Source organism: Myxine glutinosa, chromosome 7 (genome assembly GCF_964187855.1).
Source record: "Myxine glutinosa chromosome 7, kmMyxGlut1.1, whole genome shotgun sequence".
Taxonomy (NCBI): domain Eukaryota; kingdom Metazoa; phylum Chordata; class Myxini; order Myxiniformes; family Myxinidae; genus Myxine; species Myxine glutinosa.
The window spans coordinates 18760296-18904474 of NC_136267.1; the positions used below are offsets into that span (position 1 = coordinate 18760296).

At 48.8% G+C, this 144179-nt stretch overlaps 3 protein-coding genes across 4 annotated transcripts in view; all 3 read right to left on the reverse strand.

Moving 5' to 3' along the window:
• Positions 1-6197: 6197 nt before the first annotated feature.
• On the reverse strand, positions 6198-42228 carry LOC137431025 (uncharacterized). Its single transcript, XM_078781330.1, has 8 exons — positions 41382-42228; positions 31560-31729; positions 31268-31462; positions 22199-22250; positions 21752-22054; positions 18246-18413; positions 15520-15615; positions 6198-6653 (listed from the first exon to the last, which is right to left on the reverse strand). Exons 1-8 carry the CDS (start codon positions 41851-41853, stop codon positions 6478-6480), a joined length of 1632 nt encoding a protein of 543 aa, XP_078637456.1. The 5' UTR covers positions 41854-42228; the 3' UTR covers positions 6198-6477.
• Positions 42229-54531: 12303 nt separating this feature from the next.
• LOC137431026 (uncharacterized) lies at positions 54532-105700 on the reverse strand. Of its 2 annotated transcripts, none has more exons than XM_068121884.2 (8): positions 105168-105700; positions 95359-95528; positions 95067-95261; positions 85983-86034; positions 85536-85838; positions 83054-83221; positions 80322-80417; positions 54532-56448 (listed from the first exon to the last, which is right to left on the reverse strand). In XM_068121884.2, the coding sequence occupies exons 1-8, from the start codon at positions 105637-105639 to the stop codon at positions 56273-56275; spliced, it is 1632 nt and encodes a 543-aa protein (XP_067977985.2). In that variant the 5' UTR covers positions 105640-105700; the 3' UTR covers positions 54532-56272. The 2 variants fall into 2 exon arrangements, with proteins under 2 accessions (XP_067977985.2, XP_067977986.2); XM_068121885.2 differs by lacking the exon at positions 54532-56448 and adding an exon at positions 63047-63384.
• Positions 105701-118861: 13161 nt separating this feature from the next.
• LOC137430711 (uncharacterized) overlaps positions 118862-144179 on the reverse strand; it is a 148956-nt gene continuing 123638 nt past the window's right edge. The window contains exons 9-10 of the mRNA XM_078781329.1: positions 120774-120859; positions 118862-120481 (exon numbers count right to left, since the gene is read on the reverse strand). Coding sequence (XP_078637455.1) covers positions 120449-120481; positions 120774-120859 — 119 coding nt within the window. The 3' untranslated portion in view covers positions 118862-120448. The remainder of the gene's footprint in view (positions 120482-120773; positions 120860-144179) is intronic.

Below are 144179 nucleotides of genomic sequence, written 5' to 3' on the forward strand. Positions count from 1 at the left end.
ATGAAGATGACTTGCCAATGAGCAGAGCATGAAGATGACTTGCCAATGAGCCGAGCATGAAGATGACTTGCCAATGAGCAGAGCATGAAGATGACTTGCCAATGAGCCGAGCATGAAGATGACTTGCCAATGAGCAGAGCATGAAGATGACTTGCCAATGAGCCGAGCATGAAGATGACTTGCCAATGAGCAGAGCATGAAGATGACTTGCCAATGAGCCGAGCATGAAGATGACTTGCCAATGAGCCGAGCATGAAGATGACTTGCCAATGAGCAGAGCATGAAGATGACTTGCCAATGAGCCGAGGATGAAGACGATTTGCCAATGAGCCGAGCATGAAGATGACTTGCCAATGAGCCGGGCATGGAGACGAAGGAAGCAAGTGAATCTCGTTGATAGAAATTGATGTTTTCATTCCTGATATAATTAGTATGTGCAGAAGTTCCTTGCTTGGGGAATGTGTAAAATATTGTAAGTTGAATGCATATTGGCATGCATTGAAATTCTGAATTAGTCCTGCTAGTTGCATCATTACGGACGTGTGGCTGTGTGATGCAGTGCCCTCCCCCCCCCCCTAGGTTAAAGCAGAAATTTGGAATTTGAATAATTTTGCAATACATATTCCTTCACTTGTTAACAAGTTCATTGACTCTCACTTTGCATAAGATAACTGCAGTATAACTAATGTTACGTGGTCCTCCCGGTAACTACCTGGTCTTGGTGACCCCCGGACCGTGGGAGGACCCCACCAGAAAGATATCTGATTTATACGCTTTCGTAGCGCAATCAATATGAAAGACACAATAATTCAAGTCAATAAGAAACCCCACACCAAGGATCCGGATTACTTAATAATATATTCTCCATCCATCATCAGCAATCAACAATCCATCAACAATCTTACTAAGATGGCCATCTCATATATTTCCCCCCTTTCCCCACTCACGACCCCTCAATGGTCACTGTCCCTCACAATGTCTCTGGGCCCCTCCAGACCAAGGTGAAGTTCGACTTGTCCGCACACGGGCGGTTGAACGAACCCCTGGCTGACGTGCTCCAAACGTGCACGTCGCGTACCCGGAACAGCTGCTGCAGCGCACACCTCCTTGCAAAGCAAAGCAGGCAAAGCAAAGCGCGGCTCGCAAAGTGCGCGAGGCCCAAGGTGCGACCCGTACGCGTCCTTGTAGACGTTGAGGCGAACTGTGCCGGACGCTTGGTTCCGTGCACGAACCCACGGCAACTTGACGCGTAACCGGTAATTACCCCGCGCAGGTAACTCCTCTCACCAGATGGGCTTTCAAACGCAGCGTTCCCCACGCTGCTCAATATCGACACTGCTCGCGTCGGAGCTGGGCGAGGAAGAGGAAGATCGCCGCTTCTCCAAGACCTCGTGTCTTTTCTTCTTCCGGTTCACTATCCCGTTTCCGGTCTCCTGTTATCCGGAGCCTCTCTCACCATTTAACCACAACAACCTTTAATAGACTAAACATTAATAAGCAATGACATGGATAGTAATTCACCTAAATCTGGGATCCGTAACACTCCCCCCCTTCAAGAAAGAAAGTTTGAACCCCGCGAAAACTTTCTGTGCCGGCCAACTTTGATAAACAAACCCGATACCCCAAATCATCAGTTCCCCCCGGGCACAATTATCGCATCTCAAAAATAAAGCAACAAACTTTCACCAAAACCCCCCAGAGATTCCAAGGTAATTCCCTCTAGACCAAGCGTCAACAACTTCTAGTTGCTCTTGGATGGAGGCCCAGATGAGTACTCACTACATGGACGCCTTAAGGAATGTGGGGTTCACGGTTAGTCCGGGGAGGAAAGTTCATTACATGGACGTCTTTAAGAACGTGAAGTTCACGGTTAGTCCGTGCAGGAACGTTCCCTACCGGGACGCCTTTTAAGAACGTGGCGTTCACGGTTAGTCCGTGTAGGAGCCCAGGCTCGGCGGCTCCGCCATATATCGAGTGCTTCAACTTCTCCGGACTCCTAACAGTTACGGTGGGACCCCTTGTCCAAGCAGTCACCTGACTGGCGGTCTCCTTATCGGCCAGTCCTCTGCCAATCATTCTTTCGGGAGATGCCGTAACTCTGGGAGCCTCCATAGTAATATCGGCTGCTGCCAACACCAAAACTACCGCCAAGTGGTCCTCTTCTGTAGACCTCTCAACGCCTACGAAATGCCTTCCCTACTGTTATGGTCCGACCCTCCAAATCCTTACCATTCCAATTCTTCTCTGCCTCCCTGGCGTCTTTTGTGCTTGCAAACGTGACAAAGCCGAACCCTCTTGACCGTTGCGTTTCCCTGTCTTTTACCACCCGCACTTCCACCAGCGGCCCATATCTGTTGAAGACAGAGGTCAGAACTTCTTCCTCTGTGTTGAAGTTCAGTCCCCCTACAAATAACTTGGCACTTTTGTCGCCATCCCGAGCTGGGGTGGTGTTATTTTCCCTGCGGTGCTCTTTACCCACCCTCGGGTTACCATAAATTTGCCCCCCGGCCAAATCATTCCCGATAATCACAGATACTCCCTTTACAGGAAGCGTGGCTTGTAAACCGACGGTGACCGGTCCTGACACCAAATCGGATTCCAAATGGATAACATGAAGTGGGGCACTAACACAGCCACCGATCCCTTGTAACCGAACCCTATCACCAGTTGCGGTACTCTTTGACAATGGCAAAATGCCTTCAAGCATTAAGGATTGATGGGCTCCTGTGTCCCTCAATACCCTAACAGGTCTTGGGTTAGTCAAGTCTCCCTCGAGTGAGACCAACCCCTCATAAATAAATGGTTGGTAACTCTTCTGTGGGCCATTTCTTACGCTTGCCATCGCATTCGGAGTTGTAATAGTCGGACTCCGCTCTGGGTTGTCCCTTTTCATGAGGTAACAACTGGACATCAAGTGTCCAGGTTTTTTGCAAAAGGCGCAAGTAGGCCCGGAGGAAAAACTCGTGGTCTGCCTCGGGCCCCCCGGAAAATAAGTTTGTCTTGGGCCCGTCGCCCTCTGATTTCGAACAGTTCGGGTATCAGCGTTGTCCCCATAATCATCTCGAGGCCGCCGCCATGTATGGTCGTTCTCCGCACCTGCTGTTCCACAACTCCCCTGCGGAAATCTAGGCGAGGAGTTAGGTTCGTGAACCCCTATCCGGTGTGTTAAGGCATAATCATCTGCCATGGTGGCTGCGTCCCACAACTTTGGTACTTTCTTTTCCTGCAGGTACACTTTGATGTCCTCGTGGACACACTGTTGAAATTCCTCCACCAGGATCAAGTCACGCAATGCTTCGAAGTCGTTCCCGACTCCTTTTGACTCACACCACCGATCAAACATGTTTTCTTTCACTCTGGCAAACTCCACATGGGTCTCACTCTCCCTCTTCCTGGCATTCCTGAATTTTTGCCGGTAAGCTTCAGGAACCAACTCATAGGCTTTGAGGATGTGCTTCTTCAATACCTCATAATCTGCACATTGGTCCATTGGTAGCGCCGAATAAATCTCTTGAGCTTTACCCACCAGCACACTTTGCACTAGTATGGTCCAGGCCTCCTCCGGCCAGTTTAACTGTCGAGCCACTTTCTCAAAGTGTGGAAAAAATTGAGTGACTTCCTTTTCACTGAAGGGTGGAACCAGCCTCACATGTCTGCCCACATTCCAGGTGTTCTGGCTAGGTGTCGGCCCAGTCAGCAAGGGTGGTACCTCTCCCCGTTCTCTCATTAAATCCAGCTCCTTGAATTTAATTTCTTGCTGAAGCGCCAGATCACGTTCCTTCAACTCCCTTTCAGCTTTTCTCTCCTCTGCTTCGAGTTCCCTGGCAGCTCTCCTCTCCTCTGCTTTTCTCCCTTCTAACCTTTCCTGGAGTTCTCGTTCCACTCTCCTTTCCTCTGCTTGTTTCTCTTCTCTCCTCTCTTCTGCTTTCCTTTCTTCTTCTGCTCTTTCCTTTTCTGCTTTCCTTTCTTCTTCTGCTAACCTTTCCTGGAGTTCTCGTTCCACTCTCCTTTCCTCTGCTTGTTTCTCTTCTCTCCTCTCTTCTGCTTTCCTTTCCTCTTCTGCTCTTTCCTTTTCTGCTTTCCTTTCCTCTGTTTTCATCGTTTCTAACCTTTCCTGGAGTTCTCGTTCCACTCTCCTTTCCTCTGCTTGTTTCTCTTCTCTCCTCTCTTCTGCTTTCCTTTCCTCTTCTTTGATCCATTCCTGGCTCCGTAATTGCAACTCCAGTTTCCGGATCTCAACGTCTTCTGGTTCTTCGGGTAGCCACTGCCAGGCTAACTCGTCCCATGTTCCTAATCCCACCATAGATTGTATCACCGTGGTCTGCAACTCTGCCTTCCTCAAATTAGTTCGGACCTCCAAGTTAAAATGTTTGGCCAATTTCAAGAGGTCCGCTTTTAGTAACGCTCGGAACTGTGCCTCACTCGGTGTTACCGCAAAGTTCTGTGCAACAAACGCCATGGTGACTATCGTTAACCCTTGTTAACCTTCACCCAAGACTTTACCACAATTTCTCAAAAATTTACCAATTAATAATTAATTAATAAATTTTAATTACTAAAAATTATTATTTTATTATGTTATACAATTTTAGATCCCGGAATTCAATTGGACGAGCCCCCAATTCTGTTACGTGGTCCTCCCGGTAACTACCTGGTCTTGGTGACCCCCGGACCGTGGGAGGACCCCGCCAGAAAGATATCTGATTTATACGCTTTCGTAGCGCAATCAATATGAAAGACACAATAATTCAAGTCAATAAGAAACCCCACACCAAGGATCCGGATTACTTAATAATATATTCTCCATCCATCATCAGCAATCAACAATCCATCAACAATCTTACTAAGATGGCCATCTCATATATTTCCCCCCTTTCCCCACTCACGACCCCTCAATGGTCACTGTCCCTCACAATGTCTCTGGGCCCCTCCAGACCAAGGTGAAGGTCGACTTCGCACACGGGCGGTTGAACGAACCCCTGGCTGACGTGCTCCAAACGTGCACGTCGCGTACCGGGAACAGCTGCTGCAGCGCACACCTCCTTGCAAAGCAAAGCGGGCAAAGCAAAGCGTGGCTCGCAAAGCGCACGAGGCCCAAGGTGCGACCCGTACGCGTCCTTGTAGACGTTGAGGCGAACTGTGCCGGACGCTTGGTTCCATGCACGAACCCACGGCAACTTGACGCGTAACCGGTAATTACCCCGCGCAGGTAACTCCTCTCGCCAGACGGGCTTTCAAACGCAGCGTTCCCCACGCTGCTCAATATCGACACTGCTCGCGTCGTAGCTGGGCGAGGAAGAGGAAGATCGCCGCTTCTCCAGGACCTCGTGTCTTTTCTTCTTCTGGTTCACTATCCCGTTTCCGGTCTCCTGTTATCCGGAGCCTCTCTAACCATTTAACCACAACAACCTTTAATAGACTAAACATTAATAAGCAATGACATGGATAGTAATTCACCTAAATCCGGGATCTGTAACACTAACTGTAAAAGATAACTGTATAAGAGATATTGAAAATTATTATCAAATGTTTAGGAGTTGTTTCATCCGTTTTGTAAAATATAACTTCTTGTTGTTGTTGCAGAATTGCTTCCAACACTCATAGGTATCACCTTTACTTTACATCACACACAGGTGGTCATTAGAAAATCTCACCGGCTTGAACGGTGCCTATGGCCTTTCCCCCACAAGTCGAAAGCAGCAGAATTTAACACGTTGGAAAGTCTTCAACCTTTTCCAATAAATTCTTGAGTCGCTCGGAGCTTCTGAAATTGTATGAAATCTTCACCTGAACTATCATGGAGCATAGTTCCCAATCTGCACTGGTGCAGCTGCTTCCCTTATTTTGTCCTCTGGGGGCGATCCTCTGGCCACGGCTGTTGAATGTCTTGGTCTTTGGTCTATCTAGAGAGATTGGTCTATTGGTCTATCTTGGTCTAGAGATTGGTCTATCTCTGCAGTCGGAGGATTCTCAAAGTTTGTCTTTCAGCCGCCATAGCTCAGATGGTGGACCCGGTTTTCTCTCACCTCATTGATGGTCTTGCTTATCTAACTCTCGAGAGGGCCTGTTAGTCTATTAATTTTCTTGCAAAGCTGTTTAACTTTATTGTTGTACAAATGGTAGAATATAAACTTTCAAATTACATTTTCAGTTGAATTCCCATGAACTCCCCCAAATACCCTGATGAGACGAAGCTGTTATATTCCACAAAAGGCGTTTATTCAAAATTCCTACGACAGTGAATAATTACAACTTTCTTCATGGTGTATTCATTAAACATTTGTGTTGGTTGTTTAACTTGTTTATTGTATTATGTATGTTATGGAGCTTTCATTACATCTTTTAATAACACGTGGCGTAAAAAAAATTACAAGTTGAAGAATCTTTGTTTCAACACGGACACGATTTACTCGCATAAAGAGATTGTTTTTCGACTATAAATCACTTTTGTCGTGGTGTGTACAGGATTTCCTTCCGCTATGCAAATCTTGTAACTCCTCTATCAAACTCAATTACAGCGTAGGATGGTTCATCATCTACTAACGCTGTCGGCTGTGCATCAGGTACCTTCTTCCCATCTCCAGGATAAAAGGTAGCGCTGTATATACAAGGCGCCGAGCACTTTTCCGCAGCTTTTCGGAAGGAAACGTTTTCTGCAAACAAAGAAAAGTTTTTACTCCAGGTGCATGATTCCTTGGTTTCTCTGTGTCACAGAACAGGTTTACAATACAGAAATTAAAGTGGGGAAACAGCCGGGAGTGGGGAAACAGCCGGGAGTGGGGAAACAGCCGGGAGTGGGGAAACAGCCGGGAGTGGGTAAACAGCCGGGAGTGGGGAAACAGCCGGGGGTGGGGAAAAAGCCGGGAGTGGGGAAACAGCCGGGAGTGGGGAAACAGCCGGGAGTGGGGAAACAGCCAGGAAGGGGGGAAACAACCGGGAGTGGGGAAACAGCCAGGAAGGGGGGAAACAGACGGGACTGGGGAAACAGCCGGGAGTGGGGAAACAGCCGGGAATGGGGAAACAGCCGGGAGTGGGGAAACAGCCGGGAGTGGGGAAACAGCCGGGAGTGGGGAAACAGCAGGGAGTGGGGAAACAGCAGGGAGTGGGGAAACAGACAGGAAGGGGGGAAACAGACAGGAAGGGGGGAAACAACCGGGAGTGGGGAAACAGCCGGGAGTGGGGAAACAGCCGGGAGTGGGGAAACAGCCGGGAGTGGGGAAACAGCCAGGAAGGGGGGAAACAGCCGGGAGTGGGGAAACAGCCGGGAGTGGGGAAACAGCCGGGAGTGGGGAAACAGCCGGGAGTGGGGAAACAGCCGGGAGTGGGGAAACAGCCGGGAGTGGGGAAACAGCCGGGAGTGGGGAAACAGCCGGGAGTGGGGAAACAGCCGGGAGTGGGGAAACAGACAGGAAGGGGGGAAACAGCCGGGAGTGGGGAAACAGCCAGGAGTGGGGAAACAGCCAGGAGTGGGGAAACAGCCGGGAGTGGGGAAACAGACAGGAGTGGGGAAACAGCCGGGGGTGGGGAAACAGCCGGGAGTGGGGAAACAGCCGGGAGTGGGGAAACAGCCGGGAGTGGGGAAACAGCCGGGAGTGGGGAAACAGCCAGAAGTGGGGAAAAAACCGGGGGTGGGGAAACAGCCGGGGGTGGGGAAACAGCCAGGAGTGGGGAAACAGCCGGGAGTGGGGAAACAACCGGGGGTGGGGAAACAGCCAGTAGTGGGGAAACAACCGGGGGTGGGGAAACAGCCGGGAGTGGGGAAACAGCCGGGAGTGGGGAAACAGACAGGAGTGGGGAAACAACCGGGGGTGGGGAAACAGCCGGGAGTGGGGAAACAGCCGGGAGTGGGGAAACAGCCGGGAGTGGGGAAACAGCCAGAAGTGGGGAAAAAACCGGGGGTGGGGAAACAGCCGGGAGTGGGGAAACAGCCGGGAGTGGGGAAACAGCCGGGAGTGGGGAAACAACCGGGGGTGGGGAAACAGCCAGTAGTGGGGAAACAACCGGGGGTGGGGAAACAGCCGGGAGTGGGGAAACAGCCGGGAGTGGGGAAACAGACAGGAGTGGGGAAACAACCGGGGGTGGGGAAACAGCCGGGGGTGGGGAAACAGCCAGGAGTGGGGAAACAGCCGGGAGTGGGGAAACAGACAGGAGTGGGGAAACAGCCAGGAGTGGGGAAACAGCCGGGAGTGGGGAAACAGCCAGGAGTGGGGAAACAGCCAGGAGTGGGGAAACAGCCAGTAGTGGGGAAACAGCTGGGAGTGGGGAAACAGCCGGGAGTGGGGAAACAACCAGGAGTGGGGAAACAGACAGGAGTGGGGAAACAGCCAGGAGTGGGGAAACAGCCAGGAGTGGGGAAACAGCCAGTAGTGGGGAAACAGCCGGGAGTGGGGAAACAGCCGGGAGTGGGGAAACAGCCGGGAGTGGGGAAACAGCCGGGAGTGGGGAAACAGACAGGAGTGGGGAAACAGCCAGGAGTGGGGAAACAACCGGGGGTGGGGAAACAGCCGGGAGTGGGGAAACAGCCGGGAGTGGGGAAACAGCCGGGAGTGGGGAAACAGCCGGGAGTGGGGAAACAGCCGGGAGTGGGGAAACAGCCGGGAGTGGGGAAACAGCCGGGAGTGGGGAAACAGCCGGGAGTGGGGAAACAGCCGGGAGTGGGGAAACAGCCGGGAGTGGGGAAACAGCCGGGAGTGGGGAAACAGACAGGAGTGGGGAAACAGCCGGGAGTGGGGAAACAGCCGGGAGTGGGGAAACAGCCGGGAGTGGGGAAACAGACAGGAGTGGGGAAACAGCTGGGAGTGGGGAAACAGCCGGGAGTGGGGAAACAACCGGGGGTGGGGAAACAGCCAGTAGTGGGGAAACAACCGGGGGTGGGGAAACAGCCGGGAGTGGGGAAACAGCCGGGAGTGGGGAAACAGCCGGGAGTGGGGAAACAGACAGGAGTGGGGAAACAGACAGGAGTGGGGAAACAGACAGGAGTGGGGAAACAGCCAGGAGTGGGGAAACAGCCGGGAGTGGGGAAACAGACAGGAGTGGGGAAACAGCCGGGAGTGGGGAAACAGCCGGGAGTGGGGAAACAGCCGGGAGTGGGGAAACAGCCGGGAGTGGGGAAACAGACAGGAGTGGGGAAACAGCCAGGAGTGGGGAAACAACCGGGGGTGGGGAAACAGCCGGGAGTGGGGAAACAGCCGGGAGTGGGGAAACAGCCGGGAGTGGGGAAACAGCCGGGAGTGGGGAAACAGCCGGGAGTGGGGAAACAGCCGGGAGTGGGGAAACAGCCGGGAGTGGGGAAACAGACGGGAGTGGGGAAACAGCCGGGAGTGGGGAAACAGCCGGGAGTGGGGAAACAGCCGGGAGTGGGGAAACAGCCGGGAGTGGGGAAACAGCCGGGAGTGGGGAAACAGACAGGAGTGGGGAAACAACCGGGGGTGGGGAAACAGCCGGGAGTGGGGAAACAGCCGGGAGTGGGGAAACAGACGGGAGTGGGGAAACAGCCGGGAGTGGGGAAACAGCCGGGAGTGGGGAAACAACCGGGGGTGGGGAAACAGCCAGTAGTGGGGAAACAACCGGGGGTGGGGAAACAGCCGGGAGTGGGGAAACAGCCGGGAGTGGGGAAACAACCGGGGGTGGGGAAACAGCCGGGGGTGGGGAAACAGCCAGGAGTGGGGAAACAGCCGGGAGTGGGGAAACAGACAGGAGTGGGGAAACAGCCAGGAGTGGGGAAACAGCCGGGAGTGGGGAAACAGCCAGGAGTGGGGAAACAGCCAGGAGTGGGGAAACAGCCAGTAGTGGGGAAACAGCTGGGAGTGGGGAAACAGCCGGGAGTGGGGAAACAACCAGGAGTGGGGAAACAGACAGGAGTGGGGAAACAGCCAGGAGTGGGGAATCAGCCAGGAGTGGGGAAACAGCCAGTAGTGGGGAAACAGCCGGGAGTGGGGAAACAGCCGGGAGTGGGGAAACAGCCGGGAGTGGGGAAACAGCCGGGAGTGGGGAAACAGACAGGAGTGGGGAAACAGCCAGGAGTGGGGAAACAACCGGGGGTGGGGAAACAGCCGGGAGTGGGGAAACAGCCGGGAGTGGGGAAACAGCAGGGAGTGGGGAAACAGCCGGGAGTGGGGAAACAGCCGGGAGTGGGGAAACAGCCGGGAGTGGGGAAACAGCCGGGAGTGGGGAAACAGCCGGGAGTGGGGAAACAGCCGGGAGTGGGGAAACAGCCGGGAGTGGGGAAACAGCCGGGAGTGGGGAAACAGACAGGAGTGGGGAAACAGACAGGAGTGGGGAAACAACCGGGGGTGGGGAAACAGCCGGGAGTGGGGAAACAGCCGGGAGTGGGGAAACAGCCGGGAGTGGGGAAACAGACAGGAGTGGGGAAACAGCCGGGAGTGGGGAAACAGCCGGGAGTGGGGAAACAACCGGGGGTGGGGAAACAGCCAGTAGTGGGGAAACAACCGGGGGTGGGGAAACAGCCGGGAGTGGGGAAACAGCCGGGAGTGGGGAAACAGCCGGGAGTGGGGAAACAGACAGGAGTGGGGAAACAGACAGGAGTGGGGAAACAGACAGGAGTGGGGAAACAGCCAGCAGTGGGGAAACAGCCGGGAGTGGGGAAACAGACAGGAGTGGGGAAACAGCCGGGAGTGGGGAAACAGCCGGGAGTGGGGAAACAGCCGGGAGTGGGGAAACAGCCGGGAGTGGGGAAACAGACAGGAGTGGGGAAACAGCCAGGAGTGGGGAAACAACCGGGGGTGGGGAAACAGCCGGGAGTGGGGAAACAGCCGGGAGTGGGGAAACAGCCGGGAGTGGGGAAACAGCCGGGAGTGGGGAAACAGCCGGGAGTGGGGAAACAGCCGGGAGTGGGGAAACAGCCGGGAGTGGGGAAACAGACGGGAGTGGGGAAACAGCCGGGAGTGGGGAAACAGCCGGGAGTGGGGAAACAGCCGGGAGTGGGGAAACAGCCGGGAGTGGGGAAACAGCCGGGAGTGGGGAAACAGCCGGGAGTGGGGAAACAGACAGGAGTGGGGAAACAACCGGGGGTGGGGAAACAGCCGGGAGTGGGGAAACAGCCGGGAGTGGGGAAACAGACGGGAGTGGGGAAACAGCCGGGAGTGGGGAAACAGCCGGGAGTGGGGAAACAACCGGGGGTGGGGAAACAGCCAGTAGTGGGGAAACAACCGGGGGTGGGGAAACAGCCGGGAGTGGGGAAACAGCCGGGAGTGGGGAAACAGCCGGGAGTGGGGAAACAGACAGGAGTGGGGAAACAGCCAAGAGTGGGGAAACAACCGGGGGTGGATAAACAGCCAGGAGTGGGGAAACAGCCGGGAGTGGGGAAACAGCCGGGAGTGGGGAAACAGCCAGGAGTGGGGAAACAGCCAGGAGTGGGGAAACAGCCAGGAGTGGGGAAACAGCCAGGAGTGGGGAAACAGCCGGGACTGGGGAAACAGCCGGGAGTGGGGAAACAGCAGGGAGTGGGGAAACAGCCAGGAAGGGGGGAAACAGACAGGAAGGGGGGAAACAGACTGGACTGGGGAAACAGCCGGGAGCGGGGAAACAGCCAGGAGTGGGGAAACAGCCGGGAGTGGGGAAACAGCCGGGAGTGGGGAAACAGCCGGGAGTGGGGAAACAGCCAGGAAGGGGGGAAACAGCCGGGAGTGGGGAAACAGCCAGGAAGGGGGGAAACAGACAGGAGTGCGGAAACAGCCAGTATTGGGGAAACAACCGGGGGTGGGGAAACAGCCGGGGGTGGGGAAACAGCCGGGAGTGGGGAAACAGCCGGGAGTGGGGAAACAGCCGGGAGTGGGGAAACAGACGGGAGTGGGGAAACAGCCGGGAGTGGGGAAACAGCCGGGAGTGGGGAAAGAGCCAGGAGTGGGGAAACAGCCGGGGGTGGGGAAACAACCGGGGGTGGGGAAACAGCCGGGAGTGGTGAAACAGCCGGGAGTGGGGAAACAGCCAGGAGTGGGGAAACAGCCAGGAGTGGGGAAACAGCCAGGAGTGGGGAAACAGCCAGGAGTGGGGAAACAACCGGGGGTGGGGAAACAGCCGGGAGTGGGGAAACCGCCGGGAGTGGGGAAACAGCCGGGAGTGGGGAAACAGACAGGAGTGGGGAAACAGCCGGTAGTGGGGAAACAACCGGGGGTGGGGAAACAGCCGGTAGTGGGGAAACAACCGGGGGTGGGGAAACAGCCGGGAGTGGGGAAACAGCCGGGAGTGGGGAAACAGCCGGGAGTGGGGAAAAAGCCGGGAGTGGGGAAACAGCCGGGAATGGGAAACAGCCGGGAGTGGGGAAACAGCCGGGAGTGGGGAAACAACCGGGAGTGGGGAAACAGCCGGGAGTGGGGAAACAGCCGGGAGTGGGGATACAACCGGGAGTGGGGAAACAGCCGGGATTGGGGAAACAGCCGGTAGTGGGGAAACAGCTGGGAGTGGGGAAACAGCCGGGAGTGGGGAAACAGCCGGGAGTGGGGAAACAGCCGGGAGTGGGGAAACAGCCGGGAGTGGGGAAACAGCCGGGAGTGGGGAAACAGCCGGGAGTGGGGAAACAGCCGGGAGTGGGGAAACAGCCGGGAGTGGGGAAACAGCCGGGAGTGGGGAAACAGCCGGGAGTGGGGAAACAGCCGGGAGTGGGGAAACAGCCGGGAGTGGGGAAACAGCCGGGAGTGGGGAAACAGCCGGGAGTGGGGAAACAGCCGGGAGTGGGGAAACAGACGGGAGTGGGGAAACAGCCGGGAGTGGGGAAACAGACGGGAGTGGGGAAACAGCCGGGAGTGGGGAAACAGCCGGGAGTGGGGAAACAGCCGGGAGTGGGGAAACAGCCGGGAGTGGGGAAACAGACAGGAGTGGGGAAACAGCCAGTGGTGGGGAAACAACCGGGGGTGGGGAAACAGCCGGGAGTGGGGAAACAGACGGGAGTGGGGAAACAGCCGGGAGTGGGGAAACAGCCGGGGGTGGGGAAACAGCCGGGGGTGGGGAAACAGCCGGGAGTGGGGAAACAGCCGGGAGTGGGGAAACAGCCGGGAGTGGGGAAACAGCCGGGAGTGGGGAAACAGCCGGGAGTGGGGAAACAGCCGGGAGTGGGGAAACAGCCGGGAGTGGGGAAACAGCCGGGAGTGGGGAAACAGCCGGGAGTGGGGAAACAGCCAGGAGTGGGGAAACAGCCAGGAGTGGGGAAACAGCCAGTAGTGGGGAAACAACCGGGGGTGGGGAAACAGCCGGGAGTGGGGAAACAGACGGGAGTGGGGAAACAGCCGGGAGTGGGGAAACAGCCGGGAGTGGGGAAACAGCCGGGGGTGGGGAAACAGCCGGGAGTGGGGAAACAGCCGGGAGTGGGGAAACAGCCGGGAGTGGGGAAACAGCCGGGAGTGGGGAAACAGCCGGGAGTGGGGAAACAGCCGGGAGTGGGGAAACAGCCGGGAGTGGGGAAACAGCCGGGAGTGGGGAAACAGCCGGGAGTGGGGAAACAGCCGGGAGTGGGGAAACAGCCAGGAGTGGGGAAACAGCCAGGGGTGGGGAAACAGCCAGTGGTGGGGAAACAACCGGGGGTGGGGAAACAGCCGGGAGTGGGGAAACAGCCGGGAGTGGGGAAACAGCCGGGAGTGGGGAAACAGACAGGAGTGGGGAAACAGCCGGGAGTGGGGAAACAGACAGGAGTGGGGAAACAGCCGGGAGTGGGGAAACAACCGGGGGTGGGGAAACAGCCGGGAGTGGGGAAACAGCCGGGAGTGGGGAAACAGCCGGGAGTGGGGAAACAGCCGGGAGTGGGGAAACAGCCAGGAAGGGGGGAAACAACCGGGAGTGGGGAAACAGCCAGGAAGGGGGGAAACAGACGGGACTGGGGAAACAGCCGGGAGTGGGGAAACAGCCAGGAGTGGGGAAACAGCCGGGAATGGGGAAACAGCCGGGAGTGGGGAAACAGCCGGGAGTGGGGAAACAGCCAGGAGTGGGGAAACAGCCGGGAGTGGGGAAACAGCCGGGAGTGGGGAAACAGCCGGGAGTGGGGAAACAGCCGGGAGTGGGGAAACAGCCGGGAGTGGGGAAACAGCCGGGAGTGGGGAAACAGCCGGGAGTGGGGAAACAGCCGGGAGTGGGGAAACAGCCGGGAGTGGGGAAACAGCCGGGAGTGGGGAAACATCCGGGAGTGGGGAAACAGCCGGGAGTGGGGAAACAGCCGGGAGTGGGGAAACAGACGGGAGTGGGGAAACAGACGGGAGTGGGGAAACAGCCGGGAGTGGGGAAACAGACGGGAGTGGGGAAACAGCCGGGAGTGGGGAAACAGCCGGGAGTGGGGAAACAGCCGGGAGTGGGGAAACAGACAGGAGTGGGGAAACAGCCAGTGGTGGGGAAACAACCGGGGGTGGGGAAACAGCCGGGAGTGGGGAAACAGACGGGAGTGGGGAAACAGCCGGGAGTGGGGAAACAGCCGGGGGTGGGGAAACAGCCGGGGGTGGGGAAACAGCCGGGAGTGGGGAAACAGCCGGGAGTGGGGAACAGCCGGGAGTGGGGAAACAGCCGGGAGTGGGGAAACAGCCGGGAGTGGGGAAACAGCCGGGAGTGGGGAAACAGCCGGGAGTGGGGAAACAGCCGGGAGTGGGGAAACAGCCGGGAGTGGGGAAACAGCCGGGAGTGGGGAAACAGCCGGGAGTGGGGAAACAGCCGGGAGTGGGGAAACAGCCGGGGGTGGGGAAACAGCCGGGAGTGGGGAAACAGCCGGGAGTGGGGAAACAGCCGGGAGTGGGGAAACAGCCGGGAGTGGGGAAACAGCCGGGAGTGGGGAAACAGCCGGGAGTGGGGAAACAGCCGGGAGTGGGGAAACAGCCGGGAGTGGGGAAACAGCCGGGAGTGGGGAAACAGCCGGGAGTGGGGAAACAGCCGGGAGTGGGGAAACAGCCGGGAGTGGGGAAACAGCCGGGAGTGGGGAAACAGCCGGGAGTGGGGAAACAGCCGGGAGTGGGGAAACAGCCGGGAGTGGGGAAACAGCCGGGGGTGGGGAAACAGCCGGGGGTGGGGAAACAGCCGGGAGTGGGGAAACAGCCGGGAGTGGGGAAACAGCCGGGAGTGGGGAAACAGCCGGGAGTGGGGAAACAGCCGGGAGTGGGGAAACAGCCTGGAGTGGGGAAACAGCCGGGAGTGGGGAAACAGCCGGGAGTGGGGAAACAGCCGGGAGTGGGGAAACAGCCAGTAGTGGGGAAACAGCCAGGGGTGGGGAAACAGCCAGTGGTGGGGAAACAACCGGGGGTGGGGAAACAGCCGGGAGTGGGGAAACAGCCGGGAGTGGGGAAACAGCCGGGAGTGGGGAAACAGCCGGGAGTGGGGAAACAGCCGGGAGTGGGGAAACAGCCGGGAGTGGGGAAACAGACAGGAGTGGGGAAACAGCCGGGAGTGGGGAAACAGACAGGAGTGGGGAAACAGCCGGGAGTGGGGAAACAACCGGGGGTGGGGAAACAGCCGGGAGTGGGGAAACAGCTGGGAGTGGGGAAACAGCCGGGAGTGGGGAAACAGCCGGGAGTGGGGAACTCCTAGTTTTACCATATTCCGATTGTGCTTCTTGTGCTGGTTGGAGCTTAGTTGTCACAGCAGTGTATTCAACAACGTCGTTTTCAGTGGAAACCGCCACACCATTTTCTGTGGGAACCAACACATTTCAAAACCACGTGTGACTGACACAGGAGAAGGATCTGGGGGTGATAACAGATACAGTTTTGGACACTACATCATGTGAGGAAGGACCAGATTGGTTCCGGCCGGTCATTGTGAGGGTTCAGCATCGAGCGACTAGATTGGTTCCGGCCATAGCTAGATTAAGTTATGAGGAACAGCTGAAGGAGACTGGACTTTATACATTACCATTTGGGCATGCTTCCATGTTCTGCAAGCAACTACTCAGGTGCACTCTCCATGTACACATAAAAACCACTAGAACAGCACTCGGTAGAGAGCACACCTCCACCAGGCTGAACAGTTTACATTTTGTATCCATTGATAGACCTGATCTGGATCCGGACCTGAACCAAAATGGAATCGGCTTCTTCTTGTCACCGACTCAACTCAGCCACCTAGTTTTGGCATAACTCGTCCATAACTTTTAGAAAATGTTGTGCTATATATCGTTTTTGGCCCCATCCCTCAATGGTGAAAAATCACTTAAAAAAATTCTCTGATCCAGATCCGTATTCGGATCTTTACGAAACTGAATCAATTCTTCCTTGTCACACAACCAAACTGTCCATAAAATTTCCCCTGAATCCATCCACAACTTTTTGAGATATCCTGCTCACAAACAGACAGGGGCAAAAACATAACCTCCATCCACCTTAGGTGGCAGAGGTAAAAAGCTTTATGTAGATTAGACTAGCAAAGGTACCCAGTGTGCACGGTTTCTGCCAAACGCAGCGCTTTGTATTCAGGCCAAATAATTGAATTTTTGTCTCAGACCACATGATCTTCTGCCTCATGCTCTCTGAGTCTTTCTCATTCCTTTTTGTAACGTCCAGGTGTGCTGCCAATTGTCTTTTCTCAGGAGTGGCTTCCGTCTCATCACTCTCCCTTGTTATGGGCCTTAGGAGGCCTGCCTTTTTTATAATAAAAAAGGTTAAAAAAATCAAACATTTAAACAGCCTTGGACGTGCACCTTGACCCCACGGCCAAGGCACACCGTCTATCAAGGCTGTCCCATTGGCATACACATGCACCTCAACCCAAAGGGTGAAGCACATGGTCAATCAGAACACATGCATACTGACCCCGAAGGACCAGAATGCATGGTCATACAATTGGACCCCTCCATAGGAGTGAGTCCCCATGACTTCAACACCATGCCGTCCCGACGAGGGCTTATTTTTCGCTCATCAGGACAACATACTACAAATTGTTTATTTGTGACCAATCTAAGCCGCTAATATACACAGGTTGAACCCCCTAACTTGACTGGGAAGCAAGGCACAGATCGAGTCTCACCCCAGCAATTGCTGCACGACCTGTTAGCACCAAGTGTAGCCTGCCACGTGGACACATCGTCTCTGCCCTGCTCATCAACCATCAGCAGGTTTGCAGTCAGGAACATTAAATCTTATCATAATAGAGCAAACTTATATGGTTATGTCGCTATGTTTGTCGCTATGTTTATATGCGCCGAAAACGTCTTCTTCTTCTTCAAATAAAATTAACACCCTGTTAATTACGTTTAGACTGCTGAGACCCCTCAGACCTTTGATGACCCTTTAATTCCCCCAAGACCCTTAAGACCACCAAGATCCCTGAAGACCCAAATCACCCTTGAAGACCCCAAACACCCCGAAGACCCAAAACACCCCAAATACCTAAAACACCCCGAAGACCCAAAATACCCCGAAGACCCAAAACACCCGAAAGACCCAAAAACACCCAGAAAACCCAAAAACCCCGAAGACCCAAAATATCCCAAAACACCCAAAGACCCTTAAAGACCAAGAAGAACCAAAAGACCCTTAAGACCCAAAAGCCCCTGAAGACTCTGAAGACACAAAAGACACCGAAGACCCTTAAGACTCAAAAGCCTATGAAGACACCAAAGACCCAAAAGAGCCTGAAGACCCAAAACACCTGTAAGACCCAAAATACCCTTAAAGGCCCAGAGGATCCAAAAGACCATGAAGTCCCAAATGGCCCTGAAGACCCAAAACACCATGAAGACCCAAAAGACACCGAAATGGTCAAAGATGCCTACCTCTCTGAAACGACGTGTGGTGAGGCGCACGGAGCGCGCCGAGTCACGGTAGTTTAACGAAAGAAGCACACTAACCCCATGACATGACGATGACGTCATGCACATAAATTATACCAACACATCACCTCCAAACTACGAGGCATCCGTGTGGTACTCAAATCTTTGCAGACTGAGATTGAAGCTCTATGGTCACAAATAGACAAAGGCAGAGATGTCGATCTGGATTTCGCTCTTATTATGGGCTCATCAGGAAAACATCAGGAAATTGTTTTTTTGTGACCAATCAAATATATGATATGATATGATATGATATATATATATATATATATGTAGATACACAATAGAAAGTAGCAGGATAGTTGTTTTTTTTCCATATTATACATTAACAGAAGAAGAAGACATAATTGGAGATTAAAAAAGAGGAGATTAGGACCAAGAATCCAGACAAGGTATTTACACTGAGAGGTTTTAATGTATAGAGTGGTCTTCTTCTCTGTATTACATCAGATTATACATTTTGTTCATGCTGTAAACGTATGCACACACTTACCTTTGTGACGTCTTCTGAAAAAGAACACAAAGATCACGATCAGTAATATTCCAAGAAGAGACAGAATCACAGCTGGGATGATGATCTTTTGTTGTTGTGTTCGGCCAGCCTCTCTCGACGTGGATGTTGTGAAGTTCTTTATAGTTGGAGTAACAGATGAGAATAAGTCTGCAGTCGAAAAAAAAATGATCAAAACTAGAAACCATACTTTGGTATTACCTGTATACAAAGGTGAATTTACAAGTGCTCCATGAATTTATCACAGTTTTTCAGAGCATTTGGGAGCTTTTATTTGTATCGATGAGGGAAAACTTTGGGCACAGGACACTGATGTGAGGCACTCCAGCCTCCACTGGGAGAGTACTTACAGTAGCATGGAGTGGAGTATGTGTATCGTAGAGTAGAGAGTTCCATTGATGGGAACACATTGACTACACTACTGGAGGGATTCAGAAATCCAGGTATGAGGGTCACCTTGTAGGCCACAGACTTGGCATGCAGAGAAAGATGAAACACTGTGTTGACTGCTCGAGACATACACCAACATGGTGGCAATGGTTGCCCTTCGGCTTCTTCTTCTTCTTCTTTCGTGTGCAGCACAGGACAGCAGGCAGCATCATTTGCTGAGGGCGTGGTTGTGCCGCTGATGCAGTGCCCCTATTACCAGTACACTGGTACTCATTTTCGCCGACCTCAAAGGATGACAGGCTGAGTCAACTCCACCTGGTGTTAATTTAACGGTTCGCCAGGATTCTAACTCAGGACACTAGGATCCCAAGCCAGCCACCCGAACCGTTAAAACAACACCAGGCTCTCCACACCAGATTATCTTCAGTGTTGAAATTATGAAATTATTCGGTGTTACAGTTATGTTATTTTACTTACGTATTTTTTATCTTACGTAGTTACATTTTTACTTACCAACCCCATATACCTTCTCAGACCCCGATTTTTGTAATTCCGTGAACAAACATTGGTACATCACGGATGATGAAGTTTGTGGTGAGGTTTCATCAAAATAGTGTGTGTAGTTTCTGAGAAGAAAGCAAATACCTATTTTGGGGGGCAACCCCCCGTAGACCCCAAAGGGGCAGATTTTTTTTAATGCCGTGAACAAACTTTGGTACCATCATGGGCGATGAAGGTTGTGGTCGTTTCATCGAAATTGTTTGTGTAGTTTCAGAGGAAAAAGCAAATTCCTATTGTGGGGGGTTAAACCTGGATCCACTTTGATCCCCGGTAAACCCCCTTAAGACCCCGATTTTTTAAAATGCCGTGATCAAACTTTAGTCACAACACAACAAATATCATTTGTGACAAATTTGGTCACAATTTGGTGAACTTCGTTCCAGGTGAGCTAAAAATTACATCATTACTTACGTAATTTATGAATGGCCCCAAATGGTAAACTGATCTGCAATATCACTATTACTAAGACATGTGGCAAAAGGCCCACTGGCCAATACAAGAAAAAAACACATATTTTCTAAAAAAAACAAAAAAACAAAAACAAAATCGTCTTTTTTAACAAATTATTTTTAGCATTTACCAAGTTTTTGTCGAACTTAACAGAATTTCTTAATAACAGAACTTAAACAGCTCCTCAATTTCTTAATAACCTAACAGAACTTACCAAACAGCTCGAATTTCTCTATTGCAGAGCCATAGGACACTAGAGTTTGCGAATTTAACAATAGGTGCCATGTTGTTACCCAACTGTTCACGTGCAATGTCGCGTGAATTACGTACTATTGGAACGTACCTTCGAGACCTTTTAATCACTTAGACCTTTTAGAACCATAAAAACCTTTGATTTAAGACCATTTAAACCCTCAGACGCCTTAGACCCCTTAGACCTTTACAAACCTTTGACTTTAGACCCTTCAGACATTCAGACCCTTGAAACTGTAGACCGCTTTGAGCTTTAACTTTAGACCATCAAGACTTTTTAGACACTTTAGACCTTTAACCCCTCAAGACCCTCAGCAAGTAAAAGTCATCTCATGTGAAAACTAAAAGTGAGAATAAGTTTATTTTGGCACTGAAAATATGATTTAAGACTGAATTATTGTGAATTACTGAGTAAAACACATGAGTTAAACATTTGCACCAAAGGAAACAAGCAAAACAGAAAATAAAAACACCAACATTACCAAAAATAGGACCGTGGGTCCTGAAGGTCACATAGATCAGGGGCAACAGTCACTCAAACCTCCCACAGATCCCCTCAGACCCCGATATTCTTAATTTCAGAAAAGAGAGCAAATACCTATTTTGGATGGGGTCAACCCCCCCCCCCCACCCCCCACTCCATACAGACCACCTTAGACCTTGATTGTTTTATGCCATGAACAAACATTGGTATATCATGGGTGATGAAGGTTGTGGGCACGTTTCATGTGTAGTTTGTGTAGTTTCAAAGAAGAGAGCAAATGCGCATTTTATCAACCGTGAATACGTGGAACCCGCGAATAGCGGAACCCGCGAACAGTGGAACTGCGAATAGTGGAACCGTGAATAGCGGAACCGCGAATAGCGGAACCGCGAATAACGAATACGTGGAATCCGCGAATAGCGGAACCAGGAATATGTGGAACCCACAAATAGCGGCACCCCACAAATAGCGGAACCCGCGAATAGCGGAACCCGCAAACAGCAGAACCCGCGAATAGCAGAACCCTCGATAGCAGAACCCATGAACAGCGGAACCGTGAATAGTGAATACGTGGAACCCGCGACAGCGGAACCGGGAATACATGGAACCAGTGAATAGCGGAACCGTGAATAGCGAATACATGGAACCCGCGAATAGCTGAACCGCGAATATGTGGAAACCGCGAAATGCAGAACCGCAAATAACGAATATGTGGAACCCACGAATAGCGGAACCGCGAATAGTGGGGTCCGACCCTGTGCTGTACTTTAAATGGTATTTGATCTTCCATGAGAGAAAAGGAATCTGTTATACATCCCTTTCTCTCACACTGGGCAGAATTTACCATATAGGTCATTTACTTCTTATTTGTTCTGATTATACTTGCATAACTATGGTACAATGATTATAATGATGTGAGGAAATGTAAGTATGACTTAGCAATCACACAGATGCACACAATTTAGTGTTTCACTTGGCGAAATGGGTAACAAGATGGTACCTTGCGGTCGTATGATCACGTATCCTCCAATCACTATCGTTTTTGCTGAAACCAAGTTTAACAAACTCTAGTGTTCTATATGTCTCTGTAGGGTCCTGTGGACCACTCTCCCGCCCCTCCCGCCCCAACCCCCCTCCCCAGGTAAAAAAGTGGAAAGGTGGGAGGGGGTGGTGATATATCCCCCCCCCCCATCCCTTTAGAGATTTATGCCTGCGTTTTTGTCTAGCAGTTATGTTGTGTATGTGTGCGTGTATGTCAGCTCCACAACGAGCCTTAGATCCTGTAAAAAATGATAGATAGACACCCAATAGGTGTGAAAGAGTATGGACAGCACCTGCTTTCTACACGTACCATCCTCTCCGGGACCAACCAGGCACCAGTATCTCTCCAGTTCGTCTCTCGTTACATTAAAGAGAGGCAGCAAGCAGTGGGAGCTTTCAGGACAAGAATCCTGTCCAGGTTCCAGCACTGTATGGTTTTTCTGTTCACTCTTCCCCAGACAGGAGGTAAGGATGTCTGCCTGTGTTCCGGCCACTGCGATCACCTGGTCGTGGCCTTCAGTACTTCCAAACATCCACAGCAGTGAGAACTTGTTACTGGAGAGCTTTTGAATCTCACATGAGAGGAGAGGAGTTCCCCTGAGAGTGTTCGGAACTACAATGGGAAACAAGGAAATTACAATCGTTATTTCCACCAATAACATCTCTCCACATATCCTCGAGTTTATTCCATGTTTTTCTTCCCAAAATGCTTTGATAAACGGCATCAAATCCCAGAATGAGAATGTACAAAACTCACCGTGTGGTTTATTCGGTTCTCTCTCATCCAAAGGGTCACATGACCCGGGAATCTGAAATTAAATAATAGAGAGGGAGCAACAATAGCCAGGTGTGGTAAAATGATGGGAGATTTCCATGTGATCTTGTGCTCGTCAATATTGATATAATCACTGTGATGACTTCTCTTACACAACAATGGAAGCAATTCACACGAAATATGTTCAAGGATCCTTAAGGGCAGGGAATGATTTATAACGTACAACATCACATATTATATTCATTCATCACACAGAACAGCTCCCTGCTGGTTACATCATTTTTAAGTGTATCTGACCCCTCATTCCCACGTAACCTGATACTTCCATCAGTCTCCACTAGGGTGCATCAAACGGCCCATTTTTGAAAAATATTCTCATATTGATCTAGTCATACCTTTTGTTTTGTTAGACTAGTCCCGCCATAGAGAGTGGTCCACAGGACCCTACAGAGCCATATAGAACACTAGAGTTTGTTAAACTTGGTTTCAGCAAAAACGATCGTGATTGGAGGATACATGATCATATGACCGCAAGGTACCATCTTGTTACCCATTTCGCCATAAGTGTGGGCCGATCTTGCCTTACGCATGCGCAAATTCAGGATCCTCAAGAGCGGTTTGGCAAGCCAAAGTTCCGAGTGGTTAGGGTTAGAGAGAATAATAAAACATTTGAAAAAAGCTTCTTTTTTTTGCTTCGTTGGTTGAAGTTGAAGTCAAATTGAATTGAACTAAATATTTTCCAATTTTGATCCCACAACTTTTTAGAGGCCATTTTTGGATTCAGTGACCCTGAATTACTATGAAATGTTCTTACTTTAGTAAGAACATACTTTTATAAAATTTAAAAAAAAATCACATTTGGCCAAAGCAACCCTTTAGCGAGGGTACCCGATTTTTATCAGATCCTGGTGGGGGGGTGGGGGGGGGGGGATCTCAAAAAAATCCAAAATCCGAAATATTTTACAGAAATGCTATATAGGACTAGTGTAACAAAAACAAACGAGAAAGCATCTGAAAATGCAAAGCCCATCCACGTTCGTTTGTATTCAGACATCTTCTGTATGCTCAAAATAATGAAAACTGTTCAAAAAATTCAAAATGAAAATTGATGATTTTATGTAGCCTTGACCTTTGAGCTTTAGATTTTAAAAAATAATCAGCTTCTACCTTTTGATTAGTGAACCAATTCAGTGACCCAATATGCAAATTCTTTAAAATTCAGGTCAATCGGGTGAAAGTTCGCGATTTTACGCAACCTTGACCTTTGACCTTTTGATCTAAAAAAACAAAACAATTAGCTTCTAGCTTTTGAATGGTGAGCCAATTATGTGACCCAATACGCAAATTCTTAAAATTTCAGGTCAATCAGATGAAAATTGATGATTTTATGTGACAATGACCTTTGACCTTTTCACAAAATTGTGAATTTGCACTAAAAATTCAATTTATGATATTTAGCCTTTTCATTTGGGCCTCCCTTAGGGCAGGTACCAACAACAACAACAACAACAACAACAACAACAGGCATTTTAAGGCCATATTCCCTGCTAGAGCGGGGGTTAGCCTTGCGGTCCCCATGACGATCTCCATTTTGCCCTATTTTCTGCATCTCCCCTTGTTTTGTTTTTTTTGTTTTTTTTGATTTTTTTGTGTACTGAATCGAGGCTCATGAAAGAGCTAACATTTACTTCACAAACAAATCAACCAGACAAACAAAATATATAAAAAGAGGGAGCGGAAGACAAGATGGGGAGAGAAGGGGAAGCACACAAACATAACATTTGAGAGCAGGGAGATGTGTGGGAGGGAGGGGGCTTGGGGGGAGGAGGCGTGGGAAGGGGTGGGGGGGGGGGGAGAAGTATAAAACACAAGGACACCAAGGACTTCCAGGACAGAAGTTGGTATTTCAAAAAAGTGGAATTGGGTTGAAATTAGCGGGGGTTGAAAAGATCAAGGTTTTGGATGGGGGAAGATAAGAGATGGTGGTGAACAGCTGTTTTAAAGACCTGGAGGGTGGAGTGGGATTGAAGAGAGTGAGGGAGTTTGTTCCAGAGGCGGGAGAAAAGAGGAATGAAGGAGTGAAGGTGAGCAGAGTCTTGATTTTGGGAGTTTAACCATAAGAGGGTTGCAGGCAGATCTTGTGCGACCTGTAGGAATATTTGCGGGACAGAGCCCAGAGAGAGCTGGGGGGGGGCAAGGCCAGAGAGGAGTCGGTAGAAGACGGAAAGACCACCAACCTGTCTGCGGTGAGTGAGTGAGAGGCCCTTGGAGTTAGCTTCATCGCGGGAGATTCCAATGATTATGAATGCTTTGGTTTCAACAGCGTGAAGATGAGCTAGGTGTGAGGCAGGAGCACCAGCCCAGAGGAGAGAGAGCAGTATTCCATTGAGCTGCGGATGAAAGCCTTGTATGTGGTGAGGAGCTCAGGTGTGCCAAGGAAGGAGTTCGCACGACGGAGGATGCCCAGTCGGCGACTGGCTTTGGAGGCCAGATTTGAAATGTGGTTTTCCCAGGAAAGATCATGGCAGATAGTGAGACCCAAAAGCTTGAGTGACAGAACTTCTTGGAGAGGATTATTCAGAAAGTGGATGGGAGGGTTGTCCAGTCGGTCTTTTCGGAGAGACATCGTAAGAGTGTGAGATTTGTCAGGATTGAAAGACATGTTCCACTTGTTTGCCCAGTCTGTGATTTTGTCTAGGTCTGCAGAGAGTGAGGAGGCTGCAGACTGCCGATCTGAGGGATGAAGAATGGAGCGACAGAGAGTAGAGTCATCAGCAAAGAGATAGAGAGGATTTTCAAGAGAGTCAGAGAGATCATTGATGAAGACCAGAAAAAGCACAGGGCCCAGAACACTGCCTTGGGGAACTCCAGCCTGAACAGGAAGAGGAGATGAGAGAAACCCATTCAGGGCCACACGTTGACTACGACTAGAGAGGAAGTCCGCTAGCCATGCGTGGAGATTTCCATGGATACCAAAAGAGGAGAGTTTGGTGAGCAGAGCGGGGTGCCAGACCGTATCGAAGGCACGTGATATGTCAAGGGAGACTGCTCTAATTTCCTGTTTGGCATTGAGGACCTCCATCCATTGTTGTGAAAGCAGAAGCAGCATGTCCAGAGGGGAGTGTCCAGGTCTGAAACCAAATTGATGATCAGAGATCAAGCCATTAGAGAAGAGGAAAGATTTCATATCTGAAGCAATGATGGATTCCATGACTTTGCTGATAATTGGGAGAAGGCTGATTGGTCTGTAGTTGCTGGGATCTGTTTTTGCACCTTTTTTGTGCAAAGCGGTGATGTTGGCAGATTTCCAAGCAGATGGAAGATGACCTTGAGCAAAAGAGAGGGTGAAGAGAACAGAGAGAGGGAGTGAAAGAGCGGAAGAACAGGATTTTAGGACCCGTGGGCTGATGCCGTCAGGTCCAGTTGCAGAATCCGAGTCGAGGGTTGACAGAAACTTTTCCACCTTGTCAGGAGGAAAGGACACAGAGTCCAGGAGCAGCTGGGTACGACTGGGTACGACTGGGTACGGTGGGTACAGAGAGGGATGGGTTTGGGACACAAGATTTAGAGGCAAACACAGAGTTGAGGCATTCAGCTTTTTCACGTGCGGTGTCAGCCGTGTGGCCATTTGAGGTGAGGGAGGGGATGGAGGGGGAACAAACACCAGAAACAGATTTGACCAGACGCCACCAGGATTTGGAAGAGGGAGACAGATAAGAGAGTTTGGTCCTGAGAACGGAGAGATATTGTTTCTTGGCTCTCCTGAGGGTGGACACACACTTGTTTCGGGCTTTGTGAAAGGAAATGAGATTTCCTTCCGTTGGATTTGCTTTCCAGGAGACGAAAGCAAGTTGTTTCTGGGCAATAGCCTCACCACAAGATTCCGTGTACCATGGACGGGAGGAAGGGTATGACAACTGAAGACGAGATGGGATAAATCTGTGCATGAGAGAGAGCAATTTACTTTGGAAGAATTCCCAGGATGAGTTGATGTCAGAGGCGGTAGAGATGGGAGACCAGTCCAGATGATTGATGGCTGCTTGAAGACCGTGCCAGTTGGCCTGAGTGAAATGCCAGACTCGTCGATGCTGAGGAGGCTCTCTGAGAATGGTCAGAGAGATGTCCACTTTAACAAGCACATGATCAGAAGAGCCGATTGGAGCAGAAGAAGAGCAGCAGACATTTTCAGGGAAGTTAGTCATAACCAAGTCCAGAAGAGAAGATGCTCCGTTGACTGAAAGCCGGGTCGGGAAATTGACAGATTGTGTCAGTCCCAGTGAGTCACAGAAGTCCTTTGCTGAAGAGCCATGGCTGGTGAGAGAGGTACCCACACCCAGCCAACTGGCATGGTGACAGTTGAAATCACCACATATGAGGAAGAGAGAGTTGGGATGGGTAGATAGAAGTTGGTCCATATTCTCAGACAGCGAGATGTAGATGGAGTCATCACTGTTTGGTGGATGGTACAACACACGTATGAACAAAAGGTGGGAGCGAAGGGGAAGCCGTAGCCAAAGGTATTCCTGGGGGTGAGGTGGAGAGAGGGCAGTGCAGGGCGAGTGAGGAAGAGAGTTTTTTTTTATAAAGATAGCAACCCCACCTCCAGGACAAGGCTCAGGTCTATCATACCGGAGGAGGGAGTAACCTGGGAGAGATACCAAGGAATCAGAGACATCATGAAGGAGGAAAGTTTCTGTTAAGCAGATCACGTCTGGCTTGTCAGAAGCAACCTGTATGGAGAGATCAGACAAGTTTGAGCGAAGGCCCCGTATGTTTGAGGTCCATACTGTTAAGGAAGAGGAAGGGGGAGCATCGGATACAGAACAGGGTGGGGGGGGGGGGGGGGGGGGAGCGGTAGGGTAAAATGTGGAAGAGGAGGAAGAGGTAGGGAGAGCTGTTGAAGGTGTGTCAGAGATTACAGAATAGCTTGGAGAAAGGGAAGAATGGGGCGAACAAAAGGTTTGATGGTGATTGGGTGAGGTGCAGTGAGGTGTTATTTGATGAGGGGGAAGAGTGAGGCAGAAGGTTGAGGGAGATGAAGGTGAAAGTTGGAAGGGGGAAGAAGCGGGGAGGACGCTTTGAGGAGGAGGGGTGAGAGGGGAGTCTCGGAGGGGAGGAGCGAGGGAGAGTTTCGGAGGGTGGAGGGGAGGGGTGTGGGGGGAGATTTGAAAGGAATGAGTGATTGGGAAGATTTGGAGGGGAGGGGCAAGGGGGAAGATTTGAAAGAGATGGGTGATGGGGATGATTTGGAGGGGAGGGGCAAGGGGGTAGATTTAGAGGGGAGGGGTGATGGGGAAGTTTTGGAGGGGAGGGGTGATGGGGAAGTTTTGGAGGGAAGGGGTGATGGGGAAGATTTGGAGGGGAGGGGCAAGGGGGAAGATTTCAAAGAGATGGGTGATGGGGAAGATTTGGAGGGGAGGGGCAAAGGGGTAGATTTGGAGGGGAGGGGTGATTGGGAAGTTTTGAAGGGGAGGGGTGTTAACCCCCTTGCCCGCATTTCTTCTTCCACCACCTTTACCCAAGTCTTTCTCGGTCTTCCCCGTCGTCTACTAAATTCTACATTCATTTCCATCACTCTTCTCAACCAGTCACTTTCATCCTTCCTCAACACATGACCAAACCATCTCAACCTGTTTCTCTTCACAGCATCCATCACAGGCTCTATTTCCATCATCTTTTGCAATTGATCATTTGTTTTCCTCTCTCTCAACGATACTCCACACATCCACCGAACCATTCGCATTTCCACCCTTTCCAGCCTTTGTTCATAGGGCTGGTACCGTTGCTCGTTATCATAATAAAGCTTTGGTGCAAATTTGATGACAAAACTCAAATGGTAAAAAAGTTATGCCTGGACAGACACACACACACAAAGACACAGACACACACAGACAAAGACACACACATAGACACACAGACAGACAGACACAAACACAGAGACACAGAGACACAGAGACACAGACACACACAAACACAAACACAGAGACACACTCACAGAGACAGACACAGAGACACAAACATAGACACACACAGAGACACAGACACAGACACAGACACAGACACACACAGAGACACAGACAGACACAGACACACAGAGACACAGACACAGACACATACAGACACAAAGACAGAGACACAGACACACAGAGACACAGACACAGACACATACAGACACAAACACAGAGACACAGCCGCACACAGAAGTGATTACAGTAACCTGTCTCTTGCTGCGCATGGAACGGGCTAATTGTGACTCGATCAAAAGGACAATATATTGTTGTGGTTTTGGAATAAAGGATAATCCCCCTCGTCGGTAGATGCACCACAACATGAAGCCTCGCGATAGTTCAGTTATTTCTTAGTGAATGTAAGCGTAGTCCTTTCCTGTGTTAGTTTTGCGTTGAGCAGGCCCGTGAGTAGGGCGGTCTTTTGGTGCTAGCATGCCACGTGGCAGGCCAGAACAAGTCTAGCGAGGCTGAAGGGAGGAGCTGCAGGAGGAGTGGCCGGTAAGCAACGAGCCACCAATCAGGGCTCGAGGGGATTGGCTAACCACGGCGATGAGAGGCGGAGCCTGGAACATTCGGGTAGGGCCGGGGCGGAGCCATAACACCCCGCTCCGAGCCCCCCCCCCCCCACCTCAGTGGAGTTCTCAGTCGGAGTCGTGCAGTCCATGAGTTGGAGTTCCGTTCAGAATCAGAGTGTTGGACTTGATCACTGAAATAGCCGAGTTTGTACACGAACTTGCCCCGAGCCCCGTGCCCTGCGCTCTGCGCTGTATTAATCGCGCTCGAGAAGATGACCCATGCCGGGCCACAGACGCGCAATCTCCTTCTGCCTGCCTTCTCCTGCATACGTGCCATGACTGCCAGAGAGCCACGCCGGGCGAGCTGCCCCGGAGCGACCGACGGCAAAGCGCGTTTGGCGCACGGAATTCTTCTCTTCTTCTCCCCGTGTGCGTGAGTGGGCCCTGTGCCTGGGAATTAGTTAAAATCGATTAAACTTCTGCTCTGTGTCCCCTTTCCTTCATCCTGATCATTGTAAATAATAATAAATGGTGTTATTCCTCTTATTTGACCGTTCCCGTCCCTTCCATTGATTGGCCTCGCATGGTACGACTAGAACCGCTCGAATCGGGTTCCATAAAAGTAACGGCACGAGTCACGTGATACGCATACCGCTCGGGCGTACTCGATTAAGCGTGGCTTGTGCAAGGTTCGGTCCCTGCTTTCGTGGCAGCGTGGGTTAAAGGTACGTGCGACGTTGACCCGATACCCTTTTTCACGCTTGCTTAGGAAGTGGCGATTCGGCCTCGTGGACACGAAGACCCAGGGGGAAAGAAAGGGGTTTAATCCTCCCCTTATAACGGGAACGGGCTTCGGGAGATCCGCAACAATATTTTAAAAAACAGGGCGTTTGATGCACACTCCTCTCCACTGATATTTGTATGAAATATACAGAAACCTGATGATAAGAGTCACTATTAGACTCGAAGTTACTGTTTAGATGTTCTGAACTTTCAATCAGGTGACACGGTGTACTGCATTGTGGAGCACGTGTTCCTCAAATTCCCCGGCATGTTAAATTGACAATATTGTGTGAAATTACTTGGAGGTGAAAGATTTCATTTTATGGATCTGTGTAAAGATCACCCACATTAGTGGGGCAACTTAGCATAACAATTGTGCATTTTGTGACGAAAGCACCAAATTTGGTGCACACTAGTAGACTATCATATTATGAAAAGATCTGGATATTGGGCCATCTCAGATTCAGAGATTTGATTTTTGCAAGATTTCGATTCGATTGGGATCGAAGAAAGCACCTTCTTCGTCTTCTGTACAGTGAAGTTGCCAGCCCTGAATTCTCTGGCTACATCTGGGTGCTTCATTGGGAGTGCAACCGTGTCCCTCAGGTGAACAGGGACCCACCTGGCATAGTGTGTGTGGTCTAAGGCATGGAACCATGGGACCAGTTCCGTCAGGGCATCAAGGTACATCGTGAATGAAGCCTGCCGCAGAGAACGCACGTAGACCAGTACCAACATCTCTAGTTCCAGCACAGTTGCCCAGTACTGAAAGTTGGGAATGTCTTCTCCTCTCTGGTGACACCAGTCTTCGAACTCAGGCAGGTCTTCTGCATCATCAGCATATGTCATACAGTGGCGTTCATACGCACGGTGTTGCAGGATGTGCAGTGCCGCTGCAGTGATTTGATGAGCTCTTCTTGTGCGGGTGACGTGGGCAGCTCGCAGGAAGGAGTCAGCAGTCCCTGGCGTTGCAATCTCAGCTTGCAAATCTGCAAATCTTGCAAAAATCAAATCTCTGAATCTGAGATGGCCCAATATCCAGATCTTTTCATAATATGATAGTCTACTCGTGTGCCAAATTTGGTGCTTTCCTCACAAAATGCACAATTGTTATGCTATATTTAGCTTAGCTGCCGGACTACATCCTGATAATGAATATAATGAACCATGAATGTGATAATCCGGTTAATTTGATTCTTTTGATCCACAAACCCAGCACAGAGCTCCTGATGATGGGATCCCGGATTGAAATCCCATTTGTACCTTTTTAATTTCCCTCCTCGTTCCTGATGTCCTTGTACATCTATGGTATTGTACATTGCCGTATATTACAGTCCTTGTCCTGCACTGAATAGACAAAGGTGAAGTTTATTTAATATTTCTCATTTATAAGTTTGAACAATCCAATGTTTAATGATTCCATTGTTATCGTAACTTGACCGGAATTATAAGGAAGTTGTTTGGATGTTAACATGACGTGGATATCAATAACAGGATCATCCATTAATTATCCATCAATTAATAATTAATCCGTGTATAAAATATAAATTATTATTGCAAAAGGCAAATAAGAATTAGTAAATGGTAAATATTTACTCTCATTAATATCTTTACACAGTTCTTCATTCATTTTCTAGATTCACTTCATTCATGAAGGTAGAAAGGATTGGGAAACACGTGATCTTGGGAGAGGAAGTTAAAAGACAGAGATTACATTGCGTATACATGGAACAAGGTAAGATTACCTGGGGATGCAGGGTTTTAGGAGAGTTTGCATCAACCTGACATGAACAGGGAAATATTTGTTCCATGCCGGAGAATGTTTCGGCGATTCTGATGTTCTTGAGTAACCAGCTGGAATGACTTCCACTCCCATCGTGCCAGAATGTTACATTTTCCAGGTTCCCCAGGTAAAGGGAGCGCACAGTAAAAACATCTACCTGCAGAAACACGTGCACGTAAACATCTCACCTGGTCAGACAATATCATGTTTATTAATATTTTATCTACATTGTCAAAGTGTGTGTGAATAATTACCTGATTTCGTTCAAAAGGATTGTCATATGTTGTTGAATGTTTAAGATGATGAGATCTCAAACACGTCAATCCTCCACAGATCGTGATATACACGTTGGAATCTGTGCCAGCCCAATGATCATTTCTGGTTTTGATGTAAATCTTGTAATCCTTCGCTTCCTGAGGGGAATCTGATGGAAATCGCACATCGTTAATATCCCGGATGTTAAACATGACGTACAATGTTATTTTTACTTTAATAAACCATCAGGACGAGCTTACGATGTATAACGAGCTTACTATGTATAACGAGCTTACTATGTATAACGAGCTTACTATGTATAACGAGCTTACTGTTTATAACGAGCTTACTATGTATAACCAGCTTACTATGTATAACGAGCTTACTATGTAGAACGAGCTTACTATGTATAACGAGTGTTACATATTTATGTGAATGTATGTGGATTACCATTCAGGTCTTTGCTTATCCGTGTGTAGTATATTAAGGGTTGTTGTGATTGGAGGGTCAGGAGCCCTTCTGAACAAGTGGCCGGAAACGGAAGTGACCGGAAACGGAAGAAAAAAAAGACACGAGGAAGAAAAGGGACGAGTGGTATTCTTCCTCGCCCCGCTCCGACAAAAGGTGGGATCGACCTTGCGCTGCGTGGAAAAGCGGCGTTCCGAAGCCTGTCTGGCGAGAGGAATTACCGGGACGTGTACCTGCCCGGTGGAGACGTCAAGTTGACGTGGGGCCGTGCATCGACCCCGCTTCTGGCATCGTTCGCGGCACCGTCCAAACAGACGCGTGCGGGTCGCACGTTGGGGCCTAACGCGCCTTGCGAGCGGCGTGGGGTTTGGCTTGCTCTACCGTACCCGCTTTGCGTGGCCACGAGGGGCTGCAGCCACGGTGCCTGGTACGATACCTGCCCGGTGGAAACACGTCCACCCGGGGTTCGTTCAACCGCCCGAGTGCGGCGACGGCGACCATCATCTTGGTCAGGAGGGGCCCAGAGACATTGTGCGGGACCGAGACCAAAAGGGTGTCGTGAGTACTCACCGGGACACACATGTATAAGATGGCCATCTTAATCATAGGGAATTGATTGTGAATTGGGAATTGGTGATGGTTGTGTATTGTTGATCGCTCGGGGAAAATCTCCGGGGTTGTGTCATTGAAATTGTATGGTATCATTACCATTGGAAATATATCCTTGAACATCAGTTGTCTCCTGGGTGAAATTCATATGGATTGCGTGGCGAAAGCGCATATATAATACAGCTTGCTGGCGGAGTTCCTCTCACGGTCCGGGGGTCACCGAGACCAGGTATTCACCGAGGGGACCACGTAACACGAGCTTACTATGTATAACGAGCTTACTGTTTATAACGAGCTTACTATGTATAACGAGCTTACTATGTATAACGAGCTTACTATGTATAACGAGCTTACTATGTATAACGAGCTTACTATGTATAACGAGCTTACTATGTATAACGAGCTTACTATGTATAACGAGCTTACTGTTTATAACGAGCTTACTATGTATAACCAGCTTACTATGTATAACGAGCTTACTATGTATAACGAGCTTACTATGTATAACGAGCTTACTATGTATAACGAGCTTACTATGGATACCGAGCTTACAACCTCACTACGGAAACGACATGGTGTAAGGTACAAACTGTGGATAAAACATGCAAACAACGTCCCATTACCAATACACCACCTCCTGAATCCACACGCAAAGCCTGTTTGGAAGTTGGAACATCGTAAGTTCTATCACGTGAACCGGGTATTTATACCCAAAGTAAATGCACATGTGATCGCCATATTGGTTTCCTTCACAAAGGGGGTGTTCCGAAATGCTGCACCACATGGTGCCCTTTATGAGGTACTTTAGTTATATTAAATAGGAATTCTGATCACGTTCGTCCTCTCCTCGCTCTCCCTCCCCCCTTCTCTTCCTACCCCTCCATCTCTCTTTCGCGCTCTCTCCACCCCCCGCCCTCTCTTCCCCCAGGCCCTCCCTCCTCTTTCTCTCTCTCTGTTTTCTTTCTCGCTCCCCAAGGAAGGGCAGTTTTCGAGAGTCATGGAGACATAGCTCTTTGTCGCCATCCCCTCATCTCCTGGCCTCCTCATCGCCATTGTTCCCCAACCAGCACTTTGCCCCATGCCATGCCAGCCTGCATTCATCATCCTGCAGTTAGAACCAGCTCGTGCCTGCCTCAAATCATCACCTGATATCCCCATTGTCTGTTGGAACCCGGTGGTGTATAGTTTTATTTATTTTGTACAATTAGTTTGCATCTTACCTTCCCCATTTGTCTATCTTCGTGTACCAGATCTGTCCGGATTTTGATGTCTTGTCCATCCCCATGTCGGTATCATCTCATTATAATAGAGCAAACGTATATGGTTATGTCGCTATGTTTATATTCGACGAAAACGTCTTCTTCTTCTTCAAATATAATTAACACCCTCTTGATTAACCCTCTTCATTCATTTCATTTTAATTAACCCTCTGAATTGCGTTAAGACTGCTGAGACCCCTCAGACCTTTGACGACCCTTTAAATCCCCCAAGACCCTTCAGACCACCAAGACCCCTGAAGACACCAAAATACCCTGAAGACCCCAAAGACCCAAAACACCACAAAGACCCAAAATACCCTTCAAGGCCCTGAGAATCAAAAAGACCCTGAATACCCGAAGACCCAAAACACCCCAAAGACCCAAAACACTCCGAAGACCCAAAACACCCAGACAACCCAAAACACCCCTGAAGACACAAAACACCCCGAAGACCCAAGACACCCCGAAGACCCAAAACACTCAGAAGACCCAAAACACCCCGAAGACCAAAAAGACCCGGTGGGCCTTCCACCGTTTGCCCTTCACGTGACTCGTGGTGGTCCCTCTCGGCTCTCCCCCCGTTGGTATTTTTGTGCACATAAGATTGTTCACGGTTCTGTTTAAATATTATTTAAATATGTATAACCTTTCCCCTTCAGTGTTTTACTCAGTGGTATTTTACAACACGCTGTTTTTCTTCCTATTTAAAAGGCTTTTCTCAATTTCCTCTCCAACTCATTCCACCTCAAAAAAAAGAAATTCAATATCTTATACGTCTCCCTCACTACATGGTCTAAATTCACATTCATTCCATCCCTCCTCCATCATTCTGAACCGGATTGCTAATTTGAAAATCACAACAAACCCAATTTGTTTTCAATGTTCGTCTTTCATTAATCATCCACTTTCTAAACTCCCCTCTTGCCCCTCCCATCCAAATCCCTCCCCTTGCACCTACACTCCTAAACTCCCCCCTTGCCCCGCCACTCTTAAACTCCCCCCTACCCCTCCACTCCTGAACTCCCCCCTTGCCCTTCCACTCCTGAACTCCCCCCTTGCCCTTCCCCTCCTAAACTCCCCCCTCACTCCTCCCCTTCAAAACTCCCCCCCAACCCCTCCCATTCAAATCTCCCCCCATACCATTCCTCTCCAATTCTCCCTCCTCCCCCCTCCTCCTCAAAGCTGCCTCCTCCCCACTTCGTCTCCCTTCTATCTCATACCTCCACCCCCCCCAACCTTCTTCTTTCCTCTGCCCCCCCTCAAACAACCCCTCTCTGTGCCTCATCCCTTCACCTTCAAACCTTTCATCCTCCTCTTCCTTCCCTTTCTTGGAACTCTTCTGCAATCGCTGACACACTAACAACTGCTCTCCCTACCTCCCCCTCTCATCCTTCATCTTACCCTACTCCTCCCCTCTCCTGTCCTGTACCCGATGCTCCCCCTCTCTCTTCATTAACGGTATGGACCTCAAACATCCGGGGCCTTCGCTCAAACCTGACTGATCTCTCCATACAGGTTGCTTCTGACAATCCAGACTTGATCTGCTTAACAGAGACTTTCCTCCTTCAAGATGTCTCTGATTCCTTAATATCTCTTCCTGGTTACTCCCTCCTCCGGTATGATAGACCTGAGCCTCGGCCTGGTGGTGGGGTGGCTATCTTTATCAAAAACTCTCTTCCTCACTCTCCTTGCACTGCCCTCTCTCCTCCTCACCCCCAGGAGTACCTCTGGCTACGGCTTCCTCTCCGCTCCCACCTTTTGTTCATATGTGTTCTGTACCGTCCCCCAAACAGTGATGACTCCATCTACATTTCACTGTCTGACAACATGGACCAACTTCTATCCACTCATCCCAACTCTCTCTTCCTCATATGTGGTGACTTCAATTGTCATCATGCCACCTGGTTGGGTGTGGGTTCCTCTCTCACCAGTCATGGCACCTCAGCAAAGGACTTCTGTGACTCACTGGGATTGACACAATCTGTCAATTTCCCGACCCGGATCTCAGCCAATGGAGTATCTTCTCTTCTAGACTTGGTTATGACTAACTTCCCTGCTAATGTCTGCTGCTCTTCTTCTGCTCCAATCGGTTCTTCTGATCATGTGCTTGTCAAAGTGGACATCTCTCTGGCCATTCTCAGAGAGCCTCCTCAGCGTCGACGAGTCTGGCATTTCACTCAGGCCGACTGGGACGGTCTTCAAGCAGCCATCAATCGTCTGGATTGGTCTCCCATCTCCACTGCCTCTGACATCAATTCTTCCTGGGAATTCTTCCAAAGCAAACTGATCTCTCTCATGCACAGATTTATCCCATCTCGCCTTCAGTTGTCTTACCCTTCCTCCCGTCCATGGTACACTGAATCTTGTGGTGAGGCAGTTGCCCTGAAACAACTTGCCTTTGCCTCTTGGAAGGCTAATCCAACTGAAGGAAATCTCAGTTCCTTCCACCAAGCTCGGAACAAGTGTGTGTCTACCCTCAGGAGTGCCAGGAAGCACTATCTCTCCTCACTCAAGAATGAACTCTCAAACCTGTCTCCTTCCTCCAAATCCTGGTGGCGTCTGGTCAAATCCGTTTCTGGTGTTTGTTCCCCCTCCATCCCCTCCCTTACCTCAAATGGCCACACAGTTGACATCGCACGTGACAAAGCCGAATGCCTCAACTCTGTGTTTGCCTCAAAATCCTTAGTCCCAAACCCAGCTCTCTCTGTTCCCACCTTTCCCAGTCGAACCAAACTGCTCCTGGACTCTGTGACCTTCTCTCCTGACAAGGTGGAGGAGTTTTTGTCAAACCTCGACTCTGATTCTGCAACTGGACCAGATGGCATCAGCCCACGGGTCCTAAAATCCTGCTCTGCCGCTCTATCTCACCCTCTCTCTGTTCTTTTCACCCTATCCTTTGCTCAAGGTCATCTGCCAGCATCCTGGAAATCAGCAAACATTACCGCTTTACACAAAAAAGGTGCAAAAACAGATCCTTGCAACTACAGACCAATCAGCCTGCTCCCAATTATCAGCAAAGTCATGGAATCCATCATTGCTTCGGATATGAAATCTTTCCTCTTCTCCAATGGCTTGATCTCTGATCATCAATTTGGTTTCAGACCAGGTCACTCTACTCTGGACATGCTGCTTCTGCTGTCTCAACAATGGATGGAGGTCCTCAATGCCAAACAGGAAATCAGAGCTGTCTCCCTTGACATATCACGTGCCTCCGATACGGTCTGGCACCCAGCTCTGCTCACCAAACTCTCCTCCTATGGTATCCATGGAAATCTCCATGCATGGCTTGCGGACTTCCTCTCTGGTCGTAGTCAACGTGTGGCCCTGAATGGATTTCTCTCATCTCCCCTTCCCGTTCAGGCTGGAGTTCCCCAAGGCAGTGTGCTGGGCCCTGTGCTTTTTCTGGTCTTTATCAATGATCTCTCCGACTCTCTGGAAAATCCTCTGTATCTCTTTGCTGATGACTCCACTCTCTGCCGCTCCATTCCTCTTCCCTCAGATCGGCAGTCTGCAGCCTCCTCACTCTCTGAAGACCTGGACAAAATCACAGACTGGTCAAACATGTGGAACATGTCTTTCAATCCTGACAAATCTCACACTCTTACTATGTCTCTCCGAAAAGATCGACTGGACAACCCTCCCATCTACTTTCTCAACAATCCTCTCCAAGAAGTTCTGTCGCTCAAGCTTTTGGGTCTCACCATCTGCCATGATCTTTCTTGGGAAAACCACATTTCCAAGCTGGCCTCCAAAGCCAGTCGCCGACTGGGCATCCTCCGTCGTGCGAAGTCCTTCCTAGGCACACCTGAGCTCCTCACCACATACAAGGCTTTCATCCGCAGCTCAATGGAATACTGTTCTCCCCTATGGGCTGGTGCTCCTGCCTCACACCTGGCTCGGCTTCACGCTGTTGAATCCAAAGCTTTCAGAATCATTGGAATCTCCTGCGATGAAGCTATCTCTGAGGGCCTTTCACTCACTCACCGCAGGCAGGTAGGTGGTCTTTCTGTCTTCTACCGACTCCTCTCCGGCCTTGCTCCCCCAGCTCTCTCTGTGCTCTGTCCCCCAAATATTCCTACAGGTCGCACAAGATCTGCCAGCCACCCTCTGATGGTTAAACTGCCGAAATCTCGGCTCTCTGCTCACCTTCACTCTTTCATTCCTCTTTTCTCCCGCCTCTGGAACAAACTCCCACACTCACTTCAATCACACTCCTCCCTCCAGGTCTTCAAAACAGCTGTTCACCACCATCTCTTATCTTCCCACATCCAAAACCTTGATCTTTTCTACCCCCACTAATTCACCCCAGATCCACCTTGTTTGAAATTCCAACTTCTTTCCTGGAAGTCTTGGCAGTGTCCATATGTTTTATACCTCTCCCACTCCCCCCCCCTTCCCATGCCTCCCCCCCAAAGCCCTCTCCCTCCCACAGTTCTCTCGATGTCTCCATGTCTCTCGGTCCCTGCTCTCAAATGTTGTGTTTGTGTCCTTCCCCCTCTCTCCCCATCTTGTCTACCGCTCCCGATGTTATTTGTTTTGTGTGTCTGTTTGTCTTTCTGTGTGATTAATGTTCGCTCTTTCACGAGCCTCGATCTTGTATACAAAAAAAAAAAAAAAAAAGAAAAAAAAAAAGACCCTGAAGACTCCGAAGACCAAAAATACCCTGAAGACGCAAAAGACCCCCAAGGACCCTTAAATACCAAGAAGAACTAAAAGACCCTTAAGACCCAAAAGCCCCTGAAGACCCCGAAGATCCAAAAGCCTCTGAAGACCCAAAAGACCCCAAAGACCCAAAACACCCCAAAGACCCAAAATACCCTTAAAGGCACAGAGGATCCAAAAGAGCCTGAAGACCCAAATGGCCCTGAAGACCCAAAACACCATGAAGACCCAAAAGACACCGAAATAGTCAAAGATGCCTACCCCTCTGAAACGATGTATGGTGAGGCGTACGGAGCATGCTGAGTCACACTTGTTTTCATAATGAACCATTATTTGTTAAGGAAAGTCTTCCTGCCTTTTGCCTTCCTGTGCACCAACAACCGCCAGTTTTGGTTTGTATTTGAGCGGTCATAGGGGAATTGTAGGTAATTAGGGAATTAAAATAACGCAGCAAATTCGGCAAACATAATTTCGGTCATTCGCGGTGGTCTTCGGATCTCTAGCTCGTGGCGCCTGCATTAGTTGCGCCTCTGACGCGACAATATGTTACTTATCATTACCCCATGTTAATGAGGAATGCAACGTTAAGCAATTGCTTTAGTCTGTCTCTGTCTACACATCTCAGTCTGTGATTTAAGTGGTTGTGGTTCGTATGCAACCTGTGGCTGCTTGGCTGCATCATTTTCCGGGGTGCGGGTGTGTCGCTGCTGCAATGCCCCCCTACCTCTCCAGTACCAAAAACACCTGGTGTTAAATCAACAGCATGACAAGGGCTCAAACTCAGGATCCTTACATCTCAAGCAATTAAGGCAACACCAGGCTTGATATAAAAAAAATATTTTGGAGGTATAAATGTCAAATATAAGTGAATTAGCATTCAAATAGTTTTTAACAATTATATTTTTAAATTTTTTTTATTATTGTTATTAAAATTTTTGCAGGTAACCCATGGCACAACTAACATCCGATTAGTGTATCTTCATTGTCGAGAAGAATAGAACCACCTTTAGAGGCAATTTTTCCCCGCAGAGCAGGGGTTGGCCTTTTTCGGGCACCGTGGTCCCCTTTTTGAAGCAATGTTTTACGGCCGGATGCCCTTCCTGCCGCCAACCCTGTTAGTCGCCTCTTGTGACACAGAGGGAATCCTACCAGTGAACTGGTACTCCATTTGCTCGACCTCGGAAGGAATAAATGGCTTGAGTCGCCCCCCTGGTGTTAATTCAGTGATCGACCGGGATTCGAACCGAGGATCCTCGGATCCCAAGCCGGCACCCTAACCGCTAAGCCAACACCAGGCTTATCTCGAGAAGAATGCAGAGCTGAAATCAATGATAGGAGTGCAGCGTGCGTTCAGAAGCCAAATTCCCGAGACGTGACGCACAAACCCCAAAGACCGTCGTATGGTTTCAAAGTGGAGGGGGACGGGCTCCGAGAAGATCAATAATGCAGGACACTTTGGGCATCCGAGGAATATTCAAACTCCAGAGACCATAACACATAATTAGCAAAATGATTGTGCGTGGCCCTAGATTCTAGAAGATCAACAACGTGCATGTCACCTGAAATTGGAGTGTCTCAAAGTAGTGCCATCATTGTATCAAAGTCTGATCTGAAAGCTTTCCCTTACAAAATTACATTTATGCATCAGCTAACTTTAGATTAAATTTGGAAGGAGGTTTGGGGGTGGAGAATGGGGTTTAGCAGGGGCAGAAAAGATCATGGATTTTGGGGACGATCTGAACAGGAAAATACAGGAATTAATGAATGGAAGTAAGCAGCGATCCTGGATTGAGATCGTTTCACCAGAAGAGGGTTGATGGTGGACAGTGTGTGCCCTGCAGGGTCCTGCAAGACAGAAATGAGGTGCTTGAAGACAGAAAGACCACCGACCTGTCGGTGATGGCGAAGAGATAGGCCCATAGACTCCGCTTCATCATGAGGGATACCCTAATTTCCTGGGCATCAAGCACAACAAAGCGTGTGAGGCAGGGGCACCAGCCAGAGGGGAGTGCAGTACTCCATGAAACTGCGGATGAAGGCCTTGTGGGTGGACAGGAGTTCAGGTGTGCCAAGGAAGGACCTTGTACGGCGGAGGAGGCCCACTCAGGTGGCTGGCTTTGGAGGCCAAATTTGAAATGTGGTTTTTTCTCATATGAAGAGCGTTGATGTTTTGGATTCGTTTCCCCACCGATCTGGACGTCCTTGGCCTCCATGATCCCATGATCTCTCACGTTTGGATTTTTTCCTGTGGGGATTTGTTGAGGAAAATGTTTTCAAAGAGAACCCATTGAACATTCCCGAACTCAAAGATGTTGTAGAGATCTTTATTTCCAAGAATCTCACGTGAAACACTTTCGTCTGCAATGAGAAACGATTCTATACGTATCGGTAAGTGTGTCGAACTCAGAGGAGGACATTTCGAACATTTGTCACAGTCAAACAAAACTTTATGAGTTCCTTTATGTATCAGATAAATGATATTGCTCGTAGCATATTTAATGAACAATTAAAATTGGGTGCATTTCTGTGACTTACTACATACAGTCATGGCCAAAAATATTGGCACCCTTGCACCTTTTTCAAATAATGCGCCATTTCTTGCAGAAAATTGTTGAAATAAAAAAATCTTTTGGTTTCCACATTTGTATTTCTTTGGTTTGCAGTGGAAAAAACCAAGGAAAGCTGAAAAAATCAGTAATTCTTAGCTTATTCCACACATAAATCCTAAAATGGCCTGAACAATATTTTTGGCCATCACTGTATACATATACACATATATTATCTCTTGTGAGTTCAAAGTGTGTAATAAACCTCCAGGTTCACCTGAGATGTGCAGGAGTAGAGCTGCTCCACATGAAGATGGAGTAACACCCTCTGGTGACTCTTCCTCGTGATCTCCTGAAGTACAGAATGATGATGTCGAATCACATTCCGTTACAGGTCCACGTGAAGGTTGATCCAGACATCTGTAGAGACCAGAATCTCTCTTTTCCACCTTGCTGATTTGAAGATCCCCGTTTGATAAAATCTTATGACGATGGTTCAGCTTTGTTTTTTGTTTTTGATCACAGTCGATATCGTAGCAATTGGTACGAGAACAACTGATCTGCTGCTCAACCACCCCGTCCACATCTGCATCCCTCATCCACCGTACCCAGGTAGATCCCCGAATCCCGCAATCACACGGTAGGTTCGCACAGGTGTGCTCGTATACACTCAGCACGGTAATTCCGGGCTGCACCGAGCAGGTGGACTGTCCAAGGATCAACATCAAAACCAGCAGCGAGTCCCTCATCCTCGATCCGTTTACTAACACTGCAGCAGAATCACTGAACTCGAACCACAAAATTATTTTACTTCTGCACCGTGATGTGTCCAACAGATGGTCATGATGTGTCCTGGTGCTTCAAGATAAAATGGTTTAATGAGGAAGTGCAGACCACAAGTTGCACAAAACTTTCTAAACTGAATGTTTCACAAACGTTCCATTCTAAATTCTGACATTTATTTGTTGGGAAATGTCTCCCTGGCAATACAGAGTAACAGAACATAAAACATTAACTCAATCAAATTTACGTGAGTAATATTGTTTAACATGAAAGGATAACTGTGTTCATTCTCATCCAAAGAGCAAATGGTCAACCATCGCTTGGTTCTCCGTGGAACGAACGCCGGGGGAGGAGCGAATACGCAGCCGGGGGAGGAGCGACCACGCAGCCGGGGGAGGAGCGAATACGCAGCCGGGGGAGGAGCGAACACGCAGCCGGGGGAGGAGCGACCTCGCAGCCGGGGGAGGAGAAGAGCGAAAACAGTTTACAGTTTGTATGTTTCATCTTCAATACCTTACCCTTTCTCTATTTTCTATTTGTATTTTGTTTTATTCCATTATTGTTATTAATTTGCCACATTTTTATTTGCAGAAATAGAGTTCATGGACAACCCAGAAATCTGGCTGAATTTTGTGAAATTGCATGCCAACACCACCCATCGAATGCTCTGGGGTTGTGTTCAGTTACCCAGCAGATGGTAGCGCTTGCCAACCCAGCCGGTTCCAAGTCAGGTCCTTATCAATGGTTTCAAATGGAGTGACAGTTGAGTGCTGAAGTCACTTGGCGAGCACTCTCCAAGAAACTTGGTAACTGAACACACCCCTGCTCCACAAAGTTGAGCTCCGACACCCCTGCCTGTTTTGGACGGAATCTTTCGATTAAACATACAAATAAACAAGAAAGACGTCGTCGTGCAAAGCACGAGACTTATGAAATCCAAAGAAAAAATAGTTGCCATGGAAACATTAATTTGGAAATTTCAAAAAATCGTCCTATCAAATGTTGTACATGATTGAAATATTACACACGAGCAAAGGTACCCATTCCCAGTGACTGTTAATCGATCAATTTTAATAACTACATGGACTTTAAACGGTTAATTGTGCTGCACTCTTGGTTTCACTCAGAGCCAAAGCTCTAATATACTGATACCACCCACCACAAAATGGTGGTGCAACATTGGGTGGCGGAGGTTGGATTTGTCTAAAAAGAGGAAAAAATATAGCGATTTTAAATTGTTACTCCATGAAGATCCGTATCAAATCTACTTTAATCCAGATGTCCATATTGATTTTAAAGATTACTGGAAGGGACATCAGCGTGTGTGTGTGTGTGTGTGTGTGTGTGTGTGTGTGTGTGTGTGTGTGTGTGTGTGTGTCAGCTCTACTGCGAGCCTTAGCACATGTATATATATGTAAAAAAAAAACATATATATAATTATATTACAATGGAATGGGAAGGAAACCCACCAAGAGCATGGTGGAAGGACACAACAGAGGGAGGGAGAGCTACTACTTCCCTCTTTCTTTCTCTCTCTCCTTCTCTCTAACTCTGTCTCTCACCCTCTCTCACTAACTCTATCATGGCCCTGACTTTGTGAAAGCGGGGGTACACCATCCTGGATGTGGGGGATCTCTGGGTCGCTCCTGGGAGATCAATCAGTTGTCTCCATGCTGCGGGCTTGTTCAAGAGAACTGTCCGGGGTTGTACAACAACAACAACAACAACAACAACGAGGCTGAGTGAGCACACTCTTGAAGGCTCGAAAAATACAGTCAGTTGTTTAAATAGTTATTATGTTGGAATTGCTCCAAATCAGACCTTAAAAATTGATATGAATGGGACTGATTTTAAGCAACACTTCGCACATACACATAATAAATCTATTTTCTTAAAACCAATGGATTACTTTGAGATAATGGACATTGTAAGGTCACTGAAATTGAGTCATTCTGTTGGTCCTGATGAAATCAGTGCAAGTGTATTAAAGCAAAAGGAGGTAATGTTCTTAGTCCCCAAGGACAAATCTCTAACCTCTCACTATCTTTTGGTGTTTTTTCAACTCACTTAAAAGTCGCAAAAGTTATCCCAATATATATGAACAAGAAAGATGTCGTACATTGCATGATACTTGTGAAATCCAAATAAACAATTGTTGCCATGGAAACAGCAATTTCGTAATTTGGGAAATTTTATATATCAAGTGTATGTCAAATTTTTGTAACACTTTGATACATTTTCTAATTGCCACCGAATAAGTGCTTTACATGTTTTGGATGTTATTGACCTTGACCTTTGACTAATTTTGACCAGATTGTAGACACTACACATACATCTATCTATAATTCCAGTAATCTCTGTGTGTTTGTTTGTTTGTTTGTTTGTTTGTCTGTGACCGCTGTTTCTCGACAACCACGGGTCCGATATACTTTAAACTTGACAGGTATATTGCTGGGGACCCGAGGATGTGCCTTTTCAAGGTTTCATATTAATCGGACAATTACTTACCGAGCTATGTCCAAAAAACGATTCAACCAATCAGAGAGCAGCGAGCTATCGCGTGTGCCGAACGTGGCGAACACACTCTGCCTCGGATGGCACATTTGAGAGCGTATTCATTTATTTCCCGTCGGCAAACTATGTTGGCGCTATGTTGGCGTTAAACGATGTTTTAAAACTAATTAAAACCCCGGGGGGATTGTCACTGTACTCGCAAGCCGTTCGCCGTTCGCTTTGGCGTTGCGAATGGACCAAAACATTTCATGCACCAAACCATTTCATGTAAAGCGTTCGCCGTTCGCTTTGGCGTTGCGAATGGACCAAAACATTTCATGGACCAAACCATTTCATGTAAATAGAGGGGGGGATATAATTTTAGATATAGATATAGTACGGGCATGCCCTAGTACAAATAAGCTGCGTAAGTTTCATTCTGACATCTTGAAAAATTCCTGAGGTTTGGCAATAATGGAATCACAAAAACAAACATTTGATTATAATGGGGTGAAATTGTTGTCATGGACACCGTTTCCTCTTTGCCACGTGGGACTTGCCTCTTTGCCACGTGGGACTTGCCTCTTTGCCACGTGGGACTTGCCTCTTTGCCACGTGGGACTTGCCTCTTTGCCACGTGGGACTTGCCTCTTTGCCACGTGGGACTTGCCTCTTTGCCACGTGGGACTTGCCTCTTTGCCACGTGGGACTTGCCTCTTTGCCACGTGGGACTTGCCTCTTTGCCACGTGGGACTTGCCTCTTTGCCAGGTGGGACTTGCCTCTTTGCCACGTGGGACTTGCCTCTTTGCCACGTGGAACTTGCCTCTTTGCCACGTGGGACTTTCCTCTTTGCCACGTGGGACTTGCCTCTTTGCCACGCGGGACTTGCCTCTTTGCCACGTGGAACTTGCCTCTTTGCCACGCGGGACTTGCCTCTTTGCCACGTGGGACTTGCCTCTTTGCCACGTGGGACTTTCCTCTTTGCCACGTGGGACTTGCCTCTTTGCCACGTGGGACTTGCCTCTTTGCCACGCGGGACTTGCCTCTTTGCCACGTGGGACTTGTCTCTTTACCACGTGACTCTTGCCTCTTTGCCACGCGGGACTTGCCTCTTTGCCACGTGGGACTTGCCTCTTTGCCACGCGGGACTTGCCTCTTTACCACGTGTGACTTGCCTCTTTGCCACGCGGGACTTGCCTCTTTGCCACGTGGGACTTGCCTCTTTACCACGTGGGACTTGCCTCTTTGCCACGTAGGACTTGCCTCTTTACCACGTGTGACTTGCCTCTTTGCCACGTGGGACTTGCCTCTTTACCACATGTGACCTGCCTCTTTGCCACGTGGGACTTGCCTCTTTGCCATGTGAGACTTTCCTCTTTGCCACGTGGGACTTGCCTCTTTGCCATGTGAGACTTTCCTCTTTGCCACATGGGACTTGCCTCTTTACCACATGTGACCTGCCTCTTTGCCACGTGAGACTTGCCTCTTTGCCACATGTGACTTGCCTCTTTGCCACGTGGGACTTGCCTCTTTGCCACGTGAGACTTGCCTCGTTGCCACGTGAGACTTGCCTCTTTGCCACATGGGACTTGCCTCTTTACCACATGTGACCTGCCTCTTTGCCACGTGGGACTTGCCTCTTTACCACGTGAGACTTGCCTCTTTGCCACGTGAGACTTGCCTCTTTGCCACATGGGACTTGTCTCTTTGCCACGTGGGACTTGCCTCTTTACCATATGTGACCTGCCTCTTTGCCACGTGGGACTTGCCTTTTTACCACGTGGGACTTGCCTCTTTGCCACGTGGGACTTGCCTCTTTGCCACGTGGGACTTGCCTCTTTACCACGTGTGGCTTGCCTCTTTACCACGTGAGACTTGCCTCTTTGCCACATGGGACTTGTCTCTTTGCCACGTGGGACTTGCCTCTTTACCACATGTGACCTGCCTCTTTGCCACGTGGGACATGCCTCTTTGCCACGTGAGACTTGCCTCTTTGCCACGTGGGACTTGCCTCTTTACCACGTGAGACTTGCCTCTTTGCCACGTGGGACTTGCCTCTTTGCCACGTGAGACTTGCCTCTTTGCCACGTGGGCCTTGCCTCTTTACCACATGTGACCTGCCTCTTTGCCACGTGGGACTTGCCTCTTTGCCACGTCAGACTTGCCTCTTTGCCACGTGGGACATGCCTCTTTACCACGTGTGACTTGCCTCTTTGCCACGTGAGACTTGCCTCTTTTCCACGTGAGACTTGCCCCTTTGTCACGTGGGACTTACCTCTTTGCCACGTGGGACTTGCCTCTTTACCACGTGGGACTTGCCTCTTTGCCACGTGGGACTTGCCTCTTTGCCACGTGGGGCTTGCCTCTTTACCACTGGCTGGGGCAGGGTATACTGGATAAACAAGATGAACATCACTTGGGCTTTCAGGAAAGAAAACAGGGAATTTGTCGGAACTGCGTTTGTGGTGGATTAACAGGGGTAGAAAAGATTTGATTCAAGACTCGATTCTTTCCCAATGGAGTGTAATGTGGAAAGGTTTCCTAATGGAGGACCTTTTGATTATGACTGGTGATCCTCAAGTGTTATATTGCAGAAGCCCTCAGACAGAAGGTCTAACGGAGTCTTATATGGTCTTAGAAGGACTAAGGGTTATAATGGGGTCCACAGGGTTGACAGGGTCTCAGGATCCTAGCAGTCTTGAGGATTCTAGGGGTCTTAAGTGACCTAAAGGGTCTTCGGGTTATAAAGGGTATTTGAGGTCTAAAGGGTGTATATGGTTTTAGGGGGGAGGGGGGGGGGGTCAAAAGGGCCTTTTGGGTATTTGGGGCATTAGAGGTCTAAAGGGTCTTTAAGGGTCTTGGGATCTTAAGTGTCCTTGGGGTCTAAAGCGTATAAAGACCTTGAAGATGCAAACAATCCAAAAGACCCAAAATACCCCAAAGACTCTTAAATACCCCGGAGACCCAGAGGACCAAAAAGACACAAATAACCCAAAGGAGCTCGAGGACCCAAAAGACCCCAATAACCCAAAATACTCAAAATGACCCATATACCCTGATGAATCAGAAGACCCTGAAGACACAAAGACCTGAGAACCCAAATGACCCAGAGGACCAAAAATACCCCAAGGACAAATAAGACCCCGAGGACCAATAAGACCCTGAGGACTCCGAAGACCGAAAAGAAGAGTAATTTACATCTCTTCAAATTGGAATTGTAGACGGTGGCTTGCAAATTGAGCCTCAAGGGCGGTGTACAGAAGCGTTTAAAAAAAAAAAAATAAATACAAGGGACAGGGAGGTAAAATTCACTGCAAAGGAGATGCAGGGAGATGTGCGTGATGTGCAACGCGCACAGATTAAAAGGAGTGTTCATTTACATCTGTAGGATATCTATATATAAAACACAATAACAGTTTGTGTGTTTGTACAGATGTCTGTCCCCGTTCATAAGGGTAGGTTTTAAAGGCCAAGCTTTTAACACAAATGTGTGTTCACTACGGTCTATTTTGAGGATAAAACAAACTTTAAAAACTTGTTTTAATCGAGTGTTCAACCACTCCAGTGACCAACAAAACCGAAAACAGAAATCAAATCAAAGTTAAAATAAACCTGTGAGGCCACGCGAAGCAAACAGTGCATTTTCTCCAAAGGAATTCCTTTACAAAGTCACCATTCCCGATTTATAAGTAATCCGTGGTTCGTTTCATTACTCCCGCCAGGGAGTAATGCATTCGATCGTGTCCGTCCGTGTGTGTGTGTGTGTGTGTTTGTGAACAAGATATCTGGAAAAGTTCTGAACGGATTTGGATGAAAGTTGGTGGGATGAGTGCCCTTGGGATAAGAAGAATTGATTAGTTTTTGGTGAAGCTCGGGATATTATTCCAGATCCAGGAATTTTTTGAAGGATTTTTTACCATTGGAAGATCGGGCTCAGCAGCGGCCACCCATCGCGGGAGTATGCGCTCTACTGAGTGGCGTTCTAGTTTATTAATGTAATTTTTAAACTTTAATAAATGAAAAACTACAAACACAAAAACTTACCTTATTCTTCTCTGGACAGCTTTTGTCTTTCCAAATATCCACAGGTATCCACAGAACCGACGCAGGAAACGTGTCTCACGATGGTCTAAACCCAGCTCACGTTCCCTGTTAGTGAGTGAACAATCTCAATAGGCCGAAACAAAATACCGCCTTAAAAACCCAGTGATATGACAGTGGGCTGACCAAGATGGCGGACCGCCATTTTGGTAAGGCTATTTTTGGGGGGGGGGGGGGGGGGATGATCACCACATTATGAGCACTCAAGTGTATCAGTATTTAACAGTGACTTTTATTCTACACCACCAAGACCAGTGAGTGAAGTGGATTTCATTTGTTTGGCTGAACAAACGACGACAAAGAACAAACACTCTCTGCCTTTGCATTCCACACCATTTTCGAGGCTGTGACAGCTCAATGCCAATAAATCCTTCGTTCTTCACCATCAACAGCTGGAGAGACGACACGAAGGATGAATCATAAACCGACTTCAATTACAACATATAATTGTGTTTTAAATGTGAGTGAAATTTATTTTGTCCTTGTTTAAACACCATCATCACCTGGTTTAAATACCATCATGATCAACCAGCATATAGAAAGGAATCATCACCACAATTGGTGATCCCCGATAACTTTCAGACCCATATGACCCTTGATACCTCCAAAACCAAGTCGCAGGATGAAGAGTCGGCGACTGGCTTTGGAGTCCAGCTTGCCAATATGGTTTTCCCAGGAAAGATCATGACAGATAGTGAGACCCAAAAGCTTGAGTGACAGAACTTCTTTGAGAGGATTGTTGAGAAAGTAGATGGGGTTTTTTTCAGATGGTCTTTATGGAGAGACATTGTGAGAATGAGATTTGTCAGGATTGAAAGACATGTTCCACTTGTTTGACCAGAGATGTAGCGGCACACAGTGGAGTCGTCAGCAAAAAGATAGAGGATTTTCCAGAGAGTCTGAGAGATCATTGATGAAAACTAGAAAAAGCACAGGACGCAGAATACTGCCTTGAGGAGCTCCAGTCTGAACAGGAAGAGGAGATGAGTGGATTCCATTTAGAGCCACACGTTGACTAAGACAGGAGAAGAGGTCCGTGAGCCAAGCGTGGATATTTCCATGGATACCGTAAGAGGAGAGTTTGGTGAGCAGGGCGGGATGCCAGATCGTATCGAAGGCACGAGATATGTCAAGGGAGACAGCTCTGATTTCCTGTTTGGCATTGAGGACCTCCATCCATTGTTGAGAAAGCAGAAGCAGCATGTCCAGAGTAGAATGACCTGGTCTGAATCCAAATTGATGATCAGAGATCAAGCCATTGGAGAAGAGGAAGGATTTGATATCCGAAACAATGATGGATTCCATGACCTTGCTGGCGATTGGAAGCAGGCTGATTGGTCTGTAGTTGCAAGGATCTGTTTTTGCAAGGAGGGTGTGAAAGAGCAGCAGAGCAGGTTATTACGATACGTGAGTTGATGCCGTCCGGTCTAGTTGAAGAGTCAGAGTCGAGGATTGAAAGAACCTTCTCCACCTTTTCAGGTGAAGCATATACGGAGTCCAGGAGCAGATGGGTACGACAGGGAAGGAAGGATACCGAGACTGAGGGATTGGGAACTCAATATTTAGAAGCAAACACAGAATTGAGGCATTCAACAATAACAACATGCATTTTAAGGCCATTTTCCCTGCTAGAGTGGGGGTTAGCCTTGCGGTCCCCATGACAATCTTCTCCATTTTGCCCTATTTTCTGCATCTCTCCTTGTTAACCCCCTTGCCCGCATTTCTTCTTCCACCATCTTCAGCCAAGTCTTTCTCGGTCTTCCCCGTCCTCTACTTCCTTCTACATTCATTTCCATCACTCTTCTCAACCAGTCCCTTTCATCCTTCCTCAACACATGACCAAACCATCTCAACCTGTTCCTCTTCACAGCATCAATCACAGGCTCTATTCCCATAATCTTTCGCAATTCATCATTTGTCTTCCTCTCTCTCAACGATACTCTGCACATCCACCGAACCATTCGCATTTCCACCCTTTCCTGCCTTCGTTGCTGCTCTACATTCATTACCCATGTCTCGCTCCCATAAATCATAACACTTCTCACACATGCAGCGTACACCTTTCCCTTCAGCTTCAACGACACTCCCCTCCTCGTCAGCACGCCACTCAGTTCCCGAAACTTCTTCCATGCACATCTCACTCCAGCAACCGTTGCCGAGTCTGATCCACCTTCTCCATTCAGCATGTCTCCAAGGTAGCAAAATGTTTTCACACCTTCCAGCTTCACGCCGTCTCCAAGATCCAACTCAACATTTCCTCCATCTGCAGCTCCCTCGGTGCACACCTTACATTTGAATGTAGCTGCCACACTGGTTAATGACCCTCTCAGACCACTACATTTTTGATGAACCCACTCAGCACACATTGTACATTGAATGGAGTTCACTCCGACACCCTTCCTGCACACAGCACATGGCCACTTCCCAGTTCTTTCCACCTCACCACATGCTTTACCACTTGCCATCACCTTCGTCTTTCCTATATTCACCTTCAGACCTTTTGTCTCCATACATTCCTTACACTTGTTCATCTTTTCCTTCAGTCCATCCATACTTTCTGCAATCAACACGAGATCATCTGCATACAACTCCCACGGTAAACCCTCCCTTATGTTCTGAGCCAGCACCTCCATCACAGCTACAAATAGTAGTGGACTTAGTACCGACCCCTGATGCACTCCCACCTTAACCTCAAACTCACCACTGTTCCTGTCCTTCGTCCTTACAGCTGTGCGCGCTCTATTGTACATTGCCATCACTACTCTGATCAACCATTCCTCCACTCATAACTTCCTCAATGCCCATGTCAATACTTTGCGTGGAACCCTATCGAATGCTTTCTCCAGATCAACAAACCCAAGAAACAACTTCTTCCTCTTCTCCATGTACTTCTCCTGCAACTGCCTCACAATAAAGAGCGCGTCTGTCGTTCCTCTTCCTGGCATAAATCCAAACTGCATTTCGTCGATCTTCACCTTCTTCCTTATCCTCCTCTCCAACACTCTTTCGAATACCTTCATTCCATGCTCCAATAACTTTATCGCTCGGTACAAGCCACACTCCAGAGGGTCACCTTTCCCCTTGTATAGAGGGATGAGGGTACTCAGTTCCCAAGCCACTGGAATGTGGCCTTCTTTCACCACCAGATTACAAATCTCTGTCATTCTCTTCACACCCCAACTTCCTGCTGCCTTCAACATATCTCCCACAACTCCCGTCGGCCCTCCTGCTTTTCTACTCTTCATTGCTTTTATCGCTTCCTCAACTTCCTGCTCAGTTATCTTCTCTGCCGGTCCTAAAACTGGGTTACTCTCTATGTTTTCATCCCATTCATTCTCTGTATTCAACAGCATTTCCATATATCTCTTCCATCTTCCTTTAATTCCATCTGGGTCCACAACGATTTGTCCCACTTCATCCTTCAAGCAACTCACCCCCATCACATCACACCTCTCTTTCGCTATCTGCTTTGCAATCCTGAATACCGCTCTCTGACCCTCTTCCGAATCCAAGCGTTTTCCAGAACATTTTCCTACATGCCGCCTGCGCCTTTGCTACCTCTTTCTTTGCAGTCTTCTTGGCTGCCTTATAACTTTCATGCTCTGCTTTTTCTGCTCCCGTACCCTTCGCCTTCTGCCATTCCTTGAACTTCTTCCTCTTCTCGTCAATCCTCTTTCCAACTTTCTCATCCCACCACCATGTTTCCGAGTGACTCGGTGCTCCTTTTGTCCATCCACATACCTCACCAACGGCTCCCAACAGACTATCTTTCATTGACATCCAACCACGTTCAAGCTCAACCACATCATCCTCTACCATACTCAGCCTCTCTTTTAATGCCTCCCTTACTGTCACCTCTTTCAACCTCCACACCTTCATTCTCGGTTGGTACTTCACCCGCCGAGCTCTCCTCGCACCTTTCACCCTTACGTCGCAGACAACCAAGTGGTGCTGTGAAACAGCCTCCTCCCCCGGGATCACCTTTGTGTCCCGGAGGTGCCCCCTATCTCGCCTACGCACCATCAGGTAGTCAACGGTTGTCGTCGACCCACCTGACGTGTATGTTCATTGAGGCATTGAGGAATTGAGGCATTCATTGTTAATAAAATGATATATTTGTTTGTTGTCAATGTTAATAAAATGTTATATTTGTTTATTGTCACAGAAAACTTTTGGAACCACGTAAAAGAATAAGTTTACACACTCATGAGAATTCTTCAAAATAAAACCAGCAAAATCCTTTATTGTACAAATGTGCAGTTTTTTGTCCACAATGCATCAACAATATCAAACAAGTATTTTACAACAAATAAATGATTCACCAAATCTGATTTCGCAGCTATTTCCAGCCTTTAATGATACTAGGGCGTGCCCGCACGTACGTGCTTGCCCGTACGTGCGTGCAAAAAAACATGCGTGCAAACAACAACAACAAAAAAAAACTTTGAAACCACGTGGCAGTAACGACCACAGAACCCCCCCCTCTATTTACATGAAATGGTTTGGTCCATTGGCAACTTTGAAACCACGTGGCAGTAACGCCCACAGAACCCCCCCCCCCCTTCTATTTACATGAAATGGTTTGGTCCATTCGCAAAGCCAAAGCGAACGGCTTGCGAGTACGGTGACCATACCTTGGGAACCACTTGTCCGATTAATTTCAAACCTTGAAAAGGCACATCCTCGGGCCCCCAGCAATATACCTGGCAAGTTTCAAGTATATCGGACCGGTAGTTGTCGAGAAACAGCGGTCGCATACAGACAGACACACAGACACACACACACACACACACACACACACACAGAGATTGCTGGAATTATATAGAGATGAAGAGATAAGTAAGTTGTGGAATTTAGCAATATCTAAGACAAGTGTAAAAAGTTAAGTGTAAGTTAAAAAATGTAAATTAATTTTATCCGTGACGTAAACTTTAAAACATCAAATTGATATCCTCACACATTGGAGCGATTTCGGCAAATTATTGGAATAAATATCTTAATACTTGAATTCAATAATGAGGATAATAAAAAATATTTTCAACTAAAACTTTTTTTGGTGTTATTTGATTAAAAAAATAAAATAATGTTTTCATCCCTGAGAATATGTGCAGAAGTTCCTTGTTTGGTGAATGTGTAAAATATTGCGAGTTGAATGCATATTGGCCTGCGATTCAATTAAGAAGTTTGCCTGCTGGTTGCATCATTACTGGGGTGTGGCTGTGCTGCTGATGCAGTGCCCCCCAGTCGGCCAAAGCAGAGATTGGAAATTTGTTTGGAGTGCCGACGATAACTTGCATAGTCTTAGTAGGACACTGGGATCTTTAACGTCCAACTAATGCCGGTAGACTGCCCATTTTGACGTCCAAACGAGGGACGGCACACATGATGATGCCTCGGCCTGCCTGTGAATCAAACTCAGTTGGGTCGGGAGTCAAACTCGGGTTAGACAGTTCAGAGGCGAGTGCACATACCTCAAGGCTATCCTACCAGCCCCGTGGTGTATGGTGGTAGATGGATGGAGTGCAGAGAAAATCCTGAGGGAAGGTCATAGTGAAACGAAATGCAGTGTCTCACGGGCAGGTAAATCAGTAAACTCAAAATCCTCAATAATCTCCTCCATTTTTTTTACGACGTGGCCCATAAGGCAATGAATGCCGTCTGGAACAGCGTTTGTCTGTCTGTCCAGTGTATGTACGTATGTCGCTCACAACGGCCCACCAATCAGAGATGAGGATGTGGTCACATGACAAGGTCACTATACTCAGCAGATCCAAGCAAAAGGAGAACCTTTTGAATGCCTGGAATATGGGTGATGTGTAAAGTTTCAGGCCTCACAACAACAACTTGTGAAACAAGACCGAATGTCTAACAGTAGAGTGGCCAGGCTTGTTTGATACTTTAGTTGAAGAGAATAGTATGATCTGGGTGGGGATACCAGTTCGCAAATAATGTAAGTATTAATTTTTTTAAGTACTCCAAGTCTCTAAGCTGTCTGTCACCATGGAAGTGAAGAGACTGCATTGAGACACTGGTTTATTCTATATGTTTTGAGTCAACAATGAACCATACACCACTTCAATCCAGTAACTTTGCAGTCACAACAAAGGGATTGCAGTGTTACGATTATATTTACTGTATTGTTATTATTATTAATGTTATTATAATGAAAACAATACTGCTGGATTAAGGAACTTGGGCGAATTTGTCTGAAGTGGCCTGAAGGTGAGGCATGAAGGCATGAAGCCTAAGGCCTATACATACTGAGTCGTTGGAAGACCCGTAACGCCGATGCTTTCGATATCTGATGATCATTTTAACAATCGGTTTGTCTGTGTTTCACACTGAATGAAAAACGTAAAGGTGGAGCGTGGTGTTTGTGGTATATGACAAGTCATGACAAGGTACAGAAATCAAAATGGCGGTGTGTGGAGTCAGCCGTTGTACACGGTAATGACATCACAGACGTAATCACATCACCCCTGTCATGTGACCAGATCCTCAGCTCTGATTGGTGAACGTTTGTGGGGTACATACATACATACGGACAGGCTAACACTGTTCTAGATGGCTTTGCCTTATGGGCTTCGCCATAAAAACACAACGAGCATGCTTTGATTGTGTTCGAGTGGTGATCCGACCAGGATTGTAACGAAAGCCAAGAAACTGCTTCAGCAGAACTGATGACTTATGTACAGTATGGTAGGTGATGATGATTATCATTACAATATTGTTATTGTTCTTCAATGATGATTATTGTTATTATTACAATAAGCAAGTGCTCCCCACGGGAGTGGCTGCAGGGGAGGGGTCATGTTATCATCTATTATTATTAATACCATAGCAGAGTATTCTCCCCGCCCCCTAAAGGTGATTTAGTTCCAAAGGTGCAACACCTCCTTCTGAGCTCCCTTTATTTGGGTGGTGTATAGACAACAAACCACTGCCTCGATCTCTCCGGAAAATAAAAATAACCTGGGTTACATACATGAAGCAAACACATGCATACTGTCTATGTGCATATACAATACATTGTGGTTATATAACTCGGATGATACCAATTACTCCCCCTCTGTCCCCCAAAGGAATCAAATGCCAGGAGGAGCGGGATTATTATTATTTTTCTTCAAAATGTGATGGAATCACATAAAACTTCAGGAAACACACCTTTATGGTGTCCTGAGTAATCCTTGACAGTTTCAGTTTCCTCGGTCAAATCCTCTCGGAGGAGTAGGTGAAACATACAACATACAAACTTTACCATAGTTTACTTTTACAACATACAAGTTTACTTTTTGAATCCCACTGATAGGTCATAACTGGATCTGGACCGGATCTAAAATCTAATCGTCTTGTTCTTGTCACTTACCCAACCCGCACACCAGATTTTGTCATACGCTTTCCACAACTCGGAAATATCATGCTATACATCATTTTTTGCTCCATCGCTCTGGTGAAGAATCACTTTATAAATTCTCGTATCCGGATCCAGATTTGGATCATCACCAAAATTGAATCAATTCATCCTCGTCACACAACCAACCTGTACACCAAGTTTCATCCGAATCCGTCCACATTTTTTGAGATATCCTGCTCACAGTCAAACAGACGGGTGAAAGCATAACCAACATCCACTTTCGGGGGTGGAGGTAATAACAAATGGCTTCCAAAAAAACAAAAAAACTACAAGTTGAAGAATCTTTGTTTCAACACGGACACGATTTACTCGCATAAAGAGATTGTTTTTCGACTATAAATCACTTTTGTCGTGGTGTGTACAGGATTTCCTTCCGCTATGCAAATCTTGTAACTCCTCTATCAAACTCAATTACAGCGTAGGATGGTTCATCATCTACTAACTCTGTCGGCTGTGCATCAGGTACCTTCTTCCCATCTCCAGGATAAAAGGTAAGGCTGTATATACAAGGCGCCGAGCACTTTTCCGCAGCTTTTCGGAAGGAAACGTTTTCTGCAAACAAAGAAAAGAAAGAAGTTTTTACTCCAGCTGCATGATTCTTTGTTTTCTCTGTGTCACAGACAAACTGTCACATAATATATTTACAATCCAGCTGGAAGGAGCCCATCCATATTTCATTGTACATCAATCAAGACTCATTTAAGAACTTCAATTGCCACAGTTATGAGACTATAACATCTCCCTGTTAAGGAATTAAGGAATATACACAAAGTTGAATAGAACCCTCTTTCTTCCATCTGCACAATGCCCCCCCATCACCGTCACTGTCCATCAGGCATACACTTGTGCTTTAAAATGAGTTTGTCAGAGAGGGGAAGGTAAGCAAGGGAGGGACAGAGGTGTAAATAAATATAACAAGCGTTACGCCTAGTAGTGCAGCGGCATAGCAAACCAATTGTGCATTTTGTGATGGAAGCACCAAATTTGGCAGAATGATAGAATATTATATGGAGAACATTTTCAGATATGGAACCACTTTGGAATTCACCCCAATGTGGCCGCCATATTGGATTTCAAAATGGCGGCTTAAAAATCTTTAATTACAAATATTTCTGGTTCTATACCAGCTACAGCCTTGATTTTAGTGTCTGGATGTACAAACTTGAGGTCAAGGAATTGAATGGTTCTACTTAGAAGTTGATTTACTGACGCCATATTGGATGATGACATCATTGAGTGGCTTGGATCTGTCTACCAGACGTTCCTTCTCAAATGAATGGAACTGATCTCTCCCAATCTGTAAAGCTGTACGCACAGTATCTACAACAGCTGGGCCCAAGATCTCCAGTGTGCCCAGGACCAGCAAATCTGTGCTTTCTTCTTCAAAGGGGCTGCCCATCTCTTCGATGACTGTTGTCAGCGCACGGACATCTTGGACGAACTTCTTCTGCACACTGTCGGTTTGCTCATGGTGGTGGGTGTGCTCTCCCCTTTGGCGCAGTTGCTGTGAGGTCTCAAATTCTGTGATGACCCGAGCAACTTCGGGGCCAGCCACCATCCACCGTCGAAGGGCACTTGGATTTTCAGTTAGGCCCACTGCCCCGCCATCGCCTTTGACCGTGGCATTGTTTTGTTCATGAGCCTGGTCTAGGGAGATGGCGGAGAAAGCATGCCTAGTCTTCTTGGATGTGAGGTGCCCCGCATGGAACTTGGCAGCAACATCTGGGTGTTTCTCTGCAATGCCAACCATGTCCCTGATGTGGACTGGTAACCAGCGAGCATAGTGGATATGACCCAATGCAGCGAACCATGCAGCTAGCTCTGGTAGGGTGTCCATGTACAGCGTGAAGTTGGACTCTCTCAGTGAACGTATGTAGAGGAGTACACAGAGCTCCAGGTTAAGTACAGTGGCCCAGTACTGAAACTGTGGACATGCCGCTGCTCTCTGGTCACACCATGCCCCGAACTCCAATGGTTCCTCATCTCTTGCAGTTGCTCTTTCGTTGTATATGTCATATGCACGATGCTGCAGTATGTGTAGGGCAGCAACAGTTACTTGGTGGGCGCGTCTTGTACGGCTGACGTGAGCTGCACGCAAGAAGGAGTCTGCTGTGCCAGCTGTTGCTATCTCTGCCTGAACCAATGCCTGTGTCCAACCGCTGTCTTGCAGCCAGTCTCCCGCTGTCTTCAAAGCTGCCATCTCTGTGTGTAGACCACCCAGCATGACCACAAAGAGATCTTCACCATGTGTGTCTGGCCAGTTCCATTGCACCTGCTTGGCGATCGCATAAAGTGGTTGGTCCAGTGTGACGACGGGTATCTGTCCAGGGTTTAGCTCATTGATCGCTGCTTTCACGACATCCATGGCATGGCGGATCATTGCCACTGAGTGGGCTTGGTCATGGAAGAGGGGAAGCAAGGCAGTGGGTGTGACTGTGATACTAGTATCCTTGGCCGATTGGTTCTCTGCGTGATGTGCAGCCCAAGAAATGTTTCCTGGATTCTGTGTGTCACCACTGTCACATGCATCCTTCACAGTCTGGAGCCACCTCTTCTCTTTATCCAGTTCAGCTTGTGCAGGATTCCTCTGCAGCGACGCCTGGGTTCCAGCTGGTACAGGGTGGCTTTTGGCAAGTGAACTAACTGGTTGTACATCTGTGTAATACCGTGGAAGGTCCTCCACAGTCTTGACATTTGAGACACCCCCGATGATGACAATACCTCGGTCTGTGCCTTGATTGTCATAGTCTGGATGTTGTATCAATGAAATACCAGTTCCGTGGAAGGAGTCGTGTGCTGTCGTGGAACTGGGATTGTGGTCTATATTATCCACAGCTGATGTGGTGAACACTCCACCGCGGAGCTTTGGGGGACAGACCACCTTCTCCGCCCGAAAGCGCTGACAGACCCCGTTCCCCAGCTCTGCAGAGATCCGTAGCACTCTATCATAGGCAATGCTGATCCCTAGTCCAGATAATGTGTCAACCAGTTCCCTCTTTCTCGTATGGGCATGAAGCATCAAGCCAAGATATATTGGCAAAGGAGTCTCTTGACGAATGCTGTGTCGTACGTCTGTGCCTGCACCTCTCCTCTCATGCTTCACACTGTTGTATTTGAGAAGTTGAGCTATTGTCACAGACGCCGATGCCGATGACTGACATGCCTGATCTTTGATGCCTGCGCCCTCTAAAATCATGGAGACCATTGTCAGCAGCAGTTGTGGCACAGACTCTTCTTGACATTTGTTTGAGAAGGACCCATTGAAAGGCTGAGATGACTGGAACATATCCTTCCTTATAATCCCTGCAGCTCATGCCAGGTGCACAACATCACTGTCAATATCATGTTGACATGCCTTGGCTAATGCACTGCCAATGTCTTCCTGAAACACCAGCAGGACATCTCTTCCCTGCCTGTGCTCCTGCAGATCAGGGAAGTGTGCCAGGATACGCTCCTTGAGTCTGGTTGTATGGACTCATGTTTCCAGCACAACTCCGAACTGTTCCATTCTCATTGTGTAGAGCTTGGTGAGGTCTGCCATCTTGAATACAGGAGCAGTGTCTTCTTCTTTAGCAGTTTCCTCTATGTACGTTACCAGTTCAGCAAGGACTATTGCTGAAATGACATCTACCGTGCTCTGGCTTTGCTCAGCAAGCTTTTTTGCTGCCCTCACGCGGTTGTATAGGGATGTCAAACATTTCTTATGGTACTTGGCCTCTCTTGCGACCATGTCCCCAGCACTCAGTTGGGCTAACAAAGTGGTATCCTGAAGAAACTCTGCAGCCTTGCGAACGTGTTTATCTTGTTCCAATGTTGCTGCTTGATGAAACTCCAAACCAAGCTCTTGCTGGCAGAAGAAGCACAAATTGTCGCATATGCTATCAACACAAGCTGCCTGAGACCTAGTAAGCTTGTACTTATCTGTGATTGTACTGGGGATAGGGCTTCCCTCTGAATGACTTCTCTTCTGTACCCGCTGTAGTTTGGTAGTGTTATATTTCACCCTGCATGACTTGTGCCACTTGGCTTGGTGGGCAGCTAGAGTGGCAGCTATCCCTTGGCCTTCATCCAGTCGTTGCAAGTCCACGTCTTGTGGCAGCTTGCCTAGTTTATTGAATGCTGATAGATTGTCTTCAAGTGTCTTGTATCCAGCACCTGCATCAGTTCTTTTCGTGACAGCAGGACACTGTAGGGACTCTCCTATATCAACTTGACACAGAACACAGAGTTCCCAGTCCAGTGGCGTCTTTGGCGTTGAAGTTACATGCTTGGTAACATGAACTAACTTGAACTGCTTCGACATGATTGAAACCTGGATGGAGCAAACAAACAAAAAAGTCGTTTAATTAGGGGTTAATCAACGGACCAGCATGTTTTATCTACAGGACAATACACGACCCCCCCTGAAATTTGACACCAAATGACCTCTTTTAGGGGTATTTTTGGCCGAAATTTTCAAATTTTTCACTCCCCAGACCCCTAGATGTTCCCTTGAGCTCAGAATCGCCGCTGTAATGTGTCTACTGATGTTAGAAAAGATATAGGGTGAATGGGGCAATAATTGTGCCTGTAGGATTTGTTTCCGCCACCCCCCCAAGGGTTACAGATTTTTAAAGCCGCCATTTTGAAATCCAATATGGCGGCGACCTTGGGTGAATTTCAAAGTGGTTCCATATCTGAAAATGTTCTAAATATAACATTCTATCATTGTGCCAAATTTGGTGCTTCCATCACAAAATGCACAATTCTTCTTAAATTTTTGCTATGCCGCTGCACTATAGGTCCCACGTCGGTGAAGTGATGTGAGTTGACAAAGTGGAAGACGCAAGGCGGCCATCTTGGATTTTGACGTGGCGACCCAATTTTCAACAGCGTTCTCCCTTGTGCCTAGATACACCCACACACCAGATTAGACGTGAGTAGTTCGTTTATATTTCAAGAAATTTCGCTCACAAGGTTCAGACATATATATGGTGGCGGCCATTTTGGATTTTGACGTGGCGACCCAATTTTCAATAGCGTTCTCCCTTATGCTTAGATACACCCACACACCAGATTAGAAGTTGGTACTTCGCTTAAGCACGTCCGCACGGACGCACGCACGCACGGACGGACGGACGGACGCACACACGGACGGAGGGGAAACCATAGTCTCCCTTTCGCTCCGCGGTGCGACGGGGGACAACTAGAGACTTCATAGAACACCTTGCAATCACGTTTTGTATCCCATTTTTTTTTAGTGATTCTTCATCATTGAGTGATAGAGCTAAAAACGATAGACATTATATAACATGATATCTCAAAACGTTTTGGATAGGTGGACTAAACTTGGTGGACAGTTTGGGTGTGCGACAAGGAAAAATTGATTTGATTTTGGGAAAATATCTGGATCTCAGTTTTTTGTTTTTTATTTTATCTCACCTGGAATGAACTTATGCGATGGCGCGTTGTCTGTCCGTCTGTCAGTCCATAAACACTTGAAACTTCTTCTCCGAAACCGCTGATGTGATTGCGACCAAATTTGGCACAAATTATATTTGTTGTGTTGTGACTAAAGTTTGTTTAAGGCTTTAAAAAAAATCGGGGTCTAAGGGGATTTACCGGGGTCAAAGTGGATCCAGGTTTGAACCCCCAAAATAGGAATTTGCTTTTTCCCCTGATACTACAAACACTATTTCAATGAAACTTTACCACAACCTTCTCCACCCGTGATGTGCCAAAGTATGTTCACGGCATTTAAAAAAATCTGTCCCTTTAGGGGTCTATGGGAGGGGGGGGGGGTAGGGGGTTGCCCCCAAAATAGATATTTTTTTTCTTGTTTGTTTAAAGTCTTATGATTATGTTTGTATGATTCTACATGCTGCCCTGTCTTCCAGCAACCATTGAAATTGGTTTAAAATCCCCATAGTCGGTGCAGTATGCTGTTTATTCTACCAGGTGTGTGCCAGGGGTATTGCCCCTATGTTTAAACTGATTCTTCACCTTTGAGAGGTGAGGCTAAAACGATATATAACAATATCTTAAAAAGTTGTGCACGAGTTATGACACATCTTGGTGTACGAGTTGGGTTGTGACAAGAACAAGCCGATTTGATTTTGGGTCAGGTCCGGATCCAGATATGACCTATCAGTGGGATACAAAACAAACTGTTGAGCCTGGCGGGGGTATTGCCCTCTAGTTCAGGTGGAGGCCCAGCTATAGACTGTCATCCCGGTGTTTCACAGGCAGGGTGATGTATGAATGTGTGTGTGTGTGTGTGTGTGTGTGTGTGTGTGTGTGTCTGTGTCTGTGTGTGACGTCCCTCCGATGGATGTGAAACTGGGCGTCCCACCTGCCGGCATGGTGACATTAAAGATCTCACGTTGTCCTTCGTGAAGAGGAGGAGAGCTATCACCGGCATCGTGGTTTTTTACCAACACCGACATGTTTTTCCAATATGCAGTGTGAATCACAATAATGTTTCAACACTTTAAAGTGCTGTATTTCGTAGATACCATGATTAATTTGTATAAAATTTCTGCAAAATATAGTTAAGGCAGGCAATTAACTTTTTTTATAACTTTTTTTTAACAAAAAAATTAGCTTTAACAAACAAGCAATTAACTCAAACAAAATAACACTTTTTTTTGCAGGGGAACCACCGACTGATTGACATAGAAAATAATCAACTCCCATTTGAACAGAGGAAAAACATCTCAAAGTGTTTATCCATTATTTTGATTCGCCCTGTATATAAAGCTTTCGAACCACAAACTCACTGATTCACTCACTGATATCAATGACGAGTACCTTGAGGGTAAGGTAGAAAGTTAAAAATTTTCACACTGATTTCCTGTAACTCAAAGCCAATATCCCAGGAAACAAAAAACTCACAAAACCGTTGGCAAATGTCCAGAAACAAAAATATCGGCGAATAAAATTCGGTCAGTGCAGCCTCGCTCTGCTGAAGGCGGGTCACGTGACCCAAGACAATGGATCCGTCACTCTAACTGGTCGCTAGACAATGTTAACAATGAGCCTCTTTCACCTCTTATTTTATAACCTTTGCCGTACTTACATTAAAAATTTAAAAAAAATTCATTTGAATCACCAATTCTTGATTTACTCGAGTTATTTAGCTGCTTCCAGAATGCAACCACAATCCACTTCATCAAATGTATAAAGGTTATATTTATTATGTATGCACCCAAGTTGGTGCCTGCAGTGTGCAAACATGCCCCACTAGTAATAATATATCTCATCCTTCAAATGACAGAGAGCATGCGTGACATCCTTGGACATGAAAATTACATTTAATCCTTCCATGGTTTAAAAAAAAAAAACTTTTCTGTGTTATGCCATGTTTAATATTTGTCTTATGCATTTAACACTTTGTCCGGCCTGTCAGATAATAATAGCTTTTCGGTTGATTTGATTGTTCCACCAGTGATGTCTTCACAACATATTCCACATTTCTTGTCACCTTTCACTGCCTTGGGTTAAAGATTGCTGTAAAAAGAAGGAAAGTCATGAATTTATGTTGTAAAATGTGTATATTTTTTAAAAATTGAAAAATGGGAAAAGTCAGAAAAGCAGACGCGGCGGTGTAATGGTTAGACTTGGAGTGCTCGCTCTGAGTCTGGGGGGGGGGGGGGGGGGGGTAACAAAGCAAGACAGCAAACATTTGAAGACATGAATCAGATGACCCAAGACATAATTAAAATAAAGATAAAAAAACTGGACAAAGAAAGAAAAATGGACCCCATTGGGGGCAATGGAGTATGCCAGACGAAGTCATGAGAAAAGAAAGGGCGAAAACCTGGGAACAGATATTCTGAATAATGTGCCTTGATAAAGTTAATTTTAAACGGACAATACTAAATTCAGGGAAAAACTATTTAATCAGTCAGAAAATATTCACAGAGGAGGAACTCAGAATAAGAGATGAACAAAGTGACGAGGCAATAATAAATAATTTGTCACCTATAGATGGCGCACTACTACCAACACCAAAATGGAATGAGGGCACATACAGTCACGTGAAAAAGTAAGTACACCCCATGTAAAGTTTTGACTTTTTCAACATATTTCAACATACAGCTATTTGATCTTCATTTCAACAATATTGATAGATAAAGGTGATATAATATAACAAATATCATGAAACATTTACATTTTGTAGTTCATTGTATAATTTAAATAAACATAAATGCAAATTTCGCATGTGGAAAAAGTAAGTACACCCCGACATACATCACGACTTCAAATACCTAGAATTAGAATCAGGTGCACCAGCTCAGGTGCAAATGATTGGAACATCGTTAGAGAGGATCTTGGAGGAACCCGTCTTATTTAAACCTCAGACATTTCGTTTGGTTTGCTCTTTGTTGTTGAAGTGTGCGGCGTCACCATGCCTAGACCAAAAGAGCTCTCTTAGGCCTTCAGAAAGAAGGTTACAGATGCCTATGAGTCTGGGAAGGGATATAAAAAGATCTCCAAACAATTTGAAATCAATCATTCGACTGTCCGGAAGATCATCTACAAGTGGAGAAGATTCCAAACAACTGCCAACTTGTTCAGGCCAGGCCGCCCCAGCAAGTTCAGCCCGAGAGCAGACCGCAAGATGCTGAAAGAAGTCCCTAAGAACCCCAGATGTCATCACGGGACCTACAGGTAGCTCTGGCCACTGTTGATGTCAAAGTGCACGCACCCACCATTAGAAAGAGGCTGCACAAATTTGATCTACATGGGAGGTGTGCCAGGAGGAAACCTTTGCTGTCCAGAAAGAACATCAGGACAAGACTAAAGTTTGCCAATGAACACCTAGGCAAAGACCAGCACTTCTGGACCAATGTACTCTGGAGAGATGAGTCAAAGGTAGAGCTATTTGGCCACAGTACCAGAAGACATGTTTGGTGAAAACCAAAGACAGCATTTGACCAGAAGAACCTGATAGCAACTGTAAAGCATGGTGGTGGAAATATTATGGTTTGGAGCAGCTTTGCTGCATCAGGGCCTGGGCAGCTCACCATCATAGAATCCACTATGAATTCTTCATTGTACCAGAGGGTGCTTGAGGATAATGTGAGGCCATCTGGTGGAAAGTTGAAGCTCAACCGAAGGTGGACCTTGCTACATGACAATGACCCTAAACATACCAGTAAATCCACCAAGGAATGCCTGAAAAGAAAGAAATGGAGGGTTCTGGAATGGCCAAGTCAAAGCCCGGATCCAAATCCCATCGAGATGTTGTGGGGGGATTTGAAACGAGCTGTGCATGCAAGAAACCCCTCAAACATCGCACAGCTGAAAGAATTCTGCATGGAGGAGTGGGCAAACATTTCTCCCAGTCGATGTCAGAGACTGGTAGACAGTTATAAGAAATGCTTACTTGAGGTTGTTTCTGCCAAAGGGGGCAATACCACCTATTGGAGCCAAGGGTGTACTTACTTTTTCCACATGCGAAATTTGCATTTATATTTATTTAAATTATACAATGGACTACAAAATGTAAATGTTTCATGATATTTGTTATATTATATCACCTTTATCTATCAATATTGTTGAAATAAAGATCAAATAGCTGTATGTTGAAATATGTTGAAAAAGTCAAAACTTTACATGGGGTGTACTTACTTTTTCACGTGACTGTACATGTGGGCTGCGATTCCCAGAGTACAAACTCCCAAATAAAAGGAGCAATGACAGAACTTACTGGTGTTGATAAGGAAATATAAAAGGAAGAGAGGAGAACAGAAGCAGATGGGATTTCAAGTTTAATTACAATAACAGAGACAAAGATTGAGCAACAGATTGGAGAATTGAATCAGGAAACAAAATTGGAAACTCCACAACGGGAAAAAAAGATTGACAATCATAAATGCTGTCGGAACATCTCGAGAGGAAGAACAACTCAAAGTTACTAACTCAGCTCAAATAGCATCCATGCAAACAAAACAAATAAGGGCAACAAAGATAGACTTCAATGAGGAGAATAATGGACAACAACAGAATGAAGAAGAGGAAGAGGTGGATGACAACAAACAGCATTCCTTGAAGAGGATTTGGGTAATAAAACAGAGGAAATCGGGCTAATATCACCCAGGCAAAGACCACAACTTCACCAAATAAGAACGACAAACAACTGAAGATACAAGCAAGGAAAGTAAACCAAGTAGTCACTAAAATGCTCTCCATCATCTAATCTGAGAGAAATTAACAATGTGAATTTTGCAGCAGCTCCGTATGTCCAAGAGAAAACAAGCATTCTGAGTATTGCGCTGCAATACATGTCCCCTACCGGCAGTCTGTCGTCCGGAAAACTGTTGGGGAAATTACACGTATTGCACTGTGTGAATTATATAATTACCAACTCACGGTCTGAGGTAACTCGGCTAAAAATTATCCGATTTGCACCAAATAAAGTTCATGAATGGTTGCACAGACCCCTACTTCTCAATAAAAGGGGAAAAAAGAATGTAAATCGGAGTTAAAATAAGCCCGCAAGGTCGCTCCGTGGAGCAGCCTGCACGTATTCAACTATGTGTGAATTATATAATTACCAACTCACGGTCTGAGGTAACTCGGCTACAAATTATCCAATTTGCACCAAATAAAGTTTATAAATGGTTGCACAGACCCCTACTTCTCACTAAAAGTGGAAACAGAATGTAAATTGGAGTTAAAATAAGGAATATTAACAGCTTTGACTTACCGCACTCCAAATTATAGTCCGGAAAACTGTTGGTGAAATTACCAAAGTTCAAAGTGCCATAACTTTGTCAAAAATGATCGAAACGTCGTGAAGTTCGAACTTGATCTGCAACTTATCATGAGGAAACCATGTACCAAGTTTGAAATCATTAGCATTAAGAGTTGAGAAAAAAAAGTCCGGAAAGCTGTTCTTTGCGTAACGGACTGACGGACTGACAGACTGACAGACTGACGGACGGAGTGCAAACCTATAGTCCCCTCCGGTGTACACCGGTAGGGGACTAATAACAGGCAAACAATGCAAAAAAGATAGACCTGATAATCTGAACAGAAACAAAACACCACCATGAAAACAGACTGGAGAAGGAGAGAGACCAACTGAGGAAGGAAACGGGACAAATAGAACAATTCAAGAAGGAAAACAGAAGTCCAAAGCTCAAGAAAATAATAGGACAAATAAAAAAGAAATACAACATCGAAAACAATGGGCTAGAACCATTAGCAGCTCATAATAAGCTCCAAAAACAACAGATAGCAGGAAAAAAAAAAAACTATGATGAGGCCAACAACAGAAGAAAGCAAGAAAGCAGCCGGGAGTGGGGAAACAGCCGGGAGTGGGGAAACAGCCGGGAGTGGGGAAACAGCCGGGAGTGGGGAAACAGCCGGGAGTGTGGAAACAGCCGGGGGTGGGGAAACAGCCGGGAGTGGGGAAACAGCCGGGAGTGGGGAAACAGCCGGGAGTGGGGAAACAGCCGGGAGTGGGGAAACAGCCAGGAAGGGGGGAAACAACCGGGAGTGGGGAAACAGCCAGGAAGGGGGGAAACAGACGGGACTGGGGAAACAGCCGGGAGTGGGGAAACAGCCGGGAGTGGGGAAACAGCCGGGAATGGGGAAACAGCCGGGAGTGGGGAAACAGCCGGGAGTGGGGAAACAGCCGGGAGTGGGGAAACAGCAGGGAGTGGGGAAACAGACAGGAAGGGGGGAAACAGACAGGAAGGGGGGAAACAGCCGGGAGTGGGGAAACAGCCGGGAGTGGGGAAACAGCCATGAAGGGGGGAAACAGCCGGGAGTGGGGAAACAGCCGGGAGTGGGGAAACAGCCAGGAGTGGGGAAACAGCCGGGAGTGGGGAAACAGCCGGGAGTGGGGAAACAGCCGGGAGTGGGGAAACAGCCGGGAGTGGGGAAACAGCCAGGAAGGGGGGAAACAGCCGGGAGTGGGGAAACAGCCAGGAGTGGGGAAACAGCCAGGAGTGGGGAAACAGCCAGTAGTGGGGAAACAACCGGGGGTGGGGAAACAGCCGGGAGTGGGGAAACAGCCGGGAGTGGGGAAACAGACAGGAGTGGGGAAACAGCCGGGGGTGGGGAAACAGCCGGGAGTGGGGAAACAGCCGGGAGTGGGGAAACAGCCGGGAGTGGGGAAACAGCCGGGAGTGGGGAAACAGCCGGGAATGGGGAAACAGCCGGGAGTGGGGAAACAGCCGGGAGTGGGGAAACAACCGGGAGTGGGGAAACAGCCGGGAGTGGGGAAACAACCGGGAGTGGGGAAACAGCCGGGATTGGGGAAACAGCCGGTAGTGGGGAAACAGCCTGGAGTGGGGAAACAGCCGGGAGTGGGGAAACAGCCGGGAGTGGAGAAACAGCCGGGAGTGGGGAAACAGCCGGGAGTGGGGAAACAGCCGGGAGTGGGGAAACAGCCAGGAGTGGGGAAACAGCCGGTAGTTGGGGAAACAGACGGGAGTGGGGAAACAGCCGGGAGTGGGGAAACAGCCGGGAGTGGGGAAACAGCCGGGAGTGGGGAAACAGCCTGGAGTGGGGAAACAGCCGGGAGTGGGGAAACAGCCGGGAGTGGGGAAACAGCCGGGAGTGGGGATACAGCCGGGAGTGGGGATACAGCCGGGAGTGGGGGAAACAGACGGGAGTGGGGGAAACAGACGGGAGTGGGGAAACAGCCGGGAGTGGGGAAACAGCCGGGAGTGGGGAAACAGCCGGGAGTGGGGAAACAGCCGGGAGTGGGGAAACAGCCGGGAGTGGGGAAACAGACAGGAGTGGGGAAACAGCCGGGAGTGGGGAAACAGCCGGGAGTGGGGAAACAGCCGGGAGTGGGGAAAACAGCCGGGAGTGGGGAAACAGCCGGGAGTGGGGAAACAGCCAGGAAGGGGGGAAACAACCGGGAGTGGGGAAACAGCCAGGAAGGGGGGAAACAGACGGGACTGGGGAAACAGCCGGGAGTGGGGAAACAGCCGGGAGTGGGGAAACAGCCGGGAATGGGGAAACAGCCGGGAGTGGGGAAACAGCCGGGAGTGGGGAAACAGCCGGGAGTGGGGAAACAGCAGGGAGTGGGGAAACAGACAGGAAGGGGGGAAACAGACAGGAAGGGGGGAAACAGCCGGGAGTGGGGAAAGAGCCGGGAGTGGGGAAACAGCCATGAAGGGGGGAAGCAGCCGGGAGTGGGGAAACAGCCGGGAGTGGGGAAACAGCCAGGAGTGGGGAAACAGCCGGGAGTGGGGAAACAGCCGGGAGTGGGGAAACAGCCGGGAGTGGGGAAACAGCCGGGAGTGGGGAAACAGCCAGGAAGGGGGGAAACAGCCGGGAGTGGGGAAACAGCCAGGAGTGGGGAAACAGCCAGGAGTGGGGAAACAGCCAGTAGTGGGGAAACAACCGGGGGTGGGGAAACAGCCGGGAGTGGGGAAACAGCCGGGAGTGGGGAAACAGACAGGAGTGGGGAAACAGCCGGGGGTGGGGAAACAGCCGGGAGTGGGGAAACAGCCGGGAGTGGGGAAACAGCCGGGAGTGGGGAAACAGCCGGGAGTGGGGAAACAGCCGGGAATGGGGAAACAGCCGGGAGTGGGGAAACAGCCGGGAGTGGGGAAACAACCGGGAGTGGGGAAACAGCCGGGAGTGGGGAAACAACCGGGAGTGGGGAAACAGCCGGGATTGGGGAAACAGCCGGTAGTGGGGAAACAGCCTGGAGTGGGGAAACAGCCGGGAGTGGGGAAACAGCCGGGAGTGGAGAAACAGCCGGGAGTGGGGAAACAGCCGGGAGTGGGGAAACAGCCGGGAGTGGGGAAACAGCCAGGAGTGGGGAAACAGCCGGTAGTTGGGGAAACAGACGGGAGTGGGGAAACAGCCGGGAGTGGGGAAACAGCCGGGAGTGGGGAAACAGCCGGGAGTGGGGAAACAGCCTGGAGTGGGGAAACAGCCGGGAGTGGGGAAACAGCCGGGAGTGGGGAAACAGCCGGGAGTGGGGATACAGCCGGGAGTGGGGATACAGCCGGGAGTGGGGGAAACAGACGGGAGTGGGGGAAACAGACGGGAGTGGGGAAACAGCCGGGAGTGGGGAAACAGCCGGGAGTGGGGAAACAGCCGGGAGTGGGGAAACAGCCGGGAGTGGGGAAACAGCCGGGAGTGGGGAAACAGACAGGAGTGGGGAAACAGCCGGGAGTGGGGAAACAGCCGGGAGTGGGGAAACAGACGGGAGTGGGGGAAACAGCCGGGAGTGGGGAAACAGCCGGGAGTGGGGAAACAGCCGGGAGTGGGGAAACAGCCGGGAGTGGGGAAACAGCCGGGAGTGGGGAAACAGACGGGAGTGGGGAAACAGCTGGGAGTGGGGAAACAGCCGGGAGTGGGGAAACAGACGGGAGTGGGGAAACAGCCGGGAGTGGGGAAACACACGGGAGTGGGGAAACAGACGGGAGTGGGGAAACAGATGGGAGTGGGGAAACAGCCGGGAGTGGGGAAACAGCCGGGAGTGGGGAAACAGCCGGGAGTGGGGAAACAGACGGGAGTGGGGAAACAGACGGGAGTGGGGAAACAGACGGGAGTGGGGAAACAGCCAGTGGTGGGGAAACAACCGGGGGTGGGGAAACAGATGGGAGTGGGGAAACAGACGGGAGTGGGGAAACAGATGGGAGTGGGGAAACAGACGGGAGTGGGGAAACAGACGGGAGTGGGGAAACAGCCAGTGGTGGGGAAACAACCGGGGGTGGGGAAACAGACGGGAGTGGGGAAACAGACGGGAGTGGGGAAACAGCCGGGAGTGGGGAAACAGCCGGGAGTGGGGAAACAGCCGGGGGTGGGGAAACAGCCGGGAGTGGGGAAACAGCCGGGAGTGGGGAAACAGCCGGGAGTGGGGAAACAGCCGGGAGTGGGGAAACAGCCGGGAGTGGGGAAACAGCCGGGAGTGGGGAAACAGCCGGGAGTGGGGAAACAGCCGGGAGTGGGGAAACAGCCGGGAGTGGGGAAACAGCCGGGAGTGGGGAAACAGCCGGGAGTGGGGAAACAGACAGGAGTGGGGAAACAGCCAGGAGTGGGGAAACAGCCGGGAGTGGGGAAACAGCCAGGAGTGGGGAAACAGCCAGTAGTGGGGAAACAACCGGGGGTGGGGAAACAGCCAGGAGTGGGGAAACAGCCGGGAGTGGGGAAACAGACAGGAGTGGGGAAACAGCCAGGAGTGGGGAAACAGACAGGAGTGGGGAAACAGCCAGGAGTGGGGAAACAGCCAGGAGTGGGGAAACAGACAGGAGTGGGGAAACAGCCAGGAGTGGGGAAACAGCCAGGAGTGGGGAAACAGCCAGTAGTGGGGAAACAGCCGGGAGTGGGGAAACAGCCGGGAGTGGGGAAACAGCCGGGAGTGGGGAAACAGCCGGGAGTGGGGAAACAGACAGGAGTGGGGAAACAGCCAGGAGTGGGGAAACAGCCAGGAGTGGGGAAACAGCCAGGAGTGGGGAAACAGCCAGGAGTGGGGAAACAGCCAGGAGTGGGGAAACAGCCAGTAGTGGGGAAACAGCCAGGAGTGGGGAAACAGCCGGGAGTGGGGAAACAGCCGGGAGTGGGGAAACAGCCGGGAGTGGGGAAACAGACAGGAGTGGGGAAACAGCCAGGAGTGGGGAAACAACCGGGGGTGGGGAAACAGCCGGGAGTGGGGAAACAGCCGGGAGTGGGGAAACAGCCGGGAGTGGGGAAACAGCCAGGAGTGGGGAAACAGCCGGGAGTGGGGAAACAGCCGGGAGTGGGGAAACAGCCGGGAGTGGGGAAACAGACAGGAGTGGGGAAACAACCGGGGGTGGGGAAACAGCCGGGAGTGGGGAAACAGCCGAGAGTGGGGAAACAGCCGGGAGTGGGGAAACAGACAGGAGTGGGGAAACAGCCGGGAGTGGGGAAACAGACAGGAGTGTGGAAACAGCCGGGAGTGGGGAAACAACCTGGGGTGGGGAAACAGCCAGTAGTGGGGAAACAACCGGGGGTGGGGAAACAGCCGGGAGTGGGGAAACAGCCGGGAGTGGGGAAACAGCCGGGAGTGGGGAAACAGCCGGGAGTGGGGAAACAGACCGGAGTGGGGAAACAGCCAGGAGTGGGGAAACAACCAGGGGTGGGGAAACAGCCAGGAGTGGGGAAACAGCCAGGAGTGGGGAAACAGCCGGGAGTGGGGAAACAGCCAGGAGTGGGGAAACAGCCAGGAGTGGGGAAACAGCCAGGAGTGGGGAAACAGCCGGGACTGGGGAAACAGCCGGGAGTGGGGAAACAGCAGGGAGTGGGGAAACAGCCAGGAAGGGGGGAAACAGACAGGAAGGGGGGAAACAGACTGGACTGGGGAAACAGCCGGGAGTGGGGAAACAGCCAGGAGTGGGGAAACAGCCGGGAGTGGGGAAACAGCCGGGAGTGGGGAAACAGCCAGGAGTGGGGAAACAGCCAGGAAGGGGGGAAACAGCCGGGAGTGGGGAAACAGCCGGGAGTGGGGAAACAGCCAGGAAGGGGGGAAACAGACAGGAGTGGGGAAACAGCCAGTAGTGGGGAAACAACCGGGGGTGGGGAAACAGCCGGGGGTGGGGAAACAGCCGGGAGTGGGGAAACAGCCGGGAGTGGGGAAACAGCCGGGAGTGGGGAAACAGCCAGGAGTGGGGAAACAGCCGGGAGTGGGGAAAGAGCCAGGAGTGGGGAAACAGCCAGTAGTGGGGAAACAACCGGGGGTGGGGAAACAGCTGGGAGTGGGGAAACAGCCGGGAGTGGGGAAACAGCTAGGAGTGTGGAAACAGACAGGAGTGGGGAAACAGACAGGAGTGGGGAAACAGCCAGGAGTGGGGAAACAGACAGGAGTGGGGAAACAGCCAGGAGTGGGGAAACAGCCGGGATTGGGGAAACAGCCGGTAGTGGGGAAACAGCCTGGAGTGGGGAAACAGCCGGGAGTGGGGAAACAGCCGGGAGTGGAGAAACAGCCGGGAGTGGGGAAACAGCCGGGAGTGGGGAAACAGCCGGGAGTGGGGAAACAGCCAGGAGTGGGGAAACAGCCGGTAGTTGGGGAAACAGACGGGAGTGGGGAAACAGCCGGGAGTGGGGAAACAGCCGGGAGTGGGGAAACAGCCGGGAGTGGGGAAACAGCCTGGAGTGGGGAAACAGCCGGGAGTGGGGAAACAGCCGGGAGTGGGGAAACAGCCGGGAGTGGGGATACAGCCGGGAGTGGGGATACAGCCGGGAGTGGGGGAAACAGACGGGAGTGGGGGAAACAGACGGGAGTGGGGAAACAGCCGGGAGTGGGGAAACAGCCGGGAGTGGGGAAACAGCCGGGAGTGGGGAAACAGCCGGGAGTGGGGAAACAGCCGGGAGTGGGGAAACAGACAGGAGTGGGGAAACAGCCGGGAGTGGGGAAACAGCCGGGAGTGGGGAAACAGACGGGAGTGGGGGAAACAGCCGGGAGTGGGGAAACAGCCGGGAGTGGGGAAACAGCCGGGAGTGGGGAAACAGCCGGGAGTGGGGAAACAGCCGGGAGTGGGGAAACAGACGGGAGTGGGGAAACAGCCGGGAGTGGGGAAACAGCCGGGAGTGGGGAAACAGACGGGAGTGGGGAAACAGCCGGGAGTGGGGAAACACACGGGAGTGGGGAAACAGACGGGAGTGGGGAAACAGATGGGAGTGGGGAAACAGCCGGGAGTGGGGAAACAGCCGGGAGTGGGGAAACAGCCGGGAGTGGGGAAACAGCCGGGAGTGGGGAAACAGACGGGAGTGGGGAAACAGACGGGAGTGGGGAAACAGACGGGAGTGGGGAAACAGCCAGTGGTGGGGAAACAACCGGGGGTGGGGAAACAGATGGGAGTGGGGAAACAGACGGGAGTGGGGAAACAGATGGGAGTGGGGAAACAGACGGGAGTGGGGAAACAGACGGGAGTGGGGAAACAGCCAGTGGTGGGGAAACAACCGGGGGTGGGGAAACAGACGGGAGTGGGGAAACAGACGGGAGTGGGGAAACAGCCGGGAGTGGGGAAACAGCCGGGAGTGGGGAAACAGCCGGGGGTGGGGAAACAGCCGGGAGTGGGGAAACAGCCGGGAGTGGGGAAACAGCCGGGAGTGGGGAAACAGCCGGGAGTGGGGAAACAGCCGGGAGTGGGGAAACAGCCGGGAGTGGGGAAACAGCCGGGAGTGGGGAAACAGCCGGGAGTGGGGAAACAGCCGGGAGTGGGGAAACAGCCGGGAGTGGGGAAACAGCCGGGAGTGGGGAAACAGACAGGAGTGGGGAAACAGCCGGGAGTGGGGAAACAGCCGGGAGTGGGGAAACAACCGGTGGTGGGGAAACAACCGGGGGTGGGGAAACAGCCGGGAGTGGGGAAACAGCCGGGAGTGGGGAAACAGCCGGGAGTGGGGAAACAGCCGGGAGTGGGGAAACAGACAGGAGTGGGGAAACAGACAGGAGTGGGGAAACAACCGGGGGTGGGGAAACAGCCGGGGGTGGGGAAACAGCCAGGAGTGGGGAAACAGCCGGGAGTGGGGAAACAGACAGGAGTGGGGAAACAGCCAGGAGTGGGGAAACAGCCGGGAGTGGGGAAACAGCCAGGAGTGGGGAAACAGCCTGTAGTGGGGAAACAACCGGGGGTGGGGAAACAGCCAGGAGTGGGGAAACAGCCGGGAGTGGGGAAACAGACAGGAGTGGGGAAACAGCCAGGAGTGGGGAAACAGACAGGAGTGGGGAAACAGCCAGGAGTGGGGAAACAGCCAGGAGTGGGGAAACAGACAGGAGTGGGGAAACAGCCAGGAGTGGGGAAACAGCCAGGAGTGGGGAAACAGCCAGTAGTGGGGAAACAGCCGGGAGTGGGGAAACAGCCGGGAGTGGGGAAACAGCCGGGAGTGGGGAAACAGCCGGGAGTGGGGAAACAGACAGGAGTGGGGAAACAGCCAGGAGTGGGGAAACAGCCAGGAGTGGGGAAACAGCCAGGAGTGGGGAAACAGCCAGGAGTGGGGAAACAGCCAGGAGTGGGGAAACAGCCAGTAGTGGGGAAACAGCCAGGAGTGGGGAAACAGCCGGGAGTGGGGAAACAGCCGGGAGTGGGGAAACAGCCGGGAGTGGGGAAACAGACAGGAGTGGGGAAACAGCCAGGAGTGGGGAAACAACCGGGGGTGGGGAAACAGCCGGGAGTGGGGAAACAGCCGGGAGTGGGGAAACAGCCGGGAGTGGGGAAACAGCCAGGAGTGGGGAAACAGCCGGGAGTGGGGAAACAGCCGGGAGTGGGGAAACAGCCGGGAGTGGGGAAACAGACAGGAGTGGGGAAACAACCGGGGGTGGGGAAACAGCCGGGAGTGGGGAAACAGCCGAGAGTGGGGAAACAGCCGGGAGTGGGGAAACAGACAGGAGTGGGGAAACAGCCGGGAGTGGGGAAACAGACAGGAGTGTGGAAACAGCCGGGAGTGGGGAAACAACCTGGGGTGGGGAAACAGCCAGTAGTGGTGAAACAACCGGGGGTGGGGAAACAGCCGGGAGTGGGGAAACAGCCGGGAGTGGGGAAACAGCCGGGAGTGGGGAAACAGCCGGGAGTGGGGAAACAGACCGGAGTGGGGAAACAGCCAGGAGTGGGGAAACAACCAGGGGTGGGGAAACAGCCAGGAGTGGGGAAACAGCCAGGAGTGGGGAAACAGCCGGGAGTGGGGAAACAGCCAGGAGTGGGGAAACAGCCAGGAGTGGGGAAACAGCCAGGAGTGGGGAAACAGCCGGGACTGGGGAAACAGCCGGGAGTGGGGAAACAGCAGGGAGTGGGGAAACAGCCAGGAAGGGGGGAAACAGACAGGAAGGGGGGAAACAGACTGGACTGGGGAAACAGCCGGGAGTGGGGAAACAGCCAGGAGTGGGGAAACAGCCGGGAGTGGGGAAACAGCCGGGATTGGGGAAACAGCCAGGAGTGGGGAAACAGCCAGGAAGGGGGGAAACAGCCAGGAGTGGGGAAACAGCCGGGAGTGGGGAAACAGCCAGGAAGGGGGGAAACAGACAGGAGTGGGGAAACAGCCAGTAGTGGGGAAACAACCGGGGGTGGGGAAACAGCCGGGGGTGGGGAAACAGCCGGGAGTGGGGAAACAGCCGGGAGTGGGGAAACAGCCGGGAGTGGGGAAACAGCCAGGAGTGGGGAAACAGCCGGGAGTGGGGAAAGAGCCAGGAGTGGGGAAACAGCCAGTAGTGGGGAAACAACCGGGGGTGGGGAAACAGCCGGGAGTGGGGAAACAGCCGGGAGTGGGGAAACAGCTAGGAGTGTGGAAACAGACAGGAGTGGGGAAACAGACAGGAGTGGGGAAACAGCCAGGAGTGGGGAAACAGCCAGTAGTGGGGAAACAACCGGGGGTGGGGAAACAGCCGGGAGTGGGGAAACAGCCGGGAGTGGGGAAACAGCCGGGAGTGGGGAAACAGCCGGGAGTGGGGAAACAGACAGGAGTGGGGAAACAGCCAGGAGTGGGGAAACAACCGGGGGTGGGGAAACAGCCAGGGGTGGGGAAACAGCCGGGAGTGGGGAAACAGCCGGGAGTGGGGAAACAGCCAGGAGTGGGGAAACAGCCAGGAGTGGGGAAACAGCCAGTAGTGGGGAAACAGCCAGGAGTGGGGAAACAGCCAGGAGTGGGGAAACAGCCAGTGGTGGGGAAACAACCGGGGGTGGGGAAACAGCCGGGAGTGGGGAAACAGCCGGGAGTGGGGAAACAGCCGGGAGTGGGGAAACAGACAGGAGTGGGGAAACAGCCGGGAGTGGGGAAACAGACAGGAGTGGGGAAACAGCCGGGAGTGGGGAAACAACTGGGGGTGGGGAAACAGCCGGGAGTGGGGAAACAGCCGGGAGTGGGGAAACAGCCGGGAGTGGGGAAACAGCCGGGAGTGGGGAAACAGCCAGGAAGGGGGGAAACAACCGGGAGTGGGGAAACAGCCAGGAAGGGGGGAAACAGACGGGACTGGGGAAACAGCCGGGAGTGGGGAAACAGCCAGGAGTGGGGAAACAGCCGGGAATGGGGAAACAGCCGGGAGTGGGGAAACAGCCGGGAGTGGGGAAACAGCAGGGAGTGGGGAAACAGCCAGGAAGGGGGGAAACAGCAGGGAGTGGGGAAACAGCCAGGAAGGGGGGAAACAGACAGGAAGGGGGGAAACAGCCAGGAGTGGGGAAACAGCCGGGAGTGGGGAAACAGCCGGGAGTGGGGAAAGAGCCGGGAGTGGGGAAACAGCCGGGAGTGGGGAAACAGCCGGGAGTGGGGAAACAGCCAGGAAGGGGGGAAACAGACAGGAAGGGGGGAAACAGACGGGACTGGGGAAACAGCCGGTAGTGGGGAAACAGCCGGGAGTGGGGAAACAGCCGGGAGTGGGGAAACACCCGGGAGTGGGGAAACAGCCGGGAGTGGGGAAACACCCGGGAGTGGGGAAACAGCCAGGAAGGGGGGAAACAGCCGGGAGTGGGGAAACAGCCGGGAGTGGGGAAACAGCCAGGAGTGGGGAAACAGCCAGGAGTGGGGAAACAGCCTGTAGTGGGGAAACAACCGGGGGTGGGGAAACAGCCGGGAGTGGGGAAACAGCCGGGACTGGGGAAACAGCCGGGAGTGGGGAAACAGACAGGAGTGGGGAAACAGCCGGTAGTGGGGAAACAACCGGGGGTGGGGAAACAGCCGGGAGTGGGGAAACAGCCGGGAGTGGGGAAACAGGCGGGAGTGGGGAAACAGCCGGGAGTGGGGAAACAGCCGGGAATGGGGAAACAGCCGGGAGTGGGGAAACAGCCGGGAGTGGGGAAACAACCGGGAGTTGGGAAACAGCCGGGAGTGGGGAAACAACCGGGAGTGGGGAAACAGCCGGGATTGGGGAAACAGCCGGTAGTGGGGAAACAGCCGGGAGTGGGGAAACAGCCGGGAGTGGGGAAACAGCCGGGAGTGGGGAAACAGCCGGGAGTGGGGAAACAGCCGGGAGTGGGGAAACAGCCGGGAGTGGGGAAACAGCCGGGAGTCGGGAAACAGCCGGGAGTGGGGAAACAGCCGGGAGTGGGGAAACAGCCAGGAGTGGGGAAACAGCCTGTAGTGGGGAAACAACAGGGGGTGGGGAAACAGCCGGGAGTGGGGAAACAGCCGGGACTGGGGAAACAGCCGGGAGTGGGGAAACAGACAGGAGTGGGGAAACAGCCGGTAGTGGGGAAACAACCGGAGGTGGGGAAACAGCCGGGAGTGGGGAAACAGCCGGGAGTGGGGAAACAGCCGGGAGTGGGGAAACAGCCGGGAGTGGGGAAACAGCCGGGAATGGGGAAACAGCCGGGAGTGGGGAAACAGCCGGGAGTGGGGAAACAACCGGGAGTGGGGAAACAGCCGGGAGTGGGGAAACAACCGGGAGTGGGGAAACAGCCGGGATTGGGGAAACAGCCGGTAGTGGGGAAACAGCCGGGAGTGGGGAAACAGCCGGGAGTGGGGAAACAGCCGGGAGTGGGGAAACAGCCGGGAGTGGGGAAACAGCCGGGAGTGGGGAAACAGCCGGGAGTGGGGAAACAGCCGGGAGTGGGGAAACAGCCGGGAGTGGGGAAACAGCCGGGAGTGGGGAAACAGCCGGGAGTGGGGAAACAGCCGGGAGTGGGGAAACAGCCAGGAGTGGGGAAACAGCCGGTAGTTGGGGAAACAGACGGGAGTGGGGAAACAGCCGGGAGTGGGGAAACAGCCGGGAGTGGGGAAACAGCCGGGAGTGGGGAAACAGCCGGGAGTGGGGAAACAGCCGGTAGTTGGGGAAACAGACGGGAGTGGGGAAACAGCCGGGAGTGGGGAAACAGCCGGGAGTGGGGAAACAGCCGGGAGTGGGGAAACAGCCGGGAGTGGGGAAACAGCCGGGAGTGGGGAAACAGCCGGGAGTGGGGAAACAGCCGGGAGTAGGGAAACAGCCGGGAGTGGGGAAACAGCAGGGAGTGGGGAAACAGCAGGGAGTGGGGAAACAGCCGAGAGTGGGGAAACAGCCGGGAGCGGGGAAACAGCCGGGAGTGGGGAAACAGCCTGGAGTGGGGAAACAGCCGGGTGTGGGGAAACAGCCGGGAGTGGGGAAACAGCCGGGAGTGGGGAAACAGCCGGGAGTGGGGAAACAGCCGGGAGTGGGGAAACAGCCGGGAGTGGGGAAACAGCCGGGAGTGGGGAAACAGCCGGGAGTGGGGAAACAGCCGGGAGTGGGGAAACAGCCGGGAGTGGGGAAACAGCCAGGAGTGGGGAAACAGCCGGTAGTTGGGGAAACAGACGGGAGTGGGGAAACAGCCGGGAGTGGGGAAACAGCCGGGAGTGGGGAAACAGCCGGGAGTGGGGAAACAGCCGGGAGTGGGGAAACAGCCGGTAGTTGGGGAAACAGACGGGAGTGGGGAAACAGCCGGGAGTGGGTAAACAGCCGGGAGTGGGGAAACAGCCGGGACTGGGGAAACAGCCTGGAGTGGGGAAACAGACGGGAGTGGGGAAACAGCCGGGAGTGGGGAAACAGCCGGGAGTGGGGAAACAGCCGGGAGTGGGGAAACAGCCGGTAGTTGGGGAAACAGACGGGAGTGGGGAAACAGCCGGGAGTGGGGAAACAGCCGGGAGTGGGGAAACAGCCGGGAGTGGGGAAACAGCCGGGAGTGGGGAAACAGCCGGGAGTGGGGAAACAGCCGGGAGTGGGGAAACAGCCGGGAGTGGGGAAACAGCCGGGAGTGGGGAAACAGCCGGGAGTGGGGAAACAGCCGGGAGTGGGGAAACAGCCGGGAGTGGGGAAACAGCCGGGAGTGGGGAAACAGCCGGGAGTGGGGAAACAGCCGGGAGTGGGGAAACAGCCGGGAGTGGGGAAACAGCCGGGAGTGGGGAAACAGCCGGGAGTGGGGAAACAGCCGGGAGTGGGAAACAGCCTGGAGTGGCGAAACAGCCGGGTGTGGGGAAACAGCCGGGAGTGGGGAAACAGCCGGGAGTGGGGAAACAGCCGGGAGTGGGGAAACAGCCGGGACTGGGGAAACAGCCGGGAGTGGGGAAACAGCCGGGAATGGGGAAACAGCCGGGAGTGGGGAAACAGCCGGGAGTGGGGAAACAGCCGGGAGTGGGGAAACAGCAGGGAGTGGGGAAACAGCCAGGAAGGGGGGAAACAGACAGGAAGGGGGGAAACAGCCGGGAGTGGGGAAACAGCCGGGAGTGGGGAAACAGCCGGGAGTGGGGAAACAGCCGGGAGTGGGGAAACAGCCGGGAGTGGGGAAACAGCCGGTAGTTGGGGAAACAGACGGTAGTTGGGGAAACAGACGGGAGTGGGGAAACAGCCGGGAGTGGGGAAACAGCCGGGAGTGGGGAAACAGCCGGGAGTGGGGAAACAGCCGGAAGTGGGGAAACAGCCGGGAGTGGGGAAACAGCCGGGAGTGGGGAAACAGCCGGGAGTGGGGAAACAGCCGGGAGTGAGGAAACAGCCGGGAGTGGGGAAACAGCCGGGAGTGGGGAAACAGCCGGGAGTGGGGAAACAGCCGGGAGTGGGGAACTCCTAGTTTTACCATATTCCGATTGTGCTTCTTGTGCTGGTTGGTGCTTAGTTGTCACAGCAGTGTATTCAACAACGTCGTTTTCAGTGGAAACCGTCACACCATTTTCTGTGGGAACCAACACATTTCAAAACCACGTGTGACTGACACAGGAGAAGGATCTGGGGGGTGATAACAGATACAGTTTTGGACACTACATCATGTGAGGAAGAACCAGATTGGTTCCGGCCGGTCATTGAGAGGGTTCAGCATCGAGCGACTAGATTGGTTCCGGCCATAGCTAGATTAAGCTATGAGGAACAGCTGAAGGAGACTGGACTTTATACATTACCATTTGGGCATGCTTCCATGTTCTGCAAGCAACTACTCAGGTGCACTCTCCATGTACACATAAAAACCACTAGAACAGCACTCGGTAGAGAGCACACCTCCACCAGGCTGAACAGTTTACATTTTGTATCCATTGATAGACCTGATCTGGATCCGGACCTGAACCAAAATGGAATCGGCTTCTTCTTGTCACCGACTCAACTCAGCCACCTAGTTTTGGCATAACTCGTCCATAACTTTTAGAAAATGTTGTGCTATATATCGTTTTTGGCCCCATCCCTCAATGGTGAAAAATCACTTTAAAAAATTCGCTGATCTAGATCCGTATTCGGATCTTTACGAAACTGAATCAATTCTTCCTTGTCACACAACCAAACTGTCCATAAAATTTCCCCTGAATCCATCCACAACTTTTTGAGATATCCTGCTCACAAACAGACAGGGGCAAAAACATAACCTCCATCCACCTTAGGTGGCAGAGGTAAAAAGCTTAATGTAGATTAGACTAGCAAAGGTACCCAGTGTGCACGGTTTCTGCCAAACGCAGCGCTTTGTATTCAGGCCAAATAATTGAATTTTTGTCTCAGACCACATGATCTTCTGCCTCATGCTCTCTGAGTCTTTCTCATTCCTTTTTGTAACGTCCAGGTGTGCTGCCAATTGTCTTTTCTCAGGAGTGGCTTCCGTCTCATCACTCTCCCTTGTTATGGGCCTTAGGAGGCCTGCCTTTTTTTATAATAAAAAAGGTTAAAAAAATCAAACATTTAAACAGCCTTGGACGTGCACCTTGACCCCACGGCCAAGGCACACTGTCTATCAAGGCTGTCCCATTGGCATACACATGCACCTCAACCCAAAGGGTGAAGCACATGGTCAATCAGAACACATGCATACTGACCCCGAAGGACCAGAATGCATGGTCATACAATTAGACCCCTCCATAGGAGCGAGTCCCCATGACTTCAACACCATGCCGTCCCGACGAGGGCTTATTTTTCCCTCATCAGCACAACATACTACAAATTGTTTATTTGTGACCAATCTAAGCCGCTAATATACACAGGTTGAACCCCCTAACTTGACTGGGAAGCAAGGCACAGATCGAGTCTCACCCCAGCAATTGCTGCACGACCTGTTAGCACCAAGTGTAGCCTGCCACGTGGACACATCGTCTCTGCCCTGCTCATCAACCATCAGCAGGTTTGCAGTCAGGAACATTAAATCTTATCATAATAGAGCAAACTTATATGGTTATGTCGCTATGTTTGTCGCTATGTTTATATGCGCTGAAAACGTCTTCTTCTTCTTCAAATAAAATTAACACCCTGTTAATTACGTTTAGACTGCTGAGACCCCTCAGACCTTTGATGACCCTTTAATTCCCCCAAGACCCTTAAGACCACCAAGATCCCTGAAGACCCAAATCACCCTTGAAGACCCCAAACACCCCGAAGACCCAAAACACCCCAAATACCTAAAACACCCCGAAGACCCAAAATACCCCGAAGACCCAAAACACCCGAAAGACCCAAAAACACCCAGAAAACCCAAAAACCCCGAAGACCCAAAATATCCCAAAACACCCAAAGACCCTTAAAGACCAAGAAGAACCAAAAGACCCTTAAGACCCAAAAGCCCCTGAAGACTCTGAAGACACAAAAGACACCGAAGACCCTTAAGACTCAAAAGCCTATGAAGACACCAAAGACCCAAAAGAGCCTGAAGACCCAAAACACCTGTAAGACCCAAAATACCCTTAAAGGCCCAGAGGATCCAAAAGACCATGAAGTCCCAAATGGCCCTGAAGACCCAAAACACCATGAAGACCCAAAAGACACCGAAATGGTCAAAGATGCCTACCTCTCTGAAACGACGTGTGGTGAGGCGCACGGAGCGCGCCGAGTCACGGTAGTTTAACTAAAGAAGCACACTAACCCCATGACATGACGATGACGTCATGCACATAAATTATACCAACACATCACCTCCAAACTACGAGGCATCCGTGTGGTACTCAAATCTTTGCAGACTGAGATTGAAGCTCTATGGTCACAAATAGACAAAGGCAGAGATGTCGATCTGGATTTCGCCCTTATTATGGGCTCATCAGGAAAAGATCAGGAAATTGTTTTTTTGTGACCAATCAAATATATGATATGATATGATATGATATGATATATATATATATATATGTAGATACACAATAGAAAGTAGCAGGATAGTTGTTTTTTTTACCATATTATACATTAACAGAAGAAGAAGACATAATTGGAGATTAAAAAAGAGGAGATTAGGACCAAGAATCCAGACAAGGTATTTACACTGAGAGGTTTTAATGTATAGAGTGGTCTTCTTCTCTGTATTACATCAGATTATACATTTTGTTCATGCTGTAAACGTATGCACACACTTACCTTTGTGACGTCTTCTGAAAAAGAACACAAAGATCACGATCAGTAATATTCCAAGAAGAGACAGAATCACAGCTGGGATGATGATCTTTTGTTGTTGTGTTCGGCCAGCCTCTCTCGACGTGGATGTTGTGAAGTTCTTTATAGTTGGAGTAACAGATGAGAATAAGTCTGCAGTCGAAAAAAAAATGATCAAAACTAGAAACCATACTTTGGTATTACCTGTATACAAAGGCGAATTTACAAGTGCTCCATGAATTTATCACAGTTTTTCAGAGCATTTGGGAGCTTTTATTTGTATCGATGAGGGAAAACTTTGGGCACAGGACGCTGATGTGAGGCACTCCAGCCTCCACTGGGAGAGTACTTACAGTAGCATGGAGTGGAGTATGTGTATCGTAGAGTAGAGAGTTCCATTGATGGGAACACATTGACTACACTACTGGAGGGATTCAGAAATCCAGGTATGAGGGTCACCTTGTAGGCCACAGACTTGGCATGCACAGAAAGATGAAACACTGTGTTGACTGCTCGAGACATACACCAACATGGTGGCAATGGTTGCCCTTCAGCTTCTTCTTCTTCTTTCGTGTGCAGCACAGGACAGCAGGCAGCATCATTTGCTGAGGGCGTGGTTGTGCCGCTGATGCAGTGCCCCTATTACCAGTACACTGGTACTCATTTTCGCCGACCTCAAAGGATGACAGGCTGAGTCAACTCCACCTGGTGTTAATTTAACGGTTCGCCAGGATTCTAACTCAGGACACTAGGATCCCAAGCCAGCCACCCGAACCGTTAAAACAACACCAGGCTCTCCACACCAGATTATCTTCAGTGTTGAAATTATGAAATTATTCGGTGTTACAGTTATGTTATTTTACTTACGTATTTTTTATCTTACGTAGTTACATTTTTACGTACCTGAATTAACGCCCCGGGAGTGACAAACATAGGGGCAATACCCCGAGCGCTCACCTGTTTGAATAAACAGTATACTGCACCGACTAAAGGTGTTTTAAACCAATTTCAATGGTTGCTAGAAGACAGGTCATCATGTAGAATCATACTAACATAATCATAAGACTTTAAACAAACAAACCAAAAAAATAACTATTTTGGGGGGCAACCTCCCCCACCCCATCCCCAACCCCATATACCTTCTCAGACCCCGATTTTTGTAATTTCGTGAACAAACATTGGTACATCACGGGTGATGAAGTTTGTGGTGAAGTTTCATCAAAATAGTGTGTGTAGTTTCTGAGAAGAAAGCAAATACCTATTTTGGGGGGCAACCCCCCGTAGACCCCAAAGGGGCAGATGTTTTTTTTAATGCCGTGAACAAACTTTGGTACATCATGGGCGATGAAGGTTGTGGTCAAGTTTCATCGAAATTGTTTGTGTAGTTTCAAAGAAGAGAGCAAATGCGCATTTTATCAACCGTGAATACGTGGAACCCGCGAATAGCGGAACCCGCGAACAGTGGAACTGCGAATAGCGGAACCGTGAATAGCGGAACCGCGAATAACGAATATGTGGAACCCGCGAATAGCGGAACCAGGAATACGTGGAACCCACAAATAGCGGAACCCCACAAATAGCGGAACCCGCGAATAGCGGAACCCGCAAACAGCGGAACCCGCGAATAGCAGAACCCGCGATAGCAGAACCCACGAACAGCGGAACCGTGAATAGTGAATACGTGGAACCCGCGACAGCGGAACCGGGAATACATGGAACCAGTGAATAGCGGAACCGTGAATAGCGAATACATGGAACCCGCGAATAGCTGAACCGCGAATATGTGGAACCCGCGAATAGCAGAACCGCAAATAACGAATATGTGGAACCCACGAATAGCGGAACCGCGAATAGCGGGGTCCGACCCTGTGCTGTACTTTAAATGGTATTTGATCTTCCATGAGAGAAAGGGAATCTGTTATACATTCCCTTTCTCTCACACTGGGCAGAATTTACCATATAGGTCATTTACTTCTTATTTGTTCTGATTATACTTGCATAACTATGGTACAATGATTATAATGATGTGAGGAAATGTAAGTATGACTTAGCAATCACACAGATGCACACAATTTAGTGTTTCACTTGGCGAAATGGGTAACAAGATGGTACCTTGCGGTCGTATGATCACGTATCCTCCAATCACTATCGTTTTTGCTGAAACCAAGTTTAACAAACTCTAGTGTTCTATATGTCTCTGTAGGGTCCTGTGGACCACTCTCCCGCCCCTCCCGCCCCAACCCCCCTCCCCAGGTAAAAAAGTGGAAAGGTGGGAGGGGGTGGTGATATATCCCCCCCCCCCCATCCCTTTAGAGATTTATGCCTGCGTTTTTGTCTAGCAGTTATGTTGTGTATGTGTGCGTGTGTGTGTCAGCTCCACAACGAGCCTTAGATCCTGTAAAAAAATGATAGATAGACACCCAATAGGTGTGAAAGAGTATGGACAGCACCTGCTTTCTACACGTACCATCCTCTCCGGGACCAACCAGGCACCAGTATCTCTCCAGTTCGTCTCTTGTTACATTAAAGAGAGGCAGCAAGCAGTGGGAGCTTTCAGGACAAGAATCCTGTCCAGGTTCCAGCACTGTATGGTTTTTCTGTTCACTCTTCCCCAGACAGGAGGTAAGGATGTCTGCCCGCTTTCCGGCCACTGCGATCACCTGGTCGTGGCCTTCAGTACTTCCAAACATCCACAGCAGTGAGAACTTGTTACTGGAGAGCTTTTGAATCTCACATGAGAGTAGAGGAGTTCCCCTGAGAGTGTTCGGAACTACAATGGGAAACAAGGAAATTACAATCGTTATTTCCACCAATAACATCTCTCCACATATCCTCGAGTTTATTCCATGTTTTTCTTCCCAAAATGCTTTGATAAACGGCATCAAATCCCAGAATGAGAATGTACAAAACTCACCGTGTGGTTTATTCGGTTCTCTCTCATCCAAAGGGTCACATGACCCGGGAATCTGAAATTAAATAATAGAGAGGGAGCAACAATAGCCAGGTGTGGTAAAATGATGGGAGATTTCCATGTGATCTTGTGCTCGTCAATATTGATATAATCACTGTGATGACTTCTCTTACACAACAATGGAAGCAATTCACACGAAATATGTTCAAGGATCCTTAAGGGCAGGGAATGATTTATAACGTACAACATCACATATTATATTCATTCATTCACACAGAACAGCTCCCTGCTGGTTACATCATTTTTAAGTGTATCTGGCCCCTCATTCCCACGTAACCTGATACTTCCATCAGTCTCCACTAGGGTGCATCAAACGGCCCATTTTTGAAAAATATTCTCATATTGATCTAGTCATACCTTTTGTTTTGTTAGACTAGTCCCGCCATAGAGAGTGGTCCACAGGACCCTACAGAGCCATATAGAACACTAGAGTTTGTTAAACTTGGTTTCAGCAAAAACGATCGTGATTGGAGGATACATGATCATATGACCGCAAGGTACCATCTTGTTACCCATTTCGCCATAAGTGTGGGCCGATCTTGCCTTACGCATGCGCAAATTCAGGATCCTCAAGAGCGGTTTGGCAAGCCAAAGTTCCGAGTGGTTAGGGTTAGAGAGAATAATAAAACATTTGAAAAAAGCTTCTTTTTTTTGCTTCGTTGGTTGAAGTTGAAGTCAAATTGAATTGAACTAAATATTTTCCAATTTTGATCCCACAACTTTTTAGAGGCCATTTTTGGATTCAGTGACCCTGAATTACTATGAAATGTTCTTACTTTAGTAAGAACATACTTTTATAAAATTTAAAAAAAAATCACATTTGGCCAAAGCAACCCTTTAGCGAGGGTACCCGATTTTTATCAGATCCTGGTGGGGGGGTGGGGGGGGGGGGATCTCAAAAAAATCCAAAATCCGAAATATTTTACAGAAATGCTATATAGGACTAGTGTAACAAAAACAAACGAGAAAGCATCTGAAAATGCAAAGCCCATCCACGTTCGTTTGTATTCAGACATCTTCTGTATGCTCAAAATAATGAAAACTGTTCAAAAAATTCAAAATGAAAATTGATGATTTTATGTAGCCTTGACCTTTGAGCTTTAGATTTTAAAAAATAATCAGCTTCTACCTTTTGATTAGTGAACCAATTCAGTGACCCAATATGCAAATTCTTTAAAATTCAGGTCAATCGGGTGAAAGTTCGCGATTTTACGCAACCTTGACCTTTGACCTTTTGATCTAAAAAAACAAAACAATTAGCTTCTAGCTTTTGAATGGTGAGCCAATTATGTGACCCAATACGCAAATTCTTAAAATTTCAGGTCAATCAGATGAAAATTGATGATTTTATGTGACAATGACCTTTGACCTTTTCACAAAATTGTGAATTTGCACTAAAAATTCAATTTATGATATTTAGCCTTTTCATTTGGGCCTCCCTTAGGGCAGGTACCAACAACAACAACAACAACAACAACAACAGGCATTTTAAGGCCATATTCCCTGCTAGAGCGGGGGTTAGCCTTGCGGTCCCCATGACGATCTCCATTTTGCCCTATTTTCTGCATCTCCCCTTGTTTTTTTTTTTTTGTTTTTTTTGATTTTTTTGTGTACTGAATCGAGGCTCATGAAAGAGCTAACATTTACTTCACAAACAAATCAACCAGACAAACAAAATATATAAAAAGAGGGAGCGGAAGACAAGATGGGGAGAGAAGGGGAAGCACACAAACATAACATTTGAGAGCAGGGAGATGTGTGGGAGGGAGGGGGCTTGGGGGGAGGAGGCGTGGGAAGGGGTGGGGGGGGGGGGGGAGAAGTATAAAACACAAGGACACCAAGGACTTCCAGGACAGAAGTTGGTATTTCAAAAAAGTGGAATTGGGGTGAAATTAGCGGGGGTTGAAAAGATCAAGGTTTTGGATGGGGGAAGATAAGAGATGGTGGTGAACAGCTGTTTTAAAGACCTGGAGGGTGGAGTGGGATTGAAGAGAGTGAGGGAGTTTGTTCCAGAGGCGGGAGAAAAGAGGAATGAAGGAGTGAAGGTGAGCAGAGTCTTGATTTTGGGAGTTTAACCATAAGAGGGTTGCAGGCAGATCTTGTGCGACCTGTAGGAATATTTGCGGGACAGAGCCCAGAGAGAGCTGGGGGGGCAAGGCCAGAGAGGAGTCGGTAGAAGACGGAAAGACCACCAACCTGTCTGCGGTGAGTGAGTGAGAGGCCCTTGGAGTTAGCTTCATCGCGGGAGATTCCAATGATTCTGAATGCTTTGGTTTCAACAGCGTGAAGATGAGCTAGGTGTGAGGCAGGAGCACCAGCCCAGAGGAGAGAGAGCAGTATTCCATTGAGCTGCGGATGAAAGCCTTGTATGTGGTGAGGAGCTCAGGTGTGCCAAGGAAGGAGTTCGCACGACGGAGGATGCCCAGTCGGCGACTGGCTTTGGAGGCCAGATTTGAAATGTGGTTTTCCCAGGAAAGATCATGGCAGATAGTGAGACCCAAAAGCTTGAGTGACAGAACTTCTTGGAGAGGATTATTCAGAAAGTGGATGGGAGGGTTGTCCAGTCGGTCTTTTCGGAGAGACATCGTAAGAGTGTGAGATTTGTCAGGATTGAAAGACATGTTCCACTTGTTTGCCCAGTCTGTGATTTTGTCTAGGTCTGCAGAGAGTGAGGAGGCTGCAGACTGCCGATCTGAGGGATGAAGAATGGAGCGACAGAGAGTAGAGTCATCAGCAAAGAGATAGAGAGGATTTTCAAGAGAGTCAGAGAGATCATTGATGAAGACCAGAAAAAGCACAGGGCCCAGAACACTGCCTTGGGGAACTCCAGCCTGAACAGGAAGAGGAGATGAGAGAAACCCATTCAGGGCCACACGTTGACTACGACTAGAGAGGAAGTCCGCTAGCCATGCGTGGAGATTTCCATGGATACCAAAAGAGGAGAGTTTGGTGAGCAGAGCGGGGTGCCAGACCGTATCGAAGGCACGTGATATGTCAAGGGAGACTGCTCTAATTTCCTGTTTGGCATTGAGGACCTCCATCCATTGTTGTGAAAGCAGAAGCAGCATGTCCAGAGGGGAGTGTCCAGGTCTGAAACCAAATTGATGATCAGAGATCAAGCCATTAGAGAAGAGGAAAGATTTCATATCTGAAGCAATGATGGATTCCATGACTTTGCTGATAATTGGGAGAAGGCTGATTGGTCTGTAGTTGCTGGGATCTGTTTTTGCACCTTTTTTGTGCAAAGCGGTGATGTTGGCAGATTTCCAAGCAGATGGAAGATGACCTTGAGCAAAAGAGAGGGTGAAGAGAACAGAGAGAGGGAGTGAAAGAGCGGAAGAACAGGATTTTAGGACCCGTGGGCTGATGCCGTCAGGTCCAGTTGCAGAATCCGAGTCGAGGGTTGACAGAAACTTTTCCACCTTGTCAGGAGGAAAGGACACAGAGTCCAGGAGCAGCTGGGTACGACTGGGTACGACTGGGTACGGTGGGTACAGAGAGGGATGGGTTTGGGACACAAGATTTAGAGGCAAACACAGAGTTGAGGCATTCAGCTTTTTCACGTGCGGTGTCAGCCGTGTGGCCATTTGAGGTGAGGGAGGGGATGGAGGGGGAACAAACACCAGAAACAGATTTGACCAGACGCCACCAGGATTTGGAAGAGGGAGACAGATAAGAGAGTTTGGTCCTGAGAACGGAGAGATATTGTTTCTTGGCTCTCCTGAGGGTGGACACACACTTGTTTCGGGCTTTGTGAAAGGAAATGAGATTTCCTTCCGTTGGATTTGCTTTCCAGGAGACGAAAGCAAGTTGTTTCTGGGCAATAGCCTCACCACAAGATTCCGTGTTCCATGGACGGGAGGAAGGGTATGACAACTGAAGACGAGATGGGATAAATCTGTGCATGAGAGAGAGCAATTTACTTTGGAAGAATTCCCAGGATGAGTTGATGTCAGAGGCGGTAGAGATGGGAGACCAGTCCAGATGATTGATGGCTGCTTGAAGACCGTGCCAGTTGGCCTGAGTGAAATGCCAGACTCGTCGATGCTGAGGAGGCTCTCTGAGAATGGTCAGAGAGATGTCCACTTTAACAAGCACATGATCAGAAGAGCCGATTGGAGCAGAAGAAGAGCAGCAGACATTTTCAGGGAAGTTAGTCATAACCAAGTCCAGAAGAGAAGATGCTCCGTTGACTGAAAGCCGGGTCGGGAAATTGACAGATTGTGTCAGTCCCAGTGAGTCACAGAAGTCCTTTGCTGAAGAGCCATGGCTGGTGAGAGAGGTACCCACACCCAGCCAACTGGCATGGTGACAGTTGAAATCACCACATATGAGGAAGAGAGAGTTGGGATGGGTAGATAGAAGTTGGTCCATATTCTCAGACAGCGAGATGTAGATGGAGTCATCACTGTTTGGTGGATGGTACAACACACGTATGAACAAAAGGTGGGAGCGAAGGGGAAGCCGTAGCCAAAGGTATTCCTGGGGGTGAGGTGGAGAGAGGGCAGTGCAGGGCGAGTGAGGAAGAGAGTTTTTTTATATAAAGATAGCAACCCCACCTCCAGGACAAGGCTCAGGTCTATCATACCGGAGGAGGGAGTAACCTGGGAGAGATACCAAGGAATCAGAGACATCATGAAGGAGGAAAGTTTCTGTTAAGCAGATCACGTCTGGCTTGTCAGAAGCAACCTGTATGGAGAGATCAGACAAGTTTGAGCGAAGGCCCCGTATGTTTGAGGTCCATACTGTTAAGGAAGAGGAAGGGGGAGCATCGGATACAGAACAGGGTGGGGGGGGGGGGGGGGAGCGGTAGGGTAAAATGTGGAAGAGGAGGAAGAGGTAGGGAGAGCTGTTGAAGGTGTGTCAGAGATTACAGAATAGCTTGGAGAAAGGGAAGAATGGGGCGAACAAAAGGTTTGATGGTGATTGGGTGAGGTGCAGTGAGGTGTTATTTGATGAGGGGGAAGAGTGAGGCAGAAGGTTGAGGGAGATGAAGGTGAAAGTTGGAAGGGGGAAGAAGCGGGGAGGACGCTTTGAGGAGGAGGGGTGAGAGGGGAGTCTCGGAGGGGAGGAGCGAGGGAGAGTTTCGGAGGGTGGAGGGGAGGGGTGTGGGGGGAGATTTGAAAGGAATGAGTGATTGGGAAGATTTGGAGGGGAGGGGCAAGGGGGAAGATTTGAAAGAGATGGGTGATGGGGATGATTTGGAGGGGAGGGGCAAGGGGGTAGATTTAGAGGGGAGGGGTGATGGGGAAGTTTTGGAGGGGAGGGGTGATGGGGAAGTTTTGGAGGGAAGGGGTGATGGGGAAGATTTGGAGGGGAGGGGCAAGGGGGAAGATTTCAAAGAGATGGGTGATGGGGAAGATTTGGAGGGGAGGGGCAAAGGGGTAGATTTGGAGGGGAGGGGTGATTGGGAAGTTTTGAAGGGGAGGGGTGTTAACCCCCTTGCCCGCATTTCTTCTTCCACCACCTTTACCCAAGTCTTTCTCGGTCTTCCCCGTCGTCTACTAAATTCTACATTCATTTCCATCACTCTTCTCAACCAGTCACTTTCATCCTTCCTCAACACATGACCAAACCATCTCAACCTGTTTCTCTTCACAGCATCCATCACAGGCTCTATTTCCATCATCTTTTGCAATTGATCATTTGTTTTCCTCTCTCTCAACGATACTCCACACATCCACCGAACCATTCGCATTTCCACCCTTTCCAGCCTTTGTTCATAGGGCTGGTACCGTTGCTAGTTATCATAATAAAGCTTTGGTGAAAATTTGATGACAAAACTCAAATGGTAAAAAAGTTATGCCTGGACAGACACACACACACAAAGACACAGACACACACAGACAAAGACACACACATAGACACACAGACAGACAGACACAAACACAGAGACACAGAGACACAGAGACACAGACACACACAAACACAAACACAGAGACACACTCACAGAGACAGACACAGAGACACAAACATAGACACACACAGAGACACAGACACAGACACAGACACAGACACACACAGAGACACAGACACACACAGACAGACACACACAGAGACACAGACACACAGAGACACAGACACAGACACATACAGACACAAAGACAGAGACACAGACACACAGAGACACAGACACAGACACATACAGACACAAACACAGAGACACAGCCGCACACAGAAGTGATTACAGTAACCTGTCTCTTGCTGCGCATGGAACGGGCTAATTGTGACTCGATCAAAAGGACAATATATTGTTGTGGTTTTGGAATAAAGGATAATCCCCCTCGTCGGTAGATGCACCACAACATGAAGCCTCGCGATAGTTCAGTTATTTCTTAGTGAATGTAAGCGTAGTCCTTTCCTGTGTTAGTTTTGCGTTGAGCAGGCCCGTGAGTAGGGCGGTCTTTTGGTGCTAGCATGCCACATGGCAGGCCAGAACAAGTCTAGCGAGGCTGAAGGGAGGAGCTGCAGGAGGAGTGGCCGGTAAGCAACGAGCCACCAATCAGGGCTCGAGGGGATTGGCTAACCACGGCGATGAGAGGCGGAGCCTGGAACATTCGGGTAGGGCCGGGGCGGAGCCATAACACCCCGCTCCGAGCCCCCCCCCCCCACCTCAGTGGAGTTCTCAGTCGGAGTCGTGCAGTCCATGAGTTGGAGTTCCGTTCAGAATCAGAGTGTTGGACTTGATCACTGAAATAGCCGAGTTTGTACACGAACTTGCCCCGAGCCCCGTGCCCTGCGCTCTGCGCTGTATTAATCGCGCTCGAGAAGATGACCCATGCCGGGCCACAGACGCGCAATCTCCTTCTGCCTGCCTTCTCCTGCATACGTGCCGTGACTGCCAGAGAGCCATGCCGGGCGAGCTGCCCCGGAGCGACCGACGGCAAAGCGCGTTTGGCGCGCGGAATTCTTCTCTTCTTCTCCCCGTGTGCGTGAGTGGGCCCTGTGCCTGGGAATTAGTTAAAATCGATTAAACTTCTGCTCTGTGTCCCCTTTCCTTCATCCTGATCATTGTAAATAATAATAAATGGTGTTATTCCTCTTATTTGACCGTTCCCGTCCCTTCCATTGATTGGCCTCGCATGGTACGACTAGAACCGCTCGAATCGGGTTCCATAAAAGTAACGGCACGAGTCACGTGATACGCATACCGCTCGGGCGTACTCGATTAAGCGTGGCTTGTGCAAGGTTCGGTCCCTGCTTTCGTGGCAGCGTGGGTTAAAGGTACGTGCGACGTTGACCCGATACCCTTTTTCACGCTTGCTTAGGAAGTGGCGATTCGGCCTCGTGGACACGAAGACCCAGGGGGAAAGAAAGGGGTTTAATCCTCCCCTTATAACGGGAACGGGCTTCGGGAGATCCGCAACAATATTTTAAAAAACAGGGCGTTTGATGCACACTCCTCTCCACTGATATTTGTATGAAATATACAGAAACCTGATGATAAGAGTCACTATTAGACTCGAAGTTACTGTTTAGATGTTCTGAACTTTCAATCAGGTGACACGGTGTACTGCATTGTGGAGCACGTGTTCCTCAAATTCCCCGGCATGTTAAATTGACAATATTGTGTGAAATTACTTGGAGGTGAAAGATTTCATTTTATGGATCTGTGTAAAGATCACCCACATTAGTGGGGCAACTTAGCATAACAATTGTGCATTTTGTGACGAAAGCACCAAATTTGGTGCACACTAGTAGACTATCATATTATGAAAAGATCTGGATATTGGGCCATCTCAGATTCAGAGATTTGATTTTTGCAAGATTTCGATTCGATTGGGATCGAAGAAAGCACCTTCTTCGTCTTCTGTACAGTGAAGTTGCCAGCCCTGAATTCTCTGGCTACATCTGGGTGCTTCATTGGGAGTGCAACCGTGTCCGTCAGGTGAACAGGGACCCACCTGGCATAGTGTGTGTGGTCTAAGGCATGGAACCATGGGACCAGTTCCGTCAGGGCATCAAGGTACATCGTGAATGAAGCCTGCCGCAGAGAACGCACGTAGACCAGTACCAACATCTCTAGTTCCAGCACAGTTGCCCAGTACTGAAAGTTGGGAATGTCTTCTCCTCTCTGGTGACACCAGTCTTCGAACTCAGGCAGGTCTTCTGCGTCATCAGCATATGTCATACAGTGGCGTTCATACGCACGGTGTTGCAGGATGTGCAGTGCCGCTGCAGTGATTTGATGAGCTCTTCTTGTGCGGGTGACGTGGGCAGCTCGCAGGAAGGAGTCAGCAGTCCCTGGCGTTGCAATCTCAGCTTGCAAATCTGCAAATCTTGCAAAAATCAAATCTCTGAATCTGAGATGGCCCAATATCCAGATCTTTTCATAATATGATAGTCTACTCGTGTGCCAAATTTGGTGCTTTCCTCACAAAATGCACAATTGTTATGCTATATTTAGCTTAGCTGCCGGACTACATCCTGATAATGAATATAATGAACCATGAATGTGATAATCCGGTTAATTTGATTCTTTTGATCCACAAACCCAGCACAGAGCTCCTGATGATGGGATCCCGGATTGAAATCCCATTTGTACCTTTTTAATTTCCCTCCTCGTTCCTGATGTCCTTGTACATCTATGGTATTGTACATTGCCGTATATTACAGTCCTTGTCCTGCACTGAATAGACAAAGGTGAAGTTTATTTAATATTTCTCATTTATAAGTTTGAACAATCCAATGTTTAATGATTCCATTGTTATCGTAACTTGACCGGAATTATAAGGAAGTTGTTTGGATGTTAACATGACGTGGATATCAATAACAGGATCATCCATTAATTATCCATCAATTAATAATTAATCCGTGTATAAAATATAAATTATTATTGCAAAAGGCAAATAAGAATTAGTAAATGGTAAATATTTACTCTCATTAATATCTTTGCACAGTTCTTCATTCATTTTCTAGATTCACTTCATTCATGAAGGTAGAAAGGATTGGGAAACACGTGATCTTGGGAGAGGAAGTTAAAAGACAGAGACTACATTGCGTATACATGGAAGAAGGTAAGATTACCTGGGGATGCAGGGTTTTAGGAGAGTTTCCATCAACCTGACATGAACAGGTAAATATTTGTTCCATGCCGGAGAATGTTTCGGTGATTCTGATGTTCTTGAGTAACCAGCTGGAATGACTTCCACTCCCATCGTGCCAGAATGTTACATTTTCCAGGTTCCCCAGGTAAAGGGAGCGCACAGTAAAAACATCTACCTGCAGAAACACGTGCACGTAAACATCTCACCTGGTCAGACAATATCATGTTTATTAATATTTTATCTACATTGTCAAAGTGTGTGTGAATAATTACCTGATTTCGTTCAAAAGGATTGTGATATGTTGTTGAATGTTTAAGATGATGAGATCTCAAACACGTCAATCCTCCACAGATCGTGATATACACGTTGGAATCTGTGCCAGCCCAATGATCATTTCTGGTTTTGATGTAAATCTTGTAATCCTTCGCTTCCTGAGGGGAATCTGATGGAAATCGCACATCGTTAATATCCCGGATGTTAAACATGACGTACAATGTTATTTTTACTTTAATAAACCATCAGGACGAGCTTACGATGTATAACGAGCTTACTATGTATAACGAGCTTACTATGTATAACGAGCTTACTATGTATAACGAGCTTACTGTTTATAACGAGCTTACTATGTATAACCAGCTTACTATGTATAACGAGCTTACTATGTAGAACGAGCTTACTATGTATAACGAGTGTTACATATTTATGTGAATGTATGTGGATTACCATTCAGGTCTTTGCTTATCCGTGTGTAGTATATTAAGGGTTGTTGTGATTGGAGGGTCAGGAGCCCTTCTGAACAAGTGGCCGGAAACGGAAGTGACCGGAAACGGAAGAAAAAAAAGACACGAGGAAGAAAAGGGACGAGTGGTATTCTTCCTCGCCCCGCTCCGACAAAAGGTGGGATCGACCTTGCGCTGCGTGGAAAAGCGGCGTTCCGAAGCCTGTCTGGCGAGAGGAATTACCGGGACGTGTACCTGCCCGGTGGAGACGTCAAGTTGACGTGGGGCCGTGCATCGACCCCGCTTCTGGCATCGTTCGCGGCACCGTCCAAACAGACGCGTGCGGGTCGCACGTTGGGGCCTAACGCGCCTTGCGAGCGGCGTGGGGTTTGGCTTGCTCTACCGTACCCGCTTCGCGTGGCCACGAGGGGCTGCAGCCACGGTGCCTGGTACGATACCTGCCCGGTGGAAACACGTCCACCCGGGGTTCGTTCAACCGCCCGAGTGCGGCGACGGCGACCATCATCTTGGTCAGGAGGGGCCCAGAGACATTGTGCGGGACCGAGACCAAAAGGGTGTCGTGAGTACTCACCGGGACACACATGTATAAGATGGCCATCTTAATCATAGGGAATTGATTGTGAATTGGGAATTGGTGATGGTTGTGTATTGTTGATCGCTCGGGGAAAATCTCCGGGGTTGTGTCATTGAAATTGTATGGTATCATTACCATTGGAAATATATCCTTGAACATCAGTTGTCTCCTGGGTGAAATTCATATGGATTGCGTGGCGAAAGCGCATATATAATACAGCTTGCTGGCGGAGTTCCTCTCACGGTCCGGGGGTCACCGAGACCAGGTATTCACCGAGGGGACCACGTAACACGAGCTTACTATGTATAACGAGCTTACTGTTTATAACGAGCTTACTATGTATAACGAGCTTACTATGTATAACGAGCTTACTATGTATAACGAGCTTACTATGTATAACGAGCTTACTATGTATAACGAGCTTACTATGTATAACGAGCTTACTGTTTATAACGAGCTTACTATGTATAACCAGCTTACTATGTATAACGAGCTTACTATGTATAACGAGCTTACTATGTATAACGAGCTTACTATGTATAACGAGCTTACTATGGATACCGAGCTTACAACCTCACTACGGAAACGACATGGTGTAAGGTACAAACTGTGGATAAAACATGCAAACAACGTCCCATTACCAATACACCACCTCCTGAATCCACACGCAAAGCCTGTTTGGAAGTTGGAACATCGTAAGTTCTATCACGTGAACCGGGTATTTATACCCAAAGTAAATGCACATGTGATCGCCATATTGGTTTCCTTCACAAAGGGGATGTTCCGAAATGCTGCACCACATGGTGCCCTTTATGAGGTACTTTAGTTATATTAAATAGGAATTCTGATCACGTTCGTCCTCTCCTCGCTCTCCCTCCCCCCTTCTCTTCCTACCCCTCCATCTCTCTTTCGCGCTCTCTCCACCCCCCGCCCTCTCTTCCCCCAGGCCCTCCCTCCTCTTTCTCTCTCTCTGTTTTCTTTCTCGCTCCCCAAGGAAGGGCAGTTTTCGAGAGTCATGGAGACATAGCTCTTTGTCGCCATCCCCTCATCTCCTGGCCTCCTCATCGCCATTGTTCCCCAACCAGCACTTTGCCCCATGCCATGCCAGCCTGCATTCATCATCCTGCAGTTAGAACCAGCTCGTGCCTGCCTCAAATCATCACCTGATATCCCCATTGTCTGTTGGAACCCGGTGGTGTATAGTTTTATTTATTTTGTACAATTAGTTTGCATCTTACCTTCCCCATTTGTCTATCTTCGTGTACCAGATCTGTCCGGATTTTGATGTCTTGTCCATCCCCATGTCGGTATCATCTCATTATAATAGAGCAAACGTATATGGTTATGTCGCTATGTTTATATTCGACGAAAACGTCTTCTTCTTCTTCAAATATAATTAACACCCTCTTGATTAACCCTCTTCATTCATTTCATTTTAATTAACCCTCTGAATTGCGTTAAGACTGCTGAGACCCCTCAGACCTTTGACGACCCTTTAAATCCCCCAAGACCCTTCAGACCACCAAGACCCCTGAAGACACCAAAATACCCTGAAGACCCCAAAGACCCAAAACACCACAAAGACCCAAAATACCCTTCAAGGCCCTGAGAATCAAAAAGACCCTGAATACCCGAAGACCCAAAACACCCCAAAGACCCAAAACACTCCGAAGACCCAAAACACCCAGACAACCCAAAACACCCCTGAAGACACAAAACACCCCGAAGACCCAAGACACCCCGAAGACCCAAAACACTCAGAAGACCCAAAACACCCCGAAGACCAAAAAGACCCGGTGGGCCTTCCACCGTTTGCCCTTCACGTGACTCGTGGTGGTCCCTCTCGGCTCTCCCCCCGTTGGTATTTTTGTGCACATAAGATTGTTCACGGTTCTGTTTAAATATTATTTAAATATGTATAACCTTTCCCCTTCAGTGTTTTACTCAGTGGTATTTTACAACACGCTGTTTTTCTTCCTATTTAAAAGGCTTTTCTCAATTTCCTCTCCAACTCATTCCACCTCAAAAAAAAGAAATTCAATATCTTATACGTCTCCCTCACTACATGGTCTAAATTCACATTCATTCCATCCCTCCTCCATCATTCTGAACCGGATTGCTAACTTGAAAATCACAACAAACCCAATTTGTTTTCAATGTTCGTCTTTCATTAATCATCCACTTTCTAAACTCCCCTCTTGCCCCTCCCATCCAAATCCCTCCCCTTGCACCTACACTCCTAAACTCCCCCCTTGCCCCGCCACTCTTAAACTCCCCCCTACCCCTCCACTCCTGAACTCCCCCCTTGCCCTTCCACTCCTGAACTCCCCCCTTGCCCTTCCCCTCCTAAACTCCCCCCTCACTCCTCCCCTTCAAAACTCCCCCCCAACCCCTCCCATTCAAATCTCCCCCCATACCATTCCTCTCCAATTCTCCCTCCTCCCCCCTCCTCCTCAAAGCTGCCTCCTCCCCACTTCGTCTCCCTTCTATCTCATACCTCCACCCCCCCCAACCTTCTTCTTTCCTCTGCCCCCCCTCAAACAACCCCTCTCTGTGCCTCATCCCTTCACCTTCAAACCTTTCATCCTCCTCTTCCTTCCCTTTCTTGGAACTCTTCTGCAATCGCTGACACACTAACAACTGCTCTCCCTACCTCCCCCTCTCATCCTTCATCTTACCCTACTCCTCCCCTCTCCTGTCCTGTACCCGATGCTCCCCCTCTCTCTTCATTAACGGTATGGACCTCAAACATCCGGGGCCTTCGCTCAAACCTGACTGATCTCTCCATACAGGTTGCTTCTGACAATCCAGACTTGATCTGCTTAACAGAGACTTTCCTCCTTCAAGATGTCTCTGATTCCTTAATATCTCTTCCTGGTTACTCCCTCCTCCGGTATGATAGACCTGAGCCTCGGCCTGGTGGTGGGGTGGCTATCTTTATCAAAAACTCTCTTCCTCACTCTCCTTGCACTGCCCTCTCTCCTCCTCACCCCCAGGAGTACCTCTGGCTACGGCTTCCTCTCCGCTCCCACCTTTTGTTCATATGTGTTCTGTACCGTCCCCCAAACAGTGATGACTCCATCTACATTTCACTGTCTGACAACATGGACCAACTTCTATCCACTCATCCCAACTCTCTCTTCCTCATATGTGGTGACTTCAATTGTCATCATGCCACCTGGTTGGGTGTGGGTTCCTCTCTCACCAGTCATGGCACCTCAGCAAAGGACTTCTGTGACTCACTGGGATTGACACAATCTGTCAATTTCCCGACCCGGATCTCAGCCAATGGAGTATCTTCTCTTCTAGACTTGGTTATGACTAACTTCCCTGCTAATGTCTGCTGCTCTTCTTCTGCTCCAATCGGTTCTTCTGATCATGTGCTTGTCAAAGTGGACATCTCTCTGGCCATTCTCAGAGAGCCTCCTCAGCGTCGACGAGTCTGGCATTTCACTCAGGCCGACTGGGACGGTCTTCAAGCAGCCATCAATCGTCTGGATTGGTCTCCCATCTCCACTGCCTCTGACATCAATTCTTCCTGGGAATTCTTCCAAAGCAAACTGATCTCTCTCATGCACAGATTTATCCCATCTCGCCTTCAGTTGTCTTACCCTTCCTCCCGTCCATGGTACACTGAATCTTGTGGTGAGGCAGTTGCCCTGAAACAACTTGCCTTTGCCTCTTGGAAGGCTAATCCAACTGAAGGAAATCTCAGTTCCTTCCACCAAGCTCGGAACAAGTGTGTGTCTACCCTCAGGAGTGCCAGGAAGCACTATCTCTCCTCACTCAAGAATGAACTCTCAAACCTGTCTCCTTCCTCCAAATCCTGGTGGCGTCTGGTCAAATCCGTTTCTGGTGTTTGTTCCCCCTCCATCCCCTCCCTTACCTCAAATGGCCACACAGTTGACATCGCACGTGACAAAGCCGAATGCCTCAACTCTGTGTTTGCCTCAAAATCCTTAGTCCCAAACCCAGCTCTCTCTGTTCCCACCTTTCCCAGTCGAACCAAACTGCTCCTGGACTCTGTGACCTTCTCTCCTGACAAGGTGGAGGAGTTTTTGTCAAACCTCGACTCTGATTCTGCAACTGGACCAGATGGCATCAGCCCACGGGTCCTAAAATCCTGCTCTGCCGCTCTATCTCACCCTCTCTCTGTTCTTTTCACCCTATCCTTTGCTCAAGGTCATCTGCCAGCATCCTGGAAATCAGCAAACATTACCGCTTTACACAAAAAAGGTGCAAAAACAGATCCTTGCAACTACAGACCAATCAGCCTGCTCCCAATTATCAGCAAAGTCATGGAATCCATCATTGCTTCGGATATGAAATCTTTCCTCTTCTCCAATGGCTTGATCTCTGATCATCAATTTGGTTTCAGACCAGGTCACTCTACTCTGGACATGCTGCTTCTGCTGTCTCAACAATGGATGGAGGTCCTCAATGCCAAACAGGAAATCAGAGCTGTCTCCCTTGACATATCACGTGCCTCCGATACGGTCTGGCACCCAGCTCTGCTCACCAAACTCTCCTCCTATGGTATCCATGGAAATCTCCATGCATGGCTTGCGGACTTCCTCTCTGGTCGTAGTCAACGTGTGGCCCTGAATGGATTTCTCTCATCTCCCCTTCCCGTTCAGGCTGGAGTTCCCCAAGGCAGTGTGCTGGGCCCTGTGCTTTTTCTGGTCTTTATCAATGATCTCTCCGACTCTCTGGAAAATCCTCTGTATCTCTTTGCTGATGACTCCACTCTCTGCCGCTCCATTCCTCTTCCCTCAGATCGGCAGTCTGCAGCCTCCTCACTCTCTGAAGACCTGGACAAAATCACAGACTGGTCAAACATGTGGAACATGTCTTTCAATCCTGACAAATCTCACACTCTTACTATGTCTCTCCGAAAAGATCGACTGGACAACCCTCCCATCTACTTTCTCAACAATCCTCTCCAAGAAGTTCTGTCGCTCAAGCTTTTGGGTCTCACCATCTGCCATGATCTTTCTTGGGAAAACCACATTTCCAAGCTGGCCTCCAAAGCCAGTCGCCGACTGGGCATCCTCCGTCGTGCGAAGTCCTTCCTAGGCACACCTGAGCTCCTCACCACATACAAGGCTTTCATCCGCAGCTCAATGGAATACTGTTCTCCCCTATGGGCTGGTGCTCCTGCCTCACACCTGGCTCGGCTTCACGCTGTTGAATCCAAAGCTTTCAGAATCATTGGAATCTCCCGCGATGAAGCTATCTCTGAGGGCCTTTCACTCACTCACCGCAGGCAGGTAGGTGGTCTTTCTGTCTTCTACCGACTCCTCTCCGGCCTTGCTCCCCCAGCTCTCTCTGTGCTCTGTCCCCCAAATATTCCTACAGGTCGCACAAGATCTGCCAGCCACCCTCTGATGGTTAAACTGCCGAAATCTCGGCTCTCTGCTCACCTTCACTCTTTCATTCCTCTTTTCTCCCGCCTCTGGAACAAACTCCCACACTCACTTCAATCACACTCCTCCCTCCAGGTCTTCAAAACAGCTGTTCACCACCATCTCTTATCTTCCCACATCCAAAACCTTGATCTTTTCTACCCCCACTAATTCACCCCAGATCCACCTTGTTTGAAATTCCAACTTCTTTCCTGGAAGTCTTGGCAGTGTCCATATGTTTTATACCTCTCCCACTCCCCCCCCCTTCCCATGCCTCCCCCCCAAAGCCCAAAGCCCTCTCCCTCCCACAGTTCTCTCGATGTCTCCATGTCTCTCGGTCCCTGCTCTCAAATGTTGTGTTTGTGTCCTTCCCCCTCTCTCCCCATCTTGTCTACCGCTCCCGATGTTATTTGTTTTGTGTGTCTGTTTGTCTTTCTGTGTGATTAATGTTCGCTCTTTCACGAGCCTCGATCTTGTATACAAAAAAAAAAAAAAAAAAAAAAAAAAAAGACCCTGAAGACTCCGAAGACCAAAAATACCCTGAAGACGCAAAAGACCCCCAAGGACCCTTAAATACCAAGAAGAACTAAAAGACCCTTAAGACCCAAAAGCCCCTGAAGACCCCGAAGATCCAAAAGCCTCTGAAGACCCAAAAGACCCCAAAGACCCAAAACACCCCAAAGACCCAAAATACCCTTAAAGGCACAGAGGATCCAAAAGAGCCTGAAGACCCAAATGGCCCTGAAGACCCAAAACACCATGAAGACCCAAAAGACACCGAAATAGTCAAAGATGCCTACCCCTCTGAAACGATGTATGGTGAGGCGTACGGAGCATGCTGAGTCACACTTGTTTTCATAATGAACCATTATTTGTTAAGGAAAGTCTTCCTGCCTTTTGCCTTCCTGTGCACCAACAACCGCCAGTTTTGGTTTGTATTTGAGCGGTCATAGGGGAATTGTAGGTAATTAGGGAATTAAAATAACGCAGCAAATTCGGCAAACATAATTTCGGTCATTCGCGGTGGTCTTCGGATCTCTAGCTCGTGGCGCCTGCATTAGTTGCGCCTCTGACGCGACAATATGTTACTTATCATTACCCCATGTTAATGAGGAATGCAACGTTAAGCAATTGCTTTAGTCTGTCTCTGTCTACACATCTCAGTCTGTGATTTAAGTGGTTGTGGTTCGTATGCAACCTGTGGCTGCTTGGCTGCACCATTTTCCGGGGTGCGGGTGTGTCGCTGCTGCAATGCCCCCCTACCTCTCCAGTACCAAAAACACCTGGTGTTAAATCAACAGCATGACAAGGGCTCAAACTCAGGATCCTTACATCTCAAGCAATTAAGGCAACACCAGGCTTGATATAAAAAAAATATTTTGGAGGTATAAATGTCAAATATAAGTGAATTAGCATTCAAATAGTTTTTAACAATTATATTTTTAAATTTTTTTTATTATTGTTATTAAAATTTTTGCAGGTAACCCATGGCACAACTAACATCCGATTAGTGTATCTTCATTGTCGAGAAGAATAGAACCACCTTTAGAGGCAATTTTTCCCCGCAGAGCAGGGGTTGGCCTTTTTCGGGCACCGTGGTCCCCTTTTTGAAGCAATGTTTTACGGCCGGATGCCCTTCCTGCCGCCAACCCTGTTAGTCGCCTCTTGTGACACAGAGGGAATCCTACCAGTGAACTGGTACTCCATTTGCTCGACCTCGGAAGGAATAAATGGCTTGAGTCGCCCCCCTGGTGTTAATTCAGTGATCGACCGGGATTCGAACCGAGGATCCTCGGATCCCAAGCCGGCACCCTAACCGCTAAGCCAACACCAGGCTTATCTCGAGAAGAATGCAGAGCTGAAATCAATGATAGGAGTGCAGCGTGCGTTCAGAAGCCAAATTCCCGAGACGTGACGCACAAACCCCAAAGACCGTCGTATGGTTTCAAAGTGGAGGGGGACGGGCTCCGAGAAGATCAATAATGCAGGACACTTTGGGCATCCGAGGAATATTCAAACTCCAGAGACCATAACACATAATTAGCAAAATGATTGTGCGTGGCCCTAGATTCTAGAAGATCAACAACGTGCATGTCACCTGAAATTGGAGTGTCTCAAAGTAGTGCCATCATTGTATCAAAGTCTGATCTGAAAGCTTTCCCTTACAAAATTACATTTATGCATCAGCTAACTTTAGATTAAATTTGGAAGGAGGTTTGGGGGTGGAGAATGGGGTTTAGCAGGGGCAGAAAAGATCATGGATTTTGGGGACGATCTGAACAGGAAAATACAGGAATTAATGAATGGAAGTTAGCAGCGATCCTGGATTGAGATCGTTTCACCAGAAGAGGGTTGATGGTGGACAGTGTGTGCCCTGCAGGGTCCTGCAAGACAGAAATGAGGTGCTTGAAGACAGAAAGACCACCGACCTGTCGGTGATGGCGAAGAGATAGGCCCATAGACTCCGCTTCATCATGAGGGATACCCTAATTTCCTGGGCATCAAGCACAACAAAGCGTGTGAGGCAGGGGCACCAGCCAGAGGGGAGTGCAGTACTCCATGAAACTGCGGATGAAGGCCTTGTGGGTGGACAGGAGTTCAGGTGTGCCAAGGAAGGACCTTGTACGGCGGAGGAGGCCCACTCAGGTGGCTGGCTTTGGAGGCCAAATTTGAAATGTGGTTTTTTCTCATATGAAGAGCGTTGATGTTTTGGATTCGTTTCCCCACCGATCTGGACGTCCTTGGCCTCCATGATCCCATGATCTCTCACGTTTGGATTTTTTCCTGTGGGGATTTGTTGAGGAAAATGTTTTCAAAGAGAACCCATTGAACATTCCCGAACTCAAAGATGTTGTAGAGATCTTTATTTCCAAGAATCTCACGTGAAACACTTTCGTCTGCAATGAGAAACGATTCTATACGTATCCGTAAGTGTGTCGAACTCAGAGGAGGACATTTCGAACATTTGTCACAGTCAAACAAAACTTTATGAGTTCCTTTATGTATCAGATAAATGATATTGCTCGTAGCATATTTAATGAACAATTAAAATTGGGTGCATTTCTGTGACTTACTACATACAGTCATGGCCAAAAATATTGGCACCCTTGCACCTTTTTCAAATAATGCGCCATTTCTTGCAGAAAATTGTTGAAATAAAAAAATCTTTTGGTTTCCACATTTGTATTTCTTTGGTTTGCAGTGGAAAAAACCAAGGAAAGCTGAAAAAATCAGTAATTCTTAGCTTATTCCACACAGAAATCCTAAAATGGCCTGAACAATATTTTTGGCCATCACTGTATACATATACACATATATTATCTCTTGTGAGTTCAAAGTGTGTAATAAACCTCCAGGTTCACCTGAGATGTGCAGGAGTAGAGCTGCTCCACATGAAGATGGAGTAACACCCTGTGCTGACTCTTCCTCGCGATCTCCTGAAGTACAGAATGATGATGTCGAATCACACTCCGTTACAGGTCCACGTGAAGGTTGATCCAGACATCTGTAGAGACCAGAATCTCTCTTTTCCACCTTGCTGATTTGAAGATCCCCGTTTGATAAAATCTTATGACGATGGTTCAGCTTTGTTTTTTGTTTTTGATCACAGTCGATATCGTAGCAATTGGTACGAGAACAACTGATCTGCTGCTCAACCACCCCGTCCACATCTGCATCCCTCATCCACCGTACCCAGGTAGATCCCCGAATCCCGCAATCACACGGTAGGTTCGCACAGGTGTGCTCGTATACACTCAGCACGGTAATCCCGGGCTGCACCGAGCAGGTGGACTGTCCAAGGATCAACATCAAAACCAGCAGCGAGTCCCTCATCCTCGATCCGTTTACTAACACTGCAGCAGAATCACTGAACTCGAACCACAAAATTATTTTACTTCTGGACCGTGACGTGTCCAACAGATGGTCATGATGTGTCCTGGTCCTTCAAGATAAAATGGTTTAATGAGGAAGTGCAGACCACAAGTTGCACAAAACTTTCTAAACTGAATGTTTCACAAACGTTCCATTCTAAATTCTGACATTTATTTGTTGGGAAATGTCTCCCTGGCAATACAGAGTAACAGAACATAAAACATTAACTCAATCAAATTTACGTGAGTAATATTGTTTAACATGAAAGGATAACTGTGTTCATTCTCATCCAAAGAGCAAATGGTCAACCATCGCTTGGTTCTCCGTGGAACGAACGCCGGGGGAGGAGCGAATACGCAGCCGGGGGAGGAGCGACCACGCAGCCGGGGGAGGAGCGAACACGCAGCCGGGGGAGGAGCGAACACGCAGCCGGGGGAGGAGCGACCACGCAGCCGGGGGAGGAGCGACCACGCAGCCGGGGGAGGAGCGACCACGCAGCCAGGGGAGGAGCGACCACGCAGCCGGGGGAGGAGCGACCACGCAGCCGGGGGAGGAGCGAAAACGCAGCCGGGGGAGGAGCGAAAACGCACACAGGGGAGGAGCGAATACGCAGCCGGGGGAGGAGCGAATACACAGCCGGGGGGAGGAGCGAAACGTATTCGGGGGAGGAGTGAATAGCCGGGGGGAGGAGCGAACACAGCCGGTGCAGGAGCGAATGCCCAGCCGGGGGGAGGAGCGAACACGCAGCCGGGGGAGGAGCGAAAACGCAGCCGGGGGAGGAGCGAAAACGCACACAGGGGAGGAGCGAATACGCAGCCAGGGGAGGAGCCAACACGCAGCCAGGGGAGGAGCGAACACGCAGCTGGGGGGAGGAGCGAACACGCAGCCGGGGGGAGGAGCGAACACGCAGCTGGGGGAGGAGCGAACACGCAGCCGGGGGAGGAGAGAAAACGCAGCCGGGGGAGGAGCGAAAACGCAGCCAGGGGAGGAGCGAATACGCAGCCAGGGGAGGAGCGAACACGCAGCCGGGGGAGGAGCGAACACGCAGCCGGGGGAGGAGCGAACACGCAGCCGGGGGAGGAGCGACCTCGCAGCCGGGGGAGGAGAAGAGCGAAAACAGTTTACAGTTTGTATGTTTCATCTTCAATACCTTACCCTTTCTCTATTTTCTATTTGTATTTTGTTTTATTCCATTATTGTTATTAATTTGCCACATTTTTATTTGCAGACATAGCGTTCATGGACAACCCAGAAATCTGGCTGAATTTTGTGAAATTGCATGCCAACACCACCCATCGAATGCTCTGGGGTTGTGTTCAGTTACCCAGCAGATGGTAGCGCTTGCCAACCCAGCCGGTTTCAAGTCAGGTCCTTATCAATGGTTTCAAATGGAGTGACAGTTGAGTGCTGAAGTCACTTGGCGAGCACTCTCCAAGAAACTTGGTAACTGAACACACCCCTGCTCCACAAAGTTGAGCTCCGACACCCCTGCCTGTTTTGGACGGAATTTTTCGATTAAACATACAAATAAACAAGAAAGACGTCGTCGTGCAAAGCACGAGACTTATGAAATCCAAAGAAAAAATAGTTGCCATGGAAACATTAATTTGTAAATTTCATAAAATCGTCCTATCAAATGTTGTACATGATTGAAATATTACACACGAGCAAAGGTACCCATTCCCAGTGACTGTTAATCGATCAATTTTAATAACTACATGGACTTTAAACGGTTAATTGTGCTGCACTCTTGGTTTCACTCAGAGCCAAAGCTCTAATATACTGATACCACCCACCACAAAATGGTGGTGCAACATTGGGTGGCGGAGGTTGGATTTGTCTAAAAAGAGGAAAAAATATAGCGATTTTAAATTGTTACTCCATGAAGATCCGTATCAAATATACTTTAATCCAGATGTCCATATTGATTTTAAAGATTACTGGAAGGGACATCAGCGTGTGTGTGTGTGTGTGTGTGTGTGTGTGTGTGTGTGTGTGTGTGTGTGTGTGTGTGTGTGTGTCAGCTCTACTGCGAGCCTTAGCACATGTATATATATTGTTACTGATCGCGGTTTAAGATGTTATGATGGGCCGAGCGGATGGTCCAACCGCGACCGTTACAGGATCCCCAATTGGCCCGATTCCACCCGACGTTGACCAGATCGCACCACAGATATTCAATCGGGAAACCTCTAAAGCGACCGAAAGAGAAGGAAAAAGAGAAGAAGACAGAGTATGGAGGAAGAACAGATTTATTATACACACACAAGCAAAAAGAAAGAGCGACCAAAATTATTTACAGCAATGGATGGAAGAAGCAGTCACACAGTGCATCGTTAGCTTATTCTATTCAATTTACTTAACCCCAGGACAACGATTAGGACAGACGACGTTCACACTTACACGGGGGAGATTGCAGGCAGGTATGGCTTGAGGTGGATTGCTGGAGAGGGAGGCAGGGTCGGAGGCAGCAGCTCTCAATTCCTCACGTTTTTGGCGGGAAAACCCTCGGTCGCGTCGACGCTGCTGATACTGTAGACGTCACGCGCTGGCTCGGTCACACCTGCTCCTCTCCTTCTGGTGGAGCCGTCTCCCTCCTCTCAGCGCGTCTTTCCAAAGGTTGTTTCCTTTCCAAGTACCTCTCCTCTTTGGCTTGGAGCGTCTCGCATCTCACCGCTCACAGCTCAGCTCACAGCTCCTCTCGTATGTCACCTCTTCGCTCATCTCCCATCTGGTGAAACAGTCCCTTCCAGTCGCTTTTATCACTCGGGGCGGAATCAAGCCGCCGGCTGCGAGGGCACGCCTACCGGGTCGCTAACCGCGGTGCTGGTTGGCTGTTAGGGCTGTCCGATTCCTCCTTTGCTCATGACGACGTGCCACGCCTGTGAGTTGGCGGCTCCTACCCCCCCCTCTTCTCTGAGATGAGCACATGGGCAATGGCGGCTTGCGGGATTGAACACCACTCGCACCCCTTTTGAAAGGAACTTTGGAGAGCGGAGATGATTGGGGAAATTGAAAGGGCCTACGCTTATTTTGTTTGATACAATGCAAAGTCAATCTAGTGGGAAACACATATTTAGCCTACATAGAATAAGGAAATACACTATTTAAAAAGATATATCGTGGCCTGTGTGTAAGTTTCATGGAATTAACTAGGAGGACGGCTGCGACCATTATTTACATTACGAGGGTGTTACACATAACAAAACCATACTTTTCACATTCGTTACACTTCCTCCAAAATTGTTACACTTCTCAAAAACCGTTACACTGCTCAAATTCGTTACACTTCTCAAAACCGTTACAATATGTAAAAAAAAACATATATATAATTATATTACAATGGAACGGGAAGGAAACCCACCAAGAGCATGGTGGAAGGACACAACAGAGGGAGGGAGAGCTACTACTTCCCTCTTTCTTTCTCTCTCTCCTTCTCTCTAACTCTGTCTCTCACCCTCTCTCACTAACTCTATCATGGCCCTGACTTTGTGAAAGCGGGGGTACACCATCCTGGATGTGGGGGATCTCTGGGTCGCTCCTGGGAGATCAATCAGTTGTCTCCATGCTGCGGGCTTGTTCAAGAGAACTGTCCGGGGTTGTACAACAACAACAACAACAACAACAACGAGGCTGAGTGAGCACACTCTTGAAGGCTCGAAAAATACAGTCAGTTGTTTAAATAGTTATTATGTTGGAATTGCTCCAAATCAGACCTTAAAAATTGATATGAATGGGACTGATTTTAAGCAACACTTCGCACATACACATAATAAATCTATTTTCTTAAAACCAATGGATTACTTTGAGATAATGGACATTGTAAGGTCACTGAAATTGAGTCATTCTGTTGGTCCTGATGAAATCAGTGCAAGTGTATTAAAGCAAAAGGAGGTAATGTTCTTAGTCCCCAAGGACAAATCTCTAACCTCTCACTATCTTTTGGTGTTTTTTCAACTCACTTAAAAGTCGCAAAAGTTATCCCAATATATATGAACAAGAAAGATGTCGTACATTGCATGATACTTGTGAAATCCAAATAAACAATTGTTGCCATGGAAACAGCAATTTCGTAATTTGGGAAATTTTATATATCAAGTGTATGTCAAATTTTTGTAACACTTTGATACATTTTCTAATTGCCACCGAATAAGTGCTTTACATGTTTTGGATGTTATTGACCTTGACCTTTGACTAATTTTGACCAGATTGTAGACACTACACATACATCTATCTATAATTCCAGTAATCTCTGTGTGTTTGTTTGTTTGTTTGTTTGTTTGTCTGTGACCGCTGTTTCTCGACAACCACGGGTCCGATATACTTTAAACTTGCCAGGTATATTGCTGGGGACCCGAGGATGTGCCTTTTCAAGGTTTCATATTAATCGGACAATTACTTACCGAGCTATGTCCAAAAAACGATTCAACCAATCAGAGAGCAGCGAGCTATCGCGTGTGCCGAACGTGGCGAACACACTCTGCCTCGGATGGCACATTTGAGAGCGTATTCATTTATTTCCCGTCGGCAAACTATGTTGGCGCTATGTTGGCGTTAAACGATGTTTTAAAACTAATTAAAACCCCGGGGGGATTGTCACTGTACTCGCAAGCCGTTCGCCGTTCGCTTTGGCGTTGCGAATGGACCAAAACATTTCATGCACCAAACCATTTCATGTAAAGCGTTCGCCGTTCGCTTTGGCGTTGCGAATGGACCAAAACATTTCATGAACCAAACCATTTCATGTAAATAGAGGGGGGGATATAATTTTAGATATAGATATAGTACGGGCATGCCCTAGTACAAATAAGCTGCGTAAGTTTCATTCTGACATCTTGAAAAATTCCTGAGGTTTGGCAATAATGGAATCACAAAAACAAACATTTGATTATAATGGGGTGAAATTGTTGTCATGGACACCGTTTCCTCTTTGCCACGTGGGACTTGCCTCTTTGCCACGTGGGACTTGCCTCTTTGCCACGTGGGACTTGCCTCTTTGCCACGTGGGACTTGCCTCTTTGCCACGTGGGACTTGCCTCTTTGCCACGTGGGACTTGCCTCTTTGCCACGTGGGACTTGTCTCTTTGCCACGTGGGACTTGCCTCTTTACCACATGTGACCTGCCTCTTTGCCACGTGGGACATGCCTCTTTGCCACGTGAGACTTGCCTCTTTGCCACGTGGGACTTGCCTCTTTACCACGTGAGACTTGCCTCTTTGCCACGTGGGACTTGCCTCTTTGCCACGTGAGACTTGCCTCTTTGCCACGTGGGCCTTGCCTCTTTACCACATGTGACCTGCCTCTTTGCCACGTGGGACTTGCCTCTTTGCCACGTCAGACTTGCCTCTTTGCCACGTGGGACATGCCTCTTTACCACGTGTGACTTGCCTCTTTGCCACGTGAGACTTGCCTCTTTTCCACGTGAGACTTGCCCCTTTGTCACGTGGGACTTACCTCTTTGCCACGTGGGACTTGCCTCTTTACCACGTGGGACTTGCCTCTTTGCCACGTGGGACTTGCCTCTTTGCCACGTGGGGCTTGCCTCTTTACCACTGGCTGGGGCAGGGTATACTGGATAAACAAGATGAACATCACTTGGGCTTTCAGGAAAGAAAACAGGGAATTTGTCGGAACTGCGTTTGTGGTGGATTAACAGGGGTAGAAAAGATTTGATTCAAGACTCGATTCTTTCCCAATGGAGTGTAATGTGGAAAGGTTTCCTAATGGAGGACCTTTTGATTATGACTGGTGATCCTCAAGTGTTATATTGCAGAAGCCCTCAGACAGAAGGTCTAACGGAGTCTTATATGGTCTTAGAAGGACTAAGGGTTATAATGGGGTCCACAGGGTTGACAGGGTCTCAGGATCCTAGCAGTCTTGAGGATTCTAGGGGTCTTAAGTGACCTAAAGGGTCTTCGGGTTATAAAGGGTATTTGAGGTCTAAAGGGTGTATATGGTTTTAGGGGGGAGGGGGGGGGGGGGGGGGTCAAAAGGGCCTTTTGGGTATTTGGGGCATTAGAGGTCTAAAGGGTCTTTAAGGGTCTTGGGATCTTAAGTGTCCTTGGGGTCTAAAGCGTATAAAGACCTTGAAGATGCAAACAATCCAAAAGACCCAAAATACCCCAAAGACTCTTAAATACCCCGGAGACCCAGAGGACCAAAAAGACACAAATAACCCAAAGGAGCTCGAGGACCCAAAAGAGCCCAATAACCCAAAATACTCAAAATGACCCATATACCCTGATGAATCAGAAGACCCTGAAGACACAAAGACCTGAGAACCCAAATGACCCAGAGGACCAAAAATACCCCAAGGACAAATAAGACCCCGAGGACCAATAAGACCCTGAGGACTCCGAAGACCGAAAAGAAGAGTAATTTACATCTCTTCAAATTGGAATTGTAGACGGTGGCTTGCAAATTGAGCCTCAAGGGCGGTGTACAGAAGCGTTTAAAAAAAATAAAATAAATACAAGGGACAGGGAGGTAAAATTCACTGCAAAGGAGATGCAGGGAGATGTGCGTGATGTGCAACGCGCACAGATTAAAAGGAGTGTTCATTTACATCTGTAGGATATCTATATATAAAACACAATAACAGTTTGTGTGTTTGTACAGATGTCTGTCCCCGTTCATAAGGGTAGGTTTTAAAGGCCAAGCTTTTAACACAAATGTGTGTTCACTACGGTCTATTTTGAGGATAAAACAAACTTTAAAAACTTGTTTTAATCGAGTGTTCAACCACTCCAGTGACCAACAAAACCGAAAACAGAAATCAAATCAAAGTTAAAATAAACCTGTGAGGCCACGCGAAGCAAACAGTGCATTTTCTCCAAAGGAATTCCTTTACAAAGTCACCATTCCCGATTTATAAGTAATCCGTGGTTCGTTTCATTACTCCCGCCAGGGAGTAATGCATTCGATCGTGTCCGTCCGTGTGTGTGTGTGTGTGTGTGTGTTTGTGAACAAGATATCTGGAAAAGTTCTGAACGGATTTGGATGAAAGTTGGTGGGATGAGTGCCCTTGGGATAAGAAGAATTCATTAGTTTTTGGTGAAGCTCGGGATATTATTCCAGATCCAGGAATTTTTTGAAGGATTTTTTACCATTGGAAGATCGGGCTCAGCAGCGGCCACCCATCGCGGGAGTATGCGCTCTACTGAGTGGCGTTCTAGTTTATTAATGTAATTTTTAAACTTTAATAAATGAAAAACTACAAACACAAAAACTTACCTTATTCTTCTCTGGACAGCTTTTGTCTTTCCAAATATCCACAGGTATCCACAGAACCGACGCAGGAAACGTGTCTCACGATGGTCTAAACCCAGCTCACGTTCCCTGTTAGTGAGTGAACAATCTCAATAGGCCAAAACAAAATACCGCCTTAAAAACCCAGTGATATGACAGTGGGCTGACCAAGATGGCGGACCGCCATTTTGGTAAGGCTATTTTTGGGGGGGGGGGGGGGGGGGGATGATCACCACATTATGAGCACTCAAGTGTATCAGTATTTAACAGTGACTTTTATTCTACACCACCAAGACCAGTGAGTGAAGTGGATTTCATTTGTTTGGCTGAACAAACGACGACAAAGAACAAACACTCTCTGCCTTTGCATTCCACACCATTTTCGAGGCTGTGACAGCTCAATGCCAATAAATCCTTCGTTCTTCACCATCAACAGCTGGAGAGACGACACGAAGGATGAATCATAAACCGACTTCAATTACAACATATAATTGTGTTTTAAATGTGAGTGAAATTTATTTTGTCCTTGTTTAAACACCATCATCACCTGGTTTAAATACCATCATGATCAACCAGCATATAGAAAGGAATCATCACCACAATTGGTGATCCCCGATAACTTTCAGACCCATATGACCCTTGATACCTCCAAAACCAAGTCGCAGGATGAAGAGTCGGCGACTGGCTTTGGAGTCCAGCTTGCCAATATGGTTTTCCCAGGAAAGATCATGACAGATAGTGAGACCCAAAAGCTTGAGTGACAGAACTTCTTTGAGAGGATTGTTGAGAAAGTAGATGGGGGGTTTTTTTCAGATGGTCTTTATGGAGAGACATTGTGAGAATGAGATTTGTCAGGATTGAAAGACATGTTCCACTTGTTTGACCAGAGATGTAGCGGCACACAGTGGAGTCGTCAGCAAAAAGATAGAGGATTTTCCAGAGAGTCTGAGAGATCATTGATGAAAACTAGAAAAAGCACAGGACGCAGAATACTGCCTTGAGGAGCTCCAGTCTGAACAGGAAGAGGAGATGAGTGGATTCCATTTAGAGCCACACGTTGACTAAGACAGGAGAAGAGGTCCGTGAGCCAAGCGTGGATATTTCCATGGATACCGTAAGAGGAGAGTTTGGTGAGCAGGGCGGGATGCCAGATCGTATCGAAGGCACGAGATATGTCAAGGGAGACAGCTCTGATTTCCTGTTTGGCATTGAGGACCTCCATCCATTGTTGAGAAAGCAGAAGCAGCATGTCCAGAGTAGAATGACCTGGTCTGAATCCAAATTGATGATCAGAGATCAAGCCATTGGAGAAGAGGAAGGATTTGATATCCGAAACAATGATGGATTCCATGACCTTGCTGGCGATTGGAAGCAGGCTGATTGGTCTGTAGTTGCAAGGATCTGTTTTTGCAAGGAGGATGTGAAAGAGCAGCAGAGCAGGTTATTACGATACGTGAGTTGATGCCGTCCGGTCTAGTTGAAGAGTCAGAGTCGAGGATTGAAAGAACCTTCACCACCTTTTCAGGTGAAGCATATACGGAGTCCAGGAGCAGATGGGTACGACAGGGAAGGAAGGATACCGAGACTGAGGGATTGGGAACTCAATATTTAGAAGCAAACACAGAATTGAGGCATTCAACAATAACAACATGCATTTTAAGGCCATTTTCCCTGCTAGAGTGGGGGTTAGCCTTGCGGTCCCCATGACAATCTTCTCCATTTTGCCCTATTTTCTGCATCTCTCCTTGTTAACCCCCTTGCCCGCATTTCTTCTTCCACCATCTTCAGCCAAGTCTTTCTCGGTCTTCCCCGTCCTCTACTTCCTTCTACATTCATTTCCATCACTCTTCTCAACCAGTCCCTTTCATCCTTCCTCAACACATGACCAAACCATCTCAACCTGTTCCTCTTCACAGCATCAATCACAGGCTCTATTCCCATAATCTTTCGCAATTCATCATTTGTCTTCCTCTCTCTCAACGATACTCTGCACATCCACCGAACCATTCGCATTTCCACCCTTTCCAGCCTTCGTTGCTGCTCTACATTCATTACCCATGTCTCGCTCCCATAAATCATAACACTTCTCACACATGCAGCGTACACCTTTCCCTTCAGCTTCAACGACACTCCCCTCCTCGTCAGCACGCCACTCAGTTCCCGAAACTTCTTCCATGCACATCTCACTCCAGCAACCGTTGCCGAGTCTGATCCACCTTCTCCATTCAGCATGTCTCCAAGGTAGCAAAATGTTTTCACACCTTCCAGCTTCACGCCGTCTCCAAGATCCAACTCAACATTTCCTCCATCTGCAGCTCCCTCGGTGCACACCTTACATTTGAATGTAGCTGCCACACTGGTTAATGACCCTCTCAGACCACTACATTTTTGATGAACCCACTCAGCACACATTGTACATTGAATGGAGTTCACTCCGACACCCTTCCTGCACACAGCACATGGCCACTTCCCAGTTCTTTCCACCTCACCACATGCTTTACCACTTGCCATCACCTTCGTCTTTCCTATATTCACCTTCAGACCTTTTGTCTCCATACATTCCTTACACTTGTTCATCTTTTCCTTCAGTCCATCCATACTTTCTGCAATCAACACGAGATCATCTGCATACAACTCCCACGGTAAACCCTCCCTTATGTTCTGAGCCAGCACCTCCATCACAGCTACAAATAGTAGTGGACTTAGTACCGACCCCTGATGCACTCCCACCTTCACCTCAAACTCACCACTGTTCCTGTCCTTCGTCCTTACAGCTGTGCGCGCTCTATTGTACATTGCCATCACTACTCTGATCAACCATTCCTCCACTCATAACTTCCTCAATGCCCATGTCAATACTTTGCGTGGAACCCTATCGAATGCTTTCTCCAGATCAACAAACCCAAGAAACAACTTCTTCCTCTTCTCCATGTACTTCTCCTGCAACTGCCTCACAATAAAGAGCGCGTCTGTCGTTCCTCTTCCTGGCATAAATCCAAACTGCATTTCGTCGATCTTCACCTTCTTCCTTATCCTCCTCTCCAACACTCTTTCGAATACCTTCATTCCATGCTCCAATAACTTTATCGCTCGGTGCAAGCCACACTCCAGAGGGTCACCTTTCCCCTTGTATAGAGGGATGAGGGTACTCAGTTCCCAAGCCACTGGAATGTGGCCTTCTTTCACCACCAGATTACAAATCTCTGTCATTCTCTTCACACCCCAACTTCCTGCTGCCTTCAACATATCTCCCACAACTCCCGTCGGCCCTCCTGCTTTTCTACTCTTCATTGCTTTTATCGCTTCCTCAACTTCCTGCTCAGTTATCTTCTCTGCCGGTCCTAAAACTGGGTTACTCTCTATGTTTTCATCCCATTCATTCTCTGTATTCAACAGCATTTCCATATATCTCTTCCATCTTCCTTTAATTCCATCTGGGTCCACAACGATTTGTCCCACTTCATCCTTCAAGCAACTCACCCCCATCACATCACACCTCTCTTTCGCTATCTGCTTTGCAATCCTGAATACCGCTCTCTGACCCTCTTCCGAATCCAAGCGTTTTCCAGAACATTTTCCTACACGCCGCCTGCGCCTTTGCTACCTCTTTCTTTGCAGTCTTCTTGGCTGCCTTATAACTTTCATGCTCTGCTTTTTCTGCTCCCGTACCCTTCGCCTTCTGCCATTCCTTGAACTTCTTCCTCTTCTCGTCAATCCTCTTTCCAACTTTCTCATCCCACCACCATGTTTCCGAGTGCCTCGGTGGTCCTTTTGTCTGTCCACTTACCTCACCAACGGCTCCCAACAGACTATCTTTCATTGACATCCAACCACGTTCAAGCTCAACCACATCATCCTCTACCATACTCAGCCTCTCTTTTAATGCCTCCCTTACTGTCACCTCTTTCAACCTCCACACCTTCATTCTCGGTTGGTACTTCACCCGCCGAGCTCTCCTCGCACCTTTCACCCTTACGTCGCAGACAACCAAGTGGTGCTGTGAAACAGCCTCCTCCCCCGGGATCACCTTTGTGTCCCGGAGGTGCCCCCTATCTCGCCTACGCACCATCAGGTAGTCAACGGTTGTCGTCGACCCACCTGACGTGTATGTTCATTGAGGCATTGAGGAATTGAGGCATTCATTGTTAATAAAATGATATATTTGTTTGTTGTCAATGTTAATAAAATGTTATATTTGTTTATTGTCACAGAAAACTTTTGGAACCACGTAAAAGAATAAGTTTACACACTCATGAGAATTCTTCAAAATAAAACCAGCAAAATCCTTTATTGTACAAATGTGCAGTTTTTTGTCCACAATGCATCAACAATATCAAACAAGTATTTTACAACAAATAAATGATTCACCAAATCTGATTTCGCAGCTATTTCCAGCCTTTAATGATACTAGGGCGTGCCCGCACGTACGTGCTTGCCCGTACGTGCGTGCAAAAAAACATGCGTGCAAACAACAACAACAAAAAAAAACTTTGAAACCACGTGGCAGTAACGCCCACAGAACCCCCCCCTTCTATTTACATGAAATGGTTTGGTCCATTCGCAAAGCCAAAGCGAACGGCTTGCGAGTACGGTGACCATACCTTGGGAACCACTTGTCCGATTAATTTCAAACCTTGAAAAGGCACATCCTCGGGCCCCCAGCAATATACCTGGCAAGTTTCAAGTATATCGGACCGGTAGTTGTCGAGAAACAGCGGTCGCATACAGACAGACACACAGACACACACACACACACACACACACACACACAGAGATTGCTGGAATTATATAGAGATGAAGAGATAAGTAAGTTGTGGAATTTAGCAATATCTAAGACAAGTGTAAAAAGTTAAGTGTAAGTTAAAAAATGTAAATTAATTTTATCCGTGACGTAAACTTTAAAACATCAAATTGATATCCTCACACATTGGAGCGATTTCGGCAAATTATTGGAATAAATATCTTAATACTTGAATTCAATAATGAGGATAATAAAAAATATTTTCAACTAAAACTTTTTTTGGTGTTATTTGATTAAAAAAATAAAATAATGTTTTCATCCCTGAGAATATGTGCAGAAGTTCCTTGTTTGGTGAATGTGTAAAATATTGCGAGTTGAATGCATATTGGCCTGCGATTCAATTAAGAAGTTGGCCTGCTGGTTGCATCATTACTGGGGTGTGGCTGTGCTGCTGATGCAGTGCCCCCCAGTCGGCCAAAGCAGAGATTGGAAATTTGTTTGGAGTGCCGACGATAACTTGCATAGTCTTAGTAGGACACTGGGATCTTTAACGTCCAACTAATGCCGGTAGACTGCCCATTTTGACGTCCAAACGAGGGACGGCACACATGATGATGCCTCGGCCTGCCTGTGAATCAAACTCAGTTGGGTCGGGAGTCAAACTCGGGTTAGACAGTTCAGAGGCGAGTGCACATACCTCAAGGCTATCCTACCAGCCCCGTGGTGTATGGTGGTAGATGGATGGAGTGCAGAGAAAATCCTGAGGGAAGGTCATAGTGAAACGAAATGCAGTGTCTCACGGGCAGGTAAATCAGTAAACTCAAAATCCTCAATAATCTCCTCCATTTTTTTTACGGCGTGGCCCATAAGGCAATGAATGCCGTCTGGAACAGCGTTTGTCTGTCTGTCCAGTGTATGTACGTATGTCGCTCACAACGGCCCACCAATCAGAGATGAGGATGTGGTCACATGACAAGGTCACTATACTCAGCAGATCCAAGCAAAAGGAGAACCTTTTGAATGCCTGGAATATGGGTGATGTGTAAAGTTTCAGGCCTCACAACAACAACTTGTGAAACAAGACCGAATGTCTAACAGCAGAGTGGCCAGGCTTGTTTGATACTTTAGTTGAAGAGAATAGTATGATCTGGGTGGGGATACCAGTTCGCAAATAATGTAAGTATTTTTTTTTTTAAAGTACTCCAAGTCTCTAAGCTGTCTGTCACCATGGAAGTGAAGAGACTGCATTGAGACACTGGTTTATTCTATATGTTTTGAGTCAACAATGAACCATACACCACTTCAATCCAGTAACTTTGCAGTCACGACAAAGGGATTGCAGTGTTACGATTATATTTACTGTATTGTTATTATTATTAATGTTATTATAATGAAAACAATACTGCTGGATTAAGGAACTTGGGCGAATTTGTCTGAAGTGGCCTGAAGGTGAGGCATGAAGGCATGAAGCCTAAGGCCTATACATACTGAGTCGTTGGAAGACCCGTAACGCCGATGCTTTCGATATCTGATGATCATTTTAACAATCGGTTTGTCTGTGTTTCACACTGAATGAAAAACGTAAGGGTGGAGCGTGGTGTTTGTGGTATATGACAAGTCATGACAAGGTACAGAAATCAAAATGGCGGTGTGTGGAGTCAGCCGTTGTACACGGTAATGACATCACAGACGTAATCACATCACCCCTGTCATGTGACCAGATCCTGAGCTCTGATTGGTGAACGTTTGTGGGGTACATACATACATACGGACAGGCTAACACTGTTCTAGATGGCTTTGCCTTATGGGCTTCGCCATAAAAACACAACAAGCATGCTTTGATTGTGTTCGAGTGGTGATCCGACCAGGATTGTAACGAAAGCCAAGAAACTGCTTCAGCAGAACTGATGACTTATGTACAGTACGGTAGGTGATGATGATTATCATTACAATATTGTTATTGTTCTTCAATGATGATTATTGTTATTATTACAATAAGCAAGTGCTCCCCACGGGAGTGGCTGCAGGGGAGGGGTCATGTTCTCATCTATTATTATTAATACCATAGCAGAGTATTCTCCCCGCCCCCTAAAGGTGATTTAGTTCCAAAGGTGCAACACCTCCTTCTGAGCTCCCTTTATTTGGGTGGTGTATAGACAACAAACCACTGCCTCGATCTCTCCGGAAAATAAAAATAACCTGGGTTACATACATGAAGCAAACACATGCATACTGTCTATGTGCATATACAATACATTGTGGTTATATAACTCGGATGATACCAATTACTCCCCCTCTGTCCCCCAAAGGAATCAAATGCCAGGAGGAGCGGGATTATTATTATTTTTCTTCAAAATGTGATGGAATCACATAAAACTTCAGGAAACACACCTTTATGGTGTCCTGAGTAATCCTTGACAGTTTCAGTTTCCTCGGTCAAATCCTCTCGGAGGAGTAGGTGAAACATACAACATACAAACTTTACCATAGTTTACTTTTACAACATACAAGTTTACTTTTTGAATCCCACTGATAGGTCATAACTGGATCTGGACCGGATCTAAAATCTAATCGTCTTGTTCTTGTCACTTACCCAACCCGCACACCAGATTTTGTCATACGCTTTCCACAACTCGGAAATATCATGCTATACATCATTTTTTGCTCCATCACTCTGGTGAAGAATCACTTTATAAATTCTCGTATCCGGATCCAGATTTGGATCATCACCAAAATTGAATCAATTCATCCTCGTCACACAACCAACCTGTACACCAAGTTTCATCCGAATCCGTCCACATTTTTTGAGATATCCTGCTCACAGTCAAACAGACGGGTGAAAGCATAACCAACATCCACTTTCGGGGGTGGAGGTAATAACAAATGGCTTCCAAAAAAACAAAAAACTACAAGTTGAAGAATCTTTGTTTCAACACGGACACGATTTACTCGCATAAAGAGATTGTTTTTCGACTATAAATCACTTTTGTCGTGGTGTGTACAGGATTTCCTTCCGCTATGCAAATCTTGTAACTCCTCTATCAAACTCAATTACAGCGTAGGATGGTTCATCATCTACTAACGCTGTCGGCTGTGCATCAGGTACCTTCTTCCCATCTCCAGGATAAAAGGTAAGGCTGTATATACAAGGCGCCGAGCACTTTTCCGCAGCTTTTCGGAAGGAAACGTTTTCTGCAAACAAAGAAAAGAAAGAAGTTTTTACTCCAGCTGCATGATTCTTTGTTTTCTCTGTGTCACAGACAAACTGTCACATAATATATTTACAATCCAGCTGGAAGGAGCCCATCCATATTTCATTGTACATCAATCAAGACTCATTTAAGAACTTCAATTGCCACAGTTATGAGACTATAACATCTCCCTGTTAAGGAATTAAGGAATATACACAAAGTTGAATAGAACCCTCTTTCTTCCATCTGCACAATGCCCCCCATCACCGTCACTGTCCATCAGGCATACACTTGTGCTTTAAAATGAGTTTGTCAGAGAGGGGAAGGTAAGCAAGGGAGGGACAGAGGTGTAAATAAATATAACAAGCGTTACGCCTAGTAGTGCAGCGGCATAGCAAACCAATTGTGCATTTTGTGATGGAAGCACCAAATTTGGCAGAATGATAGAATATTATATGGAGAACATTTTCAGATATGGAACCACTTTGGAATTCACCCCAATGTGGCCGCCATATTGGATTTCAAAATGGCGGCTTAAAAATCTTTAATTACAAATATTTCTGGTTCTATACCAGCTACAGCCTTGATTTTAGTGTCTGGATGTACAAACTTGAGGTCAAGGAATTGAATGGTTCTACTTAGAAGTTGATTTACTGACGCCATATTGGATGATGACATCATTGAGTGGCTTGGATCTGTCTACCAGACGTTCCTTCTCAAATGAATGGAACTGATCTCTCCCAATCTGTAAAGCTGTACGCACAGTATCTACAACAGCTGGGCCCAAGATCTCCAGTGTGCCCAGGACCAGCAAATCTGTGCTTTCTTCTTCAAAGGGGCTGCCCATCTCTTCGATGACTGTTGTCAGCGCACGGACATCTTGGACGAACTTCTTCTGCACACTGTCGGTTTGCTCATGGTGGTGGGTGTGCTCTCCCCTTTGGCGCAGTTGCTGTGAGGTCTCAAATTCTGTGATGACCCGAGCAACTTCGGGGCCAGCCACCATCCACCGTCGAAGGGCACTTGGATTTTCAGTTAGGCCCACTGCCCCGCCATCGCCTTTGACCGTGGCATTGTTTTGTTCATGAGCCTGGTCTAGGGAGATGGCGGAGAAAGCATGCCCAGTCTTCTTGGATGTGAGGTGCCCCGCATGGAACTTGGCAGCAACATCTGGGTGTTTCTCTGCAATGCCAACCATGTCCCTGATGTGGACTGGTAACCAGCGAGCATAGTGGATATGACCCAATGTAGCGAACCATGCAGCTAGCTCTGGTAGGGTGTCCATGTACAGCGTGATGTTGGACTCTCTCAGTGAACGTATGTAGAGGAGTACACAGAGCTCCAGGTTAAGTACAGTGGCCCAGTACTGAAACTGTGGACATGCCGCTGCTCTCTGGTCACACCATGCCCCGAACTCCAATGGTTCCTCATCTCTTGCAGTTGCTCTTTCGTTGTATATGTCATATGCACGATGCTGCAGTATGTGTAGGGCAGCAACAGTTACTTGGTGGGCGCGTCTTGTACGGCTGACGTGAGCTGCACGCAAGAAGGAGTCTGCTGTGCCAGCTGTTGCTATCTCTGCCTGAACCAATGCCTGTGTCCAACCGCTGTCTTGCAGCCAGTCTCCCGCTGTCTTCAAAGCTGCCATCTCTGTGTGTAGACCACCCAGCATGACCACAAAGAGATCTTCACCATGTGTGTCTGGCCAGTTCCATTGCACCTGCTTGGCGATCGCATAAAGTGGTTGGTCCAGTGTGACGACGGGTATCTGTCCAGGGTTTAGCTCATTGATCGCTGCTTTCACGACATCCATGGCATGGCGGATCATTGCCACTGAGTGGGCTTGGTCATGGAAGAGGGGAAGCAAGGCAGTGGGTGTGACTGTGATACTAGTATCCTTGGCCGATTGGTTCTCTGCGTGATGTGCAGCCCAAGAAATGTTTCCTGGATTCTGTGTGTCACCACTGTCACATGCATCCTTCACAGTCTGGAGCCACCTCTTCTCTTTATCCAGTTCAGCTTGTGCAGGATTCCTCTGCAGCGACGCCTGGGTTCCAGCTGGTACAGGGTGGCTTTTGGCAAGTGAACTAACTGGTTGTACATCTGTGTAATACCGTGGAAGGTCCTCCACAGTCTTGACATTTGAGACACCCCCGATGATGACAATACCTCGGTCTGTGCCTTGATTGTCATAGTCTGGATGTTGTATCAATGAAATACCAGTTCCGTGGAAGGAGTCGTGTGCTGTCGTGGAACTGGGATTGTGGTCTATATTATCCACAGCTGATGTGGTGAACACTCCACCGCGGAGCTTTGGGGGACAGACCACCTTCTCCGCCCGAAAGCGCTGACAGACCCCGTTCCCCAGCTCTGCAGAGATCCGTAGCACTCTATCATAGGCAATGCTGATCCCTAGTCCAGATAATGTGTCAACCAGTTCCCTCTTTCTCGTATGGGCATGAAGCATCAAGCCAAGATATATTGGCAAAGGAGTCTCTTGACTAATGCTGTGTCGTACGTCTGTGCCTGCACCTCTCCTCTCATGCTTCACACTGTTGTATTTGAGAAGTTGAGCTATTGTCACAGACGCCGATGCCGATGACTGACATGCCTGATCTTTGATGCCTGCGCCCTCTAAAATCATGGAGACCATTGTCAGCAGCAGTTGTGGCACAGACTCTTCTTGACATTTGTTTGAGAAGGACCCATTGAAAGGCTGAGATGACTGGAACATATCCTTCCTTATAATCCCTGCAGCTCATGCCAGGTGCACAACATCACTGTCAATATCATGTTGACATGCCTTGGCTAATGCACTGCCAATGTCTTCCTGAAACACCAGCAGGACATCTCTTCCCTGCCTGTGCTCCTGCAGATCAGGGAAGTGTGCCAGGATACGCTCCTTGAGTCTGGTTGTATGGACTCATGTTTCCAGCACAACTCCGAACTGTTCCATTCTCATTGTGTAGAGCTTGGTGAGGTCTGCCATCTTGAATACAGGAGCAGTGTCTTCTTCTTTAGCAGTTTCCTCTATGTACGTTACCAGTTCAGCAAGGACTATTGCTGAAATGACATCTACCGTGCTCTGGCTTTGCTCAGCAAGCTTTTTTGCTGCCCTCACGCGGTTGTATAGGGATGTCAAACATTTCTTATGGTACTTGGCCTCTCTTGCGACCATGTCCCCAGCACTCAGTTGGGCTAACAAAGTGGTATCCTGAAGAAACTCTGCAGCCTTGCGAACGTGTTTATCTTGTTCCAATGTTGCTGCTTGATGAAACTCCAAACCAAGCTCTTGCTGGCAGAAGAAGCACAAATTGTCGCATATGCTATCAACACAAGCTGCCTGAGACCTAGTAAGCTTGTACTTATCTGTGATTGTACTGGGGATAGGGCTTCCCTCTGAATGACTTCTCTTCTGTACCCGCTGTAGTTTGGTAGTGTTATATTTCACCCTGCATGACTTGTGCCACTTGGCTTGGTGGGCAGCTAGAGTGGCAGCTATCCCTTGGCCTTCATCCAGTCGTTGCAAGTCCACGTCTTGTGGCAGCTTGCCTAGTTTATTGAATGCTGATAGATTGTCTTCAAGTGTCTTGTATCCAGCACCTGCATCAGTTCTTTTCGTGACAGCAGGACACTGTAGGGACTCTCCTATATCAACTTGACACAGAACACAGAGTTCCCAGTCCAGTGGCGTCTTTGGCGTTGAAGTTACATGCTTGGTAACATGAACGAACTTGAACTGCTTCGACATGATTGAAACCTGGATGGAGCAAACAAACAAAAAAGTCGTTTAATTAGGGGTTAATCAACGGACCAGCATGTTTTATCTACAGGACAATACACGACCCCCCCTGAAATTTGACACCAAATGACCTCTTTTAGGGGTATTTTTGGCCGAAATTTTCAAATTTTTCACTCCCCAGACCCCTAGATGTTCCCTTGAGCTCAGAATCGCCGCTGTAATGTGTCTACTGATGTTAGAAAAGATATAGGGTGAATGGGGCAATAATTGTGCCTGTAGGATTTGTTTCCGCCACCCCCCCAAGGGTTACAGATTTTTAAAGCCGCCATTTTGAAATCCAATATGGCGGCGACCTTGGGTGAATTTCAAAGTGGTTCCATATCTGAAAATGTTCTAAATATAACATTCTATCATTGTGCCAAATTTGGTGCTTCCATCACAAAATGCACAATTCTTCTTAAATTTTTGCTATGCCGCTGCACTATAGGTCCCACGTCGGTGAAGTGATGTGAGTTGACAAAGTGGAAGACGCAAGGCGGCCATCTTGGATTTTGACGTGGCGACCCAATTTTCAACAGCGTTCTCCCTTGTGCCTAGATACACCCACACACCAGATTAGACGTGAGTAGTTCGTTTATATTTCAAGAAATTTCGCTCACAAGGTTCAGACATATATATGGTGGCGGCCATTTTGGATTTTGACGTGGCGACCCAATTTTCAATAGCGTTCTCCCTTATGCTTAGATACACCCACACACCAGATTAGAAGTTGGTACTTCGCTTAAGCACGTCCGCACGGACGCACGCACGCACGGACGGACGGACGGACGCACACACGGACGGAGGGGAAACCATAGTCTCCCTTTCGCTCCGCGGTGCGACGGGGGACAACTAGAGACTTCATAGAACACCTTGCAATCACGTTTTGTATCCCATTTTTTTTTAGTGATTCTTCATCATTGAGTGATAGAGCTAAAAACGATAGACATTATATAACATGATATCTCAAAACGTTTTGGATAGGTGGACTAAACTTGGTGGACAGTTTGGGTGTGCGACAAGGAAAAATTGATTTGATTTTGGGAAAATATCCGGATCTCAGTTTTTTGTTTTTTATTTTATCTCACCTGGAATGAACTTATGCGATGGCGCGTTGTCTGTCCGTCTGTCAGTCCATAAACACTTGAAACTTCTTCTCCGAAACCGCTGATGTGATTGCGACCAAATTTGGCACAAATTATATTTGTTGTGTTGTGACTAAAGTTTGTTTAAGGCTTTAAAAAAAATCGGGGTCTAAGGGGATTTACCGGGGTCAAAGTGGATCCAGGTTTGAACCCCCAAAATAGGAATTTGCTTTTTCCCCTGATACTACAAACACTATTTCAATGAAACTTTACCACAACCTTCTCCACCCGTGATGTGCCAAAGTATGTTCACGGCATTTAAAAAAATCTGTCCCTTTAGGGGTCTATGGGAGGGGGGGGGGGGGGGGGGTAGGGGGTTGCCCCCAAAATAGATATTTTTTTCCTTGTTTGTTTAAAGTCTTATGATTATGTTTGTATGATTCTACATGCTGCCCTGTCTTCCAGCAACCATTGAAATTGGTTTAAAATCCCCATAGTCGGTGCAGTATGCTGTTTATTCTACCAGGTGTGTGCCAGGGGTATTGCCCCTATGTTTAAACTGATTCTTCACCTTTGAGAGGTGAGGCTAAAACGATATATAACAATATCTTAAAAAGTTGTGCACGAGTTGACACATCTTGGCGTACGAGTTGGGTTGTGACAAGAACAAGCCGATTTGATTTTGGGTCAGGTCCGGATCCAGATATGACCTATCAGTGGGATACAAAACAAACTGTTGAGCCTGGCGGGGGTATTGCCCTCTAGTTCAGGTGGAGGCCCAGCTATAGACTGTCATCCCGGTGTTTCACAGGCAGGGTGATGTATGAATGTGTGTGTGTGTGTGTGTGTGTGTGTGTGTGTGTGTGTGTGTGTCTGTGTCTGTGTGTGACGTCCCTCCGATGGATGTGAAACTGGGCGTCCCACCTGCCGGCATGGTGACATTAAAGATCTCACGTTGTCCTTCGTGAAGAGGAGGAGAGCTATCACCGGCATCGTGGTCTTTTACCAACACCGACATGTTTTTCCAATATGCAGTGTGAATCACAATAATGTTTCAACACTTTAAAGTGCTGTATTTCGTAGATACCATGATTAATTTGTATAAAATTTCTGCAAAATATAGTTAAGGCAGGCAATTAACTTTTTTTTATAACTTTTTTTTAACAAAAAAATTAGCTTTAACAAACAAGCAATTAACTTTAACAAAATAACACTTTTTTTTGCAGGGGAACCACCGACGGATTGACATAGAAAATAATCAACTCCCATTTGAACAGAGGAAAAACATCTCAAAGTGTTTATTTATCCATTATTTTGATTCGCCCGGTATATAAAGCTTTCGAACCACAAACTCACTGATTCACTCACTGATATCAATGACGAGTACCTTGAGGGTAAGGTAGAAAGTTAAAAATTTTCACACTGATTTCCTGTAACTCAAAGCCAATATCCCAGGAAACAAAAAACTCACAAAACCGTTGGCAAATGTCCAGAAACAAAAATATCGGCGAATAAAATTCGGTCAGTGCAGCCTCGCTCTGCTGAAGGCGGGTCACGTGACCCAAGACAATGGATCCGTCACTCTAACTGGTCGCTAGACAATGTTAACAATGAGCCTCTTTCACCTCTTATTTTATAACCTTTGCCGTACTTACATTAAAAATTTAAAAAAAATTCATTTGAATCACCAATTCTTGATTTACTCGAGTTATTTAGCTGCTTCCAGAATGCAACCACAATCCACTTCATCAAATGTATAAAGGTTATATTTATTATGTATGCACCCAAGTTGGTGCCTGCAGTGTCCAAACATGCCCCACTAGTAATAATATATCTCATCCTTCAAATGACAGAGAGCATGCGTGACATCCTTGGACATGAAAATTACATTTAATCCTTCCATGGTTTAAAAAAAAAAAACTTTTCTGTGTTATGCCATGTTTAATATTTGTCTTATGCATTTAACACTTTGTCCGGCCTGTCAGATAATAATAGCTTTTCGGTTGATTTGATTGTTCCACCAGTGATGTCTTCACAACATATTCCACATTTCTTGTCACCTTTCACTGCCTTGGGTTAAAGATTGCTGTAAAAAGAAGGAAAGTCATGAATTTATGTTGTAAAATGTGTATATTTTTTAAAAATTGAAAAATGGGAAAAGTCAGAAAAGCAGACGCGGCGGTGTAATGGTTAGACTTGGAGTGCTCGCTCTGAGTCTGGGGGGGGGGGGGGGGGGTAACAAAGCAAGACAGCAAACATTTGAAGACATGAATCAGATGACCCAAGACATAATTAAAATAAAGATAAAAAAACTGGACAAAGAAAGAAAAATGGACCCCATTGGGGGCAATGGAGTATGCCAGACGAAGTCATGAGAAAAGAAAGGGCGAAAACCTGGGAACAGATATTCTGAATAATGTGCCTTGATAAAGTTAATTTTAAACGGACAATACTAAATTCAGGGAAAAACTATTTAATCAGTCAGAAAATATTCACAGAGGAGGAACTCAGAATAAGAGATGAACAAAGTGACGAGGCAATAATAAATAATTTGTCACCTATAGATGGCGCACTACTACCAACACCAAAATGGAATGAGGGCACATACAGTCACATGAAAAAGTAAGTACACCCCATGTAAAGTTTTGACTTTTTCAACATATTTCAACATACAGCTATTTGATCTTCATTTCAACAATATTGATAGATAAAGGTGATATAATATAACAAATATCATGAAACATTTACATTTTGTAGTCCATTGTATAATTTAAATAAACATAAATGCAAATTTCGCATGTGGAAAAAGTAAGTACACCCCGACATATATCACGACTTCAAATACCTAGAATTAGAATCAGGTGCACCAGCTCAGGTGCAAATGATTGGAACATCGTTAGAGAGGATCTTGGAGGAACCTGTCTTATTTAAACCTCAGACATTTCGTTTGGTTTGCTCTTTGTTGTTGAAGTGTGCGGCGTCACCATGCCTAGATCAAAAGAGCTCTCTTAGGCCTTCAGAAAGAAGGTTACAGATGCCTATGAGTCTGGGAAGGGATATAAAAAGATCTCCAAACAATTTGAAATCAATCATTCGACTGTCCGGAAGATCATCTACAAGTGGAGAAGATTCCAAACAACTGCCAACTTGTTCAGGCCAGGCCGCCCCAGCAAGTTCAGCCCGAGAGCAGACCGCAAGATGCTGAAAGAAGTCTCTAAGAACCCCAGAATGTCATCACGGGACCTACAGGTAGCTCTGGCCACTGTTGATGTCAAAGTGCACGTACCCACCATTAGAAAGAGGCTGCACAAATTTGATCTACATGGGAGGTGTGCCAGGAGGAAACCTTTGCTGTCCAGAAAGAACATCAGGACAAGACTAAAGTTTGCCAATGAACACCTAGGCAAAGACCAGCACTTCTGGACCAATGTACTCTGGACAGATGAGTCAAAGGTAGAGCTATTTGGCCACAGTACCAGAAGACATGTTTGGTGAAAACCAAAGACAGCATTTGACCAGAAGAACCTGATAGCAACTGTAAAGCATGGTGGTGGAAATATTATGGTTTGGAGCAGCTTTGCTGCATCAGGGCCTGGGCAGCTCACCATCATAGAATCCACTATGAATTCTTCATTGTACCAGAGGATGCTTGAGGATAATGTGAGGCCATCTGTCAGAAAGTTGAAGCTCAACCGAAGGTGGACCTTGCAACATGACAATGACCCTAAACATACCAGTAAATCCACCAAGGAATGGCTGAAAACAAAGACATGGAGGGTTCTGGAATGGCCAAGTCAAAGCCCGGATCCAAATCCCATCGAGATGTTGTGGGGGGATTTGAAACGAGCTGTGCATGCAAGAAACCCCTCAAACATCGCACAGCTGAAAGAATTCTGCATGGAGGAGTGGGCAAACATTTCTCCCAGTCGATGTCAGAGACTGGTAGACAGTTATAAGAAATGCTTACTTGAGGTTGTTTCTGCCAAAGGGGGCAATACCACCTATTAGAGCCAAGGGTGAACTTACTTTTTCCACATGCGAAATTTGCATTTATATTTATTTAAATTATACAATGGACTACAAAATGTAAATGTTTCATGATATTTGTTATATTATATCACCTTTATCTATAAATATTGTTGAAATAAAGATCAAATAGCTGAATGTTGAAATATGTTGAGAAAGTCAAAACTTTTCTTGGGGTGTACTTACTTTTTCACATGACTGTACATGTGGGTTGCGATTCCCAGAGTACAAACTCCCAAATAAAAGGAGCAATGACAGAACTTACTGGTGTTGAGAAGGAAATATAAAAGGAAGAGAGGAGAACAGAAGCAGATGGGATTTCAAGTTTAATTACAATAACAGAGACAAAGATTGAGCAACAGATTGGAGAATTGAATCAGGAAACAAAATTGGAAACTCCACAACGGGAAAAAAAGATTGACAATCATAAATGCTGTCGGAACATCTCGAGAGGAAGAACAACTCAAAGTTACTAACTCAGCTCAAATAGCATCCATGCAAACAAAACAAATAAGGGCAACAAAGATAGACTTCAATGAGGAGAATAATGGACAACAACAGAATGAAGAAGAGGAAGAGGTGGATGACAACAAACAGCATTCCTTGAAGAGGATTTGGCTAATAAAACAGAGGAAATCGGGCTAATATCACCCAGGCAAAGACCACAACTTCACCAAATAAGAACGACAAACAACTGAAGATACAAGCAAGGAAAGTAAACCAAGTAGTCACTAAAATGCTCTCCATCATCTCATCTGTGAGAAATTAACAATGTGAATTTTGCAGCAGCTCCATATGTCCAAGAGAAAACAAGCATTCTGAGTATTGCGCTGCAATACATGTCCCCTACCGGCAGTCTGTCGTCCGGAAAACTGTTGGGGAAATTACATGTATTGCACTGTGTGAATTATATAATTACCAACTCACGGTCTGAGGTAACTCGGCTAAAAATTATCCGATTTGCACCAAATAAAGTTCATGAATGGTTGCACAGACCCCTACTTCTCAATAAAAGGGGAAAAAAGAATGTAAATCGGAGTTAAAATAAGCCCGCAAGGTCGCTCCGTGGAGCAGCCTGCACGTATTCAACTATGTGTGAATTATATAATTACCAACTCACGGTCTGAGGTAACTCGGCTACAAATTATCCAATTTGCACCAAATAAAGTTTATAAATGGTTGCACAGACCCCTACTTCTCACTAAAAGTGGAAACAGAATGTAAATTGGAGTTAAAATAAGGAATATTAACAGCTTTGACTTACCGCACTCCAAATTATAGTCCGGAAAACTGTTGGGGAAATTACCAAAGTTCAAAGTGCCATAACTTTGTCAAAAATGATCGAAACGTCGTGAAGTTCGAACTTGATCTGTAACTTATCATGAGGAAACCATGTACCAAGTTTGAAATCATTAGCATTAAGAGTTGAGAAAAAAAAGTCCGGAAAGCTGTTCTTTGCGTAACGGACTGACGGACTGACAGACTGACGGACTGACAGACTGACGGACTGACAGACTGACGGACGGAGTGCAAACCTATAGTCCCCTCCGGTGTACACCGGTAGGGGACTAATAACAGGCAAACAATGCAAAAAAGATAGACCTGATAATCTGAACAGAAACAAAACACCACCATGAAAACAGACTGGAGAAGGAGAGAGACCAACTGAGGAAGGAAACGGGACAAATAGAACAATTCAAGAAGGAAAACAGAAGTCCAAAGCTCAAGAAAATAATAGGACAAATAAAAAAGAAATACAACATCGAAAACAATGGGCTAGAACCATTAGCAGCTCATAATAAGCTCCAAAAACAACAGATAGCAGGAAAAAAAAAAAACTATGATGAGGCCAACAACAGAAGAAAGCAAAATCAACAGTTTTAAAAACATCCTAAGAAAGTTAGACAGAGGACGAGGGAAACAGAAACAAATTGTGGCAACCCCCCCCCCCCCTCTCCCCCATTAAAAAGAAGGATCTTGAAAAATTCTGGAAAGGGATATACGAAGACAAAAGAGAAAACAACAAAAAAGCAGATTGGATCCAAAACCTAGAAGAGATAAAGCAACATCTCGAGGAAATGCCCCCAGTAATAATTGATGTAGAAAAGACAAGACAACAATTTGCAAAGATGGTAAACTTCAAAAGCCCAGGCACAGATGGGACACCAAACATTTGGTTAAAGCAACTGTATGCTTTGCACCCTCACTATGCTCAAGCATTTCACTAGGTCATCAAAGGGAAACAGCCAATGGAGCAATGGTTTACAGAAGGCAACACTCTTCTCATCCCAAAATCTCATGAAACCCATCTACCCCACAAATATAGACCGATAACATGCCTACCAACAGCATACAAACTTTTAACAGGATTAATTACCGATTAAATTTATGAACACCTCACTCAACAAGGAGCTTTACAGACAGAACAGAGAGGATGTAAGAGAGGCCGATATGGAACACTAGACTATTTGTTGTTAAACAAGACCAAACTCGAAAATTGCAAGCTTTGACAAACCAACTTATCCACAGCCTGGATCAATTACAAAAAAAATCCTTTGATAGTGTACCACATTCATGGATTATAAAATGCATGCAAATATACAAAGTTAACCCCCAAATAGTCACACTGATGGAGAAAGCAACAATGCTCTGGAATAAAACGCTGATTCTACCTCACTTGGAAGAAAAAATTGAAATAACAGGGGTAAAGACATGATGTGGTATCTTACAAGGTGACAGCCTTTCCCCCCTCCTGTTTTGTCTGGCTCTGGACCCACTGAGTAACGTCGTCAATGAACAAGGACACGGATACAATCAAACGTGCAACAGAAAAAATGACCAAAGAACCTAGAAAGGCGACGCATCCACTGTACATGGATCATCTAAAACTGTTTGCAACGAATGATAACAAATCAGCAGAACAACTCAAACTAGTGAAGCGCTACTCGGAGAACATTCAAATGGAATTTGGTCTTGACAAATGCGTCAAATGCACATTTCTATCTGGTAAAACAAAAAAACACACAATATTTCAATCGATGAAAGTACAACAATACAGGAACTAGAAAACGAAGCATTCTACAAATACCTCGGAATAGAAGAAGGTCCCCAGGTACAACACAAAAGATGTGTAAAATAATCAGGAAAGAGTACCTATACAGAATAAGACTAAGTCTGAAGTCATCCCTCTCGCCAATGAACAAAATCAAAGCTATAAACCAACCTGCGGTACTGGTATTCCAGTATAGCTGTGCAATTATAAACAGGCCACAATTGGAGTTCAACAACTGACACCAAAACAAGGAAAATTCTAACTATTCATGAACAATTCTGCAAAAATCAATGCATTCCCAGGCTTTACTTGCAGAGACAGGAGGCAGTCTGATGGAGCTTAATCAAGTGCACAGAACAACGTGTGTAGGACTAGCGGAGTATGTGAAAAGCTCAACAGACTATCGAATGAGATTTGTACATGAGCAAGAAAACAAAAACAAATCAGAAAAGATATCCTTAATACAGTTAACAACAAACTACCAAAACAGGTGCAAGTGCAGGATACCACACAGGAAAATGAAACAGAAACAAATACAGACCCAATGATCACAAAGAAGAAAAAGGAAAATACAAAAAGAAATATCAGCAGATATACTCTGACAAATGGGAGAAAGACAAAAGAGTAGGAAGATTCAAAAAAGAGCTTGACAGACCAGGGATTGATAAGGAAAGCTCATTGGAATGGCTGAGAAGAGGTCAAATTAATTGGGATGGAGAACGAGTCATCATAAATACCCAAGAGCAGGGACACTGGATACTCATGGCTTTAAGAAAACTGGACAAATGTAGGTTTTGTGGAGTAGAAACAGAAAGTACCAGTCACCTCCTTCCGGGATGTAAAAAAACTCATGTCGGAACAGTTGTACACAGAAAGACATGACAGCGTCTGTAGAGTAATCCACGGGCACATCTGTAAACATTTCAACATTCTGGCTCCAGAACAATCATGGAAACACAATCCAAATGTGATAATTGAAAATGAACATATAGTGGTCATGCATGACATGATGATCCCATCAAGTGTAGACACTGCAGGTGGAGCATTGCATCTGGACATAATGCTCAAACACAAAAAGTAAAAGATGGCACTGTTGATTGACGTTTTGGTTCCTAATGACTTTGGACTAGATGCTTCAGAAACCAAGAAATGCTCAAATACCAAGATCTGCAAAATGAAGTGAAGAGGCCTTGGAAATTGAAGAAAACTGAAATTGTACCAGTGACTAGTCAGAGAAACACGTATGATCAGGAAAACCCTTACCGGGTACTTTAAAATAATTCCTGGGAATATCACAACAAACGAGCGACAAGTGGAGGCTGTCAGGGGTCCAGTGAGGATTCTGAAAAGAGCCCTTGGAACGAAGCTATGACAAAGTTTCACAATCTGGTTCATGAATAATGATCCTTTTTTTTTTTTGTATACAAGATCGAGGCTCGTGAAAGAGCTAACATTAATCACACAAAAGTCAAACCGACACAAACCGACACATAAAACACAAAATAAGGGGAGCGGTAGACAAGATGTGGAGAGAGGGCGAAGGACACAAACACAACATTTGAGAGCAGGGACATCGAGAGAACTGTGGGAGGGAAAGGGCTTGGGGGAGGCGGGAGAAGTATAAAACATATGGACACTGCAAGGACTTCCAGGAAAGTAAGTTGGAATTTCGAAAAAATGTATCTGGGGTGAATTAGAGGGGGTAGAAAAGATCAAGGTTTTGGATGGGGGAAGATAAGAGATGGTGGTGAACAGCTGTTTTAAAGACCTGGAGGGAGGAGTGGGATTGAAGGGAGTGGGGGAGTTTGTTCCAGAGGCGGGGAAAAGGGGGAATAAAAGAGTGAAGGTGAGCAGAGAGCCGAGATTTTGGCAGTTTAACAATAAGAGGGTTGCTGGCAGATCTTGTGCGACCTGTAGGAATATTTGGGGGACAGAGCACAGAGAGAGCTGGGGGAGCAAGGCCGGAGAGGAGTCGGTAGAAGACAGAAAGACCACCAACCTGCCTGCGGTGAGTGAGTGAAAGGCCCTCGGAGTTAGCTTCATCGCAGGAGATTCCAATGATTCTGAAAGCTTTAGTTTCAACAGCGTGAAGTCGAGCTAGGTGTGAGGCAGGAGCACCGGCCCAGAGGGGGGAACAGTATTCCATTGAGCTGCGAATGAAAGCCTTGTATGTGGTGAGGAGCTCAGGTGTGCCAAGGAAGGACTTCGCACAATGGAGGATGCCCAGTCGGCGACTGGCTTTGGAGGCCAGCTTGGAAATGTGGTTTTCCCAAGAAAGATCATGGCAGATAGTGAGACCCAAAAGCTTGAGCGACAGAACTTCTTGGAGAGGTTTGTTGAGAAAGTAGATGGGAGGGTTTTCCAGTTGGTCTTTTCGGATGGACATAGTAAGAGTGTGAGATTTGTCAGGATTGAAAGACATGTTCCACTTGTTTGACCAGTCTGTGATTTTGCCCAGGTCTGCAGAGAGTGAGGAGGCTGCAGACTGCCGATCTGAGGGATGAGGAATGGAGCGGCAGAGAGTGGAGTCATCAGCAAAGAGATAGAGAGGATTTTCCAGAGAGTCGGAGAGAGATCATTGATGAAGACCAGAAAAAGCACAGGGCCTGGAACACTACCATGGGGAACGCCAGCCAGAACAGGTAGGGGCGATGAGAGAAATCCATTCAGGGCCACACATTGACTACGACCAGAGAGGAAGTCCGCAAGCCAAGCGTGGAGATTTCCATGGATACCATAGGAGGAGAGTTTGGAAAGCAGCGCTGGGTGCCAGACCGTATCAAAGGCACGTGATATGTCAAGGGAGACAGCTCTGATTTCCTGTTTGGCATTTCGGACCTCCATCCATTGTTGAGACAGCAGAAGCAACATGTCCAGAGTAGAATGACCTGGTCTCAATCCAAATTGATGATCGGAGATCAAGCCATTAAAGAAGAGGAAGGATTTGATATCCGAAGCAATGATGGATTCTATGACTTTGCTGATAATTAGGAGCAGGTTGATTGGTCTGTAGTTGCAAGGATCTGTTTTTGCACATTTTTTGTGAAAAGCGGTCATGTTTGCTGATTTCCAAGATGCTGGCAGATGACCTTGAGCAAAAGAGAGGGTGAAAAGAACAAAGTGAGGGTGAGATAGAGTGGCAGAGCAGGATTTTAGGACCCATGGGCTGATGCCTTCTGGTCCAGTTGCAGAATCAGAGTCGAGGTTTGACAAAAACTTCTCCACCTTGTCAGGAGAGAAGGACACAGAGTTCAGGAGCAGTTGGGTTCGACTGGGTAAGGCGGGAACAGAGAGAGATATGGGTTTGGGACACAAGATTTTGAGGCAAACACAGAGTTGAGTCATTCGGCTTTGTCACGTGCAGTGTCAACTGTGTAGCCATTTGAGGTGAGGGAGGAGATGGAGGGGGAACAAACACCAGAAACGGATTTGACCAGATGCCACCAGGATTTGGAGGAAGGAGACAGGTTTGAGAGTTCATTCTTGAGTGTGGAGAGATAGTGCTTCCTGGCACTCCTGAGGGTAGACACACACTTGTTCCGAGCTTGGTGGAAGGAACTGAGATTGTCTTCCGTTGGATTTGCCTTCCAAGAGGCAAAGGCAAGTTGTTTCAGGGCAACTGCCTCACCACAAGATTCAGTGTACCATGGATGGGAGGAAAGATAAGACAATTGAAGACGAGATGGGCTAAATCTGTGCATGAGAGAGAGCAGTTTGCTTTGGAAGAATTCCCAGGAAGAATTGATGTCAGAGGCAGTAGAGATGGGAGACCAGTCCAGATGATTGATGGATGCTTGCAGACCATGCCAGTCAGCCTGAGTGAAATGCCAGAATCGTCAGCGCTGAGGAGGCTCTCTGAGAATGGCCAGAGAGATGTCCACTGTGACAAGCACATGATCAGAAGAACCGATTGGAGCAGAGGAAGAGCAGCAGACATTTGCAGGGAAGTTTGTCATAACCAAGTCTAGAAGAGAAGAATCTCCATTGATAGTGGGGCGGCTTAGCCCAAATATTCAAAATAATTGTGCATTTTGTGATACAAGCACCAAATTTGGCACAAATGTACATTAATATGTTGCGAACATTTTCAGATATTGGGCCACTTGAAATTCCGTAATTTTTTTTTCAAATTTTTTCAAATTTCGTAATTTCAAATTTTTCGGGTGACACCGTCACAATTTCGGTCTTCGAGGCCGGCCGATAGGCAAAGTGTGACCGGAAGGGACAAGGTTCTCCTGACCACGTGGCCCTCGATCTGGGAAGCGAGAGGCGTTCCATTAGTGGACGCGCCCCTCACGCCCGACTTTTGGGCGGCCCCGGCAGGCCGTTTGTTTTGACGTTCCGTGACAGGCCCCGCACCCCCACCTCCGGGCCGACCGGAAGCTTGTGCTGAGTACATCATACCTGAACAACTCAGTGAGGCAGAACACAGCAGTGCACACCAGGGTGACCCCTTCAGTGCATAAACCAATTAACCTGTCCACTGCAGGGCATATAGAAATGAAGTTATTTTCTGCATATAATAATAATATAAGTTCAGTTCTATATAACAATTTCTGTTATCACCACTACCACTACAACTACCACTACTACAAGCTTTGTCTGGAATTTTGTGGACTAACAGACAAACAGACATACAGACAAGCTGGGATCAAAACATTACCTCCTTCCACCATTGAGTGTAGAGGTAAACATCATGGAAATTTTATCATGCCCGAGATTTAATTCATGCTTACCCGTGTATTTGCTTCACTGGTTCACAAGGTCTTTTGCATACATGTAATTCAGACTCTCGTCTTCATTGCTGACCACACAATGTTCGCAACATATTAATGTACATTTGTGCCAAATTTGGTGCTTGTATCACAAAATGCACAATTCTTTTGAATATTTGGGCTAAGCCGCCCCACTATATCGGCCGGCCTCGAAGACCGAAATTGTGACGGTGTCACCCGAAAAATTTGAAATTACGAAATTTGAAAAAATTTGAAAAAAAAAATTACGGAATTTCAAGTGGCCCAATATCTGAAAATGTTCGCAACATATTAATGTACATTTGTGCCAAATTTGGTGCTTGTATCACAAAATGCACAACAGGTTTGCTATGCTGCTACACTATGACTGAGATCCGGCTTGGGAAATTGACAGATTGTGTCAATTTCCAGTTTGGAGGACGGTACAGAACACATATGAACAAAATCCTTTACTAAAATCCTTTACTGAAAAAGGAGTTGGAGATGAGTTCTGGGAGAGCTTTCACCCACCTCCGAAAACTCACAAATGGAGATAACAACCAACAGGAGATGGGGTTTAGCAATTGTGTGTATCTGTCCGGGTCATAACTTTTTTTTTAACCTTTTGAGCTTTTGTAATAAAATTTTCAACAAACACTTGTTATGGGAATACAGAGAAAAAAAGTGTAATAATTCGGTCAAACTGTTAAATGGCAAAGTCATTGTGAATCTTATTATCATAGAACAAACGTATATGGTTATGTCGTTATGTCGTTATGTTTATTTGCCACGAAAACGTCTTCTTCTTCTTCAAAATTATTTACCACCCTCTTAATTAACCCTCTTAATTAACCCTCTTAATTGCGTTGAGATTGCTGAGACCCCTCAGACCTTTGACGATCCTTTAATTCCCCCAAGACCCTTCAGACCACCAAGACCCCTGAAGACTCAAAATACCATGAAGACCCCCAAAGACCCAAATCACCCCATAGACCCAAAATACCCTTCAAGGACCTCATTCTCAAAAAGACCTTGAATACCCGAAGACCGAAAACACCCCGAAGACCGAAAACACCCCGAAGACCGAAAACACCCCGAAGACCCAAAACACCCCGAAGACCCAAAACACCCCGAAGACCCTAAACACCCCGAAGACCCAAAACACCCCGAAGACCAAAAAATACCCTGAAGACCCCGAAGACCCAAAAGACACCAAAGACCCATAAGAACTAAAAACCTCTGAAGACACCAAAGACCCAAAAGACCCTTAAAGGCCCAGAGGATCCAAAAGACCCTGAAGACCCAAATAGCCCTGAAGACCCAAAACACCATGAAGACCCAAAAGACACCGAAATGGTCAAAGAGTGAGTCACGCTTGTATAAATAGGAATAACGTTTTATTTTGGGAATATGGAGAACACTAAATAATAAAATTTACAATTTTTTTTTAGTTTGTGTTTTCATCAAGTTTAGTTTGAGTACAAAGCGAATGTGGATGGCTTTGCATTTTGGGATGCTTTTTATTAGTATACAAGGAAAAGGCTCATTGACGAGCTTAAACACTGAATGAATCAGGATGCATCAGGGTAAAAGAACCAGTCAGAGGGAGGGGGAGCGTAGGGTGAGGGTAAAGCGCGGCGTTACGCGCGCTGCTTGCGAACAAGGAGGAAGCGGACAAGCGGTAACTTATAAGCGTCTTTATTTCAGGAGCTCACTGTAACACTGGCGCGCTCCGGGCTGCGCGCCCGGTGTATATCATGAGGCCACGCCTACCCCTCGGGCGTGGCCACCGCCCACTTGGTGCGCGGAATGATGTCACCACGCCAGTGGGCTTTTGTGTCCGCCACACGCACCCCCCCAGAATTCCCGCGCACCTGGAGGGCCAGTTTGCGGGGCAGACGAATGACCCGGCCGAAGCGCCCCCTGGCGATCGGCGGCGTCCGGGGTGCAGGGATGCCAGGTGGGATGCCCCTGGCTGCCCCTGGGATGGGTGCAGGACCGGGGGGCGGCGTGGCGGCGGGGCTGGGCGGTGCCGGGGGTCCGCCCGCAGGGGGGCGGCCCCGACGTGGGGGTCGGGCCACTGGCGGTGGATGGTCCACGTCGAGGTGGGCCGGCTTGAGGCGTTCCACCGAAACGCGGTCACGAGTACCGCCGATGTCCAGGGTGAAGTGCTTCGCCCCGGTCTCCAGCACGCGGAAAGGCCCGTCGTACGGGGGCCGCAGTGGTGTCCGGTGGGCATCGTGGCGGACGAAGACGTACTCCGCCGTGCGAAGCTCCGGGGTGACGTGCGTCGGTGGGTGCCCGTGGCATGCCGTTGGCACCGGGGCGAACCTCTGGGCGGTCTCTTGCAGAGCGGAGCGCTGCTGTGCCGCGGACCATGGTGCCGTGGAGTCGGGGAGGAACTCGCCCGGCACCCGCAGCGGTTGCCCGAAGACCAACTCCGCCGCGGATGCGCGCAGGTCCTCCTTGGGCGCCGTCGGGAGGCCCAGCAGGACCCAGGGGAGCCTGTCGACCCAGCCGCCGTCGCGGAGGGTGGCCCGGAGCACGGCCTTCAATGCGCGGTGAAATCGCTCACACAGGCCGTTAGCCTGGGGGTGGTAGGCCGTGGTTCGGTGCAGCCGGACCCCGAGCCCCTGCGCGACCGCCCCCCAGAGCTCCGAGGTGAACTGGGGGCCGCGGTCGGACGAGATGTCTGAGGGGGTGCCGAACCGGGCGACCCAGGTGGCGATGAAAGCCTGCGCGACATCGGCCGCTGTTGTCGACGCCAAGGGCACGGCCTCCGGCCACCGGGTGGTGTGGTCCACCATGGTGAGGACGTAGGTGAAACCCCGCGAGGGGGGCAGAGGTCCCACCAGGTCCACGTGGACGTGGTCAAACCGGCGTTCCGGCACCGTGAACGGGGCCAACGGGGCCTGGGTGTGCCGGTGCACCTTGGCGCGCTGGCACGCGAGGCACGTCCTGGCCCAGCCGCGGACGGCCTTCCGGAGGCCATGCCAGACGAACTTGTCGACGATCAGCCTTTGGGAGGCCCTCGCGCCCGGGTGGGACAGGCCGTGGATGGCGTCAAACACCTGGCGCTGCCAGCCCGCGGGCACGATGGGGCGAGGACGCCCGAGGGAGACGTCGCACAAGAGGGCCGCGCCCGCGCCGTCGACCGGCACCTCGGTGACGCGGAGGCCCGTGACGGCGGTCCGCAAGGCCTGGACGTCGGGGTCAGCGGCCTGGTCCACTGCCATCCGGGCATAGTCGATGCCGAGGTGGACTGCGTGGGCGACGGCCCGGGAAAGGCAATCCGCCACCGGGTTGTCCTTCCCCGCGACGTGCTGGATGTCCTTCGTGTACTCGGACACGGCCGAGAGGTGACGCTGCTGCCGGGCCGACCACGGCTCGGTGACCTTGCCCATCGCGAAGATCAGCGGCTTGTGGTCGACGAAGGCAGTGAACGCACGGCCCTCGAGCAGATGGCGGAAGTGCCTGACCGCCAAGTGAAGCCCGAGCAACTCGTGGTCGAAGGTACTGTAACGGCGTTCGGGCGGGCGAAGCTGCCGGCTAAAGAACGCCAGCGGTTGCCAAGCTCCACGCACCCATTGCTCGTGCACCGCGCCCACCGCGTAGTCCGAGGCATCGGTGGTGAGGGCGATCGGTGCATCGGGCGCCGGGTGCGCGAGCATGGTGGCGTTAGCCAAGGCGAGCTTCGCGCCCGTGAACGCCGTGTCCATCTGCTCGGTCCAGGTAACGTCGCCTTTGCCCGGCTTACCTCGGAGAGCTTCGTGCAGGGGGCGCAGGAGCTGGGCGATACGGGGCAGGAACCGATGGTAAAAGTTCACCATGCCCAGGAACTCCTGCAGCCCTCTGATCGTGCGGGGGCGCGGAAACCCCTTCACCGCCTCCACCTTGGCCGGCAGGGGGACGGCTCGGTGCCTGGTGACACGGTGCCCCAGAAAATCGATTATGGCGGCGCCGAACCGGCACTTTGCGGGGTTCACAATCAGGCCATGCTGGCCCAGGCGTTCGAAGAGCGTGCGGAGGTGGCGTAGGTGCTCTTCGCGGGACGCGCTGGCGACGAGGATATCGTCCAGGTAGACGTAGACAAAATCCAAGTCGCGCAGGACGCTGTCCATCAGTCGCTGGAACGCCTGAGCCGCATTCTTCAGACCGAAGGGCATGCGCAGGAACTCGAAGAGTCCGAATGGCGTGATGACCGCCGTCTTCGGGACGTCCTCCGGCCTGACGGGGACCTGATGGTGGCCGCGTATGAGGTCCACCTTCGAGAAGAAGGACATGCCCGCCAAACGGGCGGAAAAGTCCTGAATGTGGGGGACGGGGTAGCGGTCGGGAGTCGTGGCGTCATTGAGACAGCGATAGTCCCCACACGGTCGCCATCCCCCGCCGGGCTTCGGCACGATGTGCAGCGGCGACGCCCAAGCGCTCTCTGAGCGCCGAACGATGCCGAGTCGCTCCAGGGTAGCGAACGCCGCTTTTGCCACCGCCAGCTTCGTCGGCTCGAGGCGGTGTGCCCGGGCGTAGACCGGTGGCCCGACGGTGGGGATGTGATGGGCCACCCCGTGCTTGACGGCCCCCGCCGAGAAGGTGGGCCGCGTGAGGGCCGGGAAGCCGGCGAGGAGGCGGGTGAATGCGTCCGCTGCCGGAAGCGTACAGACCAACGTGGCCGGAACCGAACCGTTCGGCAAGCCGCTTGGCAAGCCGCTCGTTGAGCTGCTCGCCGAGCTGGGCAACGCACAAGCGAGTGAGCTGAACGTCTCGGCCTGGATAAGACGTCTGCGCTTGACGTCGACCAGGAGCCCATTAGCGCACAGGAAGTCCGCGCCAAGCAGTGCCATGGGCACGTCGGCGGTGACGAAAGTCCATCGCAAAACCTGCCCTCCGAACCGCAGAGAGAGGCAGCGTTTTCCGTACGTACGGATGGGCGTCCCGTTCGCGGCAAGCAGCGCGGGGCCCCCACCCGCGGCGTGCTTGTCTGACGTGCCGGCGGGAACGACACTCACCTGCGCTCCCGTGTCGCACAGGTAACGGCGCCCGGAGAAGGTGTCCGTTATGAACAGCAGGCTGCTCGAACGGCCGGCGCTCATCGCCACTATTGAGCGCTGGCCCGGGCGTTTCCCGACCTGTTGAAGGAGCATGGCGGATGACACTGCCGAGCTTCGTGGCCGAACTTGGCGTGGAACCAGCACCAGGTGGTGGAGCTGGAGGAGCGCGGCTGGCTCCGCCAGGCCGGTGGAGTTGGCGGGTTTCCCCGCGGTGGCGGTTTTCGCCGCGGCGGTGGGCGGGGCGTGGCGGCGGTCACGAGGTGCGTATCAGCATGCTGCGTATGCTGTATAAGCTGATGCTGTGGATCAGCAGCATCAGCAGCATTAGCAGCATCAGCAGCATTAGCAGCATCATCCACGAGGGCCGTGCCGGCCACGCCGACTGTCGCCCGCGTGTCCGAAGCGGCGAAGTACTTGTCCGCCTCGGCCGCCAATGCTCGGGGTTCCGTTAGCCCGGTCCCGGCCAACGCGAGGCGAACCTCCGCTGGAAGTTGGCGACGGAAAAGCGCCCGGAATAGAGAACCGGGGGCTTCGTCGCCCAACAGTGACAGCATATGGTCCATTCGGACCGACGGGCGCGTGTCACCGAGCTCGGGGAGATCCAGGAGGCGGTCGGCCCGTGCGTCGTCCGTGAGGCCGAACGTGGCTAGGAGTAGCCGCTTGAGTGCCTCGTACTTGTGGCCGTCCGGTGGGTGGCGAAGGACGGACACAACTCGAGCGGCCGTGCCGGGCCCGAGGGAGGCGACGACGTGGCAATAGCGCGTGTCATCGCCGGTGAGGCGCCGAAGCTGAAATTGGGCTTCGGCCTGGACGAACCAGACTTCGGCCTGAGCCTCCCAAAATTCGGGAAGTTTGATGAAGTTGGCCATGGCAATGGCGTCGCGTGTGGAAGGATCGCTCCGGCAGATCCAACGTCGAGGGGGTCACCAGTAAAGCGCGGCGTTACGTGCGCTGCTTGCGAACAAGGAGGAAGCGGACAAGCGGTAACTTATAAGCGTCTTTATTTCAGGAGCTCACTGTAACACTGGCGCGCTCCGGGGTGCGCGCCCGGTGTATATCATGAGGCCACGCCTACCCTTCGGGCGTGGCCACCGCCCACTTGGTGCGCGGAATGATGTCACCACGCCAGTGGGCTTTTGTGTCCGCCACAAGGGGACACTAACAGCTAGGTTGAAGGACAAAATAGGTGGAAACTTGGACATACAATGGGTGTAGAGAGGGGTGGGAACAGGAGAGGACGCATGGGGTGGACAAGATGGATACAGAAGGAAACTCTCAGGAGGGATTGGAGGGAAAAACTGGAAATTGGGAAAGCACAGAATGAGCCGAGGGTGTAAGACCAGAAAGGAAGCGGTAGAAGACAGAGATCACAGACCTGTCTGCAATCGGAAAGTGATAAGACCATATAATCAGACTCAGCATGGGATATTGTAATGATCTTGTAAGCTTTGGTTGCCACGGTATCAAGCTGAGTAAGATGTGAGGCATGGGAGACAGTCCAGAGGGGAAAGCAGTTCTCCATCAAGCTGCGGATGATTGAAGGCCTCGCAGGTGGATAAGAGTTCAGGTGTGCGAAGAAATGACTTTGCTCGACGG

Excerpts from the sequence above, each read along its gene's own strand:
- LOC137431025 (XM_078781330.1), bottom strand. The coding sequence starts at position 41,853 with ATGAGGGACTCGCTGCTGGTTTTGATGTTGATCCTTGGACAGTCCACC. Across the intron at positions 31,463-31,559 it reads ATCCTTTTGAACGAAATCAG|GTAGATGTTTTTACTGTGCG; the intron begins GTAATTATTCAC and ends GTGTTTCTGCAG. Across the intron at positions 15,616-18,245 it reads TTTCAGAAGACGTCACAAAG|AAAATGGTGTGGCGGTTTCC; the intron begins GTAAGTGTGTGC and ends TGGTTCCCACAG.
- LOC137431026 (XM_068121884.2), bottom strand. The coding sequence starts at position 105,639 with ATGAGGGACTCGCTGCTGGTTTTGATGTTGATCCTTGGACAGTCCACC. Across the intron at positions 85,839-85,982 it reads AGAACCGAATAAACCACACG|TTCCGAACACTCTCAGGGGA; the intron begins GTGAGTTTTGTA and ends TTCCCATTGTAG. Across the intron at positions 80,418-83,053 it reads TTTCAGAAGACGTCACAAAG|AAAATGGTGTGACGGTTTCC; the intron begins GTAAGTGTGTGC and ends TGGTTCCCACAG.